Below are 142,529 nucleotides of genomic sequence, written 5' to 3'. Positions count from 1 at the left end.
AGAAGAATGGAAACGAAGAAATTCTCAAAGGAAATCAGTCCAGCTTATACCCTGATGGGGATCAGGCAGAGAGAGGGAAAGTATCTTTGTGATCAAGCAACAAGTGGCCAGAGTCAAACTTTGATTCGTGTGCTGGGAGTAAGACAGTCCTTGTTACAGTCTGTTCTCCTGTCACTGCAGCCCACGGCAGTGTCAAGGGCTTTATTTGCAAAGCCTTGGTCTGCTCTAATAGCAGTGTCTTTACCTGTTGTACTCACCATGCACAGAAACACGAGGAATATTCATCACCATCGCAAAAGAATTTCAAGGCCTTTTTGAATGAAAGAAAGGAAAAATCTTAATTTAAAAAAAGTCATATCTTTTACTCTGGTCCCCCTGAACTCCAGTTTCCTCAGGACATGAACCCTGAAAAGAGCTGGCTCAGTGGAGAGATGGACAGGTGATAGAAATTTGCAGAGTTAATCAGACTAAGGAATTTTTAAACAGTGGAATAAAGAGAAGTAAATTAAGAAAAACTGAATGCACATACAGAAGAGAATGTCACTGACTTGTCAGATAATTTAGCAGATGTGCAGGACAACTGGTTATCTATTGACTTGACTGGTTCAGGAATTACAGAGTTAATGAGGCAGAGCTACAGATAGAAGCACTCACTTGGGATGGATTTTTTTTCTCTAAAGTTAACATCATTTTGTAACATTTCCATGATAGGACCATGGGAAGTTATAACAAAGAAATTTCAGATGTGAACAGTGGATTCATCTGGAACAGAGGGATGCATTTTTTTTAAATGTCAAAGTAATTGTTGGAACCGTTCATTTAAAATTCATATACTATTTATAGCCACAAGAACCACTGTCAGCAAAGCAAAACAAAAATACAATTATGAGCAAAAGAATAGACAGATGGGAAAGAGGAAAATAGCAACATTTTCTACAGTTAAAAATGTATGGATTGTAGAAGAAATCTTGTGAAGTAGTATTTCCTTCTGAAATTGTTTCTTTCTTGCTTTTGTTATTAAAGTGTTCATAACATTTTGCTTTTGTGTATCAGTACTTATTTCAGGGATGGACTGAAGCAGCTTTCTTCTCCATGCCTTGCATGTTCTGACCTTTCTAGAAAAGTGCACAAGGCTGCAGTTGATGTTGTCAGCACTGACTTTTGAGACAGCCCACAGAGGCAGCTTGGACTTGAGGGTGTATTTTGAGTGAACTTAGTGGATTTAGCCAAAATCCACCAAAAGCCTTTCTTACAGTGTTTACATAATAGAAGAGCCTGTGGTAATTTCAGCCACTTGCAAAGTCTCGCACCTGGGACAAAATAAGCCCCCTCCAGAGGACAGGCTGGAGGCTGGTGAGCAGGGTGTTGAACCTGTCTCAGCAGTCTGCCCTGCAGATGATGAAGGCCGACTGCATATTGTACAAAATAATTAGAAACTGCTGGCTTTGTGCTGAAATGCCTCCTGTGGATTGTTTGGGGAGAAGCAGGGAAGTTGTTTTTCCCATTTTCTGGGCTTCTGTTTTGGACCCACTGCTCGTTTCTTAGGGCCTATGCTGGTGTCTTTGACAGGCACAATGTTGAAACTGCACTTGGGGACCTACAGCATGTTTTGAAGTTCAGAAGGGGTGGAATTCATCAGGTTAGAACTTCATGGGCAGGATTTAAGAAATCTGCATTAAGGCATTTATAGGCACATTTCCCGATAGTGGTTGGAGGTCCAGCCAATGCAGCCATCTGAGTTCCAGGCATGGTTTGTCTGACTGGCAGAAAGATTTCTACTTCAGAGACAGCTCTCTGGGTTCTACATGAGGTTTCGGTTTCCTACAGTGAGATGTCTGATGCCCTTTGCGATGTCTCAGGATAGCTGAAGACAGCCCAGTGGGGCTGGGCAAGAAGGAGCAGAAAGAGGACTTTTGTCCTTCTGGAGTGATGTGTAGAGGCCCACTTGGCTATCCCAAGGCAAGTCCAGTGGCCCTAGATACCTAAATTTTGTCACCTGACTCATTCTCCTACTGCAACCCAGATTCCTATCTTGTCAATGGCCAGAATGGTTAATAACTGTCCTTTTCTTGTTGTGCAGGAAACCGTGTTGTGTTTATACAGCTGAAGAAGCAGAGAAACTTCAGCTCCAAAACCTCTGTTGCACTCACTTATTCCAGTGCTCTCACGGCCTTATTTCTATCTTTATAAATAGAAAAGATGCTTGGACTTTGGAAGAAGGGGCTAGCCACTCACAGTGATTACAAAGAGGCTGTGAGGCTATGCAGGGCAGAAATCAGGAGGTCTAAAGCCCAGCTAGAAATTAATCTGGCTTCAGCAATCAAGGACAACAAGAAATGTTTCTATAAGTATGTCGATAGCAAAAGAAAGACCAGGGAGAGTCTCCATCCCATGCTAGATGCAGGAGGAAACATGGTAACAAGTGATGAGGAGAAGGCTGAGGTGCTTAATGCCTTCTTTGCCTCAGTCTTTAATAACAAGACTAGTTGTATTGAGGGAATCCAGCCTCCTCAACCACAAGACAGAGACTGGGAGAATGACTCCCCCGCAATCCAGGAGGAGACAGTCAGTGACCTGCTGCATCACATAGACACACACAAGTCTATGGGACCAGATGAGATACACCCGAGGGTGCTGAAGGAGCTGGCTGGGGTGCTCACCAAGCCGCTTTCCATCATTTCCCAGCAGTCCTGGCTGACCAGGGAGGTCCCAACAGATTGGAAACTGGCCAATGTGACGCCCATCTATAAGAAGGGTTGGAAGGATGATCCGGGAAATTACAGGCCTGTCAACCTGATGTCAGTGCCTGGGAAGCTGATGGAGCAGCTCATCCTGAGCACCATCACACAACACATGTGGGACAACCAGATGATCAGGCCCAGTCAGCATGGGTTTAGGAAAGGCAGGTCCTGCTTGACAAACCTGATCTCCTTCTACAACAGGGCGACCTGCTTATTGGATGAGGGAAAGGCTGTGGATGTTGTTTACCTTGCCTTTAGTAAGGCCTTTGACACCATTTCCCACAGCATTCTCCTGGTAAAACTGTCTGCTCACGGCTTGGATGGGCACATGCTTTGCTGGGTAAAAAACTGGCTGGATGGCTGGGCCCAGAGAGTTGTGGTGAACGGAGTTAAATCCAGTTGGCGGCCGGTCACGAGTGGTGTCCCCTAGGGCTTGGTTTTGGGGCCACTCCTGTTTAACATCTTTATTGATGATCTAGATGAGGGGATCGAGTGCGCCCTCAGTAAGTTTGCAGATGACACCAAGTTGGGTGGGAGTGTTGATCTGCTCGAGGGTAGGGAGGCTCTGCAGAGAGACCTGGCCAGGCTGGAGCGATGGGCTGAGGCCAACTGGAGGAGCTTCAATAAGGCCAAATGCTGGGTTCTGCACTTGGGCCACAACAACCCCCAGCAGCGCTACAGGCTTGGGGAGGAGTGGCTGGAGAGCTGCCAGTCAGAGAGGGACCTGGGGGTGTTGGTTGCCATCCGGCTGAACAGGTGCCAGCAGTGTGCCCAGGTGGCCAAGAAGGCCAATGGCATCCTGGCTTGTATTAGCAATAGTGTGGCCAGCAGGGACAGGGAAGGGATCTTACCCCTGTGCTTGGCACTGGTGAGGCTACACCTCGATGACTGGGTTCAGTTTTGGGCCCCTCACTCCAAAAAGGCCATTGAATGACTCGAGCGTGTCCAGAGAAGGGCAACGGAGCTGGTGCAGGGTCTGGAGCACAGGTCTGATGGGGAGCGGCTGAGGGAACTGAGGTTGTTTAGTCTGGAGAAGAGGAGGCTGAGGGGAGTCCTCATGGCCCTCTACTACTCCCTGAAAGGAGGGTGCAGAAAGGGGGGATGAGTCTCTTGAACCAAGCGATAGGTCAAGAGGGAATGGCCTCAAGCTGCGCCAGGGCAGGGTCAGACTGGCTCTTAGGAAGGATTTCTTTGCAGAAGGGGTTGTTGGGCATTGGAATGGGCTGCCCGGGGCAGTGGTGGAGTCCCCATCCCTGGAGGGGTTTAAGAGTCGCGTTGAAATAACGCTGAGGGATATGGTGGATTTGAGAATGGTCAGTGTGAGGTTAATGGTTGGACTAGATGATCTTCAAGGTCTTTTCCAACTGAGATGATTCTGTGATTCAGTGATACTGCACCAGTTTCTGGAGACTAGCAAAATATTCTGTAGCCCTAGCAGTATACGCTGAGTTATTCTTCTGGTGAATTGAGTTACTGAGCAAGGCGAGGCTTCAGCCTGACCTTATGTGGGTGTTCTTGGGTGGGACTCCTCCTAGCTGACCCAAGGAGACATTAATAGACCTGCGTCTGGGCTCCCAAATCCTGGTATTTATTTGTGAGTCAGGCATCTGATGGTCAGAACAATCAGTGGAGCCAGATAAATGCTTCACCTGTCAAATACAGGTTTTCTTGCTATGGGAATCTGAATGTTTCTCTCAAGTCCTTTCATTTTCTTGTTATCCAGTGAGTATATTTGAAGCGTAGAGGCATAACTCACATGGAGACAGCAATATTACAAAACCCAGCCGTAAGTGAGATGCATCCTTAAAGTCATGAAATTATTTCCACACGTGAAATTAATGAACAAAATCATAATGTGGCCTTGCAACGAAGGCAGCTAATGGTGTCCTGGGCTGCATTAGGAGGAGTTCCATAGAGCACAAGAGCTCTCAGTCCCCAGGTGTAAGAAATCAGGAAAGGAAGGCAAGAGACCAGCATGGATGAATCAAGATCTCGTAGTCACACTAAAGGACAAGAAGGAAATGCACAGGCAGTAGAAGGAGGGACGAGTATAGGGACCTTTCCTGGTTGTATAGGGATGGGGTCAGGAAGACCAAGGAGAGGCTGGAGCTGAACTTGGCAAGGGACACAGAGAATAAGGGCTTCTACAGGTATGTCAGCCAGAAAAAGAAGGTCAAGGAAAGTGTATCCCCCCGATGAACTTGGCTGGTAAACTGGTAACAACAGCTGAGGAAAAGGCCTTTTGCCTCAGTCTTCATTGGCAGCCTCTCCTCCCACACCTCTTGAGTGAATGGACTGCAAGACAGGGACTGGGGGAACAAAGTCCCTCCCCCTGTAAGAGAAGATGAGGCTTGAGACCACCTGAGGAACCTGAACATGTGTAAGTCTATGGGACCTGCTGAGATACATCCCAGAACCCTGAGGGAATTGGCTGATGTAGTTGCCAAGCCACTCTCCATGATATTGGAAAAGTCATGGCAGTCAGGTGAAGTCCTCAGTGACTGGAAAAAGGGAAACATTGCACCCATTTTTAAGAAGGGTAGAAAGGAGGACTCTGGGAACTACTGACCTGTCAGCCTCACAACTGTACCTGGGAAGATCATGGAACGTATCCTCCTAGAAGCTGTGTCTGGGCACATGGAGGTGATTTGAACAGCCAGCATGGCTTCACCAAGGGCAAGTCTTGCCTGGCCAAGCTAGTGGCCTCCTATGAGGGAGTGACTACATCAGTGGACAAGGAAGAGCTATGGATGTCATCTATCTGGACTTCCGTGAGGCCTTTGACAGGGTCCCTCACAACATCCCTCTCTCTAAATTGGAGAGATATGGATTTGATGGGTGGACTATTTGGTGGATAAGGAATTGGCTGGATGGTCACATCCAGAGGTAGTGGTCAACAGCTCAGTGTCCAGATGGAGATCAGTGACAAATAGTGTCCCTAAGGGGTCTGTACTGGGACCAGTACTTTTAATATATTAATCAATGACAAAGACAGTGGGATCGAGTGCACCCTCAGCAAATTTGATGATGACGGCAAGTTGAGTGGTGCGGTTGACACACCTGAGGGGCAGGATGCCATTCAGAGGGACCTGGACAAGCTCAAGAAGTGAGCCTAAATGAATCTCATGAGGTTCAGCAAGGCCAAGTGCAAGGTCCTGCCCATGGGTCAGAGCAACCCCCAGTAGTAATACAGGGTGGGGGCTGAAGGGATTGAGAGCAGCCCTGTGGGGAAGGACTTGGGAATACTCGTGGATGAAAAATTGGACATGAGCTGGCAATGTGCGCTTGCAGCCCAGAAAGCCAACCGTGTCCTGGGCTGCATTAAAAGAAGCGTGTCCAGCAGGTCAAGGAGGTGATTCTGCCCTTCTACTCTGGTCTGGTGAGACCCCACCTGGAATACTGATCTGGAGTCCTCAGTACAGGAAAGACACAGACCTGTTGAGGTGAGTCCAGAGGAGGGCCACAAAGATGATCAGAGGGATGGAACACCTCTGCTTGAGGAAAGGTGTTACGGATGCTCTCAAATAAACAACCAACCACCAAAAATTAAAAAAATTAATTATTAACACAGTTAACTAGCTCTCCGTAAATTACAGGTTCGAATGTCTGTGAGAGGAGAACAGAACAACTTTTTAGGGTTTAACGGCAACCCAAAACGCATAACAAAGAACTCTGTGGGGTTTAACGGCAACCCAAACCACTTTATCACTCACCTGACAAGTGAGGGCTGTCAACATCGAGGACCTGCTCAAGGCAGCGTCCCAACCCAAGGCACCTTGAGGAGTTTCCTTAGGCAGCGTCCTGACCCAAGGGGAGAGTCCTCGACCGCAGCGTGCTCCTCCAGGGGACGAGCTCAAAATGGCTCCCCCAGGGGACTCCACTTATACCCAGGCCGAACCTTACCTGTAGTCAATAGCGGCTCCCATTGGCCAGAGGCCCCAATTACCGCGAAGTCCTGAGAACAAAGGCAGTCAGGAGCTGCTACACTTCAGCAGCCAAGAAGCTCTGCTTTCATTGGGCGGATGCACCTGCCACAAAAGGCTGAGAGATTTGGCATTGCTTAGCCTGGAGAAAAGAAGGTTCAGGGAAGACCTTATTGCAGCCTCCCAGTGCTTAAAGGGGGCTTATAAGAAAGATGGGGACAGACTTTTTAGTAGGGCCTGTAGCAATAGGATAAGCAGTAATGTTTTAAACTAAAAGAGGGTGGATTTAGACTAGATAAAAGGAAGAAATTTTTTACGATGACGTGGTGAAACCAGAGAGAGGTGGTAGATGCCCCATTCCTGGAAACATTCAAGGTTAGGTTGGACGGGATTCTGAGGAACCTGATCTAGTTGAAGATGTCCCTGCTCATTGCAGAGGGGGTTGGACTAGATGACGTTTATAGGTCCCTTCCAACACAAACTATTCTATGATTCTATGAGTGTTTCCAGCAGGTTGAGGGAGGTGATCCTTCCTCTCTACTCAGCCCCGGTGAGGCCACACCTGGAGTACTGTGAGCCGTTATGGGCTCCCCAGTAAAAGAGACTCATAGACGTAGTGGGAAGAGTCCCTCAAAGTGGCATAGAGGTGATGAAGGGACTGGAACATGTCCCATGTGAGGAATGGCTGAGAGTTGTGACTGTTTACCCTGGAGAAGAGAAGGCTTTGGTGGGATCTTATCCATGTATATAAATACCTGAAGGTCGGTTGTAAAGGGGACAGAGCCAGGTTCTTTTCAGTGGTGTGCAGTGAGATGACAAGAGGCAATGGGCACAAACTGAAACATGAGAGGGTCTGTCTGAACATCAGGAAACTTGTTTTACTGTGAGGGTGACCGAGCACTGGTACAGGTTGTCCAGAGACATTGTGTAGTCTTGATGCCTGGAGATATTCAAAAAAACTATCTGGAATCGGTCCTGAGCAACTGGCTGTAGGTGGCCCTGCTTGAGCAGGGGGGTTGGATGAGATGACCACTGGAGGTCCCTTCCCACCTCAACCATTCTGTGATTCTGTGATTCTAGGGTATTGTCAGTGTGCAACACAGAGTAGAAAACAGCTGTAATCCATGCTCTGGTGACCATCTATCTGCATGCAAGCTTTCCTGTTCATGACTCATAGTTCAGTGGTTTGCAGATAGTGACCTAACAGTCATAGGTCATCATGGTGAGAAAGGCTAAGCTGGTTGCGGCACAGAAAACAAAGGTTTGGGTCATACAACCAGGGTAGGAAATGGAAGTGGTGTTCAGCAGGGAGGTGGTGTTCAGCAGGGTGGCCTCCATGAGAAGAGACCAGGGGCTGCCTTCGTGCTGCCCTCATGTTAGACACAGACAGCTCCAGCCAGCTTGACAGTGGACTCACCTCAGACCAGGGTCAAGCCAATCAGCAAAAGTGGTGGCATGTCCCTGAAAAAATATTTCTAAAAGGGCAAAATGCTGCATGCCAGTGAGGAGTGAGGAAAAACAAATTGTGAGAAACAATCTTGTGAACACCAAGGTGTCGTGGATGAAAGTATTAACATGGTAATGATTTAGCAGCAAATCAGTATTTATTATTGACTAGCAGCACTTAATCATTAACTAATTTAAAGATTTACAAAATAATTCAGTAAAATATGCTATGATTAAAATAGCGATTTAACTACGGATTCCAAGATGACAAGATTCGCACTAACTTATTATATGGTACGTTAAATCTGTACATATATACATGCACATTCACAAATACAAAATGTACAAACACACAGACAGACAAAATTATCTTGATCCAGTAAACTTTGCATGTCCCTACACTCATGAAAACACCTGTGAATACCCAGACACATCGGTAAGCAGAGAGTGGGTAAAAGAGAAGCTAGCTCAAAGTTAAAATTTGCCTCTTCTTGAGTTTAGTAAATACTCCCAATGCATCAGTTTTCCTCAGCGGGTGATAATTGAGAGTCAGGAAGAAGTCCAACTTCACTGTGGCCTTCCATCAGCTTTGTGGGCAGACAGTCGTCAAACTTTGAGAAGTCTGAGCCTGAGGGGTGTCCCAACTCAGGGGAGATGCTGGTCACAGCCTGCTGTGATCTCTAGGGTCCAAGATAACTGATTTTCATCAAGTAATTTCCCATTTCATCTCTGTAAGCCCCTACCCTTGCCAGGATTCAGCTACCTGTGTACCAAGGATCTAAGGCATGGCTGTGCTACGGCTCAGCTGTGTAGTCATCACTCAGACAGCTACAAAGAATCTGTGAGGAAGTCTGTAGAGAAGAAAGGAGTACTGTGTGATTATGGACAGAAGTGGAATCCTGGAGATGTGATCATTGCTAACCGAAGGATTCAAAACAACACAAAAACTGCACAGAAGATCTAAAATCTAAAAAAAAAGAAGGAGGCATGCAAGTCAAACTCATCAGGGGGTCAGGAATCACCAGTCCATTTGGTCCATCACCAGTGTGTGATAGAATGACCTTGGCTAGCTGCCAGGTACCCAACAAGCCACTGTATCACTCTCCTTTCTCAACTGGACAGAGAGAAAAAATATAACAAAAGGCTCATGGATTGAGGTAAGGACAGGGAGATCACTCAGCAGTTACCATCATGGGCAAAACAGACTCGGCTTGGGGAAATTAATTTCATTTATTGCCAATCAAATCAAAGTAGGATAATGAGAAATAAGAACAAGTTTAAAAACACCTTCCCCCCACCCCTCCTTTCTTCCCAGGCTCAACTTCATTCCTGAATTCTCTACCTCTTCCCCCTGAGCAGTGCAAGGGGACAGGGAATGGGGGTTGTGGTCAGTTCATAACACATTGTCTCTGCCACTGCTTCCTCCTCACACTCTTCCCCTGCTCAAGCATGGAGTCCCACTCACTAGAGAGAGTCCTTCTCTTTAATTCTTCTCCCATCCAGCTTAATCAGAAAAACCTGCGGTGACTAATTGAAAACTTGCACATGTTTTAGGCCCCTCATTTAGGGTATTTAACAGCATTAAATGCTTGATTTGGTTGCATATATACAGGTGTCTAATTTCTTTTGAAATGTCTCAGGGTTACCTGACCAGCCTTCAGTTGTGTCCCCCAGGGACAATGGTCCTCCACAGGGTCTGCCACTCCTCTGCAGATGTCTCATCAGTCTAGGAATTCAAATGGATCCTTCTGACAATGTGTAAAAGTCAGCAGAGTAACTCAGTAGCATTTTACATGCCTTATGATGTCCCATTTCATCTCCAGGTTGCAGAACGCAATAAATAAATATCTAATCTGCCAGCACTGTATCGATGTTCTGAATGCTCAGTGGTACTTAAGATGTTATTAGACATCTATGTTTAAGCAGCTGAGTTCCATTCCAGTTGCCCAGGTGCAAGTTACTCACCACAGGTGGGATTTTTCTCACTTCAACTGAAATCTACATCTCTGCCTTTTTTGGTTAAGGGACAGTTACAGGCAATCCAGGAAACCAATTCTTCTCATGTAACCTGATACCGAAAAAGCCAGTTGAACTACGCTCTCTAAGGCTTAGTTTAAATTTTGGAAAGCAGGCATTCTTTATTGCAGCACTGGGTGCACGGGGATCGCTCCACCTATCGTGCACAGCCAAGCTCTAAAGGTTACATCTTAAATGCAGGTACTTGTCCATATTCATAAACACGTTAACTTTTTCCAGGAATAGTGGTGCTTTCCGAGGACTGATTATCATAGTGTCCACTCCTCCTTACGCAGGCGCAGTTTTATCTGGTGGGCTTCTTCTGGATGAAGGCTGGCAGTCTTCCTCGTCGTCAACTTTTCACCTTTCCCCCAGTTACATCATTGCCAAACCACAAAAACAGTTTCTTCCTGTTGGCTTGCTTGTTAGCCCCCTTATCTAAGTTATGTTGCACATCCTTTGGCCTCAGCTTAGTCATTTGGGCAATAAATTGTCCCTTATCTTCTGTTACCATGGTTCCAGTTCCTCCTGTCCTTGGGCCTCAGTCTTTGTTCTCGTAGCTCAGCAATTCCTTAAGAATATATATCTTCAGCCAGATATACAGTCCATACAGACTCCTAATTTTTAACTTTATTGTTCATTTTATTCCTAAGTCATAGGTATTATCCATTTTCTAAAATACCCTCTATCAAACTAAGGTATCTACATTAGTGAGATAAAGAATTTCTACAAATGCCTTTTATATCCATTGTTCAAAAAGGGTTTATAGATGATTTTATCATGTAGCTCTCTACAAGAAAGATGCTTGAAGGTGGATGAGCAGACTCTTGCCTTCTGTTTGTTTGGTTTTTTTGTGGTGTTTGTTTGGGTTTTTTTTTTTTTTCTCTAGCGAAAGACTCCTGTTCTTTGAATCACTCCTCAGCAAATCCAGGGGCTAATAATCATGTTCACTTCATCGGGGAACAAATTCATCTCTGAAAGTACTGGATACTAGGAGTATTATAGCCTACTTAGATTTATCACCTTATCTTTAGTAAGGCAGAGTTGTGCAAGATGAATTTAACTAAGAATCTGACACCAAGGGCAAGGAGTATTGTTGGAAGGTTCAGTTAAACCTTGGTAGTGGAAGTGTTTATAAAGGCTACGTTCAATCAGTGATGCTCCTTTTAAGAGCTCCCCTTGGGTATGCCTATGCTTACATGGTATATCAGGGTCACCTACCATAAAGCTCCAGTCCTTCAACTGTCCACTCCCACTCCACATGTCCCATTTTTGTTTAACTATCTCTTTAGGCTCTGAAGATCAGACACAGAAGGAGAAGAAGGAAGGATCACTGCTTCATACTCCAGAGTTTCTGCTACAGCGTGGATTCATTTGCCTTTACATGCTTAGCACTGAATTTGAGTATTGCTCAGAAAGGCAGTGTAGACGTCATCTTAGAAACCAGTGAGGAGGAGTAGCAGGCAATGCAGAAGGGAGATATTACTGAGCCTTGATGAATCCTGTTCTTTGGAAGAACACCCAGTAAAAAGGAAACACTGACTGATCTCAGGAACAAGGTTCTGGAGACTCTCACTATTTGTTTTTTGTGCACTTCCCTCAAAACATTTTTATCCATTTAAATCCAAAGCACAGCACTACACCAGTTACTAGGAAGAAAATTAACTTTATTGCAGCTGGAACCAGGACACTCATCTGCTCAATTCATTCATCCATAGCTTGAGGAACACACAGTTTCAGGAGGCCTTAAGGGAGAGCATCAGAGTATAGTAATTTCTAAACACCCAGAAATCTCAGGTGGTGATGAATGTGGATGCAATGGAGAATGTGCAAGAAAATAATTTAATAACATTTCTGTCTCTCCTTAGACATCCATCCATTCACTGACATACCTATTCCTACACATCCATGCACCCATGCATTCATCCATTCATCAATCCATCCACAAACAATTGTCAATAATCTTGTAAATTATTGAAACCTGTTCTTTCAGTTCTTTCTCCTCCCTTTTTCTTCCCACAAGCTTTCTTGATTTTCTTTTCTCCATGTTGAATGATTTAGGACAGTGGTGGCTAGTCCACAAATCACTCTCTTACCAGATAGTCCAAGTCCCCATGAAGAACAAAGAGAAGGGCTTTATGTGAACAACATCACTGTGTCATTTAAGGAGCCATTTGTACACACAGAACAGTTTCTTCCTTCCATGGAATGGAATCAGAGAGTATGGAAAGGGATGGGACAGTGGGAAAAACATGTCATCAGCTATCAGTGAATAAATGCCTGACCCTTCCATTCTCACGAGCCTCAGTGGTATGTGATAGACCTTTCTCTGATGTATACATAGTTCAGTTTGAGCCTCAGCAGATAAAGTGTCAGCTACCTCTATAATCCAGTGAGTGAAGGTGGGAAACATGCTGTCAAAGAAGCCTTTAAATGTAGAAAAACTGGGCCAATGAGGAAGGGGTAAGCAGGGGTGGGCTTTTTATTTGGGAGAGGTAGCTAGTGGTAAAGGGGAAGAACGTGGGAGGGGAGATGAATATCAGGTGAAACAACTCATGTGTTGGGGGTTGTTCAGCACACCTGTCAAACAACCCTGCTCCTGATCAGTGGAGTTTGGAACAGGAGAAGAAACCTGTTGCTGTCATAATCATACTTGTGTCTGACACCTTCATGGTTGAGAGACCTGGTGTCTTTTCCTTGGATTTGTTGAGGGAACACCTAGGGGACCGGAAAGGCATTCTGACTTCCTAGTGAAGAACTCTCTTCTGCTGGCATCCTGTGGTACCTGAGATGCTCTGGACTACAACATGAACAGGGCTAGTAGATATGGTTTAGGGGCTCCACAAGATGCAGCTTCTGTACAGTAGGTGCTGCAAGCCAAGCTGAACATACCAGAACATCTCATGGAATTGTCCTTCTGAGTTTCAAAAATGGCTGAAATAGAAGTGTTTTAGGCTATCAGAGTCATTGTCATGGTTTGGGTGATACAACACAGGATGTACCATAGACCTTCAGGAGCAGCAGCTGCAGACAAGATGGAATAGCCTGGGACATGTAACAAGACCCTAAATTCCCAGGAAACATTATTGCCCCAATATACTTTCTGAGTAATAAGGAGAAGTAAGCATGCTCAAGGCATTTTTCATCTGAAAGATATTCTGCTTAGCATGTAGGGATTCATGTCATAGAATTGGCAACAGGATGTCAGAAATGTCTGCATCTCCCCCTTTTGGTGTCCCTGTGATGCCAAAGACAGCTTAGACCACTTGTCTAGAACTGGCAAAATTAATTCCTCTCTCCCTTCTGTTCAGTAACTTTCAGTGGACTCTTGTCCCTTGGATTTACTGATTATACTTTCTGTCATTAACAGCAGCTAAGGGAAATAACACAGAATAGCTTTCTTTTGTTTGGCATTCTGTACATTAAAGAACATAATATCCTCCTGGTATCGGCTCACTACCAGTCGTAACACATTGCATTGAGCCTCCTCATTCTCACCCTCAGGAGTTCCATCTGTTCCCAAGAAGGCTGCACACACAAGCAGGTGTGAACATGCTTTTATTGGTGGCCAGAAAGCAAAGCAGGAGGTAGCACTGTTGCGCAGCAGTGGGAGGAGGGGTAATGTGAAACTGTGTGTACTTGGGATCTGTGTTTTTACCTTGCCATGGAGACATTCCTTAGAGCAGAAGCCTGTGCATATGCCATGAGAGCATCCCTGACTTCATTTCAGCTGCCCCTGGAAGCCTCTGAGCATCAGCAGATGTTTGATGCATTGTGGAAATGGGACACTGAGCATTTTAGTCGGAGGAGGTAGAGTCAGGTAGGTCTTGGAGCGCAAACTTTCTCAGCTCTTTACGTATCCAGGGCTCAAAATAGAGGACTCTGGTAAATACTTTAGGGAAGATGCAGCTTTTCCGTCCATAAGAAACAATGCCGTGAGCCTTGCCATTGCAGACTAATGGGCCTCCAGAATCACCCTGTGAGGTAGAAGGAGTGGGAGGGGTCAGACATGTCAGAGCACAGCTCCCCCTGCCCTGAGGGAGAAACTGGCCCTCTTGTCTCCCTCTGTGTGAAGAACCTCCTCTTTCAACCATCTCCCTCCAGGCCCAGCTCCGCAGGGCTTGTAGCTGCCTTACTACTCCTCTAAGCCAATCTGTGAAGCAATTCAGGCCTGGAGGCCATCTGAGATTCAAAAACTGCCTTCACATCCCTGAAAAGAAGAATCTAGTCCTACTTTAGACACATGGGAATATCTGAGCCATCCCACTGTGTTGGGAGGAAATGACAAAGGGTTTGCACGAGATCTGCAGCCTGCGGGAGCAGTGGCTAGGATGGATAGAATATTGCCAGATAGGTGAAAAGGAACATGATGCTGACAGTTGGGGCAACTGCATGCCGGATCAATCAGCACGTCAGGTTCGGACCTCCTGTGAGGAGCCTCAGCACATCATCCTGAAGCATCTACTGCATTGTAATCCCCTGCATCCCTCACCTGAGAACCAATCTGACTGTCTAGTCCCAACCTCATCCCAGGCTTGGAGCCCAAATTAACACTTACTTTCCAAGTTGATTTTTTGCAATCGGCATCACCAACACAGACCATAGACTGATGGTCGTAGCTGCTTTTAAAATATTTCTCACACTCTTCATTACTCTGCACCTTCAGGTTCACCTCCATCAGCACACTAGTCTTATTCTTTGTCTGTGATGTCCTGCCCCAGCCAGCCACTTCGCATGTAGTTCCTGGACCCACACGCTCCTTGTGACTGGGCAAAAGGATATAACTCACTTCCTTAGTGAGCTTGGCCCTTGGCTTCAGCTGCCAAGTAGAGAGAACACAGGGTTAGAGCAGGGAAAGGAATGGGAACAAGTTCATGGAGCTGGGGAAGTGAGCAGGCGGAGATCTCTCAGGCAGCAAGGATGTGTGTGGGTATACCTTCAGCAGCATGATGTCATTTTCAAGGGTTTTTTTTGAATAGTTGGGATGGATGACCCAGTGGTCAACGTGGAATTTCTGCTGGCTCCGTTCATTCTTACTTATGTTGTGAGCTCCCAGGGTCACGGTGATATTCACTTTCCTGCCAGGAAACACCAACATATTCCAGCGACACTGACCACAGCGACACAGCCCCCATGGCAGGTGGTTTGAGGGAGGTGGCGGTGGGATATGCCTCCCCAGAAATTAGTTCTCAGCAAGTTGCCCTCTGGAGCCTGGGCTCCTTCCACATTCAGCTGAAGGTTCCTTACCCCATGCTGACATAGCTCTGAGGTGTCCCATTCTGAAGACAAAAGGGGAGGAGGGAATGAGAGACACCAGCCTCTCTTCTCCAACAGCAGCTCTGACCCATGGGAGGAACCACAGATCAGGAGACCACTGCGGAGGTGTCCTGTTCCCAGGGGAACACTGCCCCTGGCAGACAATTCCTGCAACTCACAGGGCATGGCTCAGCTCACAGAGAGCCCTGCTGTGCCTGAGGAGACACAGAGTACTCTTTCAGCACAGACCAGGACTGCGGCTCTTTGTGAATGTGTGAGACTCAAAAAAATCACATGTACAAGAAAGACAGAGCCTTACATTTCACCAGGCACACAGTGAGCTGCTGAGAGCACTGCATCTGGGCGAATCAGGAACCCTCCACACCAATGCATTCTTGAAACATTTCTAATTGATAAATAAGCCATGTACGGCCTGGAGTGGGGCTTAGCTTCCCATCCGCCAATGATCCTTCCTGGAAGAGAGATGAGAAGTGTTAATATCGCACATGCCACTATTTCCCATCAAATTTGGAGCTGCACGAGGAGAGAGGGTCATCCTCCGGCATCATAGGCCAGTGATGCCAATAACTCTCCTTCCCTGGGCTGTCCAAAGCATTGCTTATGCCCAATGGAGAGAAAAGCGCACAACACTTCCTGGGGATGGCTGACCACACCTCCTCTGGATGTCTAAAATGCTCTCAAAGGGCACTACACTAGTACCTTTAATGCATCACTGGTTTCAGGCAGTCTGAGCTGAGAGATATGAGTAGAGCAGAGAGTAGAGATATGAGTAGGCAAGGCAGATTGCCTACTCAGTGCCCATTTCTGCCCTTGCCTGTCCTTGTCTAAATCCCATCTCTCTGTACTCACCAGCCCCAGCCCATGGGAGAAGGAGAAAAGCACTTGCAAGCAGAAGGAGAAGCAGCATCTTCCACCACTGCCCTGGAGAGCCAAAACCGTTGTGATGGCCGGGCAGGAGACAGGTACAGAATGGCAATCTATATATATGAAGTTTTGGGCTGAAACAGGAAACCTCATCAGCTTGTGTCATCTGCTGCTTCTATTCTTGCAAACCCCAGACTGTGGTTTGGTGAGGGGTTCATGTCACATTCTCTGGTTTTTGTCACCATCTCCTCCAAAAGACGGATAGCCCTAGGCTTGTACAGAGTACCCAGAGTACTCAGTACCCAGGCAGCAGTGAGAGGAGTGGGAAATCTCCTGTTGAGTGCATATCTCATTGGAGACCCTTGGCAAGAGCCTCCTTGGATCCTAGATGTGGGTTGTTTTGGTTTGTGAGAGCTGAAGAGGGTCAGGCAGAGGTCCTGGTTCTTATCAGAGGGGCTGACGTGATCAGAGGTGCCCTTGGGATATCAGAAATCACCTGTCGGAGTAGCTAAGACATATGACCCGCTGTAACATCACCCGCTGTAACATAACCTCTGTTTATACCCATCCAGTTGTCCACCCACTCAGATCGTAACATCCTAAGCTAGACCGAAGAATATCCTGGGAGAGAGTGTCAAAAGCCTTGCTAAAGTCAGGGTAAATGACATCCACTGCTCTCCCCCATCCATAATGCCATAATTAGAGAAGGCAATCGTGTTGGTCAGGCCTGTTTTACCCTTGGTAAATGCTTATTAACTGTTCAGTCCCCTTCCTCTCCCCCATATGCCCTAACGTGCATTATAAGAAGAAGACTTGCTCCAAGACGTGCTTCAAGACTTTTTCCAGACTTCTTAGGAAAGGTCTGCTTCTCCTGTTGCCAGCTTTCACTTCCACCTTTTCATTCTTCCAGAACGTGCCAGCATGACATCTAATTGGGGTTAATCTGTTTCCTGGAAACTTTTTAACAGTCCAGTTTCCGTCCCATCGAGAGATAAAGCAGAAAGCTGCAAACCACTTTGGTTTCTGTGATGTGTGAGATTGTGTTATCAGATGAGCACAGACCCAAACTGAGGAGACATTCCAGACAAGACCAAGCTGCAGCACTGAATGATAAGAAACACTTGAGCAAACTCATACCCTCTTCAGTATTCTGACATTTCCAGCAAAGTGCTGATGTTCTCCGCAATTCCTCTCTTGGCTGGTAACTCAAACAACTGTAAAGTAAGAGATTGTCTTCCCAAGCAGGAAGATATGCTGCAAGGCTTGTGACCTCTTGAATGGGCCTGTGCAACCACACTACTGAGCACATGGGCTGGGGCGTGTCCGGGCCCTGCACGGTGGTGCCATTATACAAGTATATTTCTGTGCACCCAAGAATTTTTCTGTTCAAAATATCAGAAGGGTCAGAGTGGACATGTTTGTGTTGCAGCTTACCAGGGAAATGTTTCTGAAGGTGAACACTGAGCATGCGTACTGCCCCTCTTGGGATGTGTCAGGAGGCATATGGGAGGTGATTGAGACCTCAGTACCTGCTCAGACACTCACAGAGGACTGAGAGACACAAACCTGAGCTGCTCCATTTGCACCAACTACCTGGAGGCATCCCTGGAGCTGACTGTTCCAAGAATCACAGGGAAATCCCAGCTTGGAGGTACCTGGTTGAGTTGCTGTAAAGCACAGGCTGAGCATGCACCCATGCTTTGTGGGTGCTCAGAGGACCAGAACCTGGGCATGAAGTGGAAGTTAACTTTCATGAAAATGAAGACAAATCCTCTCTCCTTTGCCGTGAATGGAGTAGAGTGTACCAGAGGTAGATGGCGTTTAAAAGACTGAAGTTCAGCAAGGCGAATCCAGGCACATCCTTCCACTGCTGCAAATGAAATGAAAGGCAAGTGGTCATTGGAAGTACTGACTGAGGACAAGGCACCTTCAAAGCACTGCAGCTGATACACAGCAGAGGCAGAGGCGTCCTCCCCTGGTTGTGATCGGAAGGGAAAGTCTCACTCCTAATGCCTGAGTGGTGGAGCAGTCAGTAGCTTTGGCAGAGGGTGGAGGTGAGAGGCTGAGAAGACAGAGCTCTGAATGGGATTCCTGGTCCTGCTTCTCTTGGGCAAGTAGCCCTCCTGGCTTTTCACATACCGTTTTACCCTCTCCTGGCTGCAGCACAGTGCCTTTTAATCACTGAAACTCTACCAGTTTGTTCACAATTCTAAATTGTCCAGGCCTCTGCCCTTCCAGGGGCTGCAAGGGGTCTGGCTGCCCTACTCAGGACGAGGATGTGCATCCAGTTGTGCCCACAACAAACCCTTCACTGGAACATTGAATTCAAACTTCAGAGTCACAGAGCTGCAGCGATACCTTCATTTAAGGAAACCACAGGAGCCAGAAAATTAGGACACGTGTTCGACTCTCATTCCTTCTACAATGTGAGAGCTTGGCCAGGTGGCCTCCCAGGTTTCCACACCACACTAACTGGTAGGATTGGGGCTACATGGAGGAGAGAGAAGGGTCCCTCCACTATGTCTCTGTGCTTGGCTTTGCACTCTGTCTGAGAAGGGGGAGACTCTGTCTTTCAGCAGCAACACAACCAATGGCTAAGCTGAGAAGCCAGCTCTGACCTGTGGTTTGTCTCACATGACTTTCTCTTTAATTTAGGCCCCTTGAAGGCTGAGGAACCTTACTGCCTGCAGGCTGAAGGGACCTGCTATGGGATGCCAGGAGCAGAATTTTGGAATTGTAGAAAAGATACTATGGGATGTTTAAAGCAATGGTCAAAGGTGGGCAAAGGGATGGGACTACGATGGCCTAAGGAGAAACATTTGTGGGAAAGGGGGATAAAAGGAGCTGGTTGTGTATAAACAGGTGGCTGTCAGTGCAACTGTCTGGCTATGTCTTCTCATGAAACTCCATCTCTAATGATTTTAAGAATGAGTTGTCTAAGCCCCAAGCCCATGAGAAGAACAGGAACCGTGCTTCTGTCACAGCGCTGTGGGAACTGACAGAGCACATATACGTGCTACATGAGACTTTCTTCTGCCCCTCCCTTCCCCATCACTAGACCACAAGGTTTATTCAGACAGGCATCTTCTTCACCTCAGACATATTTACTTTTCCTGAAAGAATGTCAGCCTCTTCCTTTCATCATTTGCAATGATTTCCACAGCTTTTCACACTCTTATGGTGTTTGAACCCAAAGTGAGAGATCAAGCTCTATGTTGATTTTAACGTTTTTATGATTTCTGCCTGGATAAGAAAACAAGAAGGCACAAATTCAGTGTGAAACTTGAAGCACAATCATTCCTACAGGGCACAAGGGGAAGAACATGCTGATTCAATCTCTACAACCAAAAGAAGGCTGAAAGGATAGAAAAGACATGGAAAGGCTGGATCAACCTGAAGAGGGTGGAAAAAACACCTTTCACAGAATCACAGAATCACAGAGTCATCTCCCCTAATTTTGGACTTCTGCCACTTTTCTACAATCTACAGCTCCTTCCAGGAAAGACACGAGGGATGTTTGAGAATTTCATTTCCTGGTCACAAAATGTAAATCCTGAGAACGCCTCCAGACACAACTTAACATGAGAATAGGAATACCTGCCTTATCTTGAAGATAAACCTTGTCAACTGGGCATGGGTCTTTCACAGGAAGGTGTTTGGTTTGCCAGTGCCTTTTTACCATTGCCTGGCTGCAGCAGGGTGTGCTTTAATTATTGAAACCCTACAGGAAGACCCGACTGCTCAGAGGTGGAAGATTGGTTGAAGATTGGTTAAAGATTAAAGTCTTGTCTGAGTGGCAGCAATGAAAGTGGGGACCATGAGTCCCAGTCCCCCTGTGACTGGTGTGCCAGGAACTGGAGAGGCCAGCCAGCCAACCTGAGTAGGGTAAGAGACTTGTAAACCAGGTGTTGAAGTGGTCATAAGTTTGGGCTGGGTACCAGACATACCCAGAGTTCAAGAGCTGGCTACTGGAGGGACCAGCAGGACCAAGCCAACCACTGCAGAGACCACGAGGTCTGGCCGTCACCTGAGAGACCCGTCTGTGTGTGTGACTGCATGTGTGAGACAAGTGGAGATGGGAGGATCCAAGGGCCATCTGCTGTGTACGCTGAGTGTCTAAGGCTGGTTACTGGGGGGACACATCACACGTGAATGTCTGTCGATGTGTCTGTCTGTGCAAGTGGGTCTGTGTCCCAACAGCTGGCGTGGGGTTGGGGGCCTCAGGGACTTGCCTGCACAGATGCCAGCAACTGGGAGACCTGGGATCCAGGGTGGCTCCTGGGTCGACAGAGTGTCTAAGGCTGAGTGTCTTAGTGCTGCTGGGGGACCCCTGTGCCTAGGTGTGGGTGCTGGTGTGCGTGCAGGGTGTTTCTATCTATCTGCCTTCATCCATGTCCCTGGTGTGTATGTGCAGTTGTGCCTGGGGTGCACATTTGTGTGTGCCTGGAAGGTCTCAGCCACACCAGGGAGATCTGGTGGGAGCTGCTGTAGCTGCTTCCCATAGAGCCCAGTTCAGACCTTACAGCAAGGTACCCTCTGGGTCACCAGCCCTTCAGACACTGCCACCTCCAGAAGCTCCCTCTGCTTTGGCATGAGAGGAAACAAACTTTGGGCATCCATTCAGAAGTGACAGTAAATTGGGCATTGCATGAAGTCTTCCATTTACTCCTCCCCTCATCTCACCTTAGCTGTCATCACTGACTTTTCATGGATTACTACTTGATCTGCTTTGCTCCTGCTTCAGATTCCTTTCACCAGCGCTCCCCGGTGAATTCCCTGTCCAGAGCAGCTGGGCAGGGTATTCCCCAGTTTCATCTGGGACACTTGTAGGCCAATGCAGTGCAACTTCATTACATCAGGCTTGCAGGCTCTCTGTGGTGGTTTAGGCTCTGCCGGGTCCCGAGACCACGTTGCCGCTGCCCCTCCCCCACCCTCGGACCGTATAGGGCAGGGAGTGAAATACAAACCCCGGGGTTGAGATAAGGAAAGTTTTAATACAACAGTGTAACAGCAACAAACCAAACAACAACGCTAACACTAACAGTAACACTAACACTAATGATAACAGTAACAATAACAGAAATAACAATGAACAGAACAAGAGACATACCGCACGGATACAGCAGTGAGGGTACCAACCGGACTAAAGCCGTCTCTGGTTTTCCCGTGCTTGGGCGCACAGACTTGACGTCAGCGTGGTATCAAATAACCCATCTAGAGCTTCCCTCCCCACTGCTGGGGAAACTTAACCCTATCCTAGCTGAACCAAGACATAATCCACCCCTTTATTCTCTACCATATGCGTCATGCCCAACTGCCATTTAGCAATCAACAATAACAAAAAAACAATTAACAAAAGCACAATATAATTCATGGTGTGTTGTCATCCAAAAGCAAATCCCCTTGTGGTACACATCGGACCTCTCCATCCTCCTGCATCATCCACCAGGTGCACCCAGGTTCTTGAACAAAAGCAATCCTGTGGATGGATTTGCCTTTGCCTGGCGCAGGACTAACCCAGACCATTTTTCCCAGCAGATCCCTCATGCGCACCACAGGGACTTTATCCCCGTCTACAGCATGTGGAAGTTTTGACTGAGCCGGGCCAGCTCGATTGGCAGATCCTCTTGTGTTGACTAACCAAGTGTTCTTTGTCAGATGTGTGTCCCAGTGTTTGAAGGTTCCACCCCCCCATTGCTCTCAATGTAGTTTTTAACAGTCCATTGTAGCGCTCGATCTTCCCAGAGGCTGGTGCGTGGTATGGGATGTGGTAGACCCACTCGATGCCGTGTTCTTCTGCCCAGGCATCTATGAGGTTATTTCGGAAGTGAGTCCCATTGTCTGGCTCAATTCTCTCTGGGGTGCCGTGTCACCACAGGACTCGGTCTTCAAGGCCCAGGATGGTGTTCCGGGCAGTGGCGTGGGACACTGGATAAGTTTTGAGTCATCTGGTGGTTGCTTCCACCATTGTGAGCACGTGGCGCTTGCCTTGGCGGGTCTGTGGCAGTGTGATGTAGTCTATCTGCCAGGCCTCTCCATATTTATATTTCATCCATCGATCTTCATTCCGCTGGGGCTTCACCCGCTTGTCTTGTTTGATTGCAGCACACGTCTCACATCCGCGGATGATATCTGCGATGGTGTCAATGGTGAGGTCCACCCCTCGATCTCGAGCCCACCTGTATGTTGCATCTCTGCCTTGGTGGCACAAGGTCTCATGGGCCCACCGGGCTATGAACAGTTCACCTTTATGCTGCCAGTCCAAGTCCACCTGAGCCACTCCAATCTTAGCAGCCTGGTCCGCCACCTGGTTGTGTTGATGTTCATCAGTGGCTCGACTCTTGGGTATATGGGCGTCCACATGGCGCACCTTCACAATGAGGTTCTCCACCCGGGCTGCAATATCCTACCATACTTCAGCGGCCCAGACGGGTCTGCCCTTGCATTGCCAGTTGCTCTGTTTCCATCGCTGCAACGACTCCCACAGGGCACTTGCCACCACCCACAAGTCAGTGTAGAGATAGAGCCTTGGCCACTTTTATCGCTCAGCAATCTCCAAAGCCAATTGGGTGGCTTTCACCTCTGCGAACTGGCTCGATTCACCTTGTCCCTCAAAAGCTTCAGTGGTTCATCATGTGGTACTCCACACAGCAGCCTTCCATTATCGATGTTTTCCCACAATGCAACAAGACCCATCAGTGAACAGGGCATATCGCTTTTCCTCTGGCAGCTCGTTATATGGTGGGGTCTCCTCAGCACATGTCACCTCCTGCTCTGGTGACATCACAGAATCTTTGCTCTCTGGCCAGTTTGTGATCACCTCCAATATTCCTGGGGGGTCAAGGTTCCCTATTCAAGCCCGTTGTGTTATCAACGCAACCCATTTACTCCACGTGGCATCTGTTGCATGATGTGTGGAGGAAACCTCTCCTTTGAACATCCATCCCAGCACCGGCAGTCGGGGTGCCAGGAGGAGCTGTGTCTCAGTGCCGACCACTTCTGAGGCAGCTCGAATTCCTTCATACGCTGCCAGTATCTCCTTCTCAGTCAGGGTATAGTTAGCTTCAGAGCCTTTGTATCCCCGGCTCCAAAAGCCTAGAGGTCGGCCTCGGGATTCCCCAGGTGCTCTCTGCCAGAGGCTCCAGGAAGGGCCATTCTCCCTGGCTGCGGTGTAGAGCATGTCCTTAATCTCCTGCCCTGCCCGGACTGGCCCGAGGGCTACTGCCTGGCCAATCTCCCGCTTAATTTTTTCAAAGGCTTGTTGTTGCTCTGGGCCCCATTCAAAATCATTCTTCTTGGGGGTTAAATGGTAGAGAGGGCTCATAATCAGGCTGTAGTTTGGGATGTGCATCCTCCAGAACCCCACAGTGCCCAGGAAAGACTGAGTCTCCTTTTTAGTGGTTGGTGGGGCCATGGCTGTTATCTTGTTTATCACCTCCATTGGGATGTGGCGACATTCACCTTGCCATTTCATTCCTGGGACCTGAATCTCCCTTCCAGGCCCCTTCACATTCTTTCGCTTGATGGCAAAACCAGCCTTCAGGAGGATTTCAATTATCTTCTTTCCTTTCACAAAGACTTCCTCAGCTGTGTCCCCCCATACAATGATATCATCAATGAACTGCAGGTGTTCTGGAGCCCCACCTTTCTCCAGTGCAGTATGGACCAGTCTATGGCAAATGGTGGAGCTGTGTTTCCACCCCTGGGGCAATCGATTCCAGGTGTACTGGATACCCCTACAAGTGAACGCAAAGTGTGGCCTGCACTCTGGTGCTATTGGAATGGAGAAGAATGCGTTAGCAATGTCAGTTGTGGCGTACCACTTGGCTGCCTCCGACTCCAGCTCATACTGGAGCTCTAGCATGTCCGGCACTGCAGCACTTATCGCTGGCGTAACTTCATTCGGGCCATGGTAGTCCACGGTCAGTCTCCATTCGCCATTAGACTTTCTCACTGGCCATATAGGGCTGTTGAAAGGTGAATGAGTTTTGCTGATCACATCCTGGCTTTCTAGTCGACGGATCAGCTGATGGATGGGGACCAGGGAACCTCGGTTAGTACGGTACTGCCGCCGGTGCATCGTCTTGGTAGCAGTTGGCACTCGCTGCTCTTCAACCTTAAGCACCCCCACCACTGAGGGATCCTCTGAGAGGCCAGATAAGGTTGACAATTGTTCAACCTCCTCCAGGGCAGCTATACCAAAGGCCCACTGGTACCCTTTTGGGTCTTTAAAGTACCCTCTCCTGAGGTAGTCTATACCTAGGATGCACGGGGCATCTGGGCCAGTCACAATGGGGTGCTTATGCCAGTCCTTCCAGTTAGGCTTACTTCAGCTTCTAATAGGGTCAGCTGTTGGGACCCCCCTGTCACTCCGGAGATGCAGATGGGTTCAACCCCACTGTGGCTTGATGGCATCAAGGTGCACTGTGCGCCAGTGGCTACCAAGGCCTTCTATTCTTGTGGTTCTGATGTGCCAGGCCATTGGATCCACACCATCCAGTAAATCCGATTATCCCTTTCCTCCATCCAGCTGGAGGCAGGGCCCCTCTAATCCTGCTCACCATCACTCACTTGATCTAAGAGTGACTCCTGCAAGAATGACTTCCTGGTCCCCTCAAGAGGGTCAGGCATAACGTTGGCCATTCTATTCTGTCTGGGGGATTTCCGACTGTACACTGGAGCCGCGTTTCTCTTGGAAGACTCCCCTTTCATGGTGGTCTTCCCTTTCAGCTGCTGTACTCGTGCAGCTAGGGTGGAAGTGGGCTGTCCATCCCACCTCCTCATGTTTTCTCCATGGTCGCGGAGGAAGAACCACAGCGTGCCCCGTGGTGTGTACCTTCCACTGCCCTTCTCTTGGGTGGGGAAACGCCTGCTTCCAATGGCTGAGACATCGGCCCGTGCAGGTGGAATGTAGGAAATGTCCTCTTCCACTTTCTGGAGCCTCTGAGACAGTTCCCTTACAGCTGAAACCCAGCCATGTTGAGAGGAAGGGAGATTTCCCCCATATTGCCGGAGTTGGCCAGCCACTTCATCCACTGTCTGAGTCTGTGTGTCTCGCCACCAGGACGCTACTGCTAATGCTTTGGAATGTGCCTCTGGTGCACTTTGCAGGAACTTCCGCCACATCAATTGTGTGCAAGGGGCCTGATCTGGATCCATGGGTGACCGCACGTCATTCAGATCACCGTAAAGCATGTCAAACACAGCCAATTCCCTGAGGTTCTGAATGCCTTTCTCCATGTTGGTCCACTTGCCTAACCGACACAGAGCATCATCCTTGTAGGGGTACCCCTCCCTACACTGAGCAGGAGTCGCATCCAAAGGCTGAGGGTTTGAGTCTGTTTCCCTATTGCCTTGTCAGTGCCAGCCTCCCTGGACAAAGATCCCAGCTGCTTGGCCTCTCTCCCCTCCAATTCCAAAACACCAGCTCCACTATTCCAGCATCGGAGCAGCCAGGTGAAAATCTGCTCGCCTGGAAGGCGGTGTGTTGCTGTTAGCTCTGCCTCTTTGAACCTGCCTCTCCACATGTCAGTGGCGCTCAGGTTGCAGAGACTAATACTGCAACACCGCAATTAGCCTGCCTCATTAAACCTGCCAATCCACATGTCAGTGGCGCTCAGATCGCAGACTAATGCTGCAGGAGGTTAAGACCTTCACGGGGACATCAGTACAAACACCAATATGATGGATACAAAATGTCCGTTTATTAAACTGTGTATCTTACCTATATACATTCACTAAGTACCTCCTTCGTGGGTGTGTCCTTAACATTACAAGCCTATCCATCACCTTACCTCGTAACAAGGGGGGCTACAGCTATTCCTTCTGTACATCGCGAGATCTTCCGAACGCCACTCCCTACAGTGGTGGAAATCTTTCCACATATCTCTCAACTCAGGAATAGAGATCGGATGATTACCTCTGGTTCTTTCCCCTGTTCTCATGCTGGGCCTGGCTCATCTCCATCAAGTACTATATGATCTGACTTTTTAGTATATTTGGTTTTCCGTATCGGGGCGACTGATATTGGCACTGCTTGTCCCTCTGGCCCAACTGCTGTGCTGGTGTGTAGGGAGTGGCGTTCGGAAGATCTCGCGATGTACGGAAGGAATAGGTGTAGCCCCCCCTTGTTACGAGGTAAGGTGATGGATAGGCTTGTAACGCTAAGGGCACACCCACGAAGGAGGTACTTGGCGAACGTATATAGGTAAGATACGCAGTTTAATAAACGGACATTTTGTAACCACCACATTGGTGTTTGTACTGATGTCTCCGAGAAGGTTTTAACCTCCCGCAGTATTAGTCCCTGCGACCTGAGCACCACCGACATGTGGGTCGGCAGGTTTAAAGAAGCAGAGCTAATTACGACAAATGGTGACCCCAAGCGATCCAGCGAGAGATGAGCTGTGACAGTCGGCGGTGCACAGCAGGAGGTGAAGGAGCTCCACGCAGGATGGGAGACTCCGCGGTGTGCCATGGATGCCACAGTTAAGGCACTGAAAAGATGTGGTAAACAACATAAGACTTCTATGAAGTCGAGGACATTGAAAGCGATGCTGCAAAGATTGATAAGGCTCGGCATTTTGGCAGAGCCGATTGACTGTGTGAAGCCAGAGCTCTGGCCACATATAGAGGCAGAGTTAGCAGAACAAGCGAAATTAGGAAAGCCAGAGCATTTAATGGCTTGGGGGAAAGCGAACGTGATGATGATGAAAGCTACCCAAGAGGAGCAACAGGCGTGGCGGGATGCAAAGAAGGGTTTGCAGGGTCTCGCAGAGGAGACCACCCAGACGGAGGAGCTCACAGCGAGCTCTGACGATGAGGAGAGGGAGAACAGGGAAGGAGAGACACGATCCTGTCTGCGCCCCCTGCGTCTCCTCCTGTGTACCCTTGTGGGGAGATGCAGGGAGTGGAAACTGAGGTGCGTAGGGGAGATGTGGGAGGCATTGGCCTGTCAGCCTTGGACAGCCTCTGAGAAAGTGCTAGGCTTTGATGAAAAACAGGCCTTGGAAGAAAGATAAGAGGCTGTTGAGTTGTGCCAAGGTGGCAGGAAAAACAACAGACAGCTGCAACACTAAACTGTGGAAAAGTACTGAACTGCGAGAAGATGCTACCGCGAGAACAGCGCGTGATCAAGAGGGTGATTGGCCTGCAAATGCGGAGCTGGCAGTGACGGCCCTGGGCCTTCCTGAGCCCCGCCCTGCCACGGAGCGACCGCCTGCGGCCAAGCCCAGCACCGCGCTCTCGGCCCGCGCCCCCTCCAACGCCAGAAGCGGCAGTTTTTACAGAAGGTGCTGACACTGGGATGCGGCGTCTCTTGTCTGCCAAGACCACATAATCAATAAGCAATGGCTTTATATATTCTTAGTGGTGTTTTGATGTTTGTAGAATTTGTCATTTTATGTTGTGTCAGTAATAAGTGTGAGGGGCCTCTTTGTGTGGTTGTGTGACTGTTTTGCGTGCATGAGACGCAGCCCAGCTGCAGCTGCGGAGTGCGGAGTTCTCTGACAGAGCACCTTAGTGCCCACCTGCTGGGTCACTGGTGCTGCCTGTTTGTTCGGGCTCAGTGTTTGAAGTGTCATAGGTGAAATATCTCCTCTAGCGGGAGGCAGTAATTCTGTGTTAATTGTTGTCTTGAATTGTTGTAATATTTCAAAGCAAAGATCTCATTCATGTAAGGGGCCCAGTAAACTGGGTAGCAACTATTTGTCCATTTATATTAGAAACCCCTATTACCTTATGGGGTCATGACTGTATGGCTCAATGGGGAACTCAAATTGGATTAAATTTGTCTTAATCGCCACTGCAGCACAACCCACCCCTAAACCCACCCTGAGACTAACCTGGAAAACAGAATCACCCGTGTGGGTGGGTCAGTGGCCCTTGCCAATGGAAAAGTTGTGAGGCTATGGGTACGTTACAGCCAGGCCTGCCCTCCCCAACAATGATTCCCCCAAACTGGCATCTTGCAATAATTGATCTAAAGGATTGGTATTTACCATTCCCTTGCATCCAGATGATGCAGCTAAATTTACCTTTTCTGTTCCCAGTATCAATGTCAGTGAACCTGCAAGATGGTACCACTGGGTTGTTTTGCCACAAGGCATGAAAAATAGTCCCACGATGTGTCAGCGGTTTGTTGCAAAGGCTTTGAGCCCTATTAGAATACAGGACCCCCAGACTGTTTTATGCATCATTATATGGATGACATCCTTATAGCAGCAGAAACACAGGAGATCATGGAAAAGGCTCTTGCTTTACCCAAAGACTCAGTATCTCAAATGGGGTGACAATTAGCACCTGAAAAGGTACAGAGATCATCACCATGGCAGTACCTGGAGTGGAGAATTTGTGAACAGACTCTTGTCCCACAACAGGTTGAACTTAAAACTGATGTTAAGACTTTAAATGATTTACAGAAACTGTTACAAGCTAAAAATTGGATACAGCTGTTGTTGGGCCTAACTAATGATGATCTGCACAGCTTGTTTGATATTTTGCAAGGAGATCCTTCACTCACATCACCCAGAGCACTTACAGAGAAAGTGAAACAAGATCTCCACCGGGTAGCTAATGCCATCTCAGAAAGACAAGCATCGCGATGTGTGCCCGGCCATTCGTATCAACTGATATTATTTAATCCTTCAGGGCAGCCCTATGCTCTGCTGTTCAACGGGATGAAACACTTAGTGACCCTCTTGTTATTATTGAATGGATTTTTTTGTCACACCAAATGCTCAAGATGGTCACTACTCGTCCAGAAATGTTTGCCCAACTGACCATGAAAGGTGCCACCGATATTGCGTCACTTCTCGTCGCAGATACCAGATCAACAAGAAGTCCAGGGCAGGCTTCAAGTCCTGGAAAGTGGTAATTGGGAAGGACCATATCCTTTAATAACCTGGGGAAGAGGTTATGCTTGTATTTTCACAGGTCACAGTCCCGGTGGTTACCAGCAAGCTGTGTGTGACCACACCTGAGGTGTGAGAGGCAGCTTTTGGTGGACACTCAGGAGCCGGCTGTGGGTGCTGTGGATGCCCCTGTGCCAACAGTTCGTGATCTCTTCAACTGATCATTTAAGCAGAATGGATGGGTAATGCTTGCTGCTGCAACGGGAGCAAATACACTGTCTCTGTCCTTAATCACACTACGGTTGCCAACTTGTTTAAGAGAAAATGCTAACAGTAATTGCAACTCCTTGATGAGATATATAGGCTTACTAGTCACTAGTGAAAGATGTAGCTTAGACAAAATGTAGTTATTAATAAGGATGAAATGCTGTAAGAATGTGTGTATTCAACTTCCTTTGTTTAACCATATTAAGAATTAGGAACTCAAGTGTTTAACCTTATTAGAAACTCCCTTGGTTTTCCCCCTTGAGTGGTGACCAGGCTCTGGGTGGAACCCAACAGGAGGATGAAATCAGATGTTTCCGCTCAAAGAAAATTGCCAGTTATTTTGGCCTGCTGATTTAGATATATGAGGCTAGACCTGCTTGCAGCGATGTTGGATGCCTCACCTACGGATGGACGCATCGCGTAGGATTTCTGGTTTACGAGGACGGGCACTCTAAATTCTCGCTGCATCCAGGGTTCCCCAGCAACTGCGGATCTGAATGTTAGTACCCCATTAAAACAGATAACGGCCCTTGTTTTGTTGCTAGATGCACAAAAGAATGGTGTGCACTGTGGGACATCAAATTAGTACACGACCTTCCTTATAACAGTCAAGGACAAGCGATAGTGGAACGTGCACATCGCACCCTGAAAGCAAAGCTCCAACAGCTTGGGGAGGGGGAAGTCATAGAGGGACAATACCCATAGACCGCCAACAGGCTCTTTTGTCACGCGCTTTGTATACCTTAAATCATTTTGTTCGAGGCGATGAGTCTACACCTCCCCTGTGGAAACAATTTATGCCAGCCCAGGCGACGAAAAACTATCCTTTGGTCCAGATCAGGGAACCGGGTGCAATAGCTGGGGAGTCGGGGTGGTCACTGAGGGTGTTTGGGCGTGGGTACACAGCAGTGGAAAAGGACGGCCTAATCAAATGGATACCCACACGGTGTGTAAAACCTGATCTAACATAAGATGGAGTTTGTGTTACAGCGTTGGTGGTGGATCACCCTCCTTGGTTGCGTGTTGCCAACTCACGCAGGATATTGGAGAGAGTGGGCACGAGAACATCACCGCGAAGATGTCTGTTTTCCTCTGGATACAGGGGCAGAATCTTGCTATGTCTTCATCACAGCCACCTTTGTAAAACCACAATGGTTTGGGTGACTTGACAACGTGTGGACTTAGATTACTAGTTAGCTTAATTGGGATTGGCTCATTTCGGGAATTATTAGACTATGTGGTGTGCTTCTCGCTGTCTGTATCACCTTTACATGTATTAGTGTCGTAGTTTGTAGATTGTTTAAGTAGGTTAATGTTTTGTTCTTACATCGACATATGGGTCTTGCTCATCACTGCTTGGAACAGCGCAATAATGACAATCAATCAGGAATAACGATGTTATAAAGCATGGGGAGGGGGAAGTGTAGGGAGTGGCGTTCGGAAGATCTCGCGATGTACGGAAGGAATAGGTGTAGCCCTCCCTTGTTACGAGGTAAGGTGATGGATAGGCTTGTAATGTTAAGGGCACACCCACGAAGGAGGTACTTGGTGAATGTATATAGGTAAGATACACAGTTTAATAAATGGACATTTTGTATCCATCATATTGGTGTTTGTACTGATGTCCCCGTGAAGGTCTTAACCTCCTGCAGCATTAGTCTGCGATCTGAGTGCCACTAACACGTGGAGAGGCAGGTTTAAAGAGGCAGGCTAATTGCGGCGATGCAGTATTAGTCTCTGCGACCTGAGTGCCACTGACACGTGGAGAGGCAGGTTTCATGAGGCAGAGCTAACTGCAACACAAGATAACTGATTTTCATCAAGTAATTTCCCATTTCATCTCCGTAAGCCCCTACCCTTGCCAGGATTCAGCTACCTGTGTACCAAGGATCTAAGGCATGGCTGTGCTACGGCTCAGCTGTGTAGTCATCACTCAGACAGCTACAAAGAATCTGTGAGGAAGTCTGTAGAGAAGAAAGGAGTACTGTGTGATTATGGACAGAAGTGGAATCCTGGAGATGTGATCATTGCTAACCGAAGGATTCAAAACAACACAAAAACTGCACAGAAGATCTAAAATCTAAAAAAAAAGAAGGAGGCATGCAAGTCAAACTCATCAGGGGGTCAGGAATCACCAGTCCATTTGGTCCATCACCAGTGTGTGATAGAATGACCTTGGCTAGCTGCCAGGTACCCAACAAGCCACTGTATCACTCTCCTTTCTCAACTGGACAGAGAGAAAAAATATAACAAAAGGCTCATGGATTGAGGTAAGGACAGGGAGATCACTCAGCAGTTACCATCATGGGCAAAACAGACTCGGCTTGGGGAAATTAATTTCATTTATTGCCAATCAAATCAAAGTAGGATAATGAGAAATAAGAACAAGTTTAAAAACACCTTCCCCCCACCCCTCCTTTCTTCCCAGGCTCAACTTCATTCCTGAATTCTCTACCTCTTCCCCCTGAGCAGTGCAAGGGGACAGGGAATGGGGGTTGTGGTCAGTTCATAACACATTGTCTCTGCCACTGCTTCCTCCTCACACTCTTCCCCTGCTCAAGCATGGAGTCCCACTCACTAGAGAGAGTCCTTCTCTTTAATTCTTCTCCCATCCAGCTTAATCAGAAAAACCTGCGGTGACTAATTGAAAACTTGCACACGTTTTAGGCCCCTCATTTAGGGTATTTGACAGCATTAAATGCTTGATTTGGTTGCATATATACAGGTGTCTAATTTCTTTTGAAATGTCTCAGGGTTACCTGACCAGCCTTCAGTTGTGTCCCCCAGGGACAATGGTCCTCCACAGGGTCTGCCACTCCTCTGCAGATGTCTCATCAGTCTAGGAATTCAAATGGATCCTTCTGACAATGTGTAAAAGTCAGCAGAGTAACTCAGTAGCATTTTACATGCCTTATGATGTCCCATTTCATCTCCAGGTTGCAGAAACCAATAAATAAATATCTAATCTGCCAGCACTGTATCGATGTTCTGAATGCTCAGTGGTACTTAAGATGTAATTAGACATCTATGTTTAAGCAGCTGAGTTCCATTCCAGTTGCCCAGGTGCAAGTTACTCACCACAGGTGGGATTTTTCTCACTTCAACTGAAATCTACATCTCTGCCTTTTTTGGTTAAGGGACAGTTACAGGCAATCCAGGAAACCAATTCTTCTCATGTAACCTGATACCGAAAAAGCCAGTTGAACTACGCTCTCTAAGGCTTAGTTTAAATTTTGGAAAGCAGGCATTCTTTATTGCAGCACTGGGTGCACGGGGATCGCTCCACCTATCGTGCACAGCCAAGCTCTAAAGGTTACATCTTAAATGCAGGTACTTGTCCATATTCATAAACACGTTAACTTTTTCCAGGAATAGTGGTGCTTTCCGAGGACTGATTATCATAGTGTCCACTCCTCCTTACGCAGGCGCAGTTTTATCTGGTGGGCTTCTTCTGGATGAAGGCTGGCAGTCTTCCTCGTCGTCAACTTTTCACCTTTCCCCCAGTTACATCATTGCCAAACCACAAAAACAGTTTCTTCCTGTTGGCTTGCTTGTTAGCCCCCTTATCTAAGTTATGTTGCACATCCTTTGGCCTCAGCTTAGTCATTTGGGCAATAAATTGTCCCTTATCTTCTGTTACCATGGTTCCAGTTCCTCCTGTCCTTGGGCCTCAGTCTTTGTTCTCGTAGCTCAGCAATTCCTTAAGAATATATATCTTCAGCCAGATATACAGTCCATACAGACTCCTAATTTTTAACTTTATTGTTCATTTTATTCCTAAGTCATAGGTATTATCCATTTTCTAAAATACCCTCTATCAAACTAAGGTATCTACATTAGTGAGATAAAGAATTTCTACAAATGCCTTTTATATCCATTGTTCAAAAAGGGTTTATAGATGATTTTATCATGTAGCTCTCTACAAGAAAGATGCTTGAAGGTGGATGAGCAGACTCTTGCCTTCTGTTTGTTTGGTTTTTTTGTGGTGTTTGTTTGGGTTTTTTTTTTTTTTCTCTAGCGAAAGACTCCTGTTCTTTGAATCACTCCTCAGCAAATCCAGGGGCTAATAATCATGTTCACTTCATCGGGGAACAAATTCATCTCTGAAAGTACTGGATACTAGGAGTATTATAGCCTACTTAGATTTATCACCTTATCTTTAGTAAGGCAGAGTTGTGCAAGATGAATTTAACTAAGAATCTGACACCAAGGGCAAGGAGTATTGTTGGAAGGTTCAGTTAAACCTTGGTAGTGGAAGTGTTTATAAAGGCTACGTTCAATCAGTGATGCTCCTTTTAAGAGCTCCCCTTGGGTATGCCTATGCTTACATGGTATATCAGGGTCACCTACCATAAAGCTCCAGTCCTTCAACTGTCCACTCCCACTCCACATGTCCCATTTTTGTTTAACTATCTCTTTAGGCTCTGAAGATCAGACACAGAAGGAGAAGAAGGAAGGATCACTGCTTCATACTCCAGAGTTTCTGCTACAGCGTGGATTCATTTGCCTTTACATGCTTAGCACTGAATTTGAGTATTGCTCAGAAAGGCAGTGTAGACGTCATCTTAGAAACCAGTGAGGAGGAGTAGCAGGCAATGCAGAAGGGAGATATTACTGAGCCTTGATGAATCCTGTTCTTTGGAAGAACACCCAGTAAAAAGGAAACACTGACTGATCTCAGGAACAAGGTTCTGGAGACTCTCACTATTTGTTTTTTGTGCACTTCCCTCAAAACATTTTTATCCATTTAAATCCAAAGCACAGCACTACACCAGTTACTAGGAAGAAAATTAACTTTATTGCAGCTGGAACCAGGACACTCATCTGCTCAATTCATTCATCCATAGCTTGAGGAACACACAGTTTCAGGAGGCCTTAAGGGAGAGCATCAGAGTATAGTAATTTCTAAACACCCAGAAATCTCAGGTGGTGATGAATGTGGATGCAATGGAGAATGTGCAAGAAAATAATTTAATAACATTTCTGTCTCTCCTTAGACATCCATCCATTCACTGACATACCTATTCCTACACATCCATGCACCCATGCATTCATCCATTCATCAATCCATCCACAAACAATTGTCAATAATCTTGTAAATTATTGAAACCTGTTCTTTCAGTTCTTTCTCCTCCCTTTTTCTTCCCACAAGCTTTCTTGATTTTCTTTTCTCCATGTTGAATGATTTAGGACAGTGGTGGCTAGTCCACAAATCACTCTCTTACCAGATAGTCCAAGTCCCCATGAAGAACAAAGAGAAGGGCTTTATGTGAACAACATCACTGTGTCATTTAAGGAGCCATTTGTACACACAGAACAGTTTCTTCCTTCCATGGAATGGAATCAGAGAGTATGGAAAGGGATGGGACAGTGGGAAAAACATGTCATCAGCTATCAGTGAATAAATGCCTGACCCTTCCATTCTCACGAGCCTCAGTGGTATGTGATAGACCTTTCTCTGATGTATACATAGTTCAGTTTGAGCCTCAGCAGATAAAGTGTCAGCTACCTCTATAATCCAGTGAGTGAAGGTGGGAAACATGCTGTCAAAGAAGCCTTTAAATGTAGAAAAACTGGGCCAATGAGGAAGGGGTAAGCAGGGGTGGGCTTTTTATTTGGGAGAGGTAGCTAGTGGTAAAGGGGAAGAACGTGGGAGGGGAGATGAATATCAGGTGAAACAACTCATGTGTTGGGGGTTGTTCAGCACACCTGTCAAACAACCCTGCTCCTGATCAGTGGAGTTTGGAACAGGAGAAGAAACCTGTTGCTGTCATAATCATACTTGTGTCTGACACCTTCATGGTTGAGAGACCTGGTGTCTTTTCCTTGGATTTGTTGAGGGAACACCTAGGGGACCGGAAAGGCATTCTGACTTCCTAGTGAAGAACTCTCTTCTGCTGGCATCCTGTGGTACCTGAGATGCTCTGGACTACAACATGAACAGGGCTAGTAGATATGGTTTAGGGGCTCCACAAGATGCAGCTTCTGTACAGTAGGTGCTGCAAGCCAAGCTGAACATACCAGAACATCTCATGGAATTGTCCTTCTGAGTTTCAAAAATGGCTGAAATAGAAGTGTTTTAGGCTATCAGAGTCATTGTCATGGTTTGGGTGATACAACACAGGATGTACCATAGACCTTCAGGAGCAGCAGCTGCAGACAAGATGGAATAGCCTGGGACATGTAACAAGACCCTAAATTCCCAGGAAACATTATTGCCCCAATATACTTTCTGAGTAATAAGGAGAAGTAAGCATGCTCAAGGCATTTTTCATCTGAAAGATATTCTGCTTAGCATGTAGGGATTCATGTCATAGAATTGGCAACAGGATGTCAGAAATGTCTGCATCTCCCCCTTTTGGTGTCCCTGTGATGCCAAAGACAGCTTAGACCACTTGTCTAGAACTGGCAAAATTAATTCCTCTCTCCCTTCTGTTCAGTAACTTTCAGTGGACTCTTGTCCCTTGGATTTACTGATTATACTTTCTGTCATTAACAGCAGCTAAGGGAAATAACACAGAATAGCTTTCTTTTGTTTGGCATTCTGTACATTAAAGAACATAATATCCTCCTGGTATCGGCTCACTACCAGTCGTAACACATTGCATTGAGCCTCCTCATTCTCACCCTCAGGAGTTCCATCTGTTCCCAAGAAGGCTGCACACACAAGCAGGTGTGAACATGCTTTTATTGGTGGCCAGAAAGCAAAGCAGGAGGTAGCACTGTTGCGCAGCAGTGGGAGGAGGGGTAATGTGAAACTGTGTGTACTTGGGATCTGTGTTTTTACCTTGCCATGGAGACATTCCTTAGAGCAGAAGCCTGTGCATATGCCATGAGAGCATCCCTGACTTCATTTCAGCTGCCCCTGGAAGCCTCTGAGCATCAGCAGATGTTTGATGCATTGTGGAAATGGGACACTGAGCATTTTAGTCGGAGGAGGTAGAGTCAGGTAGGTCTTGGAGCGCAAACTTTCTCAGCTCTTTACGTATCCAGGGCTCAAAATAGAGGACTCTGGTAAATACTTTAGGGAAGATGCAGCTTTTCCGTCCATAAGAAACAATGCCGTGAGCCTTGCCATTGCAGACTAATGGGCCTCCAGAATCACCCTGTGAGGTAGAAGGAGTGGGAGGGGTCAGACATGTCAGAGCACAGCTCCCCCTGCCCTGAGGGAGAAACTGGCCCTCTTGTCTCCCTCTGTGTGAAGAACCTCCTCTTTCAACCATCTCCCTCCAGGCCCAGCTCCGCAGGGCTTGTAGCTGCCTTACTACTCCTCTAAGCCAATCTGTGAAGCAATTCAGGCCTGGAGGCCATCTGAGATTCAAAAACTGCCTTCACATCCCTGAAAAGAAGAATCTAGTCCTATTTTAGACACGTGGGAATATCTGAGCCATCCCACTGTGTTGGGAGGAAATGACAAAGGGTTTGCACGAGATCTGCAGCCTGTGGGAGCAGTGGCTAGGATGGATAGAATATTGCCAGATAGGTGAAAAGGAACATGATGCTGACAGTTGGGGCAAGGTTGGTTCAGTCAGCACGTCAGCTTTGGACCTCCTGTGAGGAGCCTCAGCACATCATCCTGAAGCATCTACTGCATTGTAATCCCCTGCATCCCCCAGCTGAGAAGCAACCTGACTGTCTAGTCCCAACCTCATCCCAGGCTTGGAGCCCAAATTAACACTTACCTTCCAAGTTGATTTTTTGTGATTGGCATCACCAACACAGACCATAGACTGATGCAAGTAGTTTTTAAAATACTTGTCACACACTTCATTACTCTGCACCTTCAGGTTCACCTCCATCAGCACACTAGTCTTATTCTTTGTCTGTGATGTCCTGCCCCAGCCAGCCACTTCGCATGTAGTTCCTGGACCCACACGCTCCTTGTGACTGGGCAAAAGGATATAACTCACTTCCTTAGTGAGTTTGGCCCTTGGCTTCAGCTGCCAAGTAGAGAGAACACAGGGTTAGAGCAGGGAAAGGAATGGGAACAAGTTCATGGAGCTGGGGAAGTGAGCAGGCGGAGATCTCTCAGGCAGCAAGGATATGTGTGTGGGTATACCTTCAGCAGCATGATGTCATTTACATGGTGGTTTTTCGTATAGTTGGGATGGATGACCCAGTGGTCAACGTGGAATTTCTGCTGGCTCCGTTCATTCTTACTTATGTTGTGAGCTCCCAGGGTCACGGTGATATTCACTTTCCTGCCAGGAAACACCAACATATTCCAGCGACACTGACCACAGCGACACAGCCCCCATGGCAGGTGGTTTGAGGGAGGTGGTGGTGGGATATGCCTCCCCAGAAATTAGTTCTCAGCAAGTTGCCCTCTGTAGCCTGGGTTCCTTCCACATTCAGCTGAGGGTTCCTTACCCCATGCTGACATAGCTCTGAGGTGTCCCATTCTGAAGACAAAAGGGGAGGAGGGAATGAGAGACACCAGCCTCTCTTCTCCAACAGCAGCAATGACCCATGGGAGGAACCACAGATCAGGAGACCACTGCGGAGGTGTCCTGTTCCCAGGGGAACACTGCCCCTGGCAGACAATTCCTGCAACCCACAGGGCATGGCTCAGCTCACAGAGAGCCCTGCTGTGCCTGAGGAGACACAGAGTACTCTTTCAGCACAGACCAGGACTGCAGCTCTTCGTGACCGTGTGAGACTCAAAAAAATCACATGTACAAGAAAGACAGAGCCTTACCTTTTACCAGCCACACAGTGAGCTGCTGAGAGCACTGCATCTGGGCGAATCAGGAACCCTCCACACCGAGAGTTGCCTGACACATTTCTAATTGATAAATGAGCCATGTAGGGCCTGGAGTGGGGCTTAGCTTCCCATCCGCCAATGATCCTTCCTGGAAGAGAGATGAGAAGTGTTAATATCGCACATGCCACTATTTCCCATCAAATTTGGAGCTGCATGAGGAGAGAGGGTTATCCTCCGGCATCATAGGCCAGTGATGCCAATAACTCTCCTTCCCTGGGCTGTCCAAAGCATTGCTTATGCCCAATGGAGAGAAAAGCGCACAACACTTCCTGGGGATGGCTGACCACACCTCCTCTGGATGTCTAAAATGCTCTCAAAGGGCACTACACTAGTACCTTTAATGCGTCACTGGTTTCAGGCAGTCTGAGCTGAGAGATATGAGTAGAGCAGAGAGTAGAGATATGAGTAGGCAAGGCAGATTGCCTACTCAGTGCCCATTTCTGCCCTTGCCTGTCCTTGTCTAAATCCCATCTCTCCGTACTCACCAGCCCCAGCCCATGGGAGAAGGAGAAAAGCACTTGCAAGCAGAAGGAGAAGCAGCATCTTCCACCACTGCCCTGAAGAGCCAAAACAGTTGTGATGGCCAGGCAGGAGACAGGTACAGAATGGCAATCTATATATATGAAGTTTTGAAACAGGAAACCTCATCAGCTTGTGTCATCTGCTGCTTCTATTCTTGCAAACCCCAGACTGTGGTTTGGTGAGGGGTTCATGTCACATTCTCTGGTTTTTGTCACCATCTCCTCCAAAAGCTGATATCCCTAGGCTTGTACAGAGTACCCAGAGTACTTGGTACACAGGCAGCAGTGAGAGGAGTGGGAAATCTCCTGTTGAGTGCATATCTCATTGGAGACCCTTGGCAAGAGCCTCCTTGGATCCTAGATGTGGGTTGTTTTGGTTTGTGAGAGCTGAAGAGGGTCAGGCAGAGGTCCTGGTTCTTATCAGAGGGGCTGACGTGATCAGAGGTGCCCTTGGGATATCAGAAATCACCTGTCGGGGTAGCTAAGGCGCATGACCTACTGGAGACTCACAGCCTCGCACCAGTGTTCTAGATGATCAGACAAGTCCATGGTGATGAGGGAAGTCTGAGGTCATGCTGGGAAGTCAGTCCATGGGCCCAGGTCCAGGTCAGCAGGTTACATGGCCGGGCACAGGCACGGCTGAGACACAGCTGGAGCTGGAGCTCAGGTGGGGACCAGAGTCAGAGTCTCCTCTTCAAAGCAGATCCCATGCGAAGGGGAGCAGCCCTGGCTGAGGCCTCTCTGAAGTCCCCCCTGGGACGCTGGCCCCAGTGTTACCAGGGGGAAGGGACACAGCCCTCAGTTGCCCTGGCTCTAGGTTGACCATGAGCCCAGCCAGTCAAACCTCCAGGATGGGGAATGCACTTAAGGCACTGACACTGAGGATGGAGACTGGACAGCCTCTCTGGGCCACTGACTCCTTTGCTTCACAGTTCTCATGGTGAAAATGTTTTTTCTTACACACAGCCTGAACCTCTTTTATTTCATTATTTAGTTATTAATGCCTACCTGTTATCTTCCTGTCTCATGCTCCCACCATTTGCTGCTGAGAAAAGCCAGGTTCCATCTTCCTGGTGGTTGCTTGCAGATATCAGAAAGCTGCTCTTAGGTCCCCCACAAGCCCTCCCCTTCTGTCTGAACAAGTCCAGGTCCCTCAACCTCTCCTCACTGTGGACCCCTAAGGTACTGCACTTCTTACAGGCGTCCAGGGAGAGTATGGCCTATTAAGCACCACCACCACTCCCTCAGCGCGATCATCCAATCTGTTTATACCCATCCAGTTGTCCACCCACTCAGATCGTAACATCCTAAGCTAGACCGAAGAATATCCTGGGAGAGAGTGTCAAAAGCCTTGCTAAAGTCAGGGTAAATGACATCCACTGCTCTCCCCCATCCATAATGCCATAATTAGAGAAGGCAATCGTGTTGGTCAGGCCTGTTTTACCCTTGGTAAATGCTTATTAACTGTTCAGTCCCCTTCCTCTCCCCCATATGCCCTAACGTGCATTATAAGAAGAAGACTTGCTCCAAGACGTGCTTCAAGACTTTTTCCAGACTTCTTAGGAAAGGTCTGCTTCTCCTGTTGCCAGCTTTCACTTCCACCTTTTCATTCTTCCAGAACGTGCCAGCATGACATCTAATCGGGGTTAATCTGTTTCCTGGAAACTTTTTAACAGTCCAGTTTCCGTCCCATCGAGAGATAAAGCAGAAAGCTGCAAACCACTTTGGTTTCTGTGATGTGTGAGATTGTGTTATCAGATGAGCACAGACCCAAACTGAGGAGACATTCCAGACAAGACCAAGCTGCAGCACTGAATGATAAGAAACACTTGAGCAAACTCATACCCTCTTCAGTATTCTGACATTTCCAGCAAAGTGCTGATGTTCTCCGCAATTCCTCTCTTGGCTGGTAACTCAAACAACTGTAAAGTAAGAGATTGTCTTCCCAAGCAGGAAGATATGCTGCAAGGCTTGTGACCTCTTGAATGGGCCTGTGCAACCACACTACTGAGCACATGGGCTGGGGCGTGTCCGGGCCCTGCACGGTGGTGCCATTATACAAGTATATTTCTGTGCACCCAAGAATTTTTCTGTTCAAAATATCAGAAGGGTCAGAGTGGACATGTTTGTGTTGCAGCTTACCAGGGAAATGTTTCTGAAGGTGAACACTGAGCATGCGTACTGCCCCTCTTGGGATGTGTCAGGAGGCATATGGGAGGTGATTGAGACCTCAGTACCTGCTCAGACACTCACAGAGGACTGAGAGACACAAACCTGAGCTGCTCCATTTGCACCAACTACCTGGAGGCATCCCTGGAGCTGACTGTTCCAAGAATCACAGGGAAATCCCAGCTTGGAGGTACCTGGTTGAGTTGCTGTAAAGCACAGGCTGAGCATGCACCCATGCTTTGTGGGTGCTCAGAGGACCAGAACCTGGGCATGAAGTGGAAGTTAACTTTCATGAAAATGAAGACAAATCCTCTCTCCTTTGCCGTGAATGGAGTAGAGTGTACCAGAGGTAGATGGCGTTTAAAAGACTGAAGTTCAGCAAGGCGAATCCAGGCACATCCTTCCACTGCTGCAAATGAAATGAAAGGCAAGTGGTCATTGGAAGTACTGACTGAGGACAAGGCACCTTCAAAGCACTGCAGCTGATACACAGCAGAGGCAGAGGCGTCCTCCCCTGGTTGTGATCGGAAGGGAAAGTCTCACTCCTAATGCCTGAGTGGTGGAGCAGTCAGTAGCTTTGGCAGAGGGTGGAGGTGAGAGGCTGAGAAGACAGAGCTCTGAATGGGATTCCTGGTCCTGCTTCTCTTGGGCAAGTAGCCCTCCTGGCTTTTCACATACCGTTTTACCCTCTCCTGGCTGCAGCACAGTGCCTTTTAATCACTGAAACTCTACCAGTTTGTTCACAATTCTAAATTGTCCAGGCCTCTGCCCTTCCAGGGGCTGCAAGGGGTCTGGCTGCCCTACTCAGGACGAGGATGTGCATCCAGTTGTGCCCACAACAAACCCTTCACTGGAACATTGAATTCAAACTTCAGAGTCACAGAGCTGCAGCGATACCTTCATTTAAGGAAACCACAGGAGCCAGAAAATTAGGACACGTGTTCGACTCTCATTCCTTCTACAATGTGAGAGCTTGGCCAGGTGGCCTCCCAGGTTTCCACACCACACTAACTGGTAGGATTGGGGCTACATGGAGGAGAGAGAAGGGTCCCTCCACTATGTCTCTGTGCTTGGCTTTGCACTCTGTCTGAGAAGGGGGAGACTCTGTCTTTCAGCAGCAACACAACCAATGGCTAAGCTGAGAAGCCAGCTCTGACCTGTGGTTTGTCTCACATGACTTTCTCTTTAATTTAGGCCCCTTGAAGGCTGAGGAACCTTACTGCCTGCAGGCTGAAGGGACCTGCTATGGGATGCCAGGAGCAGAATTTTGGAATTGTAGAAAAGATACTATGGGATGTTTAAAGCAATGGTCAAAGGTGGGCAAAGGGATGGGACTACGATGGCCTAAGGAGAAACATTTGTGGGAAAGGGGGATAAAAGGAGCTGGTTGTGTATAAACAGGTGGCTGTCAGTGCAACTGTCTGGCTATGTCTTCTCATGAAACTCCATCTCTAATGATTTTAAGAATGAGTTGTCTAAGCCCCAAGCCCATGAGAAGAACAGGAACCGTGCTTCTGTCACAGCGCTGTGGGAACTGACAGAGCACATATACGTGCTACATGAGACTTTCTTCTGCCCCTCCCTTCCCCATCACTAGACCACAAGGTTTATTCAGACAGGCATCTTCTTCACCTCAGACATATTTACTTTTCCTGAAAGAATGTCAGCCTCTTCCTTTCATCATTTGCAATGATTTCCACAGCTTTTCACACTCTTATGGTGTTTGAACCCAAAGTGAGAGATCAAGCTCTATGTTGATTTTAACGTTTTTATGATTTCTGCCTGGATAAGAAAACAAGAAGGCACAAATTCAGTGTGAAACTTGAAGCACAATCATTCCTACAGGGCACAAGGGGAAGAACATGCTGATTCAATCTCTACAACCAAAAGAAGGCTGAAAGGATAGAAAAGACATGGAAAGGCTGGATCAACCTGAAGAGGGTGGAAAAAACACCTTTCACAGAATCACAGAATCACAGAGTCATCTCCCCTAATTTTGGACTTCTGCCACTTTTCTACAATCTACAGCTCCTTCCAGGAAAGACACGAGGGATGTTTGAGAATTTCATTTCCTGGTCACAAAATGTAAATCCTGAGAACGCCTCCAGACACAACTTAACATGAGAATAGGAATACCTGCCTTATCTTGAAGATAAACCTTGTCAACTGGGCATGGGTCTTTCACAGGAAGGTGTTTGGTTTGCCAGTGCCTTTTTACCATTGCCTGGCTGCAGCAGGGTGTGCTTTAATTATTGAAACCCTACAGGAAGACCCGACTGCTCAGAGGTGGAAGATTGGTTGAAGATTGGTTAAAGATTAAAGTCTTGTCTGAGTGGCAGCAATGAAAGTGGGGACCGTGAGTCCCAGTCCCCCTGTGACTGGTGTGCCAGGAACTGGAGAGGCCAGCCAGCCAACCTGAGTAGGGTAAGAGACTTGTAAACCAGGTGTTGAAGTGGTCATAAGTTTGGGCTGGGTACCAGACATACCCAGAGTTCAAGAGCTGGCTACTGGAGGGACCAGCAGGACCAAGCCAACCACTGCAGAGACCACGAGGTCTGGCCGTCACCTGAGAGACCCGTCTGTGTGTGTGACTGCATGTGTGAGACAAGTGGAGATGGGAGGATCCAAGGGCCATCTGCTGTGTACGCTGAGTGTCTAAGGCTGGTTACTGGGGGGACACATCACACGTGAATGTCTGTCGATGTGTCTGTCTGTGCAAGTGGGTCTGTGTCCCAACAGCTGGCGTGGGGTTGGGGGCCTCAGGGACTTGCCTGCACAGATGCCAGCAACTGGGAGACCTGGGATCCAGGGTGGCTCCTGGGTCGACAGAGTGTCTAAGGCTGAGTGTCTTAGTGCTGCTGGGGGACCCCTGTGCCTAGGTGTGGGTGCTGGTGTGCGTGCAGGGTGTTTCTATCTATCTGCCTTCATCCATGTCCCTGGTGTGTATGTGCAGTTGTGCCTGGGGTGCACATTTGTGTGTGCCTGGAAGGTCTCAGCCACACCAGGGAGATCTGGTGGGAGCTGCTGTAGCTGCTTCCCATAGAGCCCAGTTCAGACCTTACAGCAAGGTACCCTCTGGGTCACCAGCCCTTCAGACACTGCCACCTCCAGAAGCTCCCTCTGCTTTGGCATGAGAGGAAACAAACTTTGGGCATCCATTCAGAAGTGACAGTAAATTGGGCATTGCATGAAGTCTTCCATTTACTCCTCCCCTCATCTCACCTTAGCTGTCATCACTGACTTTTCATGGATTACTACTTGATCTGCTTTGCTCCTGCTTCAGATTCCTTCCACCAGCGCTCCCCAGTGAATTCCCTGTCCAGAGCAGCTGGGCAGGGTATTCCCCAGTTTCATCTGGGATACTTGTAGGCCAGTGCAGTGCAACTTCATTACATCAGGCTTTCTCAGACCTGGGAATTGTGGTTCCAAGATCAGCACCACAGGGAGTGGTGCCATGCATGGATGCATCCCTGACCTTACAATGCTGCTGCCTTCTCCCAGCATTGTGGGAGATTTCGCCTGGGCATATTACCAGAATATAGGTGGAATAGTGGTCCAGGCCCTACTGAGGTTATGGACATCACCAGTCTGCCAGTCAGTCAGTCTGAGAGACTGGTTTACACATGCTGAGCTGCGTGTATTTATCGGTACTTCAGCTAGGTGTGTTTAATCTGCATTGTCCTTAAAAATAAAGCTCTTCATCCAAGTCTGAGCTCCTAATATCATTTTAGACACTCCCAATTGAGTTGTCCACCTACCCCTGTGCTGCCATCACAGGGGAAGAGAGATGAACTGGATCACAGGAATAACCCTGGAAATAATAATTTGTTTATTTTTCATTCTGAGTAGATATGAAGGAAAAAAATCTTGGTGATGATAGTTCAAAACCAGCCTGTCTGATCAAAGCCATGAACAACCTGTTGGATATTTGAAGTTGGCCCAGCCATGAGTGGGAGCTAGACCTTCAGAGGTCTGTTCCATCCATGGTTTGAAGCCATCATTCCAGTTTAAGCATCCTGTACCTTCACCTTCTACACGATGTCCTAGAGCAGAGTGCAACAGTATTGCAGCAGAGGCGGGATTTAAAGTTTCTTCCCATTAAACATCTTGTTCACTTGTGGTTAAGCTCAAGATCAGTGAGGATGGTTAGGGAGAGGAGTATTTTGCAGTATGGGTGAGGTCAGAAGTTTATGGTTAGGTCTGTCTTGAGTCACAGATATTATCTGCATTATTTCTAGCTACTGAAGTCAAATGTAGATGAGGGAACTGAGCAAGTTACAGTTTCAGCTTTCTTTAGTGTTTCTTCATCAGAACCCTTTAATATGTGCTGCAAAAGACAGTGTTTCACCCAGCAAGTGAAATGCATTGAAAAGGAGATGAAATCACACACAAGCACCTCATGTCTCTTTAGAGTGGGCAATCTGACTTGGCTCGTGGAGAGCACTTTTATTTCCAAATGCCTTTTCTTTCCTGAGAGTTGAAATCAAGTGTAAGGTTTCAGGAAATCCACAGAATTTTAGTTGCTCTTTAATTAAATATATAAGCACAGATGAATGAGGACTTAATAGGAAGATAGGCAGCTCTGGTCCAAGGCTGAACTTAACTAATGCAATAAAAAACCAAGGAGAAACTCCTGGACATAACTCATTTGTTACATAACTAAACAACTCATCTATTACTGTGCCAGGCTCACCAGTCAAAAAATCTCTAATTTTTGATCCTTGAGAAGTTCAGACATAAACACAAACCAATCTTTCCAGATGGCATGAAGTAAAAAGTTCTCAGCTTTTGTACCAGAGATGATATTATAAAAAACTCTAACAATATGGGTGGAACAAAGAAATAAAGTCTACTCATCTTTTGTAATACCTAGTTCGGACTCTAAATAGAAGGCAACTGGAATAGGAATAATTCCCAAGAGGAAAAGGAGAAGTTCCCATAAAAAAATTCAGAAGGGTTAGTTTGTGGGCTTTCTCACTTTTCATAGACATTGCCACCCCATCCCCTGCCCTGACATAAGCATTGCGAACTATGCAGTCTTCTGCAAAGCCTGTATTCACATTAAATAAGAGAGAAAAAGAGGTTTCACAATGATTCCTTTGACCACAAATGAAACACAAAACTTTCATTGCAATGGTTTGAAATCAAGCTTTTTTCTTCAAAAAGAAAGGTGAGAAATGTGGCCTTTGCTTGTTGTGAGGTGCCCACATGTCACAGATGAAAGTATTGACATGGTAATATTTAGTAAGAAATCTAGGTTTATTAATAACTAACAGCAATTTATTATTGTAAAATAATTCAGAGATACTAAAAGAAAGAAAAGCAACTTATTCAGATTCTAAAATGACAAGATTCACACTAACTTACTTAACGGTACCTATATATACACATGCATGCACATAACAAAACAGACAAACATACAGAAACAAAGGTGTTTGGATTCAGTAGAACAAACACAGAACAGACATACACACACAGAAACAAGGGTACGTGCCCACACACACACACACACACACACACAGAGTAAAGAGAAGCTAGCTCAAAGAAAATTTCCCTCTCAACTTTAGAGCAAATACTCCCAATGCCTTGGCATTCCTCAACGGGTGATAATTGAGACTCGAGCGGGGGACTTCTCCCTAGCCTTCCGTCTGGAGCAGACAACACCTTAAGGGTTTGGTACCTGAGAGGCGTCCCAGCTCAGGGGAGATGCTGGTCACAGACCCACTGCAATCCAGGAGAGCTCAAAGGGTCTCCCTGGTGGTCGCCATTTATAGGGTCCAAGATAATTGACTTTTGTCAAATACCTTCTGGTGCCTTCCAGCAGTTACAAAAGAATTTGATTAATGTGCGACTCTGTTATTGTTCCCATTTGACCACATCCCAGGCACAGGTGTGCCAGGCCCTTAGGAGTTGATGGGCCATTTTAACTGTTTCCGAGCAATCGGGAGGGGCAGGAGCCAGGCTCGTTAACACTATCAGTCCTTATCTCCACAGATTAGTGTATAGCTCAGGGGATGTGGGTGGAATCGCACCTAGCACCAAGCAGCCCAACAAAGAGGGGTGGCGGGGGGGAGGGGGGGAGGTGTTAAGAATTGCACCACCACACCACCAAGTTCACTGCTTTCCAGTTCTCTTTGACAACCCTTTCACTTCTTGTTTCAGTTCTCCCTTTCCACTGCTGTGAGTGACGCCTCTCAAGTGTGGTGGGAAAAGGAGCCCATCTGCTGTTCATCCTTGGGTCCTTTGGGGTACCGTTCAGCAGCTATGGAGAGATGCTGACTTGAGGCACTTCAGTGCTTTGAATCTGCCTCACTGAGACAGGGATGAGGGCTGGGAGAACCTGTGTGCTCAGGATCCCACAGACTTTCTCCAGGAGCACTGCAGAGTTCAGCTGCGCTGATGAGGAGAACATGAGTAGCAGGTGGATCCCATTGCTCCAGAGCCAGGCTGTGACTGCCCACAATAAGAGGTGATTGCCTATCCTGATAACTGTCTGTAATTAACACCTTCAGTTTTGCAGTGAGGCTGACCTCAGATCTGTGTATAACTAGAAAAGCTAAAAATATTATTTCTAAATGCCAGTAGTCAACCTGGAACCTTTCCTCCCTGATGTGCAGCGTAGAGAAATGGACATCCGGAGAGAATTGTTTCCTTTCTCTAACACTTCTGTCCAGAAATGTTGGTGTTATGTGACTGCCAAGTGGATGGACCCTGCCTGCCTTGCTGCCCTGGCTCAAGTGAGAGTATAAGTGCTCTAGGTTGACTTCGTTTTGTAGTCCTTAGAATCATAAAGCTGGGTGAGTTAATTATTCCCTCTCTTTAGGTTTGGGCTGAATTGCTTAAATACGAGCATCTTGTGTCATTGGATGAGACATGGTCACATGGGAGCTGGCAGGTAAGGTACAGGAGACTGATGTCCTACAGGAGTGTTAGCAGTAGAGAATACTTCAGGTCCTCCAAAATATTATCAGAAGCTTATTTTTAGGTAACTCAGTTGTGCCCGAAAAGTAGCTGAGAAGAATCCCAGCCCTAGATCCCAGGCAGCATCAGAGGTGGTGAGCTAGCTCACCTCTTCTCATTGAACTGGATAGAGGACGATCTCCGTACAGAACTGTGGATAGAATAGAATCATGGAATCACTTAGGTTGGAAAAGTCCTTTAAGATCATTGAGTCCAACCATAAGCCTAACACTGACAAGTCCACCACTTCCCTGGGCAGCCTGTTCCAATGCTTGATAATCCTTTCAGTGAAGAAATTTTTCCTAATATCCAATCTAAACCTCCCCTAGTGCATCTCGAGGACATTTCCTCTCACCCATTGGTGTCAGATACTGATGCTGATAGAAATCACAGAGCTGGATCTACGCAGAGGCGAGATCAGAGTGTTATAGATCCCAGGTTTTCAGTCCTGAAGGGACTGGAAAAAAACTTACATTCTTTGTCTGACTTCTTTCTGCAGTGCCATGAAAGATGAGCAAGTGGGTCTGTCCTCTGACAGTGGCAGGTCCCTTCCTCCTATGATGTCATCTTTCCCATCATCCCATTGATGGTGTTAGGGGAGACATTTCCTTTAGGTTCAGCCAGCCCTTTTCTTCAGCATCATGGGTTCCCTGGAGAAGAGAGCTTTATTCAAAGAAAGAAAAGATAAAGTGGGAGGAAACAATGAGGCAGAACCAGGAGAGGTTGTCCCAGTGAGTGGAAGGACCAGTGTATCTGTGGAAGAAAAGCTTGGAGAATCTAGCATAAAGGATGTGGCAAGTGTGATCTCAGCTGCAGGGCAGCAGGTGGAACTGGACAGAAAGGAGTTTTGGGGTGACATTTTGGGTCCTTGTATGAACAGTAGGCTCTGTCACAGGTCCCTAACATGGTTGGCATGGCATTGCTCTGTGGAGTCTTTCTCTGCACGGCTTCAACAGAGAGCCCCAGGTCAGGAGCAGGGATGTGAAAATGTTCAATATTTAAGGTGAGAACATGGGCATACAACATTCCTCTTACCCGCAAGAAACAGAGACTCTGCTGATCAAAATCAGCATGCCATTTGAAATAAAGTTACTTATTTACTTTAGGATTGGGTATGTATTCAGTGAGAAATATCTGTAAGAACAGGGACAAACCCTACAGGCTCTGAGGAAATGACAGCTGGGTGTCTCCTAACCTTCCTTAATGTGGCTGATTCTGAACTGAATTTCCTTCATCTGGCTGTGTCTGGGATTGTTTCTTGTTGGAACCAAGAGAGTAGATGATAAGGTCAGAGGAATCTCTCTTCACTGGTGGTTCCTAAAGATTGGTGAGGTCTGTGCCTTCCTCACAGCAGGTAAAGTTATTTCTTCTTTTACCAGATGATTCTGATTCTGTAAGAAAAATGATCAAAATCGTCCAAAAAGTGTTGTACAAGCCCTAGAAGATAAACTGTCTGAAACCTTAAGCAAAATGCAAAAGCAATAAGAAGATCTTTTGCTTGTTTGTTTTATTTTAGATGGTTAAATCCCTCAATCTTCTTTCCTTCCCTCCTTCCTTCCTTCTATCCGTAAAAGGTAAAGCAACCAATAAAGCAGTGAAAGTAATAATCAATTTCCCCATTGAACCCACTTCATCTAAAATTTATTTCCCAAAGCATTAAGTAATTTTGTTAAGACTTTTTTCATTTTGTCCAACAAGTTAGAGGTCCACTAACTGTGAGGAGGATTTGTAGGTCCGTCTCAGGTGGACAAATATCTGCTACCACCTGAGGACAGGAGTGTATTCTGAGGCATACAGTATATCCTTCAGAAAACAGTTATGCACAGGATTGTACACACAATCTAAAAATCCAAGAGCACACAAATACTGGTAGAGGAATATCTTAAAAATAATATATTTCTAGCACATTATTGTTATGTACTTAGGCTTTTACTTTTTGTTGTTTTCTTTTTCAGATTCTTAAAAAAAGTAAATCTTGGGAAGAATGAGGGAAAGTCATGACCAAGAGCCTGAGACTGAGCACATAATCATGGTGATTAATTTCTCACAGTGTTAAATGATGATTTGATTCATGATTTCTATGTTCTTCAGTAAAGATCTGATTTTATATTAAAAAGCTTTAAGAACATAAATATTGGATAGTTTATCAATAGGCAGGCTGAGTTAACTGTAGGAGGCCGTTCTCCTTCAAAACAGGGAGAAACAGACCTTTAAGGTACAATTTCAGGAGCAGAGGAAGGTCTGAAAAATTCAGATGAATTCCATCCTTAAAGTGCCTTTGCCTCTCTGCTGACCAAAAAGGGAGATTGACTCAAGAGCTGACCAGTATTTGCATTCCATCAGATGACTAAAGAAAAGAAATCTAGGGTTGTTAATGAACTCTAGTCTCAGCTGATAGAAATAAGTATGAACACTTGATCAAAGCTACCGTGTAGTCATCTCCATCGAGTTTGTGCTCTTGCTTCCCTTTCTAGAGGATCCAGAGTAACAAACACTTCTAAGGTACGCTTCACCTCACCCTGCTCTGGGTATCCTCAGTTTAGATAATTTCTCTTTAAGAAGTAACGTTGTTGCAACATATGAACTTCAGTGAAAGCAATGTCACTCTTATTGGCAGCAAAGGTTGACACAACTCTGCAGCTACCCATGGCTGTGGGCCGTGCAGAACAGGGCTGAAAAGTACGGGCATGTAGCTACGTGTATTAATATGTCTTGTGAAATGGTACAATTTTCCAGAACGCCACTTTGATCACTTTGTTGCGCAGGCTGTAGATCAGAGGGTTCAGTGTGGGAGTCACCAGAGCGTACATAATGCTCACTGTTTTGTTTTTCTTTAATGGAGCCCTAGTTGGCTGGATATAGGTGTAGATGATGGTGGAGTAGAACAAGCCAACAATAGCAAGGTGTGAGGAGCAGGTGGAGAAGGCTTTCCACTTCCCTGCAGAGCCCTGGATTTTCAGGATGGTCATGATGATGAGGCAATAGGAGAGGATGAGCAGCAGGAAGTTTCCCATGCCTAAGATGATGTCTGCCATGTAAACCATGATTTCACTGAGATAGGTTGAGCTGCAGGACAGGGCAAGGAGCGGGGGTATCTCACACAAGAAATTTTGGACTAAATTTGGCCCACAGAAGTCCAGCTGTGCTACAAGAAGAGTGTTTATGAGGGAATTAACGGTACTGATTCCCCAGACGCCAGCCATTAAAGAGATGCAGGTCCCCTTGCTCATCATGGCTACGTAGTGAAGGGGCTGGCAAATGGCCAGGTACCGGTCATAAGACATGACTGTTAACAGTATAAGCTCTGTTGAGCCTGAGAAAGTGAAGGTGTAGAGCTGTGCTACACAGCCCTCAAAGGAGATGGTGTTCTTGCTCAGGATCAGGTTCTCCAACATCTTGGGCAGAACTGAGGAGATGCCTACCAAGTCAAGGATGGCCAGGTTGGAGATGAAAAAGTACATAGGGGTGTGAAGTGGTGGGTGGGCAAGGGTAGCTATAATGACAAAGGAGTTGCTGAGGATAGCAGCGAGGTAGAGACACAAAGATATTGCAATATAGAGACCCTGAAGGTGAGGGTTGTCAAAAACACCCTCAAGGATGAATTCAGAGACCTTGGTGAGATTCCGTGGATGCATTTGCCTTGGTGTCCCCTATGTAGGAATAAAAAGAAAGACATTACTGCATCATGGCCAGAACATATTCAACCCAATGTAAAAAACAGAGAAAGTCACAGAGAGAGACAGATGTGTCTCCAAAGAGAAAAGAACCCCAAACCAAACCAAAACCCCCACATCACAGAAAATAAGGGAGAAAATATGTCAGTGTTCAAGGAAGTCACATCAGTACTTGAATAGAATGATAGATACGACAATAATAATAATAATAGATAAATAAGATAAAGTAATTTTTGAGTGCAGGTCTTCAAAGGATTAACAGGACTTTTTTTTTTTCTTTTTTTTTTTTTTTTTCCTGAAATAGTATCAGAGACATTTAAAGCAATCCCATGGCATAGTGGATCTTCCCTGGCTGTGGTACAGACTTTGACTTCTTCACATGAATCCCAAAACATAGATGCTGAGACCTGATTTCCACCAGGTCTGTTTGGGTACAGAATGAATCTGCACTGGGCTAAAAGCAAGACCTTTCAGAAGTGAAAGCAAGGAGAGGAAGAGAGAATAGTGTATTGTACCACAGGGTGATAAGTAGACAGAAGAGAACAGAGATGTTAATTTGCTAATTTATAAACAAATATGCAATTTAAATAATTAATTTTCTAAAATAATTTTAATGTTACCTGAGGAATAGAGAAACAATGTTTACCAGCTGTGCATCATGCACGCTTCATACTTTATCTATGACTGATCAGGCCTGTGAGGGGATCTCAGCGACTGAAGGCGCAAAGCTGTTAATTGCAAACAGAAGGGTGACATTTCTGTCCATTTCTGGTGATTGTCTTCAGGGAGATCAGAGACTCTCTGCCTGACGATTTACTCAACAGTGTAAGGCTGAAGCTGTTTCTGGGCTTGTGTTTCACCAAGCTAGAGTGCTGCAAGCTGCAGCTGGAGATCTTCCCAAATAAGATCCACCCAATTGTGCCTGGAATTCCATTCCAAATGACTGAGAAGAGGCTCTGATACTCAGGTACAACAGAGTTATAATTTCTGCCTTGGAGTCTAAGGGCACAGAATTAGATTTTCAGTAGCATTCACCTCATCTCATTGCACTTCGAGGCAATCTTCAAACAGACTCTGCTGGTGGTTTCCCCTTCCACTAGTGTCAATGGAGAGAGACAGACCCTTCTATAGCATCACTCATCTCTTGATGAAGATACAAGTCTAACATGGTTTGCCTGAATCGGCCTTTCCTCTCCTGTGTTGATTAAAACTTAGCTCAGAATTAGGTCACTAACTTGGGGTTGAATGAACCTCCAATTCTCAGGTTTTTCATACAATATGAAGGCATTACTGGGATGAACAGGTGTGGAGGAGGTTTCAGTTAATTTTCCATGGAATTAAAGATGGTGATATAAACATTCATGACACTAAAATATTAATTTAAAACTGTAACATTTAGTTACACTGGAAGAGTCAGACAACTATAGAACTTGGAATATAACTCACTATTGCATTATTAGACCCAGTGAAGAATATACGAAAGAGAAAACAGCAAAGAAAATAGAAAAGGAGCCAGCAACAAAGGATTAATATTCTCACCTTTCATCAGAGGCACAAACTGTGTTCACAAACACAGCTTTCTGAAGCAGCATCTTAAAATACACCCCATCTATCAAGACAGTTTCCTCTGGGGATTTCTCCTCCCATGTGAATGTAGCCTAGAATGAGCTCGAAAGCATGCTCCAAGAGGAGGAGCCTGGTAGTGGTAACTTAGTTCACCACTGAAGTCATGACCTGCATTAGCTGAAGAGAATGCCCAGTGGAGTGGGGCCCAGATGGGTTGTAGCTAATTTGCCTCTATGGGAGAAGTTTCTCCTCATTTTCCCTCCTTGACAACACTGATATCAGCAAAGCTGATTTCTGCTCAAAACTTCTGTTTGTGGTTCTTGGGCTTGAAAACTAACAATGTACTGAGCCATATCATGAGGAGCATAGCCAGCAGGCTACAGAGGGAAGCGTTTATTCCCTTTTACTCAGCATTGGTTAGACAGACTCTGTAATAGTGTATCCAGTCTGGGGTCCTCCAATATAAGGGAGATGTTTATAAGCTTGGGTGATTCTGGTGGAGATGGCCAAGGTGCTGGAACACACTGTATTTGGTGAGACTCAGGGAACTGAGTTTCTTGATGCTGGAGAACAGAAGGCTTAGTGTGACCTTATGAGAGCTTTCCACTACCAAAGGAGAGGCTACTGAGAAGACAAACACTGTTCTTTATAGAGGTACATGACAGGAGGACAAGACAATGAACACAGATTGAAGACGTGGAGGGTCTAAGTGAATTTAGTGAAAAAAAAATGCTCTGACAATAGCTGTCCATTGAAAGTGGTCCGTGGAATTCCGTCTTTGGAGGCTTGCAAGATGTGACCAGGCTAAGCCCTGAGCAACCTGAGCTGAACTGAGTGTTGATCCTGAATTGAGCATGAGATTGTAATAATTGACTGCGAAGGCCCCTTCATGCCTGGATGATTCTAGAATCCCATGGTTTCTCTGACCTTTTTCAGAGAAGTCTTTTAAAGAGCAATGTCACATGCACCAGGCTCCCATGAAAAGAAGCTTCCTGGCTGTAATGAGTGCTCAGGTGTCTGGCTCATCTGATGTGGAAGATGGTTGAAGCCCAGTCTATACTACCTTTGTGAACCACTCCAGGGATTACTCTTCCACTTTGTCTGAGAAAAGTAGGCATCCACGCTGCTTTCCTTACAGCAGTGTGGCACATAAACCCTGCAGAGCACTACGTGGTTCAATGCAGCTCCATCTTGCTTGGACAGTGAATCCTCAGGAGTGTTCTCTGGTCCCCAGAGTAAGTGTTAGAGAATGGCATGTGCCTGATCTTTCCAGGGAGCTCTCCTTCAGCTACACTGGGCTTGAGCTCTAAGGCAGCTTGGTGCTTTTTCTGGTATTGTTTCAATGGAAAGTGCCTGAAGAGGCATGCGGGCTGTGTCGTTGCTCAAGGATGCTGTTTGTTGAATGTTGAATGTGCTGCATCTTGTCATGAGGATGGAATGGAGTGTTCAAGACAGTCCCATGACCATGTCTGTTCCAGTACTTCCAGTACTTGAAGGGTGCCTACAGGAAAGATGGGGAGGGACCCTTTATCAGGGATTGTAGTGATAGGAAGTGGGGTAATGGCTTTAAACTGAAAGAGGGTAGATTTAGATTAGATGTAAGGAAGAAATTCTTCCCTGTGAGGGTGGTGAGACACTGGCACAGGTTGCCCAGAGAAGCTGTGGCTGCCCCCTCCCTGGAAGTGGCTAAGCCCAGGTTGGACGGGGCTTTGAGTAACCTGATCTAGCGAAAGGTGTCCCTGCCCATGGCAGGGGAGTTGGAACTAGATGATCTTTAAGGTCCCTTCCAACCCAAACCATTTTATGATTCTATGTTTCATCCAAACTTACTCAAGATCTGATGCTCTTTGATTATATGTACTGAACTGAACTTTTAGAAACTTTCTGTGAAGAAAACTGGTATGATAGGTGTTCAGTTCCTTTGCTGGATTGGACCCACTGTTTACGTAGACACTATGTTGGAGAAGTTTTCTAATTATAGAAGTATCTCAGTGGATATTATTGTGTATAATAAGGTGATTGCATGGTTGCTGCCATGTAGCTTTCTCCTTTCAGGAGGCCTTGAAACAAGTCAGGAACAGCAGGGGACAGGGCTTAGCATAGGCTTACCTATGACACAGCTCAGGCAAGTGTGTGTGTGGCGGTGGGGACATGTCCAGGCCTGAGCTTATTTGGAGATGGTAGGCCTGTGGACAGAGGGTGCCTGGGTGGAGAGCCCAGATGACACCAATGAGGACAATTAGAGCACCACTGTGTCCCCAGTGTCCTGGTGAATATGTCTTCCAAGAAGAACGTGTGGACAGTTCCTGTTTGATCTCTGCATCTCTAGAACTAATCTCAGCAGACAAGTACATGGAGGAACACTAACCTCTTCTGTGAACTCATCTAGTTCTGTCTATAAAATTGATATTTTTTCCAGGGCCTTCTTTGGGGGCTTTTTAAAATCTTCATACAAGACATAAATCAAAATAATGTCTCTCTCTAGCTTGCTTCTCTCTCAATCCCATTTATGATTTCATGCAAAAGGAATGAAGGCTTAGGAAATTTGAGTTGTTTTGCTGAAATGTCATTTTATAGATCTGAAGACTTCTGTTGATGCACAGATCTAGTAAATAAATGTCTTTACGTCATTGTGAACATGTTCTAGAAAAGTCCATTTCTTGCCTGTGATGATGGGAAGAGTGTAGAGACCTGTTCCCTTTTGGAGGTACAGCTGGATGCCAGAGGAAACATCCTAGGACGTATCAGGTGGCAACATATAGGTACATCTGAGTGATTGAATTTTGCCCTTAGTCAATACATTCAGCCATGTATAAAGATAACCTCAGCTGACCAAGTGAGGGTCCACCTCTGAGTGAGCTGGTTTACTCTCCAGACTCCACTGGCTGCATCAATTAATGCTCTGTGGGGGTTGACTCAGCCAGCAAACACCTGCGCAGCCCCTCTCTCATTCCCTTCTCCTGTGGGATGGTGAAAAAATGGAAGGAAAGAGAGAAGATTCATGGACTGAGATAATGAGAGTTTGATAGGAAAACCACAAGGTGTGTGTGCAAGCAAAACAATATTCATTTATTATCTCCCATCAGCAGGCAGATGTCCAGCCAATGCCTGGAAATCAGGGCACCAGCACATGTAACAGTTGCTTGGGAACACAAATGCCATAACCAAATATGTTCCCCCTTCCTCCTGCTTTCCCTGAGCTTTTATTGCTGAGCATGATGTCACAGGGCATGGAAAATCCCTTTGGTCACTTCGGGTCAGCTGTCCCGGCTATGTGCCCTCCCAGCCTATTGCCTACCTCCAGCCTACTCTCTGTGTGCGTATGGCAGTGGGGGGAAAGCGCGAAAGCCTTGGTGCTGTGCCAGTGTTGTTCATTAAGAGCCAGAAGTTGGTGTGTCATTGTGGTCCGTTCATGTTGGCTAAGAGCCAAACTCCCACCCAGTTGCTCTCTCATCCAGGGAGATCACTTACCTTATTGCCATCATGGGCAAAACATACTTCACTTGGGGAAAAACTAATTTTGTTTACTGACAAATAAAATAGATTTGGGTAGTAAGAAACAAAGATAAAAATTAGAACAACATATTCCCTCTCCCCTTGTTCCAGACTCACTGTCTTTTTTCCCCTCCTCCTCTGCCTGTCTGAGGTTTTCTGCTCTTACATGTGTTTTCCCAGGGGAACCACCAGCTTGGCTGATGGGCTCAGATGTGCCCTGCCATGGGTCTGTTTTGGAGCTGGCTGGAGTGTCTTCGTGCCCAGCACAGGGGCAGCACCTGACCTCTTCTCACAGAGGCCAGTTCTGCAGCCTCACCTAACCCCTTGCCCCCAGCCTTGCAGCATAAACCTAACACACAGTTATCAACACTGGTTTGGTCACAAATACAAAGCACAGCGCTGTATGGGCTGCTCTGAAGAAAGTTAACTCCATCCCAGCCAGACCCAGGACACCCTCCGTTGACTACATTGCACAGATGGTCACAGAGGGTTTATTAAATGTAACAGTAACTTTTTGGGTTCTTTGCAAAAGTAATGCTCAGAAGGTGAATCAAAATCTCCCAGAGAGGATGCTTGGTCCCTGTCCAGGGGGTGATGGGACTCTGTTGAAAAAGTCTTTGCAGCAGCATCTTCAGGTGGATAGGATGAGACTCCTCGGAATGTTTCTCTCCTGAATTCTTCTATCAATCTGGTCTGTGGCCCTCTTTGACCAGTCCAGCACATGCATGATGCCCTGCTATTTTTCATCCTAACTGTGCAGAAAACATTTCCTGTCCTATGTTTAAATCCCTGTACTTTGGGATCATTCCTTCCTCTGTGATTTCCAGGTGTCTTATCTATGTAGAAGCCCATCTGTTCTTTGGTAGGAACTGCTGGGAGAAGTCTCTGGGACAGAGAGACTCTCAGTCCAGGATGTGAACCAACACATTGACGTATACAAATAGAGCCTATTGATTGGTCTAGGTTTAGCACCGTGTCCCAGGTCAGGCCACTGACTCATCTATGCTGAGAGCAGGGCAGTTCCTGAACCACCTAGGGAATTAATGACTAAGTAGAATGTGTTTGCACAAAGCTACACCACAGTTATAACTAAAAGACAAATTATTTTCATCCTTCTATCGGACAGTTACATTTCCTTAGCTCTTGTCACAACTGTAATAAAAGCCTAGGAAATGGTTCACATGAAACCACACCAGTGCATATTTTGGATTCTCAGACTACAGGAATCAAATAATTTGCCCACTGACAGTGCTGTTGAGATGCTCTTCAGGAGCTCATCTGGTCTGCTGGTTCAAAAAGGCACATACTTCATAGGTTCAGTGTCATTGTACTTCTTTGATCAGTAGAGATTACATTTATAGCTTCTGTATTTGGAAGCTGGGCCTGTATTGTCAGTAAGGGTAAAGTTAAAAGTATTCATAGCCCTCCTCTCACTCTGAGATCATTTTTTCTGCTTCTAGACCTTATCAAAAACCCTGTATTTGCTCACGGCTGCTCTCAAAGCCTTCTTTATGTTGTTATTTCTTAAGCCATAGATGAGGGGATTGACCAGTGGAGTCAGAACTGTGTGCAAACAGAAAACACTTTGTGGAGGTTTCCCAGGGTGTTTGGTTTTGGTACCAAGTACACAACAATCAAGATCCCATAGAAAAGTGTCACCACAGTAAGGGGGAAGAACAGGCTGAAAAAGCCTTATGCCTTCCTATGGAGGATGGGATCCTGAGGACAGTGTTGCTGATGTACACATAAGATAGGAGTGTCAAGAGAAACAGGGGTAGTGTTAAAAGGGAGGCCAAGATGAACGTTACAATCTCAGTCCAGTGGGTATCACTGCAGGAGAGCTTTACCACCGGTGTGAAGCCACAGAAGAAATGATCAGTTTCATTTGGGCCACAGAAAGTTAGCTGTGGCATCAGAGAGGTGACTATGGCACTAGCCAACAATCCATTTACCCGGGATCCACCTGCTAACTGGAGGCAGCACCTGCCATTCATTATGGTTCTGTAATGCAATGGTTTGCATATGGCAGTGTACCTGTCATAAGACATCACAGACAGGAGGCAACACTCTGCGCCTGCTAGCCCAGTGAAGAAAATTAGTGCAGAAAGCAACCATTAAGTGAAATCACATATTTGCTTGTTAGGAAACTTGCCAGCATCTGGGTGGAATTGTAACAGGTCTCCAAGAATGACAGATTCCCCAGGAAAAAGAACATGGGGTTATGAAGGTGATGATCAGTCACAACCAGCACCATGATCAGGAGGTTCCCCAACACAGTTGTAATGTAGGTCACTAGAAACATCAGGAAGAAGAAAAACTGTACTTCTGGAATACTTTGGAAACCAAGGATGATGAATTTCATGACAGCTGTTTCATTCCCCTGCTCTGCTTTTCTCCTGACTGTAACTGTTATAGTAAAGTCCATGAAAATATTTTGATTTTTTGAGAAGAGTCTGCTGACTTTTAGTACAGGTATGTTAATTAACACAGAAAGAGGAATCTTCCAAACAAAATTCTTCCCCCTTACAAAAATCCTGGTTTCCCAAGAGGGTATTTATGCTAGCTAACTTAATGTCTGTGAGGCTAATCTCCACCACCTTCCCTGTCAGAGTCAAGATTCACCCGTCCCCCTTCCAGAAGTTGCCAAGATCACACAAAATACATGACTAACATCAGAAGGATCATACGGAGTTCCATGCTTTGAACATAAAGACTTGGCCTACTTTTAGACTATTATTCAGATGTCAAAAAATAAAATTAAAAAAAAAAAAAAAGCTGGGTTACAGTCCTTATGTTAGATAAGAAAAATCTGTGCTTGGTACTACAGACTCTCAGTGAACGTCGGGGACCTAACTTTCTTTGATGCTTTGGAAAATTCAAGTTACAGTGGTTGTGCAGAGAACATAAATTCTTCAGTCACAGGTATTTATTTTGAAGTTCAACCAAAGATTTCACTATGTGCAATGAAAATATATCATTTTCTTGTGCTTTTCAGTTCCATCTCTTGAGGTATCATTTTCCTGTAAGAGTCAAATATTGATTTACTCCAGCTTATCATAACTTTCTGAGCATCAAGCAGCCATGTTAGATGGCCAAGTAGCTAGTAGCAAAGGTAAAGTCATTTCTCCTGCTATCAGCTTGGAAAGATAAGGGCATTTAATGTTCAGCTTTTACCTTATTTTCTGGTATATAAAGCTATTTTTAAAGATGTTCAGTGGGCAGAGTTAAGTCCTGCTAACTGTCTACTTAAACAAAATGCCTTTTCTGTTCAGAGGTCCTCAGAGAGAGTACCTGTGTTTAAGAAAAAAAAAAATCACATAATTTACAATGATTGTTATTTTCAGCTGAAGTCAGAAACTAACTGAAAAACTTCAAGAGCTTTTTAAAATAGAAGCTTGATCTACTTGGATGTCATGCTTTTGGTATCTGGACATACACTAGTGACTGGGAACCATAAAATTAGGGCACTTAGCAGTCAGAAAGTCAGTCCGTCTTCTTGAAGCCTTTTCCATACTCCCAGTGAAACTGTCACTGCCTCCAGGATTAATTTTATCTAACTTAAGACATTGGCAATGTAGATATTTACATGAGAATAAATATTCAAAATTTCCTTTCATGTTGGAAATAGACTGTCAGCAGTGATTAGTCTGACTTAGTTTACATGTCTCTTGCCATAAAAGTCCAGTGACTCTATTGGCTCAGTCTCTCCTAACTGTAAGAGAACAAGTAATAACTAGCTCAAAGGTAGATGATTAGTTGCAGAGGTCTATGGTTAGTCTTCTTTATTCAACTTGTCCAGCAAACTTAGATTTTAGATTACTAGCTAAGGTCCAGAGGAATCAGACAACTCACTTCTGAATAGAAAACACTAAAATCTGAGCATAAATTTGGAATTACAGTCCTTCTAAGCACAAAAACCATCTGTGATTTAGACTTCTGAGTCAGAGAGGTTGGCCTTAGGCTGCCTGCATAATCAATGGGCAGAAGCAGGCAAGATAATTCTCCCTCTGTGCTAGATGGGTGGGCAGCTGAGTATCTTCAGATGATCTGGATTAAATCAGTCAGTGTCATGGTTTAACCCCAGCTGGCAACTAGATACCACATGACTGCTTGCTCACTTCCAGCCAGTGGGATGGGAAAAGATTCGAAAGGGTGACAGTGAGAAAACTCATGGGTTGAGATAAAGATAGTTTAATAGCTAAAGCAAAAGCCATACATGCAAGGAAAGCAAAATACGGAATTCATTCACTACTTCCCATGAGCAGGCAGGTGTTCAGCCATCTCCAGGAAAGCAGGGCTCCATCACACATAACAGTTACTTGGGGAGACAAACACCATCCCTCTGAATGTCCTCCCTTTCCTTCTTCTTCTCCCTGATTTTATTGCTGAACATGACGTTGTATGGTTATGGAATATCCCTTTGGTCATTTGGGGTCAGCTGTCCCAGATGTGTCCTCTCACAGCTCCCTGTGCACCCCCAGCCTGCTTGCTGGCAGGGTGGTGTGAGAAGCAGAAAAGGCCTCGATGCTGTGTAAGCCCTGCTCAGCAAGAACGAAAACATCCCCGTGTTATCAACACTGTTTTCAGCACAAATCCAAAACATAGCCCCATATGAGGTACTATGAAGACATTTAAGTCTATTCCAGCTAAAACCAGCACAGCCAGATAACTAAGCATGATATTATTAGTGTATGGTCACTGATTCGTGGAAACAGACTCTACAGCTCAAAGAGTTATACAGCAGGTATGTTGGTATGTTTACTCCGGCACTGGGGTGCAAGGGGATTTCTCCACAAAGCTTGCACACCCACCGCACATTTTACCAAAAACTTATCGAGTGTGGATATACATATTCATTGGATTACATAACACAAACATCCATATGCATGAGTGAGGCTGCGTTGGTTCTAGAGGCTGGTGTCAGCAGTTTATGTTCTCTCTGCGCCTGCCCATTGCCTCCTGGGGGGCGTCTTCGGGGGTCTGTTGGAGGAAGGCTCACAGTCCTCCTCACCTTGTACTTTTCCTCGGAGCATGTGCAGTTTCTCTTAGCCAATTTGTTGAACAACAAGAGTGGTTCCAGCCAGTTTGCTTTTTCTGTCTTATCTAAAAGCACTAGCATACTAGTTTCTACTGTCCATATATGGCTATCTATACTCTACAAAGACTCAACTTGTTAGAACCCATCTGCTTTCCAAGGACATATCTCTTATTTTTGCTGAACACAGTAGTCCTTGGTAAGCTTCCACAGAACAGTCAGGGCAAGCAGGATTATTAAGCAATATTCAAAAATCATTATAAGTTGCAATAAGTTGCTATAAGTAAATAAGTTGCAAAGCAGGTGATCATTTCCTTGTATCAGTCACTGGATGTTTTTGAGTACCCAAGACATGTACATGTGGCTGACAGATGTGACACAGGTGTGCTATAGAAGTCAGTCTTGAGGAAGTCAGTCTTAAGCAAAGCACCTGGATTGCAGGTAAATAATTTCTGATCACCCCAAGTGACCCTAGGTTCCTCTGTTTCAGCACTTCAGCTTCTCCAGGATTGTCTTCTGGAGGTCCATGTCTCACTGAGGGAACTGTTGACAGCTTGCTCAGACTTTTACACCTATCTTTTAGATGGCTAAATGGAATGAGATGAGTCTTAACCCAAGGTATTCACAATACTTTAACTTCTAAAATTCTAGAGACCCCCATTCTGGTTTACACATGGAAGCTTCCTTCAGTGTTTGACAGACCACTTAGATGGAGGGTAGGATTCATTGCACCAAGCTTTTGTATGATTTTGCATGTTAAAAACTAAGGGTAGGATTCAGTGCAGATTGTTTTTAAAATATGTACTGTTGTGTGAGGTACTTGTCTAAGTTCTTATCATCATCGCTGGAGATGTTTTTAATCCCATTCTTAGACTATGGAGAGCAGGTCACCTGCCTAGGATTGTTACTTTTCAGATGCAGCACTTCTAAATTGTCTTTATCAAATTCCACCTGCCATCTTAGCAAACTTAGTGACTCAAGCAATCCAGCCTTTCTGGAGGTCTCCACAGCTGAGTTCACTCATTCATTTTCCAGATCGTTTAGGAATATTTACGAGTATCTTGAATACAATGGATTTGAACATAAGGGTCTGTGAATTTGTCTGGTGAATTCTTTCTCCTGTGATGAGTATTCATTTACTGCTGTTTCACGTTTGTTGGGTTTTTTTCTTAAATGAAATTAAGGCTTTTTCCTTTTGTTACAGGGTGGCTTCATTTCTGTGAAAAACTCTGGGGAAATCCAAATAAAATGTAATAAGCAGGTTTGCTTTGTCTACCTGTTTGTTAATAACGTCAAGAAACTCAAGGCTGTAGAAAATCCATATTGATTTCTCCCAATGTATCATACTTACCTGTGTGTCTCAGGAATGCTCTTCTTTGTTAAGACAGACTTGTTAGCATGTTCTTCCCTGGTTTCCCATCAAATGTTTTTTTCAGTTGAAAAATGCCATCACAGTTGCTGCCCTTCTGTTCTCTACATATACTTCTCTGAAGTCTAAGACTATGTAAAGGAAAGAAAGGTGAATCCCATTCCTAGTGGCTGCAGGCAATGAAACAAGCCAACCAGGAAGTGAAAGGCATGCTTGCCTTATGACAATTTCAGGGTAAGCTTCACCGTTTCCTTTCTCCTCCCCGTTTAGTGTCACAGTCAGAAATGCAGTCTCTTCTGACCTGTCTTCTCTTCCCAAATGCTTTACGTACCCTCCAGTTCTTAGTAAAACTCCCTGCATGCTTCTGACTGGATGCTCTGGGGCTAACGATCCCTTTGCTGTGTTTGACTTTATGGTCTCCCTTGTTTCGTCATTTATGCCATACACAAGCACATAGACTCCCACTTGGCATCTGTTAACGAGCATTTCTAGTGATGCTGCGAGTAGGTAATGCTTTGACTCTGCTGCTTGGCAATACCAAAGCAACAGCAACGGTGCAAAAAAATCAAGGCGAGTCTGAAGAAAGGAACAATTAACCTCCAAAGGCTTCTTTAGCCGTTTTTATGGGCCTAAGGGTGTACATCACTAGACACTTCACAAGACGCTGCATGAAGCAGAGAAATGTCATCATCCTAGTCCATCTTCCAGTGACAGGATGGATACTGCCTCACTTTTCCTAATTCCGAAGCAGATGCATTTGTCTTTCTCCGTAGTTAATGGAGAGAAAACAGCATACCCAAAAGATGATCTATTCCCTAGTTTTAGGTACCTTTTTGAAAGGAAAATGGATTTCTTAGGGTGCTGATCTCACTTCTCTGACTACAGAGGGAGTCTAGATGACTACCTTCACCAGCTAACTTCTCAACCTCCAGTTAGCATGAATTCGGCTCCCAACAACTAAATGCAACAAGAAGTGAAACGCACTAAACATAACACCTTTCAGATGGGCAGCAAAAGAGAACTTGAAAAAATCAGTGCAAAGATTTTTGGTTTTATTTGAGAAAACCCAGCAAAATCAAATTAAAAACTCAACTAGATGAAAGCATGTATGCTTGTAACTGCAGTCACTTATGAAGCATTTTGGACCCATTCTAAATACGCCCCAAACCCGTGTTATTGGGACTCAAAGATCAAGGTACTAGCATTTAGCCATCTAAATATAGGTGTCTGCAGGTAAATGCAAAATGGGATCAAGAGGCCAAAACACAGACATCAAACATCCTTTTAGATGTCCTTAGATACCAGAGACAACTTTGCAGTCATGCAGATGTAGCACAGAACCTGCTGGAGACTTGTGCATTTTCAGAATGGCAGCGGGACATCAGACAGAATGCTGTAAGTCATCTCAGCCCACATGTATGTATGTATGTATGTATGTATGTATGTATCTATGTATGTATGTATGTATGTATGTATCTATGTATGTATGTATGTATGTATGTATCTATCTATCTATGTATCTATGTATCTATGTATGTATGTATGTATCTATCTATGTATGTATGTATCTATCTATCTATGTATCTATGTATGTATGTATGTATGTATGTATCTATGTATGTATGTATGTATGTATGTATGTATGTATCTATCTATCTATCTATCTATCTATCTATCTATCTATCTATCTATCTATCCTCCCACTAGAGTCAGGGGTATACACCTTAGTTCAGTTGCCCACACCGAGGTGCCATGTCGTTTGGGATGCCTTATGCACCCTACCTGCCCAATACAGGTGATGGAGTCTCGAGGGCAATTCAGTGCCTGAGGGTGTCCAAAATACGGAAGTTTCCTTTCTGGATGATGTCAGTGGGCCAGACAGGATATACTAGAACAAATCAAGTGGTGCTCAGTCGGTGTCTGGACAAGTGAATCAATCCTGCCTGGTCTCCTAGTGAGGCTACCGAAGAGAAACAGGTTTACCATGTACCCTCTGCCAGATCTTCCCCCGTGGGGAGACATCAGACGCCTCAGCATTTCCCAGTTGAAAATCAAAGTCTTATATAGGAGCACCCACCTATTACAGAAGTTAAAGTTCACATCTAAGTACATATATAGATGCTTAAGCTTAGATCTCAGCCACAGCTTAAGTGACCTTTTTTTTTTCTTTCTGAAAATCCATTTGAACTTCCCTATGTTTTTTTAAAGCCTGTTTCACTGTAAAGGTGCTGAAAATAGTTATTTTAAATAAAACATCTCATTCTGAGAGCATCAGAGTACAATTTATAACAATGAGTAAAATATCTTTCATCATTACCCACCCTCTTACCTTTTTTCCCCCAAACTGTGTACTATTTTCAAGTTGAATTCATGGTCACTTGAGTTTTCTTGAAATTCTCATTTTGTCTGTACTTGTTAATGAGCGCTCACACCCCCCAGCCATTCCTCCCTCAGGAAACAAAAATTACTTCACCTGCAACAAGGGGTTATTCAGTGTTTACATGTTTCATTTTCATCTGCCTTGTCACAGCACTACCGAGAGCAGCAGGAATGATGCTTCTCCACGAGAGAGGACTAATCGGGAGACAAGGGTGTCCAAAACACAGGCAGAGGCAGTGACCCCACCAACAGGGTGCAATCCTGCAGCACACACAAAAAGGTGAGCAGAACAGAGCCTTTGAGGGCCGTTGATCATCTGATAAACACAAGGTGGCAAGTCAGAACCAAGGTCAAACCAGGAAGCCTAGAAACATGTCAGGAAGAGCAGGTGATGGGGCACAGGGCTGCTTACACAGGTGGGAGGGGAGGTAGGGGAAGAGCATCCAGGCCTGAGCTTATGTGGAGCTGCTGGAGCTATGGGCAGAGGATGGAGGTCCCAGATGATGCTGGCCATGGCATCTCTGCTCGCTTGAGGCACTGATAAATTCCAGCTTTCCATTTCTGAAGGAATTCAACTGGCTTAATGTAGGGTAGGATTCAGTCTGAAATCAGATGTTTACATTTAGGCATCTAAACTCAAAAGGTAAGATACTTTCACAATATTTGATGTTTAGATTGTCAATGAATTGTGGCAACTGAGACATGGACTCCTGATGAAATCCATAAAGAAAGAGAGTTTATTGTTACAATGGTACATACTTATGCTCTCGGATGCTGTCGGTAAAGCTCTTACTTCATAGTTAACAAATCAGCAATTAGACAGATATCAACCTTTGCTCCTATCACCATCAGACCACTCTAACATGCGCTGTGCAGACCAATCACCTTCTTATTCACGCACTGTTCTTGCGGCAGTAACTTCTCACAGTTCAGTACTTTTCCACAGTTCAGTGTTGCAGCTGTCCGTTGTTTTTCCCTGCCACCTTGGCATAGCTCAGCAGCCTCTTATCTTTCTTCCAAGGCCTGTTTTTCATCAAAGCCTAGCTCTTTCTCACAGGCTGTGCAAGGCTGACAGGCCAATGCCTCCCACAATGAATAGAATGTATGAAGTGTGTTTTTTTCTGCTGGAGATCATTTCTCACACTGCATGGATCTGGCTGAATCCAGGGCTGCTCATGGGTAGCCTGAACCCCCCTTACACAATGCCGAGCCTCTCAGGTAATGTCCCTTTCCCAGTTCCTTGCTCCTGCCATGACTTTCTGTTCAAATTACCACAAGTGGAAAATGTAAATAAGGCCTAAATCTAGAAACACCCATCTCATCTCCTGTTACCATGGACTGTGTCACAAGCATATACAGGATATACAGTTCTTTTCTAATGTATCGTTTAAGGATTTGTCTTCAATAAAGTTGTCCCAGTGAATAAATGCGGGGAGAGTGAGAACCGTGTAAACCACAGGGAAAAGCCTCTGCAGAGAAATTAAAGAGAGTCTGAACTGGCCACAAAGAAAGAGCCTAAGCATTTGAAATATTATTTGTCCTTTACTTCATCAGGGGAACAACATCATGTCTCAATCTGCTCAAAGGGTTGAGAAGCAGGAGAGCAGTCTATTTACAACAATATCACCAATGAAACATATGGAAGGGCTGTAGCTGTACAGGGAGCTGTAGCTATTTCTATTTAGCTTTATAAATGCTAAATAGCTATACATAAACATATAGCACATTTATATATATGCTTTCAGGTTTTATTCAAATATAACATGAGCTTCTATTTGCATTTGGTTTTCCCCACCCTGAACTTGTAGAAGCATCTTAAAAAAAGAATTTCAAGTAAAACTCCTGATTTATATAAAGCTGCATGCTGTGGTAATAGCAGGGAAAAAATATTAGGAAGGAGATACCCACAGGTGAAAGGTGTGATGATATGGTGCAGATTAGCATCTAGTTGTCTTGCAAGAAGGGTGGGTAGACAGCACAACAAGATACAAACAAAAGAGCCCAACATTCCAGGTCCAGAAAGCAAGGAAAGGCAAGGTGTTGTGCTTCTTTTATCCTACACAGCAGAAACACTGTTCTGCGACAGAGCTGAATAAAATGTTACTGAGAAAATACTGAAGAAGAGTTCACAGTTTGGATGGGAGATAGGCAAGGTGGTCCCTTCAAATAATCAACTAGGGAGTCCAGTGGATTTACACATGTGAAAATGGTGCATTCATAGGCAAGTCTTTGAAACATTTCCCTCTCACATCCCCAAGCTGTATTTTTGTAATGCAAAGAACAAGGGAGCAGCACTGTCCATCAGCTCCTAGCCAGGAATGAAAGACACACCCGTGTTTAACTCCTCCTTCAGGGGTTGAGGAAGCAGGAAAAGGGTTAAGGGGTAACCTGCTAGCCTAAGGAGCAATCCAGTTCTTAAATCTTTGTCAATGGGGATGAGTCTATTTCTCTGTGCTTTCTGTAAAAATGCCTGGAGTAGAAAGTTGATCTAGTTTGTGAGGATATGTGGTTAGCAGCTATTCAGCATTAAAAAGAGGGAAGGGGAGATAAGGACAGATAAGAGAAAATTAAAGAAACTTAATAAATAAACACTCAGACACAGAAACCCTAATGAGGAGGATATAGCTGAGAACCTGAGCACTGGCATAGGATGGTATCAGAGGGCTCAGAGGTGTAAGTACAATTACCAGTGATCAATCATCCGCATAGCTGCTGCACAAAGAATGCTGAGACAGTCCCACATGAACAACTTTTTACTGATGGCTCACGTCCTGCTTGCTGCACAGGAGCTCTAAACCTCCTGCCTCTTGCCCCCTTCTCCACTTTCAGCTGCTGGAAGGAGTGCTACTGGGGTCCTAGCACTAGTTTTCAGAAAGAAAGGCACATCATTTCTTAAACACGCTTCTCAAAGCACTTAAACCAATTGTCTTTGCAAGCACTGGACATCAGTGTCATAACTTCCAGGGATCAGTAGCTGGTAGCTATTTTGCACTCAGTTATCTATTGGCACTCAGATTACCAGTCAGTGGCCAGCCTGTGCTTAGCAATCAGTCAGTACTCTATTGCTCATATTCTACTTCGAGGGGAAAAAATAGAAGTAGAAAGATACCCTCTGTTGCAGACTAATTTTTACTTTTTGTTTCTAAAAAAAACCCCAAACCAGTGAAAAGGTTTTTTCTTGTGCATGTATATTACTGGGCAATGCTTATTGTGAATTTAAATGACTGATCTTCTTTGCCATGCAGTAAATTTTGGTTTTGCCAATCTAAACTAGAAGTTACAAAATAATGTGAGGAAAGAAGGAGGGATTCTTATGTTGATGTTTTTTGCTTCCTCTGACAAACCATCATAAAAACACCTTCTGGGCTTGTGTGTCCAAGACCACGAAGATAACACGACAAGATTAAGAACATGGTAGAATAAGTAAAAGGATGCTCAAACGGAGCCTTTCGAGGAGTATTGATGCAGTAACAAGTTGAAAGGTTACGGACCTGCAAGGGAAAGGCAAACTACAGAACTGCAAATGACAGTTCCTTAGCATTACAAAGGTCATGGAATTTAAGGCACTGTGCGGCAGAGCCAAAAACCAGAGCCCCTTCATGTCTGAAAAGGAGGGACACCACAACCTTCAGAAAAGAGGCACATGAAAACTTCCAAGAGAAGGAAGGGTAGAAGCTTGTCACTTCCAGCATTTCAAGAGAGCCTTCTCTTCTCTAGGTTGAACAACCCCAACTCTCTCAGCCTTTCTTCACAGGAGAGGTGTTTCACCCCTCAGATAATTTTTGTAGCCTTCCTCGGGACCCACTCAAACAGGTCCATGTCTGTCTTTTACTGGAGACCTCAAAGCTAGATGCAGTAGTCCAGGTGGGGTCTCATGAGAGCAGAGTTGAAGGGGAGAAACACCTCCCTTGACCTGCTGGCCACATTTCTTTTGAAGCAGCCCAGGATATGCTTGGCTTTCTGGGCTGTGAGTGCACATTACCAGCTCATGTCCAATTTGTCATCCATCAGTATCCCTAAATCCTTCTCCACATGGCTTTTCTGAATCCATTCATCCCCAGTTTGTGATGATTCTGGTCATTGCCCCAACCCAGGTGCAGGACCTTGCACTTGGCCTTGTTGAACTTGATGAGCTTCACACAAACCCACTCCTCAAGCCTGTCAAGGTCCCTCTGGATGGCATCCCTTTCCTCTAGCAAATCAGCTGAACCACTCAGCTTGGTGTCATCTGCAAACTTGATGAAGATGCACTCAACCCTACTCTCTGTGTCATTAATGAAGATATTAAATAGTATTGGTCCCCGTACGGACCCTTGAGGGACAGCCCTTGCTACTGGTTTCCACTTGGACATTGAGCCATTGACTGTAACTCTGGACACAGCCATCAAGCCAATACCTTATCCACCTGACAGTTAAATCCATACGTCTCCAACTTAGTGGCAAGTATGTTGTTGGGGACCGTACCAAAGGTCTTACAGAGATCCAGGTAGGTGACATCACTAGCACTTCCCTTTTCCACTGATGCAGTCACTCCATCATAGAAGGCCACTAGATTAGTCAAGCATGACTTGCCCTTAGTGAAGCTGTAAGAATCAGCACAAGTTTCTCACATAAGTCTGGGGTCTGAGCAGAACAAAATGAGAAAAGTCAAAGAAAAAAAGAAAGGAATAAAAGTCAGCAGGTCCAAACCCAACACCAGGGATTTGGACTTCACTCACCACCAAACATAAGGACAGTTATAATTCTCCTCACTTTACTCATATGAGAAAGTGAAGCACTCTCTCTCTCTCTCTCTCTTTATTCCCCACCGCACTTCTTTCTCTCTCTCTGGTGCTCTCAGAGACTTCTATCTTTAGTCAGCCACCCTTGCTGTCAGTTTCTTTAAACTGTACTTGGAAAAAATTCTGATTTCTAGGGGAGGAATTCCTGGGGAGATAGCTCCTATTTGATGAAACGGAGAGTTACTAATTTGGTACAAGACTAAAGATACGATTTTTTGTTTCTAGTAGAAATTCTGGAATGTCAGGAACTGCTGGCAAAGGACCAAGTAACAAAATTCATGTGCTTGCACATCCATGTTCCTTCCTCTATTTAATTTTCTGTCAGGTAAGAGATGGAATTTACAACTATCATGACCTCTATGTGTGCCTCATTGTGACTTTGGACCATATTATCTCAACATCATTAGTGGCTCAGAGAAGACCTTGGCAGTGAGCTATGTAGGATATGTAGTGCATGTAGGCTGGCCCGCAACAGGGACTGCAAGCTCTGGACAAAAGCCTGTCCATACGCCTGCCTCTGGTGCCCTGAAAACTCTGCCTGATGTCTTCCACAAAGACAGGAAAGATAAAACCTCAATTTTTTTGTATTCCCATGAAAGTGTGAAACCAATTTATAGCATACATGCAGCTGAGCAAAAGGACTGGAGGGAACAGAATGCATTTCCTTTGTAACTATATTTAGAGAGAAAATAATAGGTGGCCACTAATATTCATGAAAGCCTTTGGGTTTAAATGGCAGGGGGAAAGAAGAGAAGCTATTGATTCACAGAAAAAAGACTCTACATCTCCAATAGAGTTATACAGCAGGTATGTTTACTCCAGCGCTGGGGTGCAAGGGGATTTCTCCACAAAGCTTGCACACCCACCGCACATTTTACCAAAAACTTATCGAGTGTGGATATACATATTCATTGGATCACATAGCACAAACATCCATATGCATGAGTGAGGCTGGGTTGGTTCTAGAGGCTGGTGTCAGCAGTTTATGTTCTCTCTGCACCTGCCCATTGCCTCCTGGGGGGCGTCTTTGGGGGCCTTTGGGAGGAAGGCTCACAGTCCTCCTCACCTTGTACTTTTCCAAGCGCAGATTCTCTTGGCCAATTTCTTGAATAATAAGAGTGTTTTCAGCCAGTTTACTGTTTCTATCTTATCTAAAAGTACCAGTGGAACTTCCAGCATCCATATATGGCTATCTTTATTCATAACCAAGACTAGACTAGTTAGAGCACATCTGTTTCCCAAGGACAAAAACTTAATATTTTGCTGAACACTGCAGTTCTTGGTAGATTTTCACAGTAAACTGCTTTGTTTTGATGAGCACAGTAGTCCCTGGTAAAATGCCACAGAACCGTCTGGGCAAACAGGATTATTAGCAATATTCAAAAATACTATAACTAATACTATAAATTGCTATAAGTAAGTAAATAAGTTGCTAAGCAGTTTGTTATAAATAAATAAGTAAATAAGCCTCAAAACAAGTAATCATTTCTCTGTATCACTATAAATGTATTTAACCTTATGGATGCTGGTGTCAATGGGTGGGATTAGTGGGTGAAACGCACCTCCCTTATATCAGGGAGAGATTCCCATCCCATCGGTTGAGGTGCCTGCTGTGTAGGTATCTGCAAGCAAGCTGGGTTTCTGGGTTTCCACTGTCGGCAGAGGAGATCTAACTGATACCTCGGTGAAGTCCAGAGGACTGTTTGTCTCACCTTGTGGTCAGCAATGACTCACTTGTCAAGATGTCCCTGAGTCCATGGAACCTCACACAACCAGCTGTTGCGTTAAGAGCTCCATGAGAAGCCATCTGCATGGGAGGCAACACAAGTCCTATTAGCTGGTGTCCTTTCACAGGTGACAGAGATCTATGCAGCAGTCCAGGGTAAAAGTGTCTCACCCTGAAGCAGACAACAACTTTTGGCCTGAGCAATCAGGCCCTACATGTGCCAGGTTCTCGTTGCTGAGCAGAGAGGGTCTCAGGAGACCATCAGGGCTGTAGGCATCTGCACTACAGAGTTTAACTTCAGACAGGTGGAGTCTGAGCTTAACAGCAGAGCTTGGCTTTGTGCCGTAGTGAAACAATGCTCTTTAGTCTTCTGGTTACAGAAGGATTCGCTTTACCAGCAGAGGAACAGTGGAAATATTAATTATAGGTGAAGCTGGAAAAACTGAAGTGGCATGTGATAATCAGAATTATGGTGAATGATCTCATTGGTGACCTTCAATAATGTGTTGACCTTGGCTGGCTGCCAGGTGCCCACCAAGCTGCTCTATCACTCCCCTCCCTCAGCAGGATGGGGGGAGAAAATAAGGACAGGGAGATGACTCACCACATACCGTCATGGGACAAAGAGACTCTTCTTGGGAAAAATAATTTAATTTATTGCCAATTAATAACAGACTAGGATACTGAGAAATAAAAAACAAAGCCAAAATCACCTTCCCACCACCTCTCTTCTTTCTAGGCTCAACTTCACTCCCGACTCCAAGATGTTTGTGGGTGCTGTTCTATATGAAGTGCTTAGTTCTTCCTGGAAACAGGGAATGAGCATTAGTTGCTCTTCCTTTCCTTTGCCTTCCCCACACCTTCAATAAAAAATTGAGTCTCTTCAAGAAGTGAAGTGATTTCTTTAACACTTTCATCCAGTGGATCTCTTTTCTGCTGGAAGGAATGGAAATCATAACAAGGAAAAAAAGTCAAATCAACACACCTATTCACTATCCATTTGTGTATGCTTAGTCTGAAAAGGTGACTGTAAAAGAATGTTTCTGAAGTGAGAGGGGCAGCTGAGCTCCTGCAGTGAAAGTGATGACTTCCAACCTGAGTACCTGCAGAAGATGTAGGCAGTGGGATGGGTTTTGGCTCTCTGTTTTAGAAGAAATGCCTGGTATAATTTTCGTACTCCTAGAGGAAGAAACGGAAATGGAAATTCTAAATATTTTGCTTCTGAAGCAAAGAACAAGGACAAAATACTCTCAAGTATGAAATATCTCTTTCTTTCTATTGTTTCCAGTGAGCTAGTAAAACTTACACACCTACCAAAAATGGAGATAACATTTTTAAACTACATATTCATGGACAAGTAAAGATTTACTTCTTCATCAGCTCAGCCACCGTTCCAATTAGCACCTCTTTCACATCTTTATTCCTCAGGCTGTAAATCAGGGGGTTTAACATAGGAGTTATGGCTGTGTATATGAGAGGCAGAAATTTCTTAACGTCTTGTGAATAACTGGCTTTAGGCTGTAAGTAAATTAAAGTCCCACTTCCACAGTACATTGTTACAACAATGAGATGTGAGGAACAGGTGGAGAAGGTCTTGTGTCTGCCCTCAGTAGAGGAAATCTTCAGGATGCTGGAGATGATGCAGGCATAGGATACCAGGATGAGACAAAATGGTGCAAAGATGACCAGCACTGTGGCTGTAATGATCTGCTTTTCATAGAAAGATGTGTCAGTGCAGGAGAGCATAATGAGGGGGGGAATATCACAGAAGAAGTAGTTAATCTTCTTGGGCCCACAAAATGTCAGTGTGAACACCCAAGATGTGTGCACCACAGACACAACATTACCACTGCAGAACGACAGCAGGACCAAGGAATGACAAACTCTGCTGTTCATGATGACTGAATATCTAAGGGGTTTGCATATGGCCATGTAACGGTCATAAGCCATGGCTGCCAAAAGGTACCATTCTGTGGCTCCTGAGAAAATCACACAGTAGAGCTGTGTGGCACAGCCAGTGTAGGAAATGCTCCTGTCCTCTGACAGGAAGTTTACCAGCATCTTGGGGACAACGGTTGATGCTGTGGAAATATCCAGGAAGGACAAGACCCGGAGGAAGAAGTACATGGGCGTGCGGAGGGTAGGGTGCACTGTGACCATGAAGATGAGAAGATTCCCAATGATGGTGAAGGTGTACATTAAGCAGAATGTGAAGAACAGCAAGTGCTGCAGTTCTGGGTGGTTGGACAATCCAGAGAGGACAAATGCCGTCAGCAGGGTGTGGTTTCCTGGTTCTGGTCCCTCTGTTGGCTTCATCTGGGAGGAATCAAATGGACAGACTGTCAGCGGGGTAGTCGCTGTACCAGATCATGGTGCTTCAGCCAGTTACAGAAGTGAGGAGTCTCTTGGGAATCCCCGGAGAGCCACTGGATCAAAGGGTGCAACTCTAGAGCTGGCTTAGCTGAACAGAGTAAGACAGCAATGGCTGTGTGTGCTGAAAGCACATGATGTTAGTGCTCTCTAAGTTTCATAGTCTGGGATAGTGACCAAGGAGGCAGCAATGAAGAGTCGGTATTAAAGGCTTGGCTCCATCATGGGTGTAGGGTTAATTTCTGGAAACACATGCTCCCCCAAAATGTCAGGTCTGTTGTCCCAGCTGATTCCATAGGCACCTTCTGCACTGATGGAAAGCCCAGCTGACAACCAAAAAACCAACAGTCCAAGGAAAGCAAAAGCATTTTGCTGCCCTGGGGGTGCAGTGGGCACTGCTCCACTTAGGAGCACCTGCTTGCACTCTGCTGGGACCTAGTTTTTTCTACTGAGTGGGGTAGACCTGCAGGGCAGGCAGCCTTCCTCCAAGACATGTGACGTAGCTTAGAGGAGCCCAACCTTAGATGAAAGCCAGGGAAGCTCAGTCTGTGGGAGGCTTTGGCTCATATTCACAGCCTTCCCCAGCTGTCAGTGAGACAGAAAGACTTCTGAGCTCAGCTCCAGGGAAAGCACCCCAAAATGGAGCAAGTAGAAGCCGTGAGGGAAGACCTAAACCAACTCCTGTCGCTGGAGGAAAGCCCAGTTGACAACAAAAAACACCCATAGTTCAGAAAAAAGCAAAACCAAAAAAAGCAAAACCAAATACCCTTTGTCTAGAGACAGGCAAAGGAAGAAGGAATAATTAGGGGGAAAGATGCCCATAGAGAACACTAAGGACGTGCAAAGGCTGAAGCTCACTACTGTCTATCAGCTTCATTAGTCACACTGCCTCATTACCTGATGAGTGTTGCCGTGTGTGTGATGCTGATAGGATATTCCTGCAGCGCTGTGCCGGCCGTGGTAGCTTTGTCTTTTCTCACTGCCCAGAATGGGAAACTGATGCACAGAAAGAGAGAAGAAATCAGCCACCCACAGAGGAGAAAGTGGTCATTAATTCTTGTCATCTCTTATCAAAGGGGCAACCAACCACTGGGCTACACCAGTAAATCTCAAGGCACAGAATGCATTTTGGCAGCAGAAATGTATCCATATATGGGGACAGAGGGGGGAAGAAGCTTTCCACTGTACACACATGGACCTGGTCAACGCATCACAGCACACAGAGAAGGTCCCATCACGAAAGCAAGAGCAGTGCCTACAGCCCTGTCATGATTCAGTCCCTCCTCGTACTGGCTCCATCTAATTTCTCTTTCTGCTATAACGTAACTCACACAATATGCCTTTTTGTCCGTGGGTTTTTCTAACATGAACGTGAAAGCGAAAGCTGTGGAACTGGGAGCCACAGATGATTTTGACTTACAAGCACAATAAAGAGACTATTAACGTTCCCAGGCATTTAAAGGTCTCATGTATTTAAAAGGAATCTTTCTGGTTTTGACTGTTTCCATTCACATAGAAATAACAGAACACTGTGTTATCTGAAGCTCCAAATTCTGAGAGATCCCTCAATATAACCTGTGCATAACAGAATAGAGAATGACCTTAAAAATTCCCTGCAGTTTGTAATGGCACACACTCATGCGAGTTTTCTTAACCTGCTGGATCCATGTAGCTGAAGAAGAATCTAATTCTGCTCTTTGATCCCTTGTGAAAGTTTTGGACTGTTGCTTTGGTCATTAGCTGTGAATTAAAGTCAATAAAATGCACAGCAGTCATTGTTTTACTGATAGGTTAGCATTTTATTCCCTAATGCAGAAGACCTCTCAGAAACAACTCTCACTTTGTGTAATTCTTGTTCAGTGGCTATGAGGGCCTTGAAGTGTTGGTCTTAGTTCTTCCTTCGATTTGCTTTATGTATTCACAATAAGCATTCTGAAGTAAGTGTCCTACCTTCAGCAGCTCTGCCATCCAGTGCCTCCAAAATGGATCATGCAAATCTCACTAGAAGAATTTCCTCTGTTTTCTTACATTAGGGACAGCGTTGGCCGATCGATGACTCCTACAGTCAGCTTACGTTGCAGATTTTAAATTGCATTTCAAATGCAGATGCCCTCCTGCCACAGCTTGAATAATCTGTGACATTAGCACATGATATATTCCATGGAACGTCAGGCATGTTTTCTCCAAAGCACCATAAATAGAATTTACTTGTCCTTCACACAGATATCATAAATGACAGTTGCCAAAGACTAGCCTTACAGAGAAGAAGAAGAGGAATTTGCTAAAATTGTTTCAACTTAGTAGACTTGGATGCAACTGAAAAGTTAAAGATCTCAGTGCATCTTTTTCTTTTTCTTTCTTTTTTTTTTTTTTTTTTTCTTTTTTTTGCCAAGAAGAGAACAGCTGGGCTACATCAGAGACATGGCTTACTCCAGGTTTAAGTAGAGTCTCTTGAAATCCCTATTTCCCCTATGGGTGGGATTGATTTCAGCTGATTTTAGAAATGTCATAACTGGTTGTTCAACCCTCTATGGGCAATGGGAGGTAACAAGCCAATTATATACTTACAATAGCAGATGAAATGCTGTTTGGAATGGCACCTTTCCCTCCATTGTCTGTGAAGTGGGACCAGAGTGACTCCTTCAGACTTAGGCATATCATGTCTTACGTGTCTAACACTATGAATTGTGCGTCCTCAGCCAGCTGATGATCAATTGTTAACCAAGAATGTCTGAAAAATAGCTGAAAACATCAAGGGGTGTGTGATTCAAAGGACAGCATTAGCCTGATCGAGCCTACTGCCTTTGTCTAATTGGACTGGATGCCTTTACGGGCAGTGCTGTCTCTTGTAGCAGAGGTTTCATTCAGTTCTCCCTACTCACATTCAAATCTTCAGTCTTAACTGACTTTCACCCCTTCCCTTCCCTTCCCTTCCCTTCCCTTCCCTTCCCTTCCCTTCCCTTCCCTTCCCTTCCCTTCCCTTCCCTTCCCTTCCCTTCCCTTCCCTTCCCTTCCCTTCCCTTCCCTTCCCTTCCCTTCCCTTCCCTTCCCTTCCCTTCCCTTCCCTTCCCTTCCCTTCCCTTCCCTTTTCTCCTTTTCCCCCCTCCTTTTCCTCCCCTTCCTTCCTTCTTTGCTTCCTTCCTGTCATAAAATAAAAAAATCAAAAAATCAATGCCATCACTGGCCATATCATATCAATTACAGTGGGAAAAATCAAACAACCAAACAAAAATCAGATTTGACTGAAATTACTGGAATTAAACGTGTACCTAGTACCAACCTAAAAAAAGTTCTGAGTATCTATTCCGTAGTTATGTTTCACTTAAATTTAGTCAATCTCTCTTTTATGGATGAGAAGCAAATTCCATGAAATTAAAAGATTTGGTCATTGAGTACAAAAGCTTCATTTCTTCCCCATTTGAACTGCTTTCATTTCACTTTTTTTTGCCTTGTACCTTATTTTCAGTTAAAAGTTCTAGTTTTCCATTTTTGGCATTGATTATTTCACATGACCTTTCCTGTCCATCTCCATTAAGAAGATACCAGCTTCAACCAATCATTGATGGTCCCTTTAGAACAGACTGAGAACCGGAAATATTTAGGTATAAACAACTCAAATTTTGCTGTCTTAAGGCAAGTTTTGCTTTGAAATGTCCCCTGCTTGTAATGCATGTTCTTTCTCAGTAATCCAGTCACCAAGGAAGACCAGCCAAAATTTGTTATTCTCCAAGTCCTCTAAATGCTGTTTCTTCAGCATGAGTATATGCTTCAGGTGTGCTCTTACATCTCTTAGAAACACACAACCAACATTATCATCAATACTGGCACCCCGTACCTAGAAGACAGAAGAGATCAGAAGGCCACACACATCAGAAGGCTTAAACATTTTACTAAGTGTCCAGTGTCTGCTTCTCGATGCAGAATAGAAGACAATGACTGCTTTTATCACAGTTATTTTGCCATCTCAGTGTTTTTGTGTCCCACACGGCAGTTCAAAACACTGGCAGAAATAATCATGATGACCAAAAATGTCCAAATGATCAACAAATTACTGCAATCCACTAGCAAAATGAAGAGGGGTGAAAAAACATGGAAGCATCTAGAGAGCAAGGCAGCAGCAAGAATTTGGGTATGATTCTCCTTGAGACTGTTAAATAACCCCTACGATGGGCACCATCTTCACGTCAGCTTTCAGATGGGGATTTAGAAAGATGGATACACAGACTGTATTGACTAGAGCAGGACTCGGACATCTATGAGAAGGCATCTAGTGTTATTTGGATGCTCTAAGGACTATGAGATATGAGTGTAGGAGAAATTGATATGTCTATGTTATTGCTCAGTAGGGATGTCTCGGGCCAATGCTTTGAGCAGCCAGATTTGACTCTGAATCTATTTGCTGTATTATATACCTCAGCCTTCCTCCAACACACGACCACCGTGCATTCTGTTCTCACTGCCTCTGGATCATAGATAAATGGTGTGAGTCAGCACATGTCATGGGCCTAGAAGATGAGAAGAAGGAGGGAAGGGAAGGGAAGGGAAGGGAAGGGAAGGGAAGGGAAGGGAAGGGAAGGGAAGGGAAGGGAAGGGAAGGGAAGGGAAGGGAAGGGAAGGGAAGGGAAGGGAAGGGAAGGGAAGGGAAGGGAAGGGAAGGGAAGGGAAGGGAAGGGAAGGGAAGGGAAGGGAAGGGAAGGGAAGGGAAGGGAAGGGAAGGGAAGGGAAGGGAAGGGAAGGGAAGGGAAGGGAAGGGAAGGGAAGGGAAGGGGTGAAAGTCAGTTAAGACTGAAGATTTGAATGTGAGTAGGGAGAACTGAATGAAACCTCTGCTACAAGAGACAGCACTGCCCGTAAAGGCATCCAGTCCAATTAGACAAAGGCAGTAGGCTCGATCAGGCTAATGCTGTCCTTTGAATCACACACCCCTTGATGTTTTCAGCTATTTTTCAGACATTCTTGGTTAACAATTGATCATCAGCTGGCTGAGGACGCACAATTCATAGTGTTAGACACGTAAGACATGATATGCCTAAGTCTGAAGGAGTCACTCTGGTCCCACTTCACAGACAATGGAGGGAAAGGTGCCATTCCAAACAGCATTTCATCTGCTATTGTAAGTATATAATTGGCTTGTTACCTCCCATTGCCCATAGAGGGTTGAACAACCAGTTATGACATTTCTAAAATCAGCTGAAATCAATCCCACCCATAGGGGAAATAGGGATTTCAAGAGACTCTACTTAAACCTGGAGTAAGCCATGTCTCTGATGTAGCCCAGCTGTTCTCTTCTTGGCAAAAAAAAGAAAAAAAAAAAAAAAGAAAGAAAAAGAAAAAGATGCACTGAGATCTTTAACTTTTCAGTTGCATCCAAGTCTACTAAGTTGAAACAATTTTAGCAAATTCCTCTTCTTCTTCTCTGTAAGGCTAGTCTTACTGTCATTTATGATATCTGTGTGAAGGACAAGTAAATTCTATTTATGGTGCTTTGGAGAAAACATGCCTGACGTTCCATGGAATATATCATGTGCTAATGTCACAGATTATTCAAGCTGTGGCAGGAGGGCATCTGCATTTGAAATGCAATTTAAAATCTGCAACGTAAGCTGACTGTAGGAGTCATCGATCGGCCAACGCTGTCCCTAATGTAAGAAAACAGAGGAAATTCTTCTAGTGAGATTTGCATGATCCATTTTGGAGGCACTGGATGGCAGAGCTGCTGAAGGTAGGACACTTACTTCAGAATGCTTATTGTGAATACATAAAGCAAATCGAAGGAAGAACTAAGACCAACACTTCAAGGCCCTCATAGCCACTGAACAAGAATTACACAAAGTGAGAGTTGTTTCTGAGAGGTCTTCTGCATTAGGGAATAAAATGCTAACCTATCAGTAAAACAATGACTGCTGTGCATTTTATTGACTTTAATTCACAGCTAATGACCAAAGCAACAGTCCAAAACTTTCACAAGGGATCAAAGAGCAGAATTAGATTCTTCTTCAGCTACATGGATCCAGCAGGTTAAGAAAACTCGCATGAGTGTGTGCCATTACAAACTGCAGGGAATTTTTAAGGTCATTCTCTATTCTGTTATGCACAGGTTATATTGAGGGATCTCTCAGAATTTGGAGCTTCAGATAACACAGTGTTCTGTCATTTCTATGTGAATGGAAACAGTCAAAACCAGAAAGATTCCTTTTAAATACATGAGACCTTTAAATGCCTGGGAACGTTAATAGTCTCTTTATTGTGCTTGTAAGTCAAAATCATCTGTGGCTCCCAGTTCCACAGCTTTCGCTTTCACGTTCATGTTAGAAAAACCCACGGACAAAAAGGCATATTGTGTGAGTTACGTTATAGCAGAAAGAGAAATTAGATGGAGCCAGTACGAGGAGGGACTGAATCATGACAGGGCTGTAGGCACTGCTCTTGCTTTCGTGATGGGACCTTCTCTGTGTGCTGTGATGTGTTGACCAGGTCCATGTGTGTACAGTGGAAAGCTTCTTCCCCCCTCTGTCCCCATATATGGATACATTTCTGCTGCCAAAATGCATTCTGTGCCTTGAGATTTACTGGTGTAGCCCAGTGGTTGGTTGCCCCTTTGATAAGAGATGACAAGAATTAATGACCACTTTCTCCTCTGTGGGCGGCTGATTTCTTCTCTCTTTCTGTGCATCAGTTTCCCATTCTGGGCAGTGAGAAAAGACAAAGCTACCACGGCCGGCACAGCGCTGCAGGAATATCCTATCAGCATCACACACACGGCAACACTCATCAGGTAATGAGGCAGTGTGACTAATGAAGCTGATAGACAGTAGTGAGCTTCAGCCTTTGCACGTCCTTAGTGTTCTCTATGGGCATCTTTCCCCCTAATTATTCCTTCTTCCTTTGCCTGTCTCTAGACAAAGGGTATTTGGTTTTGCTTTTTTTGGTTTTGCTTTTTTCTGAACTATGGGTGTTTTTTGTTGTCAACTGGGCTTTCCTCCAGCGACAGGAGTTGGTTTAGGTCTTCCCTCACGGCTTCTACTTGCTCCATTTGGGGGTGCTTTCCCTGGAGCTGAGCTCAGAAGTCTTTCTGTCTCACTGACAGCTGGGGAAGGCTGTGAATATGAGCCAAAGCCTCCCACAGACTGAGCTTCCCTGGCTTTCATCTAAGGTTGGGCTCCTCTAAGCTACGTCACATGTCTTGGAGGAAGGCTGCCTGCCCTGCAGGTCTACCCCACTCAGTAGAAAAAACTAGGTCCCAGCAGAGTGCAAGCAGGTGCTCCTAAGTGGAGCAGTGCCCACTGCACCCCCAGGGCAGCAAAATGCTTTTGCTTTCCTTGGACTGTTGGTTTTTTGGTTGTCAGCTGGGCTTTCCATCAGTGCAGAAGGTGCCTATGGAATCAGCTGGGACAACAGACCTGACATTTTGGGGGAGCATGTGTTTCCAGAAATTAACCCTACACCCATGATGGAGCCAAGCCTTTAATACCGACTCTTCATTGCTGCCTCCTTGGTCACTATCCCAGACTATGAAACTTAGAGAGCACTAACATCATGTGCTTTCAGCACACACAGCCATTGCTGTCTTACTCTGTTCAGCTAAGCCAGCTCTAGAGTTGCACCCTTTGATCCAGTGGCTCTCCGGGGATTCCCAAGAGACTCCTCACTTCTGTAACTGGCTGAAGCACCATGATCTGGTACAGCGACTACCCCGCTGACAGTCTGTCCATTTGATTCCTCCCAGATGAAGCCAACAGAGGGACCAGAACCAGGAAACCACACCCTGCTGACGGCATTTGTCCTCTCTGGATTGTCCAACCACCCAGAACTGCAGCACTTGCTGTTCTTCACATTCTGCTTAATGTACACCTTCACCATCATTGGGAATCTTCTCATCTTCATGGTCACAGTGCACCCTACCCTCCGCACGCCCATGTACTTCTTCCTCCGGGTCTTGTCCTTCCTGGATATTTCCACAGCATCAACCGTTGTCCCCAAGATGCTGGTAAACTTCCTGTCAGAGGACAGGAGCATTTCCTACACTGGCTGTGCCACACAGCTCTACTGTGTGATTTTCTCAGGAGCCACAGAATGGTACCTTTTGGCAGCCATGGCTTATGACCGTTACGTGGCCATATGCAAACCCCTTAGATATTCAGTCATCATGAACAGCAGAGTTTGTCATTCCTTGGTCCTGCTGTCGTTCTGCAGTGGTAATGTTGTGTCTGTGGTGCACACATCTTGGGTGTTCACACTGACATTTTGTGGGCCCAAGAAGATTAACTACTTCTTCTGTGATATTCCCCCCCTCATTATGCTCTCCTGCACTGACACATCTTTCTATGAAAAGCAGATCATTACAGCCACAGTGCTGGTCATCTTTGCACCATTTTGTCTCATCCTGGTATCCTATGCCTGCATCATCTCCAGCATCCTGAAGATTTCCTCTACTGAGGGCAGACACAAGACCTTCTCCACCTGTTCCTCACATCTCATTGTTGTAACAATGTACTGTGGAAGTGGGACTTTAATTTACTTACAGCCTAAAGCCAGTTATTCACAAGACGTTAAGAAATTTCTGCCTCTCATATACACAGCCATAACTCCTATGTTAAACCCCCTGATTTACAGCCTGAGGAATAAAGATGTGAAAGAGGTGCTAATTGGAACGGTGGCTGAGCTGATGAAGAAGTAAATCTTTACTTGTCCATGAATATGTAGTTTAAAAATGTTATCTCCATTTTTGGTAGGTGTGTAAGTTTTACTAGCTCACTGGAAACAATAGAAAGAAAGAGATATTTCATACTTGAGAGTATTTTGTCCTTGTTCTTTGCTTCAGAAGCAAAATATTTAGAATTTCCATTTCCGTTTCTTCCTCTAGGAGTACGAAAATTATACCAGGCATTTCTTCTAAAACAGAGAGCCAAAACCCATCCCACTGCCTACATCTTCTGCAGGTACTCAGGTTGGAAGTCATCACTTTCACTGCAGGAGCTCAGCTGCCCCTCTCACTTCAGAAACATTCTTTTACAGTCACCTTTTCAGACTAAGCATACACAAATGGATAGTGAATAGGTGTGTTGATTTGACTTTTTTTCCTTGTTATGATTTCCATTCCTTCCAGCAGAAAAGAGATCCACTGGATGAAAGTGTTAAAGAAATCACTTCACTTCTTGAAGAGACTCAATTTTTTATTGAAGGTGTGGGGAAGGCAAAGGAAAGGAAGAGCAACTAATGCTCATTCCCTGTTTCCAGGAAGAACTAAGCACTTCATATAGAACAGCACCCACAAACATCTTGGAGTCGGGAGTGAAGTTGAGCCTAGAAAGAAGAGAGGTGGTGGGAAGGTGATTTTGGCTTTGTTTTTTATTTCTCAGTATCCTAGTCTGTTATTAATTGGCAATAAATTAAATTATTTTTCCCAAGAAGAGTCTCTTTGTCCCATGACGGTATGTGGTGAGTCATCTCCCTGTCCTTATTTTCTCCCCCCATCCTGCTGAGGGAGGGGAGTGATAGAGCAGCTTGGTGGGCACCTGGCAGCCAGCCAAGGTCAACACATTATTGAAGGTCACCAATGAGATCATTCACCATAATTCTGATTATCACATGCCACTTCAGTTTTTCCAGCTTCACCTATAATTAATATTTCCACTGTTCCTCTGCTGGTAAAGCGAATCCTTCTGTAACCAGAAGACTAAAGAGCATTGTTTCACTACGGCACAAAGCCAAGCTCTGCTGTTAAGCTCAGACTCCACCTGTCTGAAGTTAAACTCTGTAGTGCAGATGCCTACAGCCCTGATGGTCTCCTGAGACCCTCTCTGCTCAGCAACGAGAACCTGGCACATGTAGGGCCTGATTGCTCAGGCCAAAAGTTGTTGTCTGCTTCAGGGTGAGACACTTTTACCCTGGACTGCTGCATAGATCTCTGTCACCTGTGAAAGGACACCAGCTAATAGGACTTGTGTTGCCTCCCATGCAGATGGCTTCTCATGGAGCTCTTAACGCAACAGCTGGTTGTGTGAGGTTCCATGGACTCAGGGACATCTTGACAAGTGAGTCATTGCTGACCACAAGGTGAGACAAACAGTCCTCTGGACTTCACCGAGGTATCAGTTAGATCTCCTCTGCCGACAGTGGAAACCCAGAAACCCAGCTTGCTTGCAGATACCTACACAGCAGGCACCTCAACCGATGGGATGGGAATCTCTCCCTGATATAAGGGAGGTGCGTTTCACCCACTAATCCCACCCATTGACACCAGCATCCATAAGGTTAAATACATTTATAGTGATACAGAGAAATGATTACTTGTTTTGAGGCTTATTTACTTATTTATTTATAACAAACTGCTTAGCAACTTATTTACTTACTTATAGCAATTTATAGTATTAGTTATAGTATTTTTGAATATTGCTAATAATCCTGTTTGCCCAGACGGTTCTGTGGCATTTTACCAGGGACTACTGTGCTCATCAAAACAAAGCAGTTTACTGTGAAAATCTACCAAGAACTGCAGTGTTCAGCAAAATATTAAGTTTTTGTCCTTGGGAAACAGATGTGCTCTAACTAGTCTAGTCTTGGTTATGAATAAAGATAGCCATATATGGATGCTGGAAGTTCCACTGGTACTTTTAGATAAGATAGAAACAGTAAACTGGCTGAAAACACTCTTATTATTCAAGAAATTGGCCAAGAGAATCTGCGCATGCTCCGGGGAAAAGTACAAGGTGAGGAGGACTGTGAGCCTTCCTCCCAAAGGCCCCCGAAGACGCCCCCCAGGAGGCAATGGGCAGGCGCAGAGAGAACATAAACTGCTGACACCAGCCTCTAGAACCAACCCAGCCTCACTCATGCATATGGATGTTTGTGCTATGTGATCCAATGGATATGTATATCCACACTCGATAAGTTTTTGGTAAAATGTGCGGTGGGTGTGCAAGCTTTGTGGAGAAATCCCCTTGCACCCCAGCGCCGGAGCAAAACATACTTGCTTTATAACTCTATTGGAGATGTAGAGTCTTTTTTCCGTGAATCAATAGCTTCTCTTCTTTCCCCCTGCCATTTAAACCCAAAGGCTTTCATGAATATTAGTGGCCACCTATTATTTTCTCTCTAAATATAGTTACAAAGGAAATGCATTCTGTTCCCTCCAGTCCTTTTGCTCAGCTGCATGTATGCTATAAATTGGTCTCACACTCTCATGGGAATATGGGATACCTCTGTGAGAATGATAAACTGTGTACTTTTCCATTGGACTAGATTGTGATTGTCCCAACAAGGCCAGCTAGGGAAATTACAAAACACCTTACAGCTCTCTGGGGTTTGGAATGACCATATACCGAATCAAATACTGGTATTGAGAGGAATATCAGTGCAGCTGTTGAAAAAATCCATTCTGTTCATTAGGATTAAATAATATCCATTAAGAGTAAATAAAATCTGAGTATTCAGATGGACCACTTTTGTGCTTGAAGATTTCCCTTGAAGATTTGTGAGTTCCCTTGAGCTCTTTTGCCCTTTACAGCTGCTGCATATGGGATCCCACCTACTATTTCCTTGGTAGCAAGAATCCGCAATGGCAGGATGGGAAGCTGACAGCTCTTATCAGCAGGAGTGCAAACAGGAAATCTGGGGAAGTGATTAGTCCACCTTACACAGTACTCATCTGACCGCATCTAGAATACTGTATCCAGTTTTCCACAAGAGAAGGAAAATGTTGATACACTGGACTGAGGCCAGTGGCGTGCCAAGAAAGCGGTTGGGGCTGGAGGACATAGCCTACGGTATGAATCTTTCCCACGCGTTTCAGATGGCCCACTGCCCACCTGTGGAATTGTTGCTCCTTCACGTGACAGGAAACCTCCTCCACTTTGTCCATGCCTGTCCTTCCCATATAGCCTTCGCGTGGCACAATATCAGTCAAATAAGAGCTCAGTTACTCCAGTGACATCACAGTTGTGCGTTGGCTTGCAGGGCTCTAACCACTTCTCCATGTGCATAGCCACTTGCAGAGAGCCCAGTTTTATGCTGTTTCATTTTTCCTGAGGGCTCTCCCACGCTCATTACCCTGCCCCATGGATTTACCAGACACTCCTCCGTTCCTGTCCTCAGCTGTAGGCTGTCACCCCCAACCTCCAGTGCACCTTGTTTAAAGCTTTGCCTCATCAGCCTTGACAGATTTCTCATTACACTTCCTTATGCTCCTGGACAAGTGAGTGGGTCACACATGATGTGTGGGTTTTCTTATTTGTATGTTTCAGGCTGAGAAATGGAGATATATCTGTGTAGTACGAAACTGGTGAAAAACCTGGGCTCGCTTAACAGACAGAAATCAGATAATAAGAACTGGCCACCAGCATGCCCCAGAGGCAAAGCAAGCTAACAGCAAATCGGGCTGTCTTAGCAGGAGCATGGCCAGTAGCCTGAGGGAAGGGATTATCTCCCTTTGCTCAGTACTTGTTAGATGACCTCTAGAATTCTGTGTCCAGTTTTGAGACCCAAACACAAGGAAGACATTGACAAATGAACCCAGGGGAAGGTAAATATGAACCCAGAGGAAGGTCAATGAACCCAGGGGAAGGTCAATGAACCCAGCCCAGAGCTGGGTCAACACAGCCAGAAAACCTAGATGTGTGATTTGCCACCATTTCCTTGTACTCCGAGCTTCTGTAGTGCACGACTGTGAGGTCAGTTTCAAGCTGTTCTTCGGAACAAAATAGCCAATTCCATGTGAAATTGAACTCAGCAAGAATGGTAACAGTTCAGACTACAATTTCTCCCAAAGGCTGCATGGAGGAAATCAGGCTTGAGTCCCGTTCTCTACATAACTTTCTGACACTTCCATCTCTGTGCCAGCACGCATTACAACCCCCAAAATACCCGCACCACCCATGTGAGACTCTGCTTGCACATGATACGCAGCCTCATCATCATGCAGAACAAATCCTACCTTTGCTGCCTGCACCACAGTCTTCTTATTTCAAGCACTTTGAAATGAAAACAAAGTCATTGTGTCTAAAAGTTATGGATGAGAGGGTCACTGTATGGCTCCTACAGGAGACCCTGGCAAAATATTACCGAGGGTGGCCATGGTGATCTCTGTGGGTTGCTAGGCCAGAGTATGGAGCAAAGTTGCTTTGCACCCCCTTGCCCTGAGCGTCAGGGATCACTTACTGTAACAGATTCTTTTAGAACTGTGGATATAGCGCACATCTTCATTTCTAGTCAGAGAACAAGGCAACTTTCCTTTATAAATCCCTTAGCTAGTGAGCCAAAATTGAGGTTTTAACTTTCCCGTCTTTGTGGGAGACCTCAGGAAGAGTTTTCAGGCCGACAGAGGCAGGTGTATGGACAGGCCTTAGTTCAGAGCTTGCAGTCCCTGTTGCGGGCCAGCCTGCATGCACTGTGCATAGCTCACTGCCAAGGTCTTCTCTGAGCCACTAATGATGTTGAGATAAAATGGTGTTTTGTCTTGAAAGAAATGTCCAGTTTAAAGAAGCTGGAATCAAGACACAGTCATGTTGCAAGATACCAGAGGGTTTACTTTTGTCTTTTTTTTCACACACTGAGGGTGTGTGCTGCAGGATTGGAGGGACACTGTGAATGAACATTTTAAAATGCAGGGATGGTGGGGCACGGATGGAAACATACTCAGTGCAGTGTCCATACTGATGAATGGAATAAAGTGGTTCAGTTCAGTGGGGAGCCCAGGGTTGAATTCATCCGTTCATCCATTCAAGCACTGAACACTGTTTATATCCAGAAGCAGACCACCAAGCTCTCAGCATTTAGCAGAAATCTCAGCAATGCTTTCTAAGAATTCTGAGAGTTTTTCAAGGCACATTTTTAATAATCAACATTGGAAAAGAAAATTCCTGAAAAACAACACTGATGAAACCCAGCTTACTGAAATGTTGCAGGGTAAGGAAAAGAAATTTCACTGTTCCAGAAGCAAATCAGGATTTGACTGTATCTATTACTCCACAGTCACGCACGTGGACGTCAGGCTACCTTGTAGCTGCTCCTCTGACAAGATTGCACACAATGTCCCTAGTGCACTTAGGTGACTCCAGCTCTCAACCTAAATAGTCCGTCCTCTGGTGAACAAGGAGGTCTTGGTGTCCCGCAAGATGTGGGCTTCCAGAGGTCACCCGTAGCAGCACCCCTCCCAGGTCTGGAGCATTCACTTTTCTGCAGGTGTATGACTCCAAGCAAGTTCAGCAACGTCTAGAATAAAGACCCAAGATGACCATCTCTTCTACCAAGGTTTTCTCACTGGTCCAAAACTCACTTCCTACCTGTATCCTCCCGGACCCGATGAGGCCCACTGGAAAAGGAGAAGTCAGGGGAGAGTGTCAGGAAGGCAGGCTGAAGTGCCTGTGTTGGTGCACTTTGGCTGCAGGAATGGGATGGCTCCCTGCCCAGCAGCCACTTGAGCTTCTGGTGCGGGGGAACACGGGAGCCTTCCCCCACTTTCCTCCCCCGCCTCCAACCCCCCCGCGGGGCAGGCGGTACCGGGCAGCACCCTCTTCCCACCACAGGCAACACTGCTGCAGTTCACTCTCCGAGCAGCCCCTGCCACACACAAGAGGCCTTTCCCAGGCGGTATCCCCAGCTCGGAGCCCCCAGGACAGGACCAACCCACAGCATCTTCTCGATTAGTGCTGCTCCTCCCAGCCTGGCTCCCCAGTCCTGGTCCAAAAAGCACCCTCTGTGTGGGTTCTCCATCACTCCTGCTTCCCATGGCTCCACTGACCTCCCGGAGCTGCCCAGACATCTGGAGCAACCCCACACCCAGTGCCTCCCACCCCCCAGCAGGCAGGGCTGACAGCATCTCCAGTGCCCCCAGCTCATCCCAGCAGGCAGGGCTGACAGCATCTCCAGTGCCCCCAGCTCATCCCAGCAGGCAGGGCTGGCAGCACCCCTGGTTCCCAACCGTATATCCCAGAGTGCACATTTGGCAGCATTCCTTTTCCTGGAACCTGCCCAGGCACTGCGGCACTGACCGCATCTCCCATCTGTCCCTGCGGCTTCTTGCAAAGACCAGTCCTCCTCCTCCTCCTCCTTCTCCTCCTCCTCCTCCTCCTCCTCCTCCTCCTCCTCCGAGCACGGCTGTGAACACCCCTTCATGCTGCAGCTGACGGGTGTCAGTCCCGGGGCCCTCCCTGTGTCTGTCTGCTCGCTGCTCCTGTTTCAGTCTGCTGTTGCATGGTGAGTGCGTTTGTCTGTGCATCCATCCTTCCTTCCTTCCCTCCTCGAGGAAGGATTGCCGACCTGCTCTGCGTGCGTGTGTGCAGTTGTCTGTCTGTGCTTGCCATACCCTGGCAAAGGCTTGGAGGCTTCTGTGTGTCTGTCTGTTTGCTGCCCCATCCTGCCAGGCCACCTAATTCGACTGGTACCTGCACGTTCGGGATCTTTGAGGTGGAGGATAGCAGGCTAAGGTCCAAATTCACAATGAGGCACACGTACAGTTCATGCTATTGGTAAACTCAGTCTCTTACCTGACAGACAATAAAATACAGGAACATGGATGTGCAAGCATCTAAACCAGGGTTTCTACTATGAAATACATCTTTAGTCTCTTATCAATTTAGAAACTTCCAGTCTCATCACATAGGTGCTATTTGCCCAGGAATTCCTCTGACGAAGGGGTCCTCCAGAACCCGGAGGATTATTGAAGCACAGGTTAAAGAAACTGGCAGCAAGGATGGCTGACCAAAGATAGAAGGTCTGAGAGCAGCAGAGAGAGCGCGTGTGCTTTCTCGTACGAGTAAAGCGAGGAGAATGATACCTGTCCTTAACGTCTGGTGGTGAGTGAAGTCCAAATCCCTGGTGTCGGGTTTGGATCTGCTGACTTTCCTTCCTTTCTTTTCTTCTTCGACTTTTCTCGCTCTCTGCTTTTGCTCTGCACAGATCCCAGACTTACACGAAAAATTTACGTTGATTCTTGTGGAGTCGTTTGAGATTTACATGTGCTAAGAAAAAGGGAGCATTAACTCGGGCCTGTCTGGGGCAGCGCTGGCATGGAAGAGCTGTCAGTGCTGGGCTGAGTCAGGGGAACCGCGGATGGTTCTTTGCCTGGGGACAAAAGGGAGGTTCCTGAGAGCCATTCCCTTGGAAATCCCACCCCGCGCAGGATCATCAAGAGCTGACAGCTCCTCCCAGCTCCCTGGGTGCTGTGTTATCATACGTGGGAGGGACCGGCATAACCGCGCATCGCACAGTCCCGGCCGCAAGGTTAGAAAACCTTTTGGAGACTGTTCCTCCGCCCCCCACCCCGATTTTGGTAACAGTTACCGCTTCAATCCTGGGGCGGATTTCCACCAGTTAGGGTTACATCTGCCCCGGTATCCGGCAGACCCGTAACCCGCTGTCACCACGCCGGCTCCATCCACAGCGTTATAAGCGGAGCGAGAGGGCGACGGTGGCTTCCCCCGCGCCGTCCCCTTCCCCCCGCCTCCCCGCTGAGCCGCGCTGGAGGGGGCCCGCCCCTTCCCTGGGCTCGTTTCCAGGGGGGGACACCCCGTTACGGCAGGCGGCTCTTCCCGTGCCCGAGGCAGGGGCGGCCGGGCCGATGCCCCCGGGCTCCGCGCTGCCCCTCCCGCCCCGTCCCTCGCCGCCTCCACGGCCGGCGGCCGCAGGGAGATGCTGTCGCTGCGCTCCTGCCCCGTCCCCGCCGGGGTCCCCGAGGTCTCCCGGCCCCGCCCTCCCCTCCCAAGCGGCTCGTGTCTCAGCGGTGCCCGGGACGGGCCGCCCCTGCCCCCGCCCCGTCCCCCCCGGGACCCCCTTGCGCTGCTGCGCCTGCAGCTCACCCGGGGCTGCAGCTTCAGCTCCAAACGTGCCCGTGTCCGCTCCGAGCCCGTTAGCAACAACCAAGCACAGCACATGTTCTCCTTGCCCTACCCCGCGCTTCTTGAGGCACTTTAGTACTTCAGCTGGGCTGGGACATTCAGATAATTCCTCCTCACTTTCCCGATTCACCAGGAAAACCACCTGGGCCAAGTTTGTTGTGACTGCCCTCCGCGGCTGTGTGCGGGGACCAGCCAGGCTCTCAGGCTGCATCTTCCTCATTATCCTTTCTCCAGAAAAGTATTTCTTACTGGGACCCACGGACTGTGCCAAAGGCTTTGCCCCAGGCGGTAGGTGCTGCTTCGCCATGATCCCAGTAGGAAAGACATTCAGATTCTGCAAAGCATACTTTGAAATGTCATTTCTTAGAGCTGACACTAGAAAGGAAGAGAGAACAGCATAGATAATTTTACGCCCCCTCAGATGCTGGGAAACTCGGGTTGTGCAGCATCGAACAGGCCTCTAATCAGCACAGAGCACATTACAATGCGCATGTTCCAGAGCCGGCTCTGTTCCAATGAGCTGCCCGGGGTTATCCTGCGGCCGTGGGATTATGTGCAGCGCAGCACAGGCCTGAAGGTCAAGCTGTTATGTGCAGCGCGGTGCAGTCCTGTCCCGTGCCTCCTTGGGTTAACTGCTACGTGGACCACTAACTCTTCAGCGTACAATGGTCCCCCCATCAGGATCGCTACAGCAGAGAATGCACATCCCTCCTTCCTTTCCTCGTTCGGTCTCAGCTCACATGCCCCTCACCCCTCATTCATTCCTCTGCCCCATTCTCACCCCCTCTTTCTGTGCGCACTGGCAAAACCCCTGCAGAAGTTTAGAAGTTAATCTGAATGTATCTGTTTTAAATACCTACAATACCATAATAATCTTGAACTGAATCCTACTGTTGTGCTAAGAGGAAGAGGCCCTTCCTCATATTTAAATTGAGGGCTGAGATTTAATTGTTGAAACACAGGTGGCTAGTATCATTTCAAATGTCCTGTCATTTCTAAGATAGATACGTGACGCCAATGCGTACAGCACAGCTACAGGAGACAGCTAGATTGGGTTTCTTCACCTTTGTAAGGACCACTCACCTGTGCTAGGGCTCCTCACTGCAAATGACCCTCCTGTCCAATGTTTTGACAACTGAGGTAAGGCTCTACTCAGTGTTGGAAGAGTTCAGACCACTGACCTGTACACAGACCTGATGGTTTTAGGTGCCTATTGACAGATGAGTCACAAACCAGGCACATTCCACGCAGCCGCATTTGCTCATCAATTCCTCCAACACCCTCCCGCCCCCCACTTCCCTGGATGTGCATCCATGCATCCCAACTGTAAATTCATTCATCCATTCCCCTCCCCAAATCCCCATATGGTCGTTTTTTTTCTGCCATTCACTCACTCTTACTGCCACAAAATACAGCCCTCTCCGACTCTCCAGCTACACCACTCTCCTCACACAAATCCATGCGTTTCTCCACCCATTCTCCCAGACCATGCTTTCCCTGCTCTGTCCAACCTTCTGCCCATTTCTTCCTCTGTCAGCACTGGTACCGGTGTCCTCCAGGTGCAGCTATCACTGCTCAGGCCCAAACTCATGCTGTGCCTTGTGTCTCAGTCTGTGACCCACCATTGCTCCCGCCTTCCCTGTGCTCTAATCTGAATTAAGCACCACCACCCCGTTGAACCAGTCAGCATTTTTGACACCTGCAATTCCCATTCCCGGCTGTCTCCTACTAATCTGCTCTGAGGCTGGTGAGAGAGGGGCAAAAAGGATCCTGACGTGGGATGTGAAGAAGCAAAGAGTCATCCTGGCCCATGTTGGGGGGAGTGTGTGTCCATATCTTGGAGGAAGGGAAGATGGAGGTGCCCAGTTTTTTTTTCACGAGGTCCTCATAGCTCACTTTATGCTCTTTTGCACACAGAAGCTGTCTTCAACCACAGAGTCAAGATGAGGAGAAGTGGCATCCTGAGAAAACAGTGTATCGCTAGGGGTGAGTTGGGGCCAGAAGGGTGGCATCTGTGAGCAGTGGGGAAGATTTTAGCTGGGGGAATAGTGTGGGAAGAAACTGATCTCTTGGGTGATCAGCCAGGGAGGCACATCTCACCATGTTCTGGGATCTCAGGGACATGGCCTGTAGTCAGCCTTCACTTTTTCTGGCTGGAGTAGCAGAAGGTATTTTTGTGTGATCCATCTCGGGAATAGGGCTGACGGCTTTCCAGGGAAACCATCACAAAGCGGGAGGATAATGCAGAAGAGATGTCTGCTACTGTGGGATGGGGGGCAACACTCCTCAGTGCCATGATATTGTATCATCACTTAGTGTGTTGTGTTACCTAGGCACATCACTTGATTGGTGAGCTGCATCGTCCCCTCCAGGTACCATCTTCTGTACACCATCCCCATCCAAGACATTACAGCAACCCCTACGAAGGTCTTACACCTTCCTTTGCTAAGTGTAACTCTATTCCTACTACAGTGTTACACCATTCTTTACTAAGACACTACTCCAACCCATTTTACCATCAAGTTTGATGCCCCACTGATGCCAAACCTTGCCCTAAAATGAGATGCTCTTCATCTCAAACCAAGGGCAAAGGTATGGAGAAGGTTGCCTTTCCATGGGCAGCTGTCATAGCAGGCAGAGAGGTCACCAAAGCCATCTTCCAACCAAATTCACATTTACACATTGTTGGCCTTAGATAAACCAAACCCTACAAGTATGACAGGTGAGAAAGGGAGGTCAGCAAGAAACATCTCTGCTGCTGACAATGAAAAGGAGATGAGGTGACTTCCTGTGACTCTACCTTTGATGCCATGCGAAATGCCCTTTGTACGGTCCCCCTTCCCTTCCAGTAGTCCAAAATGAGCAGTATATCTGCTTGAGTTGAAAATCAAGCTCAACTCTTTGGAGCATTAGTCTCAAAGCAGATGGCGGGACCAGCTCCTATCTCTGAGATACGGTCTGAGGGTTTGAGGAGCTGCAGGGCACCTCCTGCCATTTCCATGAAGCTCTATTGTGGGACCGTCTTATGCTATATGCTGTGGGACAGACAGACCCCTCTTAATGCCATGGTAGGCCTGAACTAACATGTAGCATGGCACAGTTGTGTGATCTGAGGGCACAGCTGCCACGTGCATTGAGCAGAAAGGGACTTAGAGCGCTGAGGAACTGTGGTCTAAGGGAAACATGTTGGCAGCCTCCGGGACCTTTCATTGCTATTTGTCAGCTTCTGCAACTGGCATTTCTGTGACAGGTTGGGGCACGCAACTGTTTCCCACTACAAGTAGATGCCCCAAATTTAAAGTTTCCTATGGGCAACCAGGGAGTCTGACAGCTGCTGTGTCTTCCTCAGGCTTCTTCAAGAGGAGAATATGGTTCTTTTCTTCCTATTCTGATGTGGAGCTGGAAACTGTGACAGTAAATGTAACCATCCAGGACTTTGTGGCTGATGTGGTGTCTGAGCTGTTTTTCCGCAATGTTCAGCAAGTCTCTAAGGAGACCATGTTCATCTTTCCTGTGAACTCTGACACTGTTGTACACACCTTCTATGCTACCATGGGGGACACTCGTATTGAAGCAATGCTCTGGGAGAAGGAGGAGGTACTGGGATTGCCGTGGGAAGGGGTGGTCCACGGGTTGGGATGAGGGGTGGAGGTGAGAGAATGAAATCCGCTGGAGACCTCAGTGACACACTTCTCTCCCTTTGTGACAGGCCCAGCAGCTGTGCAAAGCCACTTTAGGCATGGAGAATTTAAGATACTTGCAGGATCAGTGCGATCTTTGGGGCCCTGTGTTTGCTTGTTTCTTGGGGACCCTGCCTCCTAATGCGGAGGTGGCCATCAGCTTGTGCTATGTCCAGGAGCTGCCACTGCAGCCTGATGGAGCTGCCAAGTTTTTCTGGCCAAATGAGCTGTTTCCCCGGAGCAACTGCCTCAGTGAGTGATCCCCCAGGTGTATCCCCCAGGGAGGAACACACTGCTCCCCAGTATCCCTCCAGGGGGGACCCCTGTATCTGCACAAGTGCTTCAGTGAGAGAATCTGAATATTCCCCCTTGCACCTCACAGTCAGGAACCCCACAAGTGTCCTTATATATCCTACAGCAAGCGATGCCCCCACATCCCTACACAAACCACAGTGTGAGTCTACGGATTCACCACCCCCCACCCCCCCACCCCCCCCCCCCCCAAGCACCACAGAGAGGACATCTCAGATGTCACATTTCCCCTCTACCAACAAGACACAGTGCCCCACCACAGCTGTCTGCTGCTCTAGGGTCTCTTCTTTCACTTTCTCACATCTCTTTATCCCTTCAGGCTGGATCTCTGGGGAAAAGATGTCCGAAAATCTGCACTTCAGCATCTGTCTGAAGTCAGCCCATGGTGTGTCCCATATAGCCATTAACACCAGCTACACCCCTCTGCAATACACGGCTCCAGATCAGACATCTGCTGAGGTATGGCCCTGCCAGATGCGAGAGTCCCAAAGTGGGAGGGAAGGGAAGGGTCTGCAGCCTGATGATGCTCGTTAGGACTCCTCAATCCTTTTATTTGCTTCTCTTTTCTCTCCACACCCTACTTGTCCTCAGTTCTCCTTGAAATCATCACCCTGGATGAAGGGTAATCTGAACTTGCTGGTGTATTACAGAGGGCCTCCCACTCTCAGAGCTGTGGTGGAGAGGCAAGATCCCAAAGCCCCACCTGGTGAGTGAGGATGGTGGAAGTGAGCATTAGGGAGAGGGTATCAGAGAGACTGGGGGGATCTGCGGGGCTTTTCAGGCAATAGGTCAGAGATGAGGACAAAAGCAAACAGACAGGGAAGGGGGCTCTAATCTAAAGATCCTCCTTGTTTCTCCCCACGCACTGCAGGGTCTCTGCTGGGAGACCCTGTCGTGATGGTGACACTGATACCCAACATTCCTGAGACGGCGCCCAATCCAGGCCAGCTTGGGGAATTCCTCTTTCTGATGGACCGCAGCCTCTTCCAGGATGCACAGGTACCACTGGAGGAGGTCTTCAGGGGGGATTTTCCATAGCACTTATGCCCAGTTGGTGGGGATAGAGGCAAATTGCTTCATGTGGGCAGATGTTCTGCTTAGCTTCCCGATCTGAGCTCTGCCCATCCCTTCATCTGTCCCCAGAACACACTGCTTTTCCTCCTCAAGAGTTTGCCTCTGGGCTGTTACTTCAACATCTACAGTTTTGGGGCCACTTTCAAAGCCTTCTATCCGTGAGTTGGGGGTGATTATGGAGGGGTAAGTAGAGTATGACTTTTGCAAGTGGAACTATGGGACAAGCTCTTGCTAGAGGGCAGCTATGGGGCAGGATCTGTTGGGGGCAGTGAGAGGGTAAGTCAGTCGTCTTTTCAAGGTGCTTCTGTAGCACTTGTAGTGAGGTAGGGCTTTGCAATGGAGTGACCATGTGAGGGTAGCTGTGGGCCACGTTTTCCCTCCTCTGACACTCTGGGTGCCCTCCCACAGGCAGAGTGTGGAATACACGCAGGAAAGCATGGACAATGCAGTGGGGCGCATCTCCTCCATCTGCCCTGATCTGGGGGGCTGTGACCTGCTGGGCCTCCTAAGGTCTATCTACAGCACTCCTCTCCTTCATGGGCATCCCCGCCAGGTATCAGGGGCCAAAGGGTTATGGGGAGGGGAATGGGTGCAAACAGTGGAGTAGAGTTCAGGGCTCAGGATGAGATATTCTGCTGCTGCTTACACCAGGAGTTGGCATGTGGGGGGCATCCTGATGGCAGAAAGTGACACCATCTTTGGGGTGGGCAGCTTAGGAGAGCTGCTGTGGAATTTGCCTGCACTTGGGGAAGGCACAACTACCCTGTGGAGTGCCTCTGTGCTAAGAGGTGTCCTGGTGTTAATGAAAGGAGGCACACAATCTCTTTTCCTGTTTCAAGGCCAGCGGGCATGAGAGGGTAAGGGAGCAAAGTGGAGAGGCTGCCTGCATCTTAGGAGGGTGTCTTTCCTCTACGGGGGTGCCCAGCCTTCTCAATCTTTGATTCCTCTCCTCTCTCCCTCAGCTTTTCATCTTCATCCAAAGGAAGATCTCCAATGAAGAGGAAGCTGTCATGGCTGAGGTCTACCGTTATCGGGACCACCACCGGTAATGAGGGAGTCCTGTGTCTGTCCCCCAACATGCTAACTCACAGCCTTCCTCTCCCCTTGACTGTCGGAGTCCTTCAAACATTCTTCCAGATCCTAGTCTTCCTCAGATCTTCTCTTTACATCGATGGAACTTCAGCAACAACCCCCCCACATGCTTGCCTTACTTCATTAAGACTAATACTCTTCATCTAGTGGACTTCCTCTCTGAACCTTCCTCTGCTCTTCTCAGCACTTTTCCTCTTCATCCTCACCATGCAATACCTCAATGCACTCTGCAGGCCCAAAACCCATTCTCACGGTCTCATCAGGCAACATGTCTCACCCCGGAGGGAACAGGAAAACTCTGAGACACAGTTTCATTTCTATGATTAGAAGCATCCTTACCTCTCCAGACGTTGTCATTTGTACTACTCTTGTCCTTCGTGCCTCTCACCTTTGCCCCATTTCTAACCTCCCCCTCTTTTCCTGTACAGGTGTTTCTGTTTTCCTACTAACAGTTGTGACAGCTTCAACCTTTCCCAGGCCATGGCCCTGGAGACAAAAGGTGAATGTGTGTGCATCCACTCTAGGATGAGCATGACATCTGAGGTAATGACCCACGTGCCTGGGCTTCCAGCACCCCCCCTGCTCTATTCAATGCCTCCCACGGCTCTCCTAAACATGCAAGGCAATCCAAATCCACCACCCACTCCAACTCGGAGATGCCCTCCAACTTCCCCGCACCCAGAAGTGGGAGAGAACCCAAGTGGTCTGTGCTCTCTGTTTCCCCCTCACCAGGCAGTGAAATGTCTGCAGCGGGCTCTGCAGCCTAGAGCTAGTGGGATCTCACTACAGTGGGACCTTCCACCTGGCCTGGAGGTGTCAACAATCAGAAAAGCTCCTGAGGTGATATTCCAGGGACATCAGAGCTCCATCTATGCCCAGATCCATGGGCAAGCACAGGTGAGAGTGATCCAGGAACCATATGCACTGGGGCAGGGCTTTCTGGAAGGTAAGGGGCTCACTCCCTGTTTCACCTTCCCAGCACTGGAAGTCCTTCACCTCTGTTAGATCTTGGAGAGACCACTATCATCAAGGCTCTGTGAACCCTATCCTTTCCCCCAGAGACACCACTGCCTCTGCTCCAACCATGGGCATCTGCTACCTTAGTAGAGCAGGGATGGAATCTAAGTAGCCAGGCTGCCTGTGCCCAGCAGATAAACTTTTCTGTCTGACTCCTTCCCTTGTGTCACCAGGATGCAGAGGTGGATGAGGGAGCCGTGACGCTTCAGTACCACGTGGGCAGCCAGTCCTTCAGTTACACACTGAGGTTCTCCCTGTCCCCATCATCAGATGACAGGTGAGACGGTAACACACTTGCCCATGAGCCAGAGCGGCATTGGCAAGGTCTGGAGGAGGGACAGCAGGTGTCCTTCACTTGCATCCTTCGCACTGTAGCCTGAGGTGGGAAGAGAATCTCGTCCCCTCTGCCCTGATCTTGGGAGAGGACCTGGGTGACCATTACCCCACTGCCCCCTCCTCTTTACTCCATGTATCCCATGTCCCTTCCAGAGGTGGAACCAAGGACTAACTCCCTGTCCCTGCAGGCTGCCTGTGCACCGCATGGCCATGATGCACCTGCTGTGGAAACTGGACTGGGAGGCGACAAGCAGGGCAGAGGACATCTTGCACAGCGCAGTTAAGTCCAGCCTCAGCCTGGGGGTTCCGTCCCCCTTCACATCCAGTGTGGCAGTACGCATGAAACAGAGGGGTGCCTGGCACCATGGTAAGGCCGGAAACGGTGGGGGTAGGACTGGGAGGAGAAAGCGGGACTAGTTGGTCTGATGCCTCCTCACCATCTGCAGCCTCCTATCCTGTGGGCCTGACCACCCTTTTGCCTGTCTCTAAGACCCATGAGTCTAACCCCCACCTCCCTGTCTCTATCCCCAGATTCTTTGCCTCCAGACTCCTCCATGTTGTTCTCTCCCTCTTGCAACCTGGTTCCCTGCCAGCTGCTCTGGTTGCGTGGCTTCATGCCTGTGTGGTTCAAGTCCACCAAGCTTTGGATGGTCCAGAAGTGCCAGTTCTGCCTTGAGATGCTTGGTCACAAAGCCCCTGACACTGAGGCACTCACTCTGCTTTCAGCATCCTGTAAAGGTAAGGAGAAACTTCTTAGCTGAGCATTCTCAAACTGTGTTGGACTAGGGCTGAACTCTCCTTTCAGCATTTATCTTCTCACCAGACTTCCTGATTATCATTGTGCTGGGGATGGATGGAATGACAAAGCAAACTCCTGCATCTCAGCTCTGGGCTGGAAACTAGGAATCAAATGCCTTAATACGTCCCTGAAGTAACCTTATCCTTGTCTTTAACAATCCTTGACTCCATACTCAAACACTAAGTTTGTCACAAAATATCTTCACGAATCTTTAGCTTTATCCTCATATAGTTCAGCAAAAAAGAGCCAGCTAGCAGAGGCATAGCCATTCGCACAGCAGTTTCCAGGCTTCCTCTCCTTCCAGCCTTCTGCCTCTACAGGTCTGATGATAAGGAGAATTTGGGAGATTGTCAAAGACCATGTTAAATTCGGGGTATACAGAATCCGCTGCCCTTCTCTTGTCCACAGTGCCAGTGACGTCATCTGAGAAGGCAGTGAGGTTGGTCAGGCAAGATTTACTTTTGATAAACCCATACAGGATGGTCCTTCTAAGAGGATTTGCTTCATATTCTTCCTAGGGACTCAGGGGAGGCTGACCAACCTGTAGGTCCCCGAACAATTTTTTCCCTTCTTGAAGATGGGTGAGATGTCTCACTCTTTTCCAGTCATCAGGATCCTCTCACAGTTGCCATGATATTTTGAAGATGATAAAGTCACTACCTTGCAGTGGCATCAGCCAACTCCTTTGGCACTCTTGGATGCACCTGATCCCATGGACTTGTGTAGGTCTAACCGACCTACATGCTTCCTCACTATCTTCTTCTGCTGTGGGTACTGCTTCACTCATACAGCATCTGCTGGGAGACTCAGAGACATGGTAGACCTGAGGGAAAACATTACCAGTAAAAATTGAGCCCAAAAAGTTTGAGACTATGACTGCCTTTTCCACATCCTTTGTCACAGAGTCCCCTGCACCACTGAGCAAGATGTCCACGCTTGCCCTAGGCTTCCTTTTGCTGTCAATGTGCTTAGAGATGCCTTTCCTGTGGTCCCCCACCTCCCTTACAAATTTCAACTCCAGCGGCACTTTCGTGTTCATAACTCCATTTCTGCATGTCTGGGCAATGTCTCTGTATTGCTTTCAAGTAGTCTGTCTCCACTTCCACCTTTGCATACCTGCTTTTTGTGTTTGATCTGACTAAGGAACTAAGGAACTAAGGAACTCTCTGTCCATCTATGCTGGCCTTCTAGCACACTTCCTTGAATTTCTGCCACTGGACTGGACCATCTTTGATCTCGGAGGATTGGATGCTGGAAGATCAAGCTGTGTTGGACCCTTTGGCCTCCACAAATTTCCCGCAGAATCCTGAACAAGGCAAAATCCATTCTTCTGAAGTTCAGGAGTTGTAATTCTGATGTTTGCCTTGCTTACTCCTCTCAGGATCGTAAACTCCAGTCTCATGATTGCTTCAGCGAATGCTGCCCTTGACCTTCACATCTTCAACCAAGTTCCTCCCTGTTTGTGAATAGCAGGTCTCTCCTGGCTGGTTCATCAAGCACCTGCATCACAAAATATGCTTCAGTACATAACAGCAGCCTCCTGGATTTCTTGCAGTGTCACGGTCCACTCGGTGGACTCGTGATGGTTCGTTTGCTACAATCTCGAAAGTGCAAAATTAAGGTGACCAACACCAAAGGGGATAGCAGTAGTCAAAGAGTGAAACTTTATTGTGTTGCCCGTGAAGCAGCACGCGATAGTTAGAGATGGGTGAAAGAAAGGAGGAAAGTAAAGTTAAGTTTAGAGAGAGGAGGGAGAGACGTTATAGCTACCAACACTGATCTCACGACGTCCTAACGGTCCCGGGTCCAGCTGATGCTGCGTCGTCGATCGTCGTGGTCCTTGATGGGGAAGCTTCCGATTTTTGTTGTCCAGAAGTCATCTTTTATGCTCAGTAACACAGCTTGCTCCTCCTCTGCCTCAGGGGTCTCCGCCCTTCTCAGAATTCAAAAATCATGAAGATAATAAAAAATTATTGGAATGTCCATTCTTAGAGCTATTCAAGTTTGACTACACAGGTTCCTGAGCAAGCTGTTCTAATAAGATTTTCTTTGAGTAGGGATTTGGATGAACTGACTTCCAGAGGTCCTTTCCAACCTCTGTATACCTTTAGGCCAGCCCTAGTGGCCCCTAGTTCTGGTCCAACTACTCTGTGCCCAAGTGCTTCTTTTTCTGCCCATAAAATCTCTTAAATCTGCTCCAGAACTGAGCCATGCCTGGGACTATAATGCCCATGTGCTGTCATGGAACATGGAAAGGAAGAGCTCATGCTGAGGCTGGTGAGTTTAAGAGTGGATGATGGAGAAGGACCCCTGTGGGGCCCTCAATGGTGAACATGAGCCATGAAGTGGCAGGAAAGAGTAATATTAATGATAATCATGGGAGGAATTAAAGGTATTCAGAGAGAATTATGTTGGGTAAACTAGAGCATATAGGACAGATTTTAGGATACTTACAAGGGACTGGGAAGATCTGAGGATGCTCTGGGAGGTCTGGAAAAAGGTCAGGATGCTTGTGGAGGACTGGAAAAAAAAATGGAAAGTCCAGAGAGGATGGAGGACCATTAACTATATCTGGAGAAGGCAGAATTTAAGGTTAATAGCCGTTGCCTGTCTCATGAGCTGTGTGACTGTTTCTGTCTTCCAGAGCAGGACCCTCCTCCTGAAGAGCAGCTGATGGAAGAACTGCCAGCATCTAACATCAGTTGGGACTGGACAATTTCACCACTGTCGACAAGACTGTGTGACTTCTCTGGGCTCAGGGTAGTGGTGGCACTCCAGAAAGCAAATGGCTCCTGGGCCCTCACCGCAGCCCTGGCTTCTGCCTTGGGGCTCAGCAAGGATGATGTTGAGGGACGAAGGCCCAGTGAAGTAAGCAGATCAGGGGCAGGAGCGGGGCATTGTCATGAGCTGAACCTTCCTCTGCTCCAAGTTTCCAGTCTGAGCTGAACTGAGAGGAAGAGATCAAAGCAGTTGAGATATAGAGCCTTGTGGAAGGGGGGTGTGGAGGATGTGGGATGGAATCAGCAGAGGTACCTGGGAACTTTCCAATTTTGAGCATTTCAGAAGCTTAGAGAGTTTGTGTGTATGTGTGGCGATCTTACTTTTTCCACATGCTGGTTTAGGTCTGATCTGTCTTTTTATTTCTTCTCCTTGATTGTTCTGTTTTCCCCCACAGGATATGCAGCCAACTGCCTGGGCCACCATTTTGGCTTTAGTCTGGTTGCACCAGTATAAATGGAAGGTACCTTGGTCAGAGCTTCTGGAGGGCAAAGCTTGTAGGTGGCTGCAGAACCAGGCTGGTAAGAAGATTCTGGTGGGAGGAGTTGCTTTGGGTCTTTCTCACCCAAATCCGCAGCTGACACCCTTTGACCTTTGTTCCTCTTTCCCAGTGCTCCTGTAAGGCAGACTGTATATGCACACACTGTATTCCCTTACTGAGTTGTGGTCCCCCTGTACTTTTTCTCTCTGCTTGCAGAGGTCCAGCTGGATGAATGTCTGGAGGCAGCAAATTCCCTGTTAGGCTGCTTTGTGGAGCCCACCATCTTCAGGATTTGAACTTACTCTGCTACTGGGGGTGGGCAAGAAGCTGCATGGGAACACAGCCAGGACAGCTGACCCAAACTGGCCAAAGGAATATATCACACACCATTAACATCGTGCCTTTGTGGGACTGAGTGAGTGAGTGAGTGAGTGGCTGGGTGGGTGTTTAGTTGCTGTCCAGGGCCAGCCCACTGCAGCTGGCTTGTTCACACATTTGCTGTTTACCAAAATATAAGAGTTTCCACTGCATTCTGAAAAATAACCCTAAATGCATATACTAAACTTTGCTTCATTTTTCCACATTCTGCTTTTGTCTGAGGTACCCAAATAGTCATCTGCTCAAAATACCAGACCGCAGGGAGAAAATTCCTGTTCAGATACTACACAAAAACATCTATCTGTCTGTGTCTGTCTATGCCTACCTACCTACTCTGTACCTTTCTTATGTTTTCCGTAGAAATGTAAGACCAATGTTATTTGGTTTTGCAGGCATTAATTCACTCATCCTCACAACCTAGATGACTTTTTTGTGGTTGTTTTTAAAGAAGGGTTTGTCAAATAAAGGGTGGATTTCATTGTATCACTGCAGTGCCTATGATAGGCACCCAGTGCCATTTCAGCTGTTCTGGGGTATCTGAAACACCTTCCAGGTAGGAGGCAGGATATAAAGGACTGATTTTCTGCAGTGACAGCTGGAGTGTGAATGGAATACCATGTGGCATGGGATTCAGGTGCCTAAATATGGATGTCTAGTGCTGTTTATGATGTTCTAGGCTTTTCAAGTGTATTGGGTTTACATGGCAATGTTTTGATAGTGGGGAGGCTCAGGGGTGACCTCTGTGTGAAAAGATTGCCCTGTGCCAGTCACAGATGGTTCCAAAACAGACCCACTGCTGGCCAAAGCTGAGCCAATCAGCAAAGCTGGTGGCATCCCTGTAAAAATGTATTTAAGAAAAGGTAAAAATTGCCACACAGGCAGAGCAGGAGGGGAAAAAAGAGTGAGAACAGCAGTACAAACAGCAAGGTAAGAGGGAAAGGAGAAGGTATTTCCTTGCAGCCCATGGTGGAGCAGATATTCATGCTGCAGCCCCTGGAGGATCCTATGCTGGAGCAGATGCATATTTGCTAAAGGAATTGCATCCCATGGAGAGGACCCACTCTGGAGCAGAACAAAATTGTGAGGAGGAAGAATCACCAGAGAGAAACTGCTATGTATTGATCATAGCCCTCTATGTTCCATCCCCCCTGTACAGATGGTGAGGGTGGAGGGTAGAGGAAGAGTCAGGAGTGAAGGAGTGAAGCTGAGCCTGGGATAAGGATACATGTGTGGAGGGTGTTTTAGTTTTTGACTTTGTTTCTCACCATCCTGCTCTATTTCTAATTGTCAATAAATTATATTAATCTTCCCCAAGTTGAGTCTGGTTTCCCGTGATGGTAATTTCTAAGGTCTCTCCCTGTCTTTTTCTTGACCCACAAGCGTTTTCACTTATTTTTCTCCCCCTGTCCTATTGAGGAAGAGGAGTGAGAGAGGAGCTGCATGGGCATCTGGCAGCTAACTGAGGTCAAACTCTAAGAAAAAATCATCATATTTTCGTAGTGGTTACTTTTCTACATCTACACTTTTAATGGTGAATTTTTGGGCAGTTGAATCTCACACTTAAGATTAGGTCAAATTAACCCCATCTTCAAGGATGGTTACAGCATCCAGAAATCCCCCCAAATATTAACACAAAGTTGATTTCCTACCGCAGAACTTCTTAACGGCTTCCGGGACCTCCTTGTTTCTGAGTCTGTATATGAGGAGATTTACCATTGGGATCACAATTATATAGTAGGTGGACAATGCTTTATTCAGATTTAGGGAATTATTGGCAGGTGGTAATATATACATGACAGCAAGGATCCCATAGAAAATAGAGGTCACGATGAAGGGAGATGAATGAGTAGAAATGGTATTCTGCAGCCCCATTGGGGCCACAGAAATTCAAATTGGCATCAATACAATGATCACCAAGGTGACTGCAAAGCCAGTAATTCAGAAAAAAAGCTGCTAGCTGTGGAAAAATATTCTGGTTCATTACAGCTGCATAATGAAGAGGATTGCAGACAGCTAAATAGCGATCACAGGGCATCATGGCTAATAGAAGACGTTCGGTTCCTCCCAAGGAGCCAAACATACAACTATGCAGCACAGTCCCTGAAACAGAGGTTTTTTTCTCTGTGAGGAAATTGGTTAGCATCCTAGGAAAAATATTGGTGTAGCAGACCTCAAGGAAGGAAATATTACCCAAGAAAAAATAAATAGGGATGTGGAGGCTTCAGTCCACACATATGGTAACAAGAAGAGTGTTCCCGGAAACAACTACAAGATTAAGGAGCAAATTCAACACAGGGAGCCATCTCTGATGAAAATCCCAGTGCACTGAATTCGGTCACAGAAGTTCTGTTCCTAGGGTCAGCATGCAGAATGGATCTAGAGGACACACAGTCATATAAATGAAAACTCTAGGAACACAGGAAGAATTACTACACTGCTTTCAGTCCAACCTTGACAGAAGTTTGACTGTAAGAAAACTAGATTTATCTTCTTCACCAAGACAGCATTACCATAGATGATCTATCCTCCTTCATGGACAGGTTCTCATCATTCAAGTCAGAACTGACCTTTGACTGGTAGTGCCTGGACTTTTATATAGACAAACTGCACTAGAGTAAATTTCCACTATTCAGTTATGTTTACTCATTTAAGTAATTTTCCAAAAATGTCACAGAATTGCATAATAATTAGGTTGGAAGGGAACTCTTGAGGTCATCTAGTCCAAGCAGGGTCAGGTAGAACAGGTTCCAAGACTGCATCCAGTCGGGCTTTGAATATCTCCACAGATAGCACCTCCACAACATCCTTGGGCAACCCATTCCGTTGTTCAACCACTTGTACAGTAAAAATAGTTTTGTTGTGTTCAGCAACACTAACTGTAATACAACTGCAACACAACTGTAAGAAAGGCAGTACTCTATTTTAATGTTATTTTTGTAAGAATACCACTAAACTCAAAGGTCGTATTTCTGAAACTGCCCTTATTGATGTTTGTTTTCATTTCATTTGCCCTTTCTCCCTCCTTTTGATATCAAGCAAACTAACCAGGGGCTTGTCTCAGGATGGACATCAACATCTGTTTTACCACCTCTATAGACTTTTTAGGGTTTAGAAATACGGCTTAAAGAAGTTCAAATGCAACGATCCTGACTGTAAATACTGGTGTTTCATTTGCAACCACACAGAGTTATCAGAACTGCTGAAAAATTTTAAAACTTTTTTTTTTTCCTATACCATTCAGAACAAAATCTCTGTATAGTTTGAGAATGTTTTGCTAAAGAAGAAAGCAATCACTCTGAAAGTGATGCTGGAAGTCAAACCCACAGGCTTTTTTATTTGCCTGTAGAATTAACAATATATAATATACCTAGATTCATGTCTAAGGTGGTGAACAGAGACAGAGTTCACAGTAAGTACTTTTTTCATTCATTTTATCATTTTTGTATGATGAGTGTAGCATACCAAAAAGACTTGAAGAAAAAAAAAAGATGTATCCCTCACCACTCTATAGGTTAACCAGGTTTCACTTGTCTCTATTTGAGAACATTACATTTTAATTCAGATCATTGTATGTCTTTTACTTCAAAAGGACAGCATTCCTTCAAAGTCCCACCCTAGCAACATTAGAATGGTGTGGTCATGTGCATGCTAGGAGCACCCATCTCCATCTGCAGTTTCCTTCTGAACAGTAGAAAGCATTGGAGATGGGAATTGGGATGTCACAGCTACCAGAACCTGATGAAGAGAATATGACTAGAAAATAAGCCTCCACACCTGGTTAGGGGGGGCGATGGTGTCAGGGGAGACACGAAGGCTACAAGAGGCATCTCATGTCACCGGGAAGTCCTTTGAACTTTGAGAAAAAAATAACCAAAACCTACTTGAGCATGTGATTGCCAGTCCTAGAGCCCACATGGAAGTATATGGGGTGTTTTTACAGCATATAGAAATCAAAAATTAGAAGTGTGCAGGGAAGGTAGCGTTGATGGAGTTGACCTGTGACTTGTCCTGCAGTCTTTCCGCAGCTGGTGCTCTTCTTGACATTCAGCAGAGATTTCTTGGGCTCCCTTGTAAAACCCTTTGTTTCTGAAAGATCCCGGCTTCTTTTTATTCCAGATTTTGAAAGAAGATGGGGCTCAGAAGTCCTCATCAGAGAAGTAGACACATCTTCAATAAAACTGGAAGCAGTTGAGCTACTGAGGAATCTTTCTTGCTTTCCTCCTTCCCTCCTCTCAATGCACATTTCACATCCAAAATCCTGGTTCAGCCTATGGCAAAAACACCACAAGGGAATGAAGGAGTTCTACATTCAAGATTAAAAGCAAAGATGTTTGGTGATAATTGAAAGTATTTCTGGTTCATTCTTACTGCCGAGATAAGACTGGTATCAAAAACAGAGTGCAGAAATCAACCCAATATCATGGAGCCTATCCTCCTTGCACTGGAGTATCTTTCTGAACAACAGATTTCCTTTTCCTGTTTTTTGTTGTCATTTACCAGGTTACTGTGAGTGCAAACATCCTTATACCTGCTCTGGTTGCAACTGATCAACACCTTTATGCACTGATGTACTATTTCTAGGGATGCTGTTGTCCTTGGGGACTGATTATGCCTCCACCATACTGCTTAGGATGCTGGCCAGTCTCCTGACAGGGGCAGGAGAATGTCTGCTAGCGCCTGCCTTACACAAATGTTCTTCTTTGGTTCCTTGGGAGCTCTTGAATGGCAGCCATGTCCTGTGATTGATATTTGGCAAGAGGTAAGCCATGATATTATACAGACCAGGTGAACCACAAGTCCTGTCTCTGGCTTGAATCCATTTCCTGGAGAAAATTTTTATAGCTATTGCTATAATAACATCATTGGTGTCTGCACTAGCTCTAGTCTCGTGAAACTCCACCTCGAGTACTGCATACAGCTTCGAGGTCCCCAGTAAAACAAACCCATGAACCTGTTAGAGCAGTCCAGAAGAGGGCCAGAAAAATGATCTGAAGGGCTGGAACACTCCTTCTATGAAGAAAGGCTGAGACAGTTCAGGTTGTTCAGCCTGGAGAAAAGAATGCTCCAGGGAGACCTTATGTCAGCCATTCAGTATAAAAAAGGCGGCTTATAAAAGAGATGGAGAGCAACTTTTTTCCAGGGCCTGTAGCAACAGGACAAGGGACAAGAGTTTTAAACTGAAAGAGCGTAGATTAAATTGGATATAAGGAAGACATCTTTTACAGTGAAGGTGGTGAGACACTGGCACAGGTTGCCCAGAGAAGCTGTGGATGCCCCATCATCGGAAGTGTTCAAGGTCACATTAGACAGGGCTTTGAGCAACCTGGCCTAGTGAAAGATGTCCCTGCCCATGGCAGGGAGTGTTGGACCAGATGGTCTTTCAAGGTCCCTTCCAACCCAAACCATTCTATGATTCTATGAACCTTCTGTGGTCCCAATGAAAGAGAAGACTTCTCTGATTTCAGCCCTGTAGCAAAACCTTCCTGCAGTGACACCTGGCTAGTTCAGCTTTATCTTCACTAGTGAAGAGTCACTTACACACCCACACTTCAGGTTGCTGGCACCACAGACTGCTGTACACACATGTACACACAGAATAAAGAGTTTCTTAATGTAAAATAGTGGAAGGTGGATTTTATGAAGGAAACAAGACAGGCTGCAGTGATCAGGGGCAGGGCATGATCAGACAAATGTACAAGGCAAACAGCCACTGCTTACCTGTGAAAGGACCCTTTTATTCCCTTATGCATTTACTTCCCACACTTGTTGCTCCCCAAGTCACTAAATCCCCCCCTTTTCCCACCTTTGATCCCTCCCCTAAACATCCCACAGTAAATCCTGTCTAATCCCAAAATGCTCTTCCCCTGTGGAGGGGATGTCCTTCTCCCTTAATGTGTCCCACATACCTTTGCACCACCCCCCCTTAGTCGCAAAAGTGATCTGGAGAGCTCCTCCTGGTGACTCATCTTGATGAGTTTCATGCCTGGATAATGAGGCTGATGGCTCTTCTGGGACAGACCTGGGAGGAACCTGGACAAGGTTCTGTTTGAGTTCCCCTGCCTGTCATTGTGCCTCTGTGCTCTTCTGGGTTTTTGGAGATGGACCCTTGATGGGCTGGTGGCTCTCCTGTGATGGGCCTGGGAGTAGCCAGGGGAGGTTATTAATCAAGTTACTCCTTCTGATACTGTTTCTCTGTGCCTTCTTTGTGTGTGCAGATGAGTCTCTTATCACTTTACCTAACATAGACACGAACTTCTGAGACAGAATCCTGAAATTACTTTTTTTGTTAATGGTGTTAACAAAGGGGATAAAAGAACTTATCGACACCAATGTGATGCAGATAAGCAGACATTCCTTTATTAATGGCCGGGTGCACAGGGGAGTTGTCTCACCAACAACGCACACCTAACTCGTGTGACATGCTGATTATATAGGATACAGTAATACATAGTAATCAAGTTCTCATACATAAATATGTTAATTCCCATAACTCATTTTCTTATTCCCAGCTCTTTCTGGTCACGCACACTTGAGTCCTGAAATGAGTCAGGGGCTGCTTTTCTGACCACCATGGACCACTGACTCGAAAGAAAGACCCTCCAATGTCCTTGACTCAAGGATTTCAGCTCACACTGCAATTTTAACATGCTTTGAGGCCCTTTCACAATGTATCCTTTAGAACACCTGTTCTACAGGGCAATAAACCATCCTTACCTGAACAGCCTAACAAGAGTACCTGGTCATGAGTCTTATTCTTTGAATAGAAATCTGGTTAATGATTATTACCAGCCTACACGGCCTTAGCCTGGGACTTTACAAAGGACTTTGTAGCAGCATAACTGGTTCTATGGTTAGTCTAAATATTCCCTTATTTAAATCCAAATCACCAAAAATCATTAAAATCAGTTCAAATTAATAACAAATCAGTAACAAAGGCAAGCAGCAGGCATTCAAGAGGGAAATACATCTCACATGTCTGAACTGGAATGAAATGCCCCACACTCTGGAAGTTCCTGTTTCCTTCTGTTGATTCTAAATTAGACCTCAGGAACTGTCTTTAGAATTGCCTAAGTACAGTTCATTTCAGCTAACTTCAGTCTTCTGCAAGGTAGATATTTGCACCTAAACTAGTCATAGAATTATAGAATTATTGAATATCCTGAGTTGGAAGGGACCTACAAGGATCATTGAGTCCAAGTGCTGACTCTGCACAGGGCAACCTAAAAATTAAACCATGTATCTAAGAGCATTGTCCAAGTGCTTCTTAAACACTGACAGGCTTGGGGACATGACCACTTCCCTGGGGAACTTGTGTCACTGCTTGGACACCCTCTCAGTGAAGAACTTGTTCCTAATATCGAATCTGAACTTCCTCTGGTGCAGCTTTAAGCCATTCCCTCACATCCTATCCCCAGACACCAGAGAAAAAAGATCACCACTAACCTCTCTGCTCCTCTTCATGAGGAAGTTATAGACAGCAACGAGGTCACCAGCCACCTCTTCTCTAAGTTCAACAAACCTAGTATCCCCAGCTGCTCCTCATAATCCTGTCCTCTCTTCCCTTCATTATCTTTGTGCCCTCCTACGGACATATTGTAAGATTTGTATATCCTTCTTGTATTGTGGAACCCAAAGATTCACACAGTACTTGAGTTTCTTGTATCAGAAGTAGTGTGGGCAGCAGGACTAGGGAAGCGATGGTCCCCCTGACCTTGGCACTGGTGAGGCCACACCTTGAATACTGTGTTCAGTTTTCAGGTCCTCACTACAAGAAAGACATTGAGATGCTGAAGCATGTCCAAAGAAGGGCAACGAAGCTGATGAAGGGTCTAGAGCACAATTTTTAGGAGGAGCGGCTGAGGAAACTGGCGTTGTTTAGTCTGGAAAAAAGGAGGCTGAGGGGAGACCTTACCACTCTCTACAACTACCTGAAAGGAGGTCATACCAAGGTGGGTGTTGGTCTCTTTTCCCAAGTAAGAAGAGATAGGACAAGAGGAAATAGCCTCAAGTTGCACCAGTGGAGGTTTAGATTGGATATTAGGAAAAATTTCTTCACTGAAAGAATTGTCAAACACTGGAACAGGCTGCCCAGCAAAGTGGTTGAATCACCATTTCTAAGAGGCATTTGAAAGATGTGTAGACATGGGGCCTAGGGTCATGGTTTAGTGGTGGACTTGACAGTGCTACATTAACGGTTGGACTCGATGATCTTAAAGATCTTTTCCAACCTAAATGTTTCTATGATTCTATGAGGTGAGGCCACCCCAAGGCTGAGTAGAGTCAAGTCACTCCTGCACCTGCAGGACATAACAGAAAGCCAACAGGAGAACCATGCTTTTCAGAAACAGCAACTGCAAGCCTAATACAGCACCCTGCAGAGTTTAAAACATAGCTGCTTAGTCACTTGAATCACTCCTCCACACTCCCTGCATAGTCAAAGGCAATAAACAGTACTTCTTCTTACAGGGTTATCTGATCTGAAAGCAAAAGTAAGATCTGGTGTTTAAACTCACTCACAAAACTTTTGTGATTTCCAACAAATGGAAATGATTCAGCTGCTCAGAATTAGGTCACAATGATTCCATTCTGTGTGGGTTTGGGGGTGAGAGTGGGAGCAGATAGAAGAGAGTAAAAATTTACTTTGAGAAAAGAAGATGTGCAATTATTTAGGTTGTTTGGGTGAGTTACAGAGCAGATCTTATGAACAGTCATTTATTTAGATTTAAAGTGATGATAAAAAAGATGCACATCTTGCACTCTCATCACAGTAGTACTTGATGTACCTGTCATAATAAAGAAACAACAAACATTCCAGTGGTGACATAACCAAATGGACACCACCAGAACACCTCTCTGGGTTTCTCATCATGTTTGCAAATAAATGTCCTGACCTCTTGGATGGTGTCTCACACACACACACTGAGATACGTCCCTTTTCCATAACAGCCCCATTATAAATTATGCTCCATATGCATACACAAAGCAGAGGGAAAGTGAGATAGAGACATAGGCAGGCAGGCATATGTAAAACGTTTGTGAGCATTACTGAGGATTTGTTCCATTACTGATATAACATTCTGCAAAAGTTTCTGCCATCAGCAAGTCAAAATTACCTGTACAACAACTCTTTAAAAAATCTTCTCCAAAAAAAGGTCAATAATCTCCTCTGATACCAATGATATAAAGGGTCTGTTACTGGAAAATGAAGTGCTCATTACCAAGAACACAGAGGAAGTCTAATGAAGAAAGACTGATCATTTATTTCTGCATAGTAATCTGTGGTCAGTTAATTTTCACATGGCAGCTTTGATGTCATTGTTTCTCATGGTGTAGATGACTGGATTTATCACTGGTGGCAGCACAGAATAGAGAAGAGAAGCTGTTGAGGATTTGGAGCTGATGAGGATTTGGAGACAGGCTTAAGATAAGCAAAAGAACCAGTGCTAACAAACACGGAGACCACGATTGGATGAGGGATGCAGGTTGAAAAAGCTTTTTGCTGTTTTTTCTTGACAGGAATTCTCAAGACCACACTGAAAATCTGAATATAGGACATACTTATAAAAGCAAAACAGATAATGGCTACAAGGAAACTAAATGTAAGAACCCCAACTACACTAAAGTATGAATCAGAGCGGGAAAGCTTGAGAAGCTGTGGAACTTCATAAAAGAACTGGTTAATGATGTTGAACTTGCAGAAGGATAAATGAAAGATGCTCCCAGTGAGGAGAGCAGAATAAGGGATGCAGCTGAGCCATGCACTGGCTGCCATGTGGATGCAAGTAGACCCCTTCATGATTATCTTGTAGTAAAGAGGTTTGCAGATGGCAATATAATGGTCATATGCCATGACGGTGAGTAAAGCAAGATCAGCAGCACCAAAGACATGGAAGAAAAAGACCTGGGCAGCACAGCTGGGATAGAAGATGACTCTGGTATTCAAGAAAATTGGCCATGGATCTAGGGAGGGTTACAGAGATGGCTGAAAGGTCTAAGACAGACAAATTCATCAAGAAGAAGTACATGGGGGTGTGAAGGTGATTACTGACAGCTATGATGACAATGATGAGAAAGTTTCCCACCACAGCAGCCAGATAAATCCCCAGAAAAAACATAAAGTGGAATATCTGCAGTTCTTGAGTATCAGAGAATCCCAGGAGAAGCAACTCTGCCACAGTGCTTTTCTTGGGCATTTTCTTTCCAGACTGTTGGTGAAGGGAAAGTCAAGGATTTTGGTTGAGACTTCATGGTCGGCTCCATAGTCTCTCCACTGCCTGAATTTCACAGTTGCCCTAAACATATTTTGCTCACTGAAGACAAAATGCGTGAATTTCACATGATGGACCAAACTATACCTCAGAAACAAATCCCCCAGTAATCATAGTTCCACATGTTCTGGAGAACATGTCGTACGAGGAGTGGCTGAGGGAACTGGGGTTGTTTAGTCTGGAGAAGAGAAGGCTGAGGGGAGACCTCATCGCCTTCTACAACTCCCTGAAAGGAGGGTGCAGAGAGGGGGGATGAGTCTCTTGAGCCAAGGAACCAGCGCCAGGACAAGAGGGAATGGCCTCAAGTTGCGCCAGGGCAGGGTCAGACTGTCTCTTAGGAAGGATTTCTTTCCAGAAGGGGTTGTTGGGCGTTGGAATGGGCTGCCCAGGGCAGTGGTGGAGTCCCCATCCCTGGAGGGGTTGAAGAGTCGGATTGACCCAGCACTTAGGGATCTGGTGGAGTTGGGAACTGTCATTGTTAGGTTAATGGTTGAACTGGAGGATCTTCAGTCTTTTCCAACCGAGACAATTTAGAGATTCTGTGATTCTGTGATCTTCCTGAAATTTAAATCTGCTATATTGGTATAAGCTAGTTATTTCAGGTACCAGGATCAGGCAACCAACTTCACCCAAAACAGCTCAGCTTCATCTTGGCCCGTCCTGTCTCTTCTACAATCTATGTTGGTCTCTCACGACACACTTCTCAAGTTTCTGTTACTGCCTGTCATGACCAGTCCTATCCCTTCCTTATAACATCACTTCTACCCTTTCTTTTGTTTTCCCGTGGACCCACTTCTCCACATCCCCATAGCCTAGATGGCTCTCTGTGATGCAGACATCATAACTGCAGTTGTATAAATGTGAGGAAACTGGTCCCACTGGAGTGTTTTGTTGAAAAGGAATGAAAAAGTGAAAATGGGACTTGATATGAGTATTATGAACAATATTATTCACACAAAATGCATTCTTGTGTAGAGAAAGCATATCTCTACCTTGTAGGCAGGTATTGGTTGTAAGCCTTGTATTGATCCTTATTGGGAGACCGTTGCACATTTAGGAGTTAGTGATCCACACAACAGTTCACCTGAGGAGGGTCTGTGCTGCCTTTCAGGGCTGTGTGTGATGCACAAATCCTTTGCCCACAGGATGAACTCAGGAGCTCACTGCAGCGGAGGCAGGCAGCTCCCACTTGGTACCGGCCATTGTGCCACCTGCACCTCCTTGCCTGTATCTGCCAGAGCAGCAAGAAGTTCTCACGTGAGCAGCCCTTACGAATAGAGCTTCTTCTTGTGGGGGAGGGAATGATATAATAGCTTGAATGACCAAAGGGGAGAGCTTCTCCCTATGGACGAGATCATTGTGGGAAAATCCATCCGATCTGATGCTGCATGAAGGCAGGTGCCCAGCTTCTGAAGGGACATCAGATTTACTCACTATCTGTACTCCTCTTCTTATTTTGCCTTATTAAAGCAGTTATCTTATTAGTCCATTTCTTGTTGGGCTCTGTCTCTCTGTCTCACCTCACCCCCAACCCCCAGTACAGAACAGCCATCCAGGCCCCAAAGGTGACATTTATATCAGCTTTGTGATCTGTTTAGCAATCAGTTGCTGTGTATTTACTAACTTATTCACCATGATATGTACCTAAGTTGCTCTTAAGCATTTTGTGATAGCCCTGTACCCACTCTGGGTACCACATGGAACAAAGAAGTGTTAAGACTTACCTAGACCAACGCTACCAAGGATAACCAGGCATTCCTGATACAAGAGATTGGAATGGATGATTTCATGTAATTCCTTGCAGCTCCTACACATTGAGGTCGTTCTCCAAGCATACCTTTTTGTGCGGCTTAAGGCAAGAGGGAACTAAGGTGATCTAATACAGGTAGAAATGGAACAATGGAACAATTAATGTAAAACAAGTTAGTAAGAGTTTACTGATAAGAAATTATTTTCAAGTAGTCTGAGACTGTAGCAATAAAGGGTAGTTTCCAGAACTGAGCAATTTTTCCTTCCTTTTTTAGTCAAGTCATGCATGGATTTCCATTCATGGAAGAAGTGTTGGACCCTCAGCAGTCACCTGCAGCATCTTTTGTCTTTAGAACCTACTGCTGATAGTAGATAACTCCATTTGAACGAGTCTTTGACATCAGTCTTAACAGACTTAATTTTAATAAGTCCCTTCCTTGACTCATCTGGAGGTGCCAGGTTTTCTGTAGTAGCTCAAGGGAACTAAAATACTGGCTTATTTAAATTATGGCCACGTTGCTCTTTTATTCTGTGGCTTATGCTCAGACTGAAAACACATACTCATTCTTCCAATCTGCCTGTTGCATCACATGTCCTTTCACATGGTGTTCCTTCTTAAAGCAGAGATAGGTGATCTTCAGCCCAAATCCTCCCACCTAAATTGTTCTATGATTCTCTGCTTTTGTGATTCTAAATGTCTCCCAAGTGAGAAAATAGAGGCCAGTGTTTTATAGTTTGATATCAGTCTTATATTTTAACTTTGCCACAGTAAGTTGCATGGAAAAACTGAGATCACACAGTTTAGATAAAAGAGCTTAAGAACAAATTTGATCAAAACTTCCATAGGTAAATATAAATGCTAGTTTATGACAACTATATTTTAGGTCAGTAAAAGCAGTGAAATTGGTCCTACTCAAAAGGCAAAGCACATAGCAGTCTGAGTCTGGCACATCTTGCAAGATGCCCACACCATGAGGGCAAACACTGTGTATTTGGAAAAGACGGGAAGAGGTATTTAAATCCCCAGAAGAAATATAAAACTTGATGAGTGGATGTGTGACTATGGTAGATGAGACACCCACTCTTTGCTACTCCTTTTAAACCACATTCATTTGCACTTGATTTAGCTATGAAGAAGGCAAACACTCTAGTCAGGGAAAGTGCATAAGTCAGTGAATTCATCAGCTTATCATCCTCACTGGCAAATATTTTTTCTCTGATTAATTGTTTGCTGTGACCAATTCATGTAAAGGTACACTACAGTGTGTGGACACATGCACTGAGAGTGTGGTTGCCTTGAATTGTGGCTGTAGGTAAAAACAAATTAAAGGAGGCATTTTTCTTTGCAGGTTTGTGTGACAGAAGTACAAGTTTGTTTTGTTCTTGGCCCAGCAAAATCAGTGAACATGTAGTGATATGCAGTTCCTTTGGAAAACAGCACAGGTTATATTTAGCACGTTAGTTACAAAATACAAAAACATTTATCTGCAAAATATTTCTATCTACTTGTGGCAAACCGCACAACTCTGAGAGTTTCTGCATGTAATGACAGCTCTTTGCCAAGAAAACATCTTTTTTCATGGTGCTTTGTCACTCCACACCACAGATACGGCAAAAGTGCTAGAGCCAGGGTCCATGAAGTAATAGCTTCAGCACATCCACTGCCCACAGCCAAGGTCCCTGAATTCCAGATGGAATTCCAACATGAGTATCAGCATTCAAAAGGCATTATTCGGGGTTTAAGGAAATAACATTTTCCACATAATGCTACTGCTGAGTTAGCAGTTTTGTAGTACATAATCACACAGAATTATTTGAAGGGACCTCTTGCAATCATCTAGTCCAACCTCCCCCACTCAGGAAGGGTCTTGTGGATTAACCCCAACAGGCAGCTAAGCACCACACAGCTGCTTGCTCACTTGCCCTCCTCAGCAGAATAGGGGAGAGAATTGGGAAAGTGAGAAAACTCATGGGTTGAGATAAACAGAGTGTAATAGGTAAAGCAAAAGGTTCCTGTGCAAGTAAAGCAAAATAAGGAATTCTGTCACTACTTCCCTTTGGCAGGCATATGTTTATACCTTTCCAGAAAAGCAGGTCTTCATTATGCATAACGGTTACTTGGGAATACAAACACCGTAACTCCAAACATCCTCCCCTTCCTGCTTCTTTCCCCCAGCTTTTATTGCTGAGCACGACATCATATGGTATGGTTGGTCAGTTGGGGTCAGCACTCCTGGCCCTGTCCCCTCACAGCTTCTTGTGCACCCCCAGCTTACTCACTGGCAGTGCAGTGTGAGAAGCAGAAAAGGCCTTGATACTGTGAAAGAACTGTTCAGCAATAGCTAAAACATTGGTGTGTTATCCATGCTGTTTTTGTCACAAAAGGCAGCACCATACAAACTGCTATGAAAAAAATTAACTCCAACCCATCCAGACCAACTACAGCCTCCACCCCTTATTCCATACCATTTACATCATACTCAGGACCCACTTTATCCAATACACTTTCATTAATCACCATTCCCCTTTCCTGTCTTTTGATTTTATACATGGATATCATTCCTTTAGTCTATGAACATCCCTGTAAAATGTCCATAACATGTCCATAAGTTGGCCACTGAGTTCATTTAGTCCACAACTTGGGTTCTGTCTCTTATGACAGATGCTCAGTTCAGGAGAGGTGGTGGTGTTATTAGGCACCATAGACAGCTCAGCTTGGGTCACTGCTACACTTGCACAGCTTCTTGTGAGGCCCAACATCTCTCGGTTTGGGCGGTTCCTTCTATAGTACTTCCTATAACATGCAACTCAAATTGTGGGTTATACCAATTTAAAGGTATATCTGTTACAATCTCCACCCCAGCTCCCTTTGGATCAGGCCACAGGGTTTAACATTGCAATGAACTCCTCCCCTTGCCCTTGCTCTGGCGTGGGTTTATTCATAGAACACAGTTCCTTAGGGGACCTTCTCCAGTGCGGCCTTTTACATGGGTCACAGTCTCTTCAGTGGCATACCTGCTGCAGCTTGGACTTAGCCACGGCCACAGAGGCTTTGAGGTATACTTGCTCTGGCACAGACTTACCCATGACCATAGACGCTTCAAGGTGTACTGGCTCCAACGTGAACTTAGCCACAGGTCACAGTCCCTTTGACTCGGGTTCACACTGGAGTTACAGCCTGTCCAGTACAGCAGCACAGGAACAGCAGCAATGCCCTGGCTATCTGCCATTCCAGATGCATAGCTGTTGTTTTTAGCAAAATGTTCCCAGCACAGACAAGTAAGAAGATTAGCAGTACGGCAAACAGCAAAAGAATCCACTAACAAGCACTGGCCTGTAATATACATTCAGGCAAGCAAGCCCCGTGGCATGACTGGGAGCCTGCCAATTAATAGCTGAACAACTGTAACAGGTATAAATTTGGTCTAGCACACTCCAATCAGCTCCAATGTTGTCTTGAACCCTTTGAGCTCAACAGTGGGCAGCAAAAAGAATTTTTGTGAGTTAACCCCGGTAGGCAGCTAAGCACGACACAACACTCGCTCACTTCCCCCCCAGTGGGATGGAGGAGAGAATCAGAAGGGTAAAACAAAAGTTGAGCACACACGCAAAGTAAAATAAGGAATTCTTGATGCTGTGCAAGTACTGTTCAGTGATAATTAAACCGTTGTGTTCCCAACAGTTTTGGTCACAAATCCACAACAACACCATGCAAGCTACTATGAAGAAAATTAATTCTCTTCTAGACAAAAGCAGTGCACAGGTTCAGCTCAAACAACTTGCCTAGGACCTTGTCCAAGTGAGATTGAATATCTTCACAGATGGAGACTCCAGAGCTCCTCTGAGTGACCTGTTCTAGTGCCTGACCACCATCACAGTAAAAACAGTAACTGTTTTCCTCTGTTTACATTACCTACTGCATCACATAGACACACACAAGTCTATGGGACCGGATGGGATACACCCGAGGGTGCTGAAGGAGCTGGCTGGGTGCTCACCAAGTCACTTTCCATCATTTCCCAGCAGTCCTGGCTGACCGGGCAGGTCCCGACAGATTGGAAATTAGCCAATGTGACGCCCATCTATAAGAAGGGTCGGAAGGATGATCCGCGAAATTACAGGCCTGTCAGCTTAACGTCAGTGCCTGGGAAGCTGATGGAGCAGCTCATCCTGAGCACCATCACACAACACGTGCGGGACAACCAGATGATCAGGCCCAGTCAGCATGGGTTTATGAAAGGCAGGTCCTGCTTGACAAACCTGATCTCCTTCTATGACAGGGCAACCTGCTTTTTGGATGAGGGAAAGGCTGTGCATGTTGTCTACCTTGACTTTAGTAAGGCCTTTGACACTGTTTCCCACAGCATTCTCCTGGCAAAACTGGCTGCTCGTGGCTTGGATGGGCACATGTTTTGCTGGGTAAAAAACTGGCTGGATGGCCGGGCCCAGAGAGTTGTGGTGAATGGAGTTAAAACCACTTGGCGGCCAGTCACAGGTGGTGTCCCACAGGGCTGGGTTTTGGGGCCACTCTTGTTGAACATTGTGGTGGTTTAGCCCCTGCTGGGGTCTGAGACCACGCGGCCGCTGCCCCTCCCCCACAAAGGGAGTGAAATACAAAGCCCCAAGACTGAAATAAGGAAAGGTTTAATACAACAGTGCAATAGCAACACAACAAGCAACAGCAATAACAATAACAGTAATAGTGATAGCAATGAACAGAGCAAAATAGCTACCAAATACAGCAGTTTGAAGCACGATGTACAAGACCACGAGTGCACCGCGCTCCCGTGCCAGGAAAAAATGTGACCTGCCAGGATGTGAGGTCGGCATGGTATCTGAATAACCCGGCTAGAGCTCCCCCGCCACTGCTGGGGAAACTTAACCCTATCCTGGTTAAACCAGGACATACATCTTTATTGGTGATCTAGACAAGGGGATCGAGTGCACCCTCAGTAAGTTTGCAGATGACACCCAGTTGGGTGGGTGTGTTGATCTGCTTGAGGGTAGGGAGGCTCTGCAGAGAGACCTGGCCAGGCTGGAGCGATGGGCTAAAGCCAACTGGAGGAGTTTCAATAAGGCCAAATGCCAGGTGCTGCACTTGGGCCACAACAACCCCCAGCAGCGCTACAGGCTTGGGGAGGAGTGGCTGGAGAGCTGCCAGTCAGAGAGGGACCTGGCGGTGTTGGTTGCCAGCCGGCTGAACATGAGCCAGCAGTGTGCCCAGGTGGCCAAGAAGGCCAGTGGTATCCTGGCTTGTATCAGCAATAGTGTGGCCAGCAGGGACAGGGAAGGGATCTTACCCCTGTGTTCAGCACTGGTGAGACCGCACCTTGATGAGTGGGTTCAGTTTTGGGCCCCTCACTCCAAAAAGGCCATTGAATGACTCGAGCGTGTCCAGAGAAGGGCAACGGAGCTGGTGGAGGGTCTGGAGCACAGGTCTGATGGGGAGCGCCTGAGGGAACTGGGGGGGTTTAGTCTGGAGAAGAGGAGGCTGAGGGGAGACCTCATCGCCCTCTACAACTCCCTGAAAGGAGGTTGAAGAAAACTGGGGATGAGTCTCTTGAGCCAAGGAACCAGAGCCAGGACAAGAGGGAATGGCCTCAAGCTGCGCCAGGGCAGGGTCAGACTGGCTCTTAGGAAGGATTTCTTTGCAGAAGGGGTTGTTGGGCGTTGGAATGGGCTGCCCAGGGCAGGGGGGGAGTCCCCATCCCTGGAGGGGTTGAAGAGTCGGGTTGACCCAGCGCTGAGGGATCTGGTGGAGTTGGGAACGGTCAGGGTGAGGTTAATGGTTGGACTGGAGGAGCTTCAAGGGCTTTTCCAACTGAGATGTTTCTATGTATCTGTGAATTTCCTGGGTTTTTATTTAGTCTGAATACAAGAAAACACTTGTAATTTAAAGATTTCCAGGCTACCTCAGAGCAGGCTGTTTTGGTTTTTGTTTGTTTGTTTGTTTTTTTAAATCACAGGTATACTTGTTCAGTGCCAGCTTATTTACAGACACATTCTTTGACTGGGATTTTGCAGTACACTGTAGGTCAAAGCCAAATATGGCTGCCATTAGGAACAGGCTATAGCTCATATATTTAATAAACAATTAGGTTTAAATATGATACACAGAAAAATGAAGAAGCAAGAAATACAGAAAAAGAAAGAAGTTAGAAAAGTCAGTATCATGAGCAAGCCAGAGCCCAGCATTAGTTCACATTTATTTCGTACAGACATATCCTCCCCTCGTGCAGAGACAGTCCAGCTTTACCAGCATTCTTTGTAAGCCTCCGACCATCAGATTTTTCTTCATCTCATTTCATGGTTCCTCCATTATTTGTCTTCCATTGTCAAAAGCAAAAATTATAGCAGGTTTTTTTTCCCTTTTAATGTGTCTATTCAGTATTTACCTAATTCTTTATCATCTGTCATGCTGCCTGCTTAGCTATTCTTCTGTGGAAAGACACTCTCTCTCTTTCTCCTTCAGCCCTTATTCTTCCTCTTCATTATTTTTAGATTTTTTTGTTATTTTTAGAATTTCTTTGTAAACAGCAATGCCTCCATCTCAGCCAATTTTAAAGGGAGCCTCTTCAGCACTTCAGAAACTCAGGCGTCTTATTCTCACAAATATGTTTAAAATCTGCCAAATGATTCAGTCTCTAAGAGCATCTTTTTGGTTCTTTTAACTATAGAGGAACTTAGATAGGTAGCTGAGATGGAGAAATCTACATTACAGCTTTCCAGAGCACAGTATGAAGACCAACACCAAATGGCCAAAATGAAAATTGCAGTGGGGCAAAGTATACCATTTATAGCGATTCATAAACTCATTGTCTTGTACTGAAGGAAAAAAACCCCTCACATTCAGAACTCCTTTGTATGAAAGGACGACACAAGACATTTTATCTCATCCAGAATTTTCCCACTATTGTTGGATACATTCAACCTTGCTTTCTCAAGGAGATCTTTGATGTCTCCCTCTGGGAAAAACATGTGAAAGGTGGAAAACCTTTTTTTGTATTCTTCTATTTTATCTAGAAAAAAGATAGACAAAATATGTAAGTAAATGCCAAACAGAAAACTACAAGATCATTCAAGAAAAGCATAGACTTGAGAAAAACATTAATCCCTGATGATCTGCAAGTTCCACACAGAAGTTCTTTATCACACTAAGATCCTGCTGCCCCAAGTGAAGAGAGAGGAGATCACCCAGAGTCTGGAGGTGCCTCTTCTATCACTTGTTTCATCAGCTCTCTGAGAGAGGGAGGTAAATCCCTCCGGACCTGCCTGTTCCTCTCCAGTAAGTATAAAGGAAAGCAGTGGTAAATATCCCAGACTTGGTAATATTCTAGATTCTAAATATGATGCCTCCCCAACTTCTTTTTAATAGGACTACATTTAATTACACTGATTTACAGAACAGACCAAGAAGAGTGTAAAATCCTTATAGCTCAGGACATACGTCTGAGAGGGTAAGTATGTTAATATGTGTGCAAGCCTCTATCCATTATACACAGAGCCTGCCCTGTTCTTTTTCTTCTGTGCCCATTTACATCAGCAGCGCTGAGTAAAGAAAGACTCTGAAATGTGTGGCACTGGGACTTGAGAATATGAAATGCAAATATACAAAGTTGCATAGAGTATGTGTTACCAGAACAATTCACGTTGTTGAAGAGTGGGAAGTGCATGACTGTAGGGCATGACTTGTCTCCTCGGAAGACATAGCAATCAGAAGGGTTGTTCTCATCCATTTCCTGATCCTCTATCTTGGGAAATGGGATACTGTTCTTCCTGCAGTATGTAGCTGTTTTCTTGATAGTCTGAGACCCAGAAAAATCATATGCATTTTTTACTTTGCTTGTTTTTGAACTCCTAAAATAAATCAGTCTTATCTCCAGTAATAAAATTAATTGTTACAAAACAACAATGGTTACTTTCTTAGACTATAGTTAACTATAACGTATAATATATTTAAACCCCTAAGTTTTCCTCAATTATTCTCTGAGGAACAGATTAAGTCCAGAATATAAATGAAAATCAAGCACTAGCTTCTGGGGTGACTTCTAGCAAGAATCTTTATTTAACAAATGACAGCTACCCAGAAAGGCAGTGTGGCTGATGCTGAAAGATGTCAAAATTAAAGGGATTTGGCATCTGTAAAACAGTCTGAAGACCACTATGTTCATAGACTTTCAGAACAAATTTTATTTTCCAAAGCAACCTCTCCTGTTGCTCTACCACACTAACAAAGTTAAAAACTCCCTATGTGTTGCTTATGTGGCTCTGGCCATCAAAGGGAGACAATAACCCTCTTGATTTGAGGCATACATCAACTTTAATGTTGGCTTGATTTTGCACGAAAGCATTGACTGAGGTAGAGGTTTTGTTGGGAGCTTACACAAACTGAGATTTTCTGTGGTCTCCCTGAGAAATAATATTACTCCCAACAGTTCAGCAGTTGAGGAAAAGAAACAAACTTTGAGTCTTTTTTCACTCTTCTCTGAATCAATTTGTAGTATTCTCTTCTAGAAGGGACAAGGGTTGTGAACAGCAGCCACTTTATGTAAGCTTCCCAGAGATAATGGCATCTTACATGATTCGTTCCCACAACCCCTCCACAAAGAATGCACTTCACTACCGGAGACTAAGAACACTACTGGCCTCTCCCACAGACAGGCGCTTACTGATGCCTTGGTATTTCTGTCATCCCACCAAATTGCCTCAGGGGTTAGATTCCACAGATTTATCCCTTTATCCTTAATCACTAATGGCAAACGGTGGAGTTGTAACTAAAGACATGATGACTCTTGTAGTCACAAAAGACAATCAAACTTCTCACAATATCTTCATGGAATGATATGAAATAGTAAGAACATTTTGAAAGCCTAGTAAGTTCTTTTTTAACTCAAGCTCCCCAAATTCATCCCGTAGGCATATATGTTTAAATGGAAGCAATTACAGAAACAGTATTGCATATTTACCCTCATTTGTAATGAAATTTGTTTATAAAAGGAGAAAGGAAATGGAGTATACTAGGAGGAAAAAGCTCACACAAAGGGAAAAAGCAAAATTCTTACATACCAATATGAGATATCCTCAAAGGTAAAAGAGGTATTTTGCTGTAAATATTGTCTGTCAGAAAAGTTTTCTGACATCTGATAGGGGGTTCTCTTACCTTTAATAAGGGTTTCTGCTCTTCTTGCCTAAGGAATTACATTTTCCAAACCCCTTTTCTTTTATTCTTGTTGAGGTGTGAGTTGATAAGGACCAGATCCTTCCCATGGGCCTATGAATTCCATTTAATCCCAGGCCTTCGCCTTCAACCCCTACATGACCTATGTCCTAGGTGCACTGGTCTCCTGCTCAGCCACAGTCACGTTTGTGCCTTAGCCCTCTTGATCTGGGTCCTGACCCAAAGGCTGACTTCCCAGCTTGACCTTGGAATGGTGGCATCACTATGGACCTGCCCAGAGATCACTAGACTGGTTACCCTCAGCAGACCTGAGCCTTACCTGCAACCAGTCCTGATCCATATTGCCTTCCTGAATTGACCTTGGACATGCCTCATCACAGCAAACTTGCCTGATGATTCCAACCTTTGGTTGAACCTGACTGCCATCTCCCAGCCTGCCCTGTTTGACTTGCTTGGATGCTGTGAAACTGGGCACTGGCTGGCAAGGGCCTGCTCTTCCTGCTCTGTTATCACTGCTGGTTCCCTTTCCCTTAGGAGCAGCTGGCCCTTGGCAGTTAGCTCAGATGTTCCTGAGCCCTGTGCCAAGCACCATGGAGCCTGGACTACACACATGTGCAGGACTTTGCCACTGTGACTCCTCTTGAGGGCTGAGCCTGGTCCTGGGCTCTGATATCTCCACGCTGACTACCTCCTACCAATTCCCAGGCTCCTGAGTGATGGCCTTCCTCAAGCCTGCCAAATCTCCAAGGCTTGCCAGAGGCAACTCAGAGAACCCCCTGCCCCACCCTCTTCATTCTAAATCCATCCTGAACCCCATCCTGAGCATCCCTGTCCAACCCCAAATCTCTTGTGCCATGTGTCCTTCCCAGTTGCCAGTCCCTGCTCTGGCTCTGTGTCCCCTGAAGTAGCCCACTGACGATAGCAGTGAAATCACTCTACAGTAAGGCTCTTCTGAACCCAGACATCCCATGCATGAGGACACACTTTGCTGGGATGGAAGGCTACTGTCAGGATCCTGAAGGCACTAATGATCCTAATGCCTTAATGGTCCTGGGGCCTCCACACATACCCTTGCCATTGGCCCAGGGACCTCATTGAACAAGTAGCACTGTTCAGCTCAGGCACAGATGTTCCTGGCCATGGACTCCATTGATCCACACCTCAACACATGGACTGACTTCCCAGCTTGACTGTGGACCTGTTTTTTCATCATGGCCTTGCCCGATAATCTGAACTCTTGATCGACCCTGTCTGCCACCTTTGAATGTGCCCTGCTTGTCTCCCTCAGGTGTTGCAGGGATGGACCCTGGCTGGTGAGGCCCCTGCCCTGCTGGTCATGTTATCAAATTTGACTCCCTCTCCCTTAGGGAGGAACTGGCCCATGCTGCTCCCTGACAATCTTACTTATAGTCAAATGGAAATGAGCGCTTGAAAAGATCAGTTAATCTATTTTCAATCCCTATTGTAAGATGCCCAAAGGAGCCAGAGCCTCTGGATGCAGCTGCCTCCACTCTACCTAAAATGACCACACTGAAAATACCCAGAGAAGCAGCAATTTGAGGTATTCCAGCACATTTTAAATTCTTATTGGACACTAAACTTCATCAACTTGAATCAACCTCCAAAAGAAATTCCAAATAAAACACTAGGTTTGGAAGGAACATAAATTACAGCAAGGTGATAGTTTTATATACTGTCCTTCCCCCACCTATTTCCCCCAGAAATCCGGAAGAATTCAGTGTCAACACCATGTTTTCTCATCCTGCTCACCAGGATGAGGTTCTCTGATGAATGTCATCAACTGCCCTTAAGGAAGGAGTAATATCACTTACAGGCAGAAAAATTCTTAGCCCTAAGACAAAAAGGGAGGATAAGAAATTTGTGAGCTTTCCCCCTGATGCACCCTTGATAGCTTGACAGCTTGGTAGGTTACCATACAATACCTGTGAACAAGACAGACAAAATGGCTTACATTCTACAAGTATCTGTTTCTGCCAACTGCCTAGAAAAGAAGCCCAATGTGATGATCAGCATACCAACCTGTCAGAATCTGTTCAGACATTTCTTTGAAAATTGCTTTGACAATGATTGTAATGCATTTCTGCAGTCCCCAACCCAATGACCTCCAAAGCCATAGCCACACATGTACCTCAAAAGGATCTCCAGAGCTGAAATCAAAGGAAATGATCAGATCTGTTCGCCGCTGTGCTCGAAGGACCAGAGGATAGGCAGAATTTATTGCCAGGCCAGCATCAATCAAAGACATTACTTTGTTTTTGACCAGGTAAGAGGGCTGGATGTTAGCTAATCAAATGAAAAAAAGCAATGAGATTTCATAAATATATATGTATACATGACCAGCCCCCAAAGAGTCCATTGGTCTTCATTGATGACGCACCTCAAAAATGTATTGAAACCTACCTCTCTCTGTCTCTCCTGCCCAACCAGATGTCCAGATGTATTCTGACAAGAGGAATCCACATCCCTCTGACCTACTTCTCTCTCTGACTGTGGTCAGTTGCAGACCAGAATTCCTGATGGGTTTTTCAAAAGTCACCCTAGAACTATGCACCCATAGTTTTAAAATAAGAAGATCTTTGAGCAGAAAATGAGTGTATGAGCCAGCTAGAGATCATGCCACTTAACTGCAGTTGTCTAAATGCAGGTTTGTTAGGTGCCAAAGCTTCCATTATCATAAGTGAACATCCAGCTAGGGCAGATCTAGAGATCAATGTTACTGCTCATACATCAGGAACACAACGCAATTTCATAAACTTAGCTGTCCAGTTCTAACTCCTTAGATCACTTCTTGTGTCCTTCAGGTTCTTCTCCAAAGTGGTACAAAGTGGTACTTGGTCTTACAGGTTTTATTTTGTGTCTTCCAACTTAATGCTGTTGTCCTTGTATGCAAGGGCAGTTTGTGTGACATTAGACACCTGTGTTTATGTGACACAATTGAGCTTATATATCTGCAATGATGTTGCAGATTTGGATTCAAGCAGTGTGAAATAATTCTGTGAGAAATAATATGCTGCCCATAATGGGAGGCTGTTAAGAGAGGGTGGATCCTGGAAAGGAAACCTAACTTGTTGATTTAAGAAGGTAAATGGCAAAGACACTTTTCTTGGTTTAATATCACACAAAAAATGCTCTGTTAAACCCCATGCATTCTGCCCCATAGATTGGGTTGAATAGCACAACCACTCTGTATTTTCTGAATATAAACAAATCATGATTTCATCGGGTTTTCTTACAGCAGTTGTAAAGGAAGTTATTAGCCGTTCCCCATTTCCAGGTCATTGCACATCGGACTGTTTTAAACACCATCCTAATGACATTCCACACTGGGCCTGAGAAGAGACAATAAATTCAGAACATAGTTGAATCTAGAGAACTTCACTTTTCAACTGATGTGACAAAATCTGGGGGAGATGCATGGTGGTAGAAGAAATATGTGCAGATAGTGTACAGACAGCCTGAGATCCAAGGCCTGAGTGCTTCAGAAGGGAAAGAATCATGCTTTTCACTAGTTCAAATAATTAACATTAAGCAATGAAATCTTAGCATAGCTGAAACACATTTGAATAAGCCACTAAAAACACAAATGATACAGGACTTGAGCTCTAGGCCAGCTGGCACATTCACCATGCTTGAGGCTCACAGGCCTGGGCTACATCAGTGCTGTACAGGAGGGAGACCTGATCTTTTCTGAGCCTCTTAGAGCATTCTTGTGGTTCAAAGGGATTGTTACTTCTCTTCATCTTCTTTCCAGCTGAAAGTGCCCTGAGTAAAGTGAGAGCCATGCTACAGACCAGTAGAATGACCTGTACGAGGCGGGGGATATTAGCTGAAAGCCATGAGAGCATCAAGAGATCATGTGAAAGAACATGAGAAAACCAGCCCTGTGAAAGGGTTTGGAGGAGTGTACTGTGCAGATAAACACAGTCCAGGCCTTATCTGTGAACACACTACTTGGAACAGGCATTGGAGAGAAAAAAGACCTGTATGCAATGTCCAGATCTAATCTCAGAGTACCAGTCAGTTCACTCGAGAAGAAACTGGCCAAATACTGCCCCACAGACTGTGGCCAATGGAACTAGCAGGGCCCTGGATCTAAAAAGGTAATGTACCAGCTGAACATTGCAAATGTATTTGAGGAATTTCAGTGTGAAAATTTACTTTGCAATTTATTTCTGTCTTGCTTAGACCTACTTCTGCTCTCTGATGAAAATCCAAATAATCCTCATTTCACCCACTACTGAGTCTATTAAATATTGCAGATATAAGCTAAATGAGCTCAGTTCATTGAAAACAAGCTTAGGTTTATATAAAAGGACAGAAATGCTGATTAGCCGCCAAAAAAACCCCACCACCCAGTAAGAACGTAGTTGCCTATTAAAGAAAATCCAGTTTTGCTTTAGGATGTCTTGGCTCATGACTTTTTATTTCAAAATTTCTCTAGCGATGGAAGTTCCAAACGACACTTGAGATCAGGGCACTCTAGGTGTCCAACAGCAATCCACTCAGTATTCCACTACCTGCAGCTGCCAAGATCCTATTCTTCATCAGTTTGGCATGTCTGAGAAGTCTTCCTGACAACACAGGCTCAGCCAGGAGCAAAGATAGATGGAAAACAGTGATTGTTCGGGATTAGGTCTCTTACTCTATTTACTTAGGTAGACAGATTCTAAGTGCTTTCATGACACCTGAAAACTTTGTGAATATTGGAAACTAGTCCCTGGATGAGACTGTCACTGGCGTGATTCTGCAATATAGTTTTCATCAGATCTTCCTACAGTGGCTGTACCCAAGATTTACACTGGAATTCAAGTTCACAAAACTCCAAAGCTGGAATTTTTCAAAGCACATACAATACAAAGAGTAATAAAAGATGCTAAAAATTATTACAAATGACAACTTGCCTGGAAGGTATTCAAGGGATGAATGAAACAGTCTTCCTACAATACCTTCTTCTCCAGGATACCCTGAGGAAGATCAAGTGGAGAAAAAGCACAAAAACCAGTCACAATAAAGAAACAGATAAATGGCAACCTACAGGGCAAATTTTTACTACAGATTCAGGTGGGCATTTCTACCTGGGATGGAGAGGGCATCATCGTTATGATAAGCATTTATGTACAATACTTGCCTAAAAATTCCTTTTCTATCTCTTCGATCAGTGCAGCACAGCTCTCCATTCTTTCCTCCTTTGTTTTCGTCGCCCAATCATTTCGCATTTCAACACACAGTTGGTAAGATGCACTTTTTCCCTTGGCTTGTTAAAAAGAGAGAAAGGAAGAAAAGGAAAATATAAGAATGCATAACAAAGGAATCACCATTTGTAAAACCATGTTACTGAGAATGCAAGTGCTTAGAAATCTCAGCATCATTCACTTGCCTGACAATATATTCAACAGTTTCCCGAAGACTTCGTTAGGCTCACTCCCACTTAGGGCACAGATCTGAAGGTCTAGTAGAAGAAGACCAGGCTGATAAGCCATGAAGTTTTCTGAAATACTCTCTAAGAAAGATAAGAATAAAGTTACATCAGAGTGGGGTTTATCTTACCAAACATCTGATTAGACAGTAACTGACACATGAATTAATGAAGATGCAGTCCCTGCATTCAGTGGAATCTGTAAAAAGGCTGACCTCTTCTCTCTTATCCTAAATAAGTTGTTTAAGCTGGTGAGAGGAATCATGTGCCAAAGTGAGTATTTCTCTCTGTTAACAATAAAACCACTTAACACTGAACATTCACGTCTGGACAGCTGCCCAGCCATACCAGGATTCAGATGGCCTTTGTGTTAATCTTGGGAAAAAAGTTCCATGAAACAAAGTAGCAGGAGGAGGAACAGAAATAAAGTTTGGAGTAAATGGGGATTTACTAATACGACTCAGATATTTAATTCCTATTTTGATTAAAAAAAAAAAAAAAGTAAATACATAAAGGAATAAGAAATGCAATGATGTTTTGAGTGAAGCCTGATGTGATTTGTTCCAGTATTACCAAGAGAGTACTGTGGGAATGCATTTTGTGTTTCACGGTCATTAAAATCTAAATTTTTCAGGTGAACATTTCAATATGGAAGAAGAACAAAAAAAAAAAATATTCCTGTGGGAAATTTGAATTTTACAAAAGGAGAAAGAGAACAGAATAACAGCTCCATGAAAGGTGACGTATTTACTTTATTTTCCTTGAAGTGTATTGTCAACCAGCAATGATGGTTTGTACAATATGATCCATCTGCTGTTAAATTTATGTTTGGAAGAACATGTGTCCTGACTTACACTTATTTCAGGAACTGGAGCTGAGCCGTTCCTGATCTGGATTTTTATGTCTAAATTTTAGGTCTAAGTTCTCACACCAAAAGAGCCACAGACACTGGCATATTGACTGCCTGTAGCAGCAGACATGAGGGTGATCCAGATCTGCTCTTTCACATGCTCTGCCATTCCTGCTGTCCCCGAGTTTCCCGGGGGAAAGTTCAGCTGGTGTATTGCAATCTAGAGGCAGCACCAACTCACAAGCAGTGCGGACAAGCAGGAAGTTTGGACCCAAATGTGACGTGAGCCTTGAATCTCCATGGTGCAGACTTTGCTTGTACTCTCTGGCCACAGCAGCTATACAAGAGTGCAGTAACACCACCTTCGCAGAAGCCTGTTAGTAAAGTGCAATCTGACATGAGTGAATCCCTCCAAAATGTCAGGGTGGTTATTATAGTTACATATTCAAGATCTCACAAATCATTACATATATGAGAGATGGAGGCCTGGATTTGCTTGTGTCTGGCTTATATTCCTGTCAGTCCCCTAAGGAAAACATGGGGCAAGCAGAAAAGAGTGTTAAATTTAAAAAATAATAAAATAAAATAAATTTAAAAAACAAACAAAGAATCACAATAACTCACCAAGTCCATACCCGGACATGCATTCAAATGGGAAAACTGTTCTTTGTAGGAACAAGGCGAGACTGTCTTGGAAGAAATAAAAGGATAATTAAAATAAGATTACCCCATCCAATAAAATAGTCATTGCCTGCCCATGAAAGACATCAGGAAAGCTCGCCATGCACCTAAACACAGATGTACAGTGATATTTCAGATTCCTTGCAGGATCTCACCTGCCTTGTGACTGACACTCCAGAAGAATACTAATCTCCTGTTGGTTCTGTTCATCACTCATACCTCTGCGTTCGATGTCTCAGATATCTGATGGCATCTCAGCCATCTCTATTATTCCCTCAGCAGTTTTGATAGCCTCCTACCTCAGAGTTTAAGATATCATCTCTGATGCTTCCACATCACAAGGAATCTAATGTGGAGATCAGTCCACATTCACTGATGTGATACTTAAACTTCCCCCTGTGGTACTGGCAGAGATTCACCTGACAATAACTGGACTTCTACAGTCCACACTTATGCTGCCATCGATATATATTCATTCGTGAGGCATTTCTAGAAAAAGTTTCATCACTCCTTTAAGCAGGCATCTAAATGTATCAGTGAAGAGCAGCTGTGAAGTTCATCTTTCTCACTTATGAAGAGAACTTAAGGTGAACAACTCAAATGTTCATAACAATGTTGTAAACGTGTAAAATGACATGCAAGAAACAGTGGTTTATTTTGGCCATTTTCAGAGAAATTCAGTTGAGGTTGGAAGGGACCTCTGGAAATCATCTAGTCTACCTCCTGTGCTCAAAGCAGGGTTAGGTACAGAAAATTGCTCAGGGTCATATCCAACTGGGTTGTTAAATAGTCCAAGAATGCAGACTCCATAGTCTCTCTGAGAAACCTGTTCCAGCGTTCAACCATCCTCACAGTAAAAATTATTTTTCTTATGTTTAAATTGAAATTCTTGTATTTGAATTTGTGTTCATTGCCTCTTGTCCTTTCAGTAGATATTACTGAGAAGTGTCTGATTCCATCTTCTTTGAATCCTCCCATCAGGTATCTATACAAATTGACAGGATCCCCCTGAGCCTTCTCTTCTCCAGGCTGAACAGTCCCAGCTCTCTCAGTCTCTCCTCATACGAAAGATGCTCCAGTCCCTGAATCATCTTTGTGGCCCCTTTCCGGACTCCTTCAAGTATGCTCACATCTTTCCTATACTGGGGAGCCCAGAACCCAGCACAGTATCCCGGTTGTGGCATCACCAGTGCTGAGTAGAAGGGAAGGATCACCTCCCTCAACCTGTTGGTGGTGCTCCTCCTGATGCAGCCCAGGATACTGTTAGCCTTCTTTGCCACAAGGGAACACTGCTGGCTCATGCTCGACTTGGTGTTCACCAGGACCCCCAGGTCTTGACTGAAAAGCTGCTTTCCAACTGGTCAGTCCCCAGCCTGTCCTGGTGCCTGGGGTTATTCCTCCCCACATGCAGGACTTGCATTTTCTTTTGTTGAACTTCATTAGGTTCCTGTTGGTCCATTTCTCCAGCCTGACAAGACTTCTCTGGATTACCCAACCAGTCCTCCCAGTTTCGTATTATCTGCAAACTTGCTGAGGGTGCACTTGGTCCCATCATCTGTGTTGTTAATGATGATGTTAAAAGTATCAGACCTAGAATTCAGTCCTGTAATACACTGCTAGTGCCTGGCCTCCAGCTGAATTTCATACCACTGAACACAACTCTCTGGGCCCATAAGTTTAGACAGTTTTCACTGTCCACTTAGTTAGACCATAATTCCTCAGTTTGTCCATGAGGATGTGATAACAGACAGTGTAAAATGCCTTACTAAGAGTACAGTAAACAGCATCTGATGCTCTCTGTTCATCTACCAAGACAGTTATCTCGTTGTAGAAGGCTTTCACGTGGGCTAAGCATGATTTGCTCTCCATAAATCCATGCTGACTAGACCTCGTTGGCTTCTTATCCTTAATGTGTTTGGAAAGCTCTTCCAGGAGGATTTGCTCAATTACCTTCCCTGGGACTGAGGTGTGGCTGGCTGACCTTCCTGCTCTTTCTGAAGACAGGAATGGCATCTTTCTTCCAGTCATCAGAAAACTCCCTCTATTGCCATGAATTTTCAAAGATGATTGAGAGTGACCTTGCAATGACATTAGCCAGCTCCACCAGCAATTGTGGGTGTATCCCATCAGGTCCCATGGACTCGCATGTGTCCGATTTGTTTGCATGTTCCTTAACCTGATGCAATTTGTTTACATGTTCCCAAGGATAAGAACTTTCTTGCTCCAGTCTTCCCCACTGAAGGGTTCCTCTGAAGGCCAGTCAAAGAGTGAGGCAAAATTGGCACTTAGTACCTCAGCCTTTTCATGTCCTTTGTCACCAGGACTCCTGTCGCATTCAGCAGCAGGCCCACATTTTACCTAGTCTTCCTTTTGCTGCTGATATACCTATGGAAGCCCTTCTTGTTGCCCTTCACATCCCTCACCAGATGTAGTCATGCCTGACAATTCAGGTCTCACTTGGGAAGTTTCCTTAGTGCCCTTGATGAGGAGCAGTGTGGAGTGATAACCTGAGGGCCACACAAGCCATGGGTCCACAAGGTCTCTCAAATTCAAATCCCCAACAAGCAGCAAATCCCCCTAGACAAAAGATCAGATTGGCAGATGGGGGCATCTGTGTCTGTCCACTGTAGCATGGAGCATCTCACTCTTACAACTCATCACTTCTAATGGTGGTCAGGCTCATCTGACTCTCATGCTTCATTTGATGGAGCTCTCAGACCCTCATGTTTGCAGTCCCTCATCTTTTCTGAGCATACTAAATGTATTCCATAACTGCAAATCTTCAGGTGGAGCAGGAGCATTCCTCCGGTGTCAGAAGTCACCAGGTTCCAGCTTTTTCAATTCGGAGTCTCCACTTCCCAATTGGATACCCACAGAGAGCTTCTGCTTTGACACAGTTGAAATTTTGACTCTTCAAACTGAACAGTCTTGGATAAAATCTGGACAATCTCTGTCTTGTCATCTCTGATGATGACAAATGGAGTGCCAGTGGGGCTTCTGTTAGGCATAGCTGTATTTCTGTTTGGAACTTGTAATGGTTTAGCCCCTGCCGGGGTCTGAGACCACACGGCCGCTGCCCCTCCCCCACAAAGGGAGTGAAATACAAAGCCCCAAGACTGAAATAAGGAAAGGTTTAATACAACAGTGCAATAGCAACACAACAAACAACAATAACAATAACAGTTATAGTGATAGCAATGAACAGAGCAAAATAGCTACCAAATACAGCAGTGGGAAGCACGATGTACAAAACCACGAGTGCCCCGTGCTCCCGTGCCAAGAAAATGTGACCTGCCAGGATGTGATGTCCGCATGGTATCTGAATAACCCGGCTAGAGCTTCCCCCCCACTGCTGGGGAAACTTAACCCTATCCTGGTTAAACCAGGACAGAACTAGAGGACTTCAGGGATTACTCAAGAGTAATGTGAAGTATGTGCTCAATTTCAGCAACAACTGCTTTGATCATACCGGCAACAGAAAAAATGTAGTACCTTGTATAAACTTCAGATTTTCTTCCAAGCTTCCAAAAGCACTCCCCCATAAGCCTGAAACAAAAAAAAAAAAAAAAAGAAAATGTGCTTTATAATAGTCTCGCTAGGAATTCAATCCAAGTTTCCCCTTTAGTAGTACACTTCTCCTACTTAACTTTCAAAATCTGCAAGACAGATGTCTAAATCAAAACTCCTTGCCTAGTCTTCCCTTACTGTCTACTGAAAGGATTATACACCTCCTGAGATTATCCACGCCCTCTTCCTCCTGCTAGGAATACACTTTTGTGTGGACCAGCTTTTTATGTTACTTAAGGCCAGAATCCCATGGAAAATCTTGGGTACACTCACACTGCAGAACTCTTGGTCGAGCACTTCCCTGGGCCAGCCTCACACATGAGCCTGGAGGCATAAGTATTCTGCACAGATGTGTTGTGTTTATTTGTTTTTCCTCCTGAGTGAATTAAATAATAAGTAGAATGCTTTTTTTTTTCCTCTTTTTTTTTCCTTTTTCTTTCCGCCTATAGCATGATGTCAAGGGTTTTGAGGAGACTGGGGCATGAAATAATTAAACACAAAATGTGTTTAAAGCTGCCAGATATGTTTAGTTGTGTCAGAGACAAGTGAGATGAGATTTGCAGATATACCATTTAGGTAGGGGATGAAAAACTTTGGACCTGGGCTGAAACAGCATGAAACAAAATAGCAAAATAGGAGCTACCCGTTCTCACAGTAGGATGTCTCTAATGTGGGAAGAATCTCTCCTTGTAAAGGGAACATACTGGGATTATAGAACATTTAGACATCCAGGTTGGGATTAAATATAATAATATTAACATCAGTAATCTACAGTGTAGGTCTCTAACTTCCCATAACAACCATAGAAAATTGGTCCATGTAGACAGTGGAGTGTAGAGAGGCATTCAGATGTTCCAGTTTGAATGTTTGAAGTGAGACAAACTGCTCTTCAGAATTCATATACTATTATGCATGCATTCATGGAATGATAGAAGTATCCCTGTTATTTACAGAAAGATACAGAATAGCTAAACCTGTACTATTTTCTACAAAGCAGAATTAGGAAGATTCACCTTGCATGTAACAAATGTGTTTCTTCGTGCCCTTTTTCTTCAGTTTACCATTCTCAAATTCACTTCCAAAGTGTTTGGTACTCACAAAAGCACCCAAGGTAGTATATCCAGCCTCATGTGGAGTGAATTCAAACCAGGTCCCTGGGAAAAATCAAAGTTTTGTCACTCAATATTTGGAAGCATAGCTGACCTTACTGTCCCAAAGTAGCATTTTGGTTGTTTTTCTCTTCCTTTCCAAAATCACCTGATACTAGCTGACAAAGATGAATTGGCATATGGAGAACAAAGTAAGTAGTAAGCATGCTACCACCTGCTCTTTGATATACTCTGGCTATCCCTCCTACTCTAGCCTCCAGCTGCCACACCAGAAATGTCTTGGTTTCTCACAGACCATGTGTCATTGTACAGATCTGTGCAGATCTCAGATATCTCAAGGGCCTCTCAACACTTATGTGTAAGTGACAGAGCCTGCCTGCCGTAACATTCTTTAGAGTCAAGGAAGAGAAGAGACTTCACTTGATTCAAGTGCCCACAGATACATAACTAGGAACCCCTGGTACCTAGGGACCTATGGTGAACTGAGTCATCTACATGGGGCCAACAGTTATGACAGAGGACTGAAATAACACTCGTACTCTTTTAGAAAGGTAGGTGAAGCAGGCAGAGTATGGTAAGACATCTCAAATGGAACCACAGGCCTCTGTGTGGACAACTGAATGAAGCCTATTTGCTCCAGAGAGAAATCAATTATTTTAACAGGTATGGAAGATAAAATTTGATAGCAACGGTGAAACTTTTTGTTGGTTGTGACTATTATCCCACACTCACCTGCCTAAGCTGAAAAGCCACCTACTCTTTATTTCATAATCCCTTCCTTTATCACATTTCCTTTCCAGAATGAAGTTCCCAGTTCTCACTCAAACCTTCTGGGATTATCGCAATTCCAGGCCAGTTTGTGCTTTTTAAATCAAGTCCCATCACCCTAAATCAGAGCCTACTATTGGCAAGCGGAAGGAGCAGTAGGAGAGACAGAGTTTTAAATTACAGTGAGGGAAAAGTTGGTTTAATGGGACAGGGTAAAAGTAGTTGTCTGAAAGTAAACTTCTCCATGTGAAGGCCTTCTCCCTAACTACTGAAAAAGAATATAGTTGCCTTGTTCAGTTTTAGAAACACTGGATTATTTTGGAGCTCCACATAGGGTTGATGGATATGATATAGCATTTACAAGAGATCTGCACCTTCCTGAAAAATCAGATGGAGGCCAAGGAGATCTATGATGGCACTAAATGATGGCACTACTGAGGCGTCTACATTTTGAAGATCTATTTTATTGACATTTTATATAATCTATTTAACCCATTCTATTCTAGGGATGCTTCACCTTATCCTATCATGAAAGTCACTTTTACAGAACATGATTCAGCCCCTGGAAGTGCAAGTTTTTCTCCATTGTCTATGAACAAAGTCATAGGCTGACAAACTGCAATTGGATGTCAGCAAGTTAATGCCTGCCATGAAGTTAAAGGAACTTAATGCCTGGTATTTAACATACAGTTAGACTAGAAACCCATATTTTACCTGGAGAGTTTTCACCTTCTTGCCTCAGTGTTTCCTTATCCACTGCTGCATAAATTGGGTAAGGGTTTATTCCAGTCTCTGAGGCATCCTTGTGGTCAGCCAGCTCATTCTCATCAAACTGAAAGAGAATTAAGACTTCTGAAGAAATATAAAATGCCCCTCCCCTCTGCTATAGCACTGAGGACAACCCATTTAGGAGACTGGATTAACCAAGGAGTTGGATTAATTGCTTCTACCTTTCCATATCTAGAGATAAAATATCATGCTCTAAAATATTGCTTCAATTTATACAACTCCTCAAAAAAACACCTACTGAGGTCAAATTTAGTTGCAATTACTCTGAGATCTTCAAAACACTCTCAAGGTGTTTGCAATTACTTTCTTACCTGCTGTAGTATTTTGTACACAAAACAGGAGGCCCAGAAGTCAGTGAGTGAGTAATGTTCATCTTTTGATGACTCCACCAAGGATTCTTCTGCTTTTGCAATATTCCAGGAGACAGTACTGAGGTTTTTGCAGAGTTCCTTTTCCAAGGACATCAAATTTTCTGACCATTTCCCATCTCCATACAGGAGTGACATGCACCTTTTAAAGAGAAAGAAAAGTCCTATCTCTAGCATAGGGGAAAGTGAATGGGGCTTCGCTTTTTTTTTTTTTTGTCTGAATCTGCATGCAGATACAAGGAGTGTCTTTAAAAATGTATGAGGGGAAGAATAAATTCCAGGCTTCTGCAAAAGCAAGGCATTTTAACTCATAGAAAGGTGTCATTATTCCCTGATCACTTACTTGCCAGCTGCATAGTGATAATATGATTTAATTAGTTAGATGACCTGAAGCTGGATATCAGTAGGGTATGTACCATATATTAATGGTAAATCGCTGCAGGAATACAGATTTTGCAGATAGCATTTGTGGGAAAGATGTGAAATCTGCCAAGACACAGATAATCCAGCTTGGAACAAACTTAAATGTGTAGAATGGTTTACATCATGTCATCATCTTGCATTAGAGACTTGTGACATTTTTTTTGCTGTTATTAGGACCAATAAAGCTGGTACACTTGCAGAGTGATATCATCTCCTACTAAATTTACAGCTCTCAGCTCGTGCTAGCTACTTGCAGAGATGGAAGTGCTCACTCTGTTCCAAGACCCTCTCCACAGCCTAATTCAGGAATAAATTAAGGTGTACAACATTACCTTCTTCATCTAGAGCATCATGTGTCTTGACTCTGTGCAAGGAAGCAGATGTTGTGGATTACTGCAGACACCATGTATGGTACATACCCATAGACAGTGACAGTTAAGATGGACTAAGGTGTCCAAGATTTCCACCCTCTTTTGACAGACAATAACACAAGATCTGTGGAAGACCTGTGCCCTCTTGAATCAGCTGCTGAAAACCAGATAGGATTTCCTCCTAGGGCATCTGAACTGTCACTGAAAGTCTGTCTTTAGAGAACATAAACCTATCCCCTTAAGTAAAATAGAAGGAGAGGTGTGTATGTCACATAGAGATACACATACTGCCATTTAAATTTAGGACTGCTAGTCTCAGAGTTCTGTCCCTACAGGGCAGATGTCTATATATGACATATAAGCTAGACTCCCTTCACAGACATTTCAGTGTAACAAACAATCCTGGATGTCATTGACATGCTGCACATGGGCCTTAAGGTAAAATGGCTCATGTTCCAGAATGTCATTTCTTTTCATTGCATATAAGGGAAGCCTAAAAAAGTAAATGAGGTATAAATATTCAAGACCACAACATACATATGTAATGCTATTTAACCTGCCACAAGGATGAGTCACATCACCACAGATTTGGTAGATTTGATGCAGTATGTGCAGGAGACCCAGTGCTCTTCCAAACTGGTAGTGGGCTGGCAAAGTATCTGAAATGGCACTGGGTTTTTACATTTGGGCACCTGACTCATTCCCATACACTTGAGAGGTGTAGCTTAGTGGCATGGAACCCTCTTAAATATACCACAGCCTCTATTTAAACAAGCCCTTGTGCTTCTGAGTAGTATGTTACCTAGAAGTTTTCCTGGCTGCTCCTCATGGCCTGTGAACAGGGGGAATTGCCTCTTCTAAAAGGTAAGACTGAGTGACCAAGTGAGGTCTTTATTTGAATCACCACTGAGAAATGCTAATTTCTTCCTCTCTGGGGATGAAAGATCAGTCTTGCTGGACTGTAGTTAATGTTATGAATATTCCCTGTGCCTCCCACCATTGTACAGGCAAATATCTTACCTACCACATGGTTCATCCATTGTGAGCTCAAAAGAGATTTATGAACAGTGACGAAAGTGTCAATTTGTTATTGAATCTATGGAGCAGGAAAAACATTCACAATCACACCAGATAACAGGCACCTACCAAGTAGATCCCGATACCCCACACAGATACATGACGGCATCCAAGAAATTCTGTTTCTTCAGCTCAACCAAGGTTCCTAGCAAAGCTATCAAGGCACGCAAGCCTCCGCCTGATCCCAGAACAACAATATTAGGCACATTATCCTGGTGAGTGGAAGACAGAAAACACATTTCTTTTAGAGCAAAGGCTTAACAAATGAACAGGGATAAAGGCTATTGCAGTTCTCACCTGACCTGCTTCCTTGTTTTAAGACATACTCCATAATCTGCCTCTTTCCTCCTATTTTTCTTTTTCCTTTACATTACAGTCACAGAATGGGTTCTCCTTTGTATTGTGCTATCACTTGTCTCCCTGGTACTGAAATTTGTTGTGGTTGTGTTTCTGTGCCTCAGCTTCAAAATATAAATAAACCTTGAGCAGTACTCATTGTGTTTCTTTAGATGTCACCTCTATTTCCTTTTTATCACCAAGAACTTTTTTTTTTTTTCTCCCAAAAGGGTAAAGTAAAACTATTATAGCCAACCACATCAATTTCTCAAGAAACATGTTGTACTGGATCTGGCTGGAACAGAGTCAACTTTCTTCATAGCAGCCCATATGGTGCTGTGATTTGGATTTGTGGCTAAAAAGCTATTGATAACACACTGATGTTTTGACTTGCTGAACAGTCTCTCACAATATCAAGGTTCTTTCGCTTTCTCACTTTGCACTCCACCCCTGGTAAGTAGGCATGGGGTGGGCAGGAGGTTGGGAAAGGACATAGTTGTAATGGGACAGCTGACCCAAACTGACTAAAGGGATATTCCATACCATATAACATCATGCTCAGTAGTAAAATCTTAGGGAAATTAATAAATGGGGATGTTTTTGGTTACAGTATTTGTCTTCCCAAGTAGCGTTACGTGTGCTGAGGCCCTGCTTTCCATGAAGTGGCCAACATTTCCCTAACGATGGGAAACACTGAATAAATCCCCTTGCCTGTGCACACATCTTTGTAGCTTTTCTTTTCCATGTTAAACTGTCTTTATTTTGATCCATGACTTCTCACCCTCCTTGTATTTTCTCCCTAGCCCAGGGGAGAGGGGAGTAAGCAAGGAGCTCTCTGGGTGTTTTCCTGTCAGCCAGAGTCATGCATGCCACCATGCATGCCATGAGGATAAAATGAGCACAGAGTCAAAGACGTGTGCAGAGTTATAATGTATGTCTGTGTTCACAGCATGTGAAAAAGCATAGGGACCAGTGTTCCTGTATCATTGTACGTGTGCATCTGAGGATGAAAGGGTTCAAAGGTAGAAATGAATGTGTGCACAAGAATGCACAGAGATTAGAGAGATGTATGTGTTCGTGCTTATTAGGATACAAACACAATAATGTGGTTAACCGTGTGTATCTTCCAAATGGTGTATATATATCCATATATGCACATATATATGCATTTATAAAAATATACGTATATATAAATACATGTAAGGGCAAGTTGATTAATTAATTATATGATAGATATAGGAATCGCAGCTGGGAATTCCACTGAAAATTCAGTGTCCTGCTCTCCTTTTTCTCCTTGGAAATTCCAAGCCTGAATCCCTTTCCCAGCAGTGGACATAAAGCCTGCACTGGAAAACTTGTGATGAGAGATGATGCTTCCTAGGGACTGGCAGTCTGGGATATTCACATCACTGGAGTGTTATCCTTCTTTCCTTAATAGGACTGTCAGTGCTTACCTGGTCACAGTGAATCCCAAGGTTCTTCAGACACATGAGTACATTTTCTTTTCTCTTCTGAGTGGCTTTTATCTCACCTTCTGAGAGATCGTGAGACAGACGAACTTCATTGTCATCCTGGCATACAAACACATTCAGGGTAAGCATATTTCTCACTGCAAGAAAATCAATATATGGGATCCATACAGATGACCCAGCTTCCTACAGACTAGCCAGTGTTCACTCTGAGTCAACACCTAACAACATCGTAAAGAAGATCAGGGAACTCATTTTTGTATTATGCTTTAAAAACAGAATGAAAGAGGCAGTATTTATGAACCTGATAAACAAAGTGAAGAGGAAGGAACATAATAAAAAATTTCAGTTCTTCCAGATTAAAAAGTCCTCAACCTTCTGACTGAGCAAAATAGTCCATTTTCTAAAAAGAAACATTGTTTAGCTTGGTAACATTTTTTCTCAATAGTAACCACAAATCTGAAATATTTTTTCTTGTTGAAGCAATTTATCAAATTCAATGAAATTCACCAGTTGGTTTCCTTGAGCCAATAGTGAATTTTTCAGTTAAGAACAAATGTCTAACTTGATCTAATGTTCACAGTATCCTAAAGAAATACAACTTTCTTAGGTTTGTATTATAGAACAGGCATATACCTGTGGCAGCATTCATCTCGCTTAACCTTCAATTTCAGACTAAAATCTTCAGTCCCCTGAACATCCTTAAACATCAGTGGAAAGCAAGAAGCACTTCTAGAGTACCACTCTTAAACCATATTTCAGACACCCCAGAGCTTCCTGTTTAACTCCACTATGAAATGCATTCACGATTAACTCATATGTAAAAATCTATAATGCAGATGTTTAAATTCAGGTGAGATGAATCCTATCCTTGTTCCAATTCATGTCCTGGAGAGGAAGTCTCAAAAAACTGAAGTTAGTCCTTATGAATACTTTGCAGAGTAATATTAACATGAAGTACATAGAACATCCATCTTAAAAAACAATCATGACACAAGTGTCATATAATGTGGACAACGAAGCAGCCAGAAGAGGGATTAGGAAATAGAGGGGAAACCCAGGGTAGAAAGAGCATACCTTGGTAGCCATTGAGATGTCTGTCTTTGTTTCCTGGAG

At 45.3% G+C, this 142,529-nt stretch overlaps 6 protein-coding genes and 2 pseudogenes across 6 annotated transcripts; 2 read left to right on the top strand and 6 right to left on the bottom strand.

Annotated features, from left to right (window-relative positions):
• Nucleotides 1–13,747: 13,747 nt before the first annotated feature.
• LOC141934229 (cathepsin G-like) lies at nt 13,748–16,346 on the bottom strand. Its single transcript, XM_074849566.1, has 5 exons — nt 16,253–16,346; nt 15,709–15,855; nt 15,063–15,199; nt 14,685–14,945; nt 13,748–14,103 (listed from the first exon to the last, which is right to left on the bottom strand). The coding sequence occupies exons 1-5, from the start codon at nt 16,308–16,310 to the stop codon at nt 13,924–13,926; spliced, it is 783 nt and encodes a 260-aa protein (XP_074705667.1). The 5' UTR covers nt 16,311–16,346; the 3' UTR covers nt 13,748–13,923.
• Nucleotides 16,347–36,135: 19,789 nt separating this feature from the next.
• On the bottom strand, nt 36,136–38,720 carry LOC141934106 (cathepsin G-like). The gene is made up of 5 exons (XM_074849402.1): nt 38,635–38,720; nt 38,084–38,237; nt 37,445–37,586; nt 37,068–37,325; nt 36,136–36,491 (listed from the first exon to the last, which is right to left on the bottom strand). Exons 1-5 carry the CDS (start codon nt 38,690–38,692, stop codon nt 36,312–36,314), a joined length of 792 nt encoding a protein of 263 aa, XP_074705503.1. The 5' UTR covers nt 38,693–38,720; the 3' UTR covers nt 36,136–36,311.
• Nucleotides 38,721–47,033: 8,313 nt separating this feature from the next.
• On the bottom strand, nt 47,034–53,019 carry LOC141933987 (olfactory receptor 13G1-like). The gene is made up of 5 exons (XM_074849136.1): nt 53,013–53,019; nt 52,509–52,569; nt 52,168–52,252; nt 50,526–51,449; nt 47,034–47,060 (listed from the first exon to the last, which is right to left on the bottom strand). The coding sequence occupies exons 1-5, from the start codon at nt 53,017–53,019 to the stop codon at nt 47,034–47,036; spliced, it is 1,104 nt and encodes a 367-aa protein (XP_074705237.1).
• A 4,971-nt stretch (nt 53,020–57,990) lies between these two features.
• LOC141933986 (olfactory receptor 5AR1-like) lies at nt 57,991–58,959 on the bottom strand (annotated as a pseudogene).
• A 14,230-nt stretch (nt 58,960–73,189) lies between these two features.
• Nucleotides 73,190–74,173, bottom strand: LOC141934076 (olfactory receptor 10A7-like). Its single transcript, XM_074849324.1, has one exon. The coding sequence runs from the start codon at nt 74,138–74,140 to the stop codon at nt 73,190–73,192; it is 951 nt and encodes a 316-aa protein (XP_074705425.1). The 5' UTR covers nt 74,141–74,173.
• Nucleotides 74,174–81,887: 7,714 nt separating this feature from the next.
• Nucleotides 81,888–82,871, top strand: LOC141934075 (olfactory receptor 10A7-like). The gene has a single exon (XM_074849323.1). The coding sequence runs from the start codon at nt 81,921–81,923 to the stop codon at nt 82,869–82,871; it is 951 nt and encodes a 316-aa protein (XP_074705424.1). The 5' UTR covers nt 81,888–81,920.
• Nucleotides 82,872–90,270: 7,399 nt separating this feature from the next.
• On the top strand, nt 90,271–104,287 carry LOC141934104 (von Willebrand factor A domain-containing protein 5A-like). The gene is made up of 20 exons (XM_074849394.1): nt 90,271–90,412; nt 91,160–91,314; nt 92,031–92,166; nt 92,944–93,012; nt 94,376–94,623; nt 94,736–94,958; nt 95,338–95,477; nt 95,610–95,724; nt 95,890–96,017; nt 96,162–96,250; nt 96,501–96,645; nt 97,055–97,137; nt 97,613–97,727; nt 97,917–98,081; nt 98,375–98,478; nt 98,726–98,904; nt 99,069–99,275; nt 101,981–102,204; nt 102,512–102,635; nt 102,812–104,287. Exons 4-20 carry the CDS (start codon nt 92,970–92,972, stop codon nt 102,889–102,891), a joined length of 2,412 nt encoding a protein of 803 aa, XP_074705495.1. The 5' UTR covers nt 90,271–90,412; nt 91,160–91,314; nt 92,031–92,166; nt 92,944–92,969; the 3' UTR covers nt 102,892–104,287.
• Nucleotides 104,288–112,227: 7,940 nt separating this feature from the next.
• LOC141933985 (olfactory receptor 14I1-like) lies at nt 112,228–113,166 on the bottom strand (annotated as a pseudogene).
• Between the last annotated feature and the right edge of the window lie 29,363 nt (nt 113,167–142,529).

This window comes from Strix aluco, chromosome 24 (assembly GCF_031877795.1).
Source record: "Strix aluco isolate bStrAlu1 chromosome 24, bStrAlu1.hap1, whole genome shotgun sequence".
NCBI lineage: Eukaryota > Metazoa > Chordata > Aves > Strigiformes > Strigidae > Strix > Strix aluco.
This window is presented reverse-complemented; position numbering and strand designations above follow the sequence as displayed.

What these genes read in the sequence shown, in the direction of transcription:
- LOC141934229 (XM_074849566.1), bottom strand. Translation starts at nt 16,310, where the DNA reads ATGCTGCTTCTCCTTCTGCTTGCAAGTGCTTTTCTCCTTCTCCCATGG. An exon ending in AGCAGCTCACTGTGTGCCTG is followed by an intron (nt 15,200 to 15,708) that starts GTGAAATGTAAG and finishes CTGGCAGGAAAG; the next exon opens with TGAATATCACCGTGACCCTG. An exon ending in ATGACATCATGCTGCTGAAG is followed by an intron (nt 14,946 to 15,062) that starts GTATACCCACAC and finishes TCTACTTGGCAG; the next exon opens with CTGAAGCCAAGGGCCAAGCT.
- LOC141934106 (XM_074849402.1), bottom strand. Translation starts at nt 38,692, where the DNA reads ATGCTGCTTCTCCTTCTGCTTGCAAGTGCTTTTCTCCTTCTCCCATGG. An exon ending in ATGACATCATGCTGCTGAAG is followed by an intron (nt 37,326 to 37,444) that starts GTATACCCACAC and finishes TCTACTTGGCAG; the next exon opens with CTGAAGCCAAGGGCCAAACT. An exon ending in ACAAAAAATCAACTTGGAAG is followed by an intron (nt 36,492 to 37,067) that starts GTAAGTGTTAAT and finishes TCTACCTCACAG; the next exon opens with GGTGATTCTGGAGGCCCATT.
- LOC141933987 (XM_074849136.1), bottom strand. An exon ending in TCGCTGAGATCCCCTCACAG is followed by an intron (nt 51,450 to 52,167) that starts GCCTGATCAGTC and finishes ATTCCTACATAG; the next exon opens with GGGACACCAAGGCAAATGCA. An exon ending in AAGTGGCGTTCTGGAAAATT is followed by an intron (nt 47,061 to 50,525) that starts GTACCATTTCAC and finishes GATGAACAGCAG; the next exon opens with ATGGGCTCCTTTTCCCACCA.
- LOC141934076 (XM_074849324.1), bottom strand. Translation starts at nt 74,140, where the DNA reads ATGAAGCCAACAGAGGGACCAGAACCAGGAAACCACACCCTGCTGACG.
- LOC141934075 (XM_074849323.1), top strand. Translation starts at nt 81,921, where the DNA reads ATGAAGCCAACAGAGGGACCAGAACCAGGAAACCACACCCTGCTGACG.
- LOC141934104 (XM_074849394.1), top strand. Translation starts at nt 92,970, where the DNA reads ATGAGGAGAAGTGGCATCCTGAGAAAACAGTGTATCGCTAGGG. An exon ending in GCCTCTTCCAGGATGCACAG is followed by an intron (nt 96,018 to 96,161) that starts GTACCACTGGAG and finishes ATCTGTCCCCAG; the next exon opens with AACACACTGCTTTTCCTCCT. An exon ending in CGTTATCGGGACCACCACCG is followed by an intron (nt 97,138 to 97,612) that starts GTAATGAGGGAG and finishes TTTCCTGTACAG; the next exon opens with GTGTTTCTGTTTTCCTACTA.